General features: G+C 52.0%; 2 protein-coding genes across 3 annotated transcripts; one reads left to right on the top strand and one right to left on the bottom strand.

Annotated features, from left to right (window-relative positions):
• The first annotated feature begins 24,310 nt into the window (after positions 1–24,310).
• Positions 24,311–78,460, top strand: NDRG1 (N-myc downstream regulated 1). 2 transcript variants are annotated; one of them, XM_035011984.1, is made up of 17 exons: positions 24,311–24,427; positions 37,185–37,265; positions 40,032–40,067; positions 50,944–51,049; positions 53,058–53,178; positions 56,690–56,752; positions 57,538–57,598; positions 58,794–58,880; positions 61,214–61,270; positions 64,146–64,249; positions 65,655–65,711; positions 66,522–66,573; positions 67,667–67,714; positions 69,028–69,063; positions 72,882–72,933; positions 76,552–76,653; positions 76,684–78,460. In XM_035011984.1, exons 2-17 carry the CDS (start codon positions 37,203–37,205, stop codon positions 76,761–76,763), a joined length of 1,125 nt encoding a protein of 374 aa, XP_034867875.1. In that variant the 5' UTR covers positions 24,311–24,427; positions 37,185–37,202; the 3' UTR covers positions 76,764–78,460. The 2 variants fall into 2 exon arrangements, with proteins under 2 accessions (XP_034867875.1, XP_034867874.1); XM_035011983.1 differs by having other exon boundaries at positions 76,552–78,460.
• A 4,867-nt stretch (positions 78,461–83,327) lies between these two features.
• On the bottom strand, positions 83,328–122,007 carry CCN4 (cellular communication network factor 4). The gene is made up of 5 exons (XM_035011981.1): positions 121,936–122,007; positions 100,323–100,602; positions 93,581–93,841; positions 90,145–90,338; positions 83,328–88,482 (listed from the first exon to the last, which is right to left on the bottom strand). Exons 1-5 carry the CDS (start codon positions 122,002–122,004, stop codon positions 88,183–88,185), a joined length of 1,104 nt encoding a protein of 367 aa, XP_034867872.1. The 5' UTR covers positions 122,005–122,007; the 3' UTR covers positions 83,328–88,182.
• Positions 122,008–141,654: the final 19,647 nt, after the last annotated feature.

Genomic DNA, 141,654 nt, shown 5'->3' with positions numbered 1-141,654 from the left:
AGAGAGTGGCAAGTGGCTGAGAGGCTCTCTGGTCTCTCAAACTTCTGTCATTCAGGGTCCCAGTTAACAGGGCTTGGGTAATCTTGGCTTGATTCCTGGGGGTGACCCTGGGCAAGTCACTCTCTCTCTCTGAAGAACCAGCATCCCAGGATCAACCAACTCTTAGGATTGGTCCAAGGATTCCTGTAACATTGGTCTTCATCAGGCGCCACCCACATAAAACTCATCCTCATCACAAGCCTGAGCTCTGTCTTCTATGCGTGTGGTCAAAGGCTCTCCACCCAGGCACCTGGGGACAACAGACATCTCTGGCCACACGACACTTTCTCTCTGGCTCCTTTAGAATCCATCAGCCCAGTCCCCTCTTACTGGTTCCTCTGACCATGGTCTCGGGTCAATTTTCATTCTCTCTCCCTTTAAACCAGATCACCAATTATCTCTCTGCTCTGGTGCTTCCATCACACAATGGAAGACATGAGCCTTTTTGGAAACCCAAATCTGACTCGGTCTTTCTCCAGCCTGTAACACTTCAGGGGTTCCCAGTTACCCAAAAGGGGCAATCAAAGCTCCTTATGAGGGTATACGAGGACCTTCCAGGCTGGCCCCGATCTACCCAATAGACTCAATTCTAGATTTTCCAAACCCCATTCTCTGTGCCTAATAAATGCGATCACTAATCAATCCCAACGCATGTCACATTTTCTCCTGCCTCTGTGCCTTTGCCCAGGCTGTTCCCACTGCCTGGAAATACCATGCCCTCCAATCCTTTCCTTTGTTGAGAAGAGCTATCTCAAGTGTCGTGGCCCCTCAGCAATGTCCCTGATACCCGCCTGTCCTGTGGGGCTAGGTGGCCCTACTCTGGGCTCCCATAGCTCTCTGGGCTACCTTAGGCCATCACAGTTAGCAAACAAGTCTGGGCTTAGCTTTCCTCTGTACCTCCCTCCTCACTCATCTGGGGCAACCTGAGGCACCTGGCTCAGGGAAGGTGCTAATTGAATGACGGAATGGATGGCCCCATGCCAACCTGGTGTATGACTGCATGCCCTTTGCTTACAGCTCCAGACAAAGTGGCCCCTGCTTGGGAGCTCTCACAGCACGTGGAGATGACTGTTGCCACCTTCCTCTCTGGGAAGAATGCTTCCTTCCAAGGCTATTTCTAGACCTGTGGAACATGGAGGGCTTAGCATCTTTCCATGATTAGGATAGAGATTATTTCTGAGTCAATGTATTTCCCTTTTCTGTGGACATGTTTTAAATAACTTCACAGGGCTTCTGAGGGCCCACGGGCCTCAGAACACATCTGGTGAGTTTTGCTTCTGTACCTGTTTTGCAGATGGGGAAACTGAGGGTAAGAGATCAGACTTCTGGTCCCAGGCCAGCTGGTGGACAGAGCTGGTCCTGAGGTCCTCCCAGCCTGCCTTGCTCTTGGGGCGCGGCCCGACTCTTCTCTCCAGGGTCTGTGGCGTCCCTGTCTGGGGCATGCTGTCCTATGTTCATGTGGCTCTTTACAGATCTCAAAACTCTCCTCCCCTCAGAGATGGGACTATTATTCTCTCTTTTTACAGATGAGGAAACAGGCCCAAAGAAGTGTAGTGTCCCAAGGTGAGCAGAAGTAGAGCATTCAAACCGAGGCCATCCACCTCCAGCTGGGCATCTTTCTCACACACCTCCCATATCCCGAAAAGCAACGAAACTTATTTCTAGAGACTAGAGGGCAAAGATACATGGCAATTGCCTGTATCTTAGAGGCCGGAAGAAAGTATGGAGTAGAAAGCCAGGGAGGAATTATTGGAGGAATATGGAGTAACTTCCCTAAAATTGCATGCCTAAAATTCCACTGTGACCCTCTAGAAAACACTTCCTCTTCCAGACCTACTTATTTCCTAGAAAAAAAACAACAACAAATGACTTGTGCCCCCCTCTAAAAGTAAGTATCCGGCACTATATGGAAATCGAAATCATAGATAGCACGGTCTGCTTACACATACAATTTTTGAAAAATATATGTAAAACTCCTACTTTAATACAAAGGAGGAATAAAAGGAAGATGATTGGTAGTACACCAACATGGACTTCAGTCTGCGGATACCTGGGCCTGAGTCCACAGAAAACCATTACAAGCAGTCAGATCGCCTACACGTATAAATAAAAAATCACCATGAATACAATTACAAATGCAGACCGACATGGGTGTGTTTTGCTGCTGACTCAAAGCATTTCTGTGAGTGATGTGATTTTCCAAAACAGTGAACAATTTTTGGAAAAACCCCAGAGCCAACGTCCCTTGATTTGCATGGTAGTTGCATTCTAGAAAATTCAGGGAATATTAAAACCCTGCAAAACCCCCTTGAGTGTCTATATAAAATGGAAGTAGGTTCTGGGCTCAGATCATTATAGAAAACTGTTTTACCTGCATGGATGTCCAGGGGGAGATTTTTCAGTGGGGTGGGGGGTGGGGCAGTCTTTGTTGTACAGTAAACGACTGAACCATGCAGCGGAGGGTAATGCACACCGGCCAGAGCATGCTACATGCAGGTGGACAGAGGTGAATGGTGATAGTAAAAATTATCACCACCACTTGCATACTTTTTACTATGTGTCAGGGACTGTCCTAAATGCTTCTGATATAGTAACTCATTGAATCCTCACAAAAACCCGAAGAGGCTGGTTTTTCTACCAGGCCCATTTTACAGATAAGGAAACTGAGGCACGGAGTGCTTACAGGACTGGGTTGACGTCACACAGGTAACAGGTGTTCAGTTAATCGCCACAAATGCCCATGAGTACCTACTCTACACAGGGGCTGCGCTAGCCATGGGGGGTGTGGAGATTCGTCGGGCTCGGTCCACGGGAAAGAGAACTAATGTTTCCTGAGCACCTGTTTTGCACCAGGGTCTGTACGGGCTGGCATACCAGTAAGTCCTTCTCCAGTGCTCTCGGCTCTGTCCCTTCCCTCCACGGGCACTGCCCACCCGAGGCCGGGACGGCTGTTGTCAGTTCCGACCTTGCCCCCACACCTTCGCGCGGCAGTCAGAAGGATCTCCCCACTGCCCTCCTGGAGATCTCGGGGCCTCTCCTCACCCTGGATGGGGCCCGAGCTCCTGGTCAGCCCCTGCAGCCTCCCTCCAGAGCCCGCCCAGCTCTCCCTCCTCCCCTCCAGCCTCAGGGCCTCCGCCCCATCCCTCCCACCCACAGGGGCTGCTTCTGGCCCTGGCCAGCTCCTCCCCGCCCTTCAGGCAGATCAGAGCTGAACAGAGGCCTCTCCTTGGCCTCTCACTGATGTGCTGAGGCCTCCACTGACCCTCCCCTCACTCTGGCTCCCTTGGAGCTTGTGTGGCTCCTCGGTATCACCTAGTTGTGTCGCCTGTCTCCTCCCACTGGCCTGCACCAGCCACCAGGGCAAACGCCAGTTCTCCAAGTCATCCTGGATTCTCCATGCCCTGCACGTGGTCATCTTCCATGTAACGGGCTAAGTGGGCAAAGGAGTAAATGAGGAATAAATGAATTCCCACATTTACTGCGCACACAGGTGAGCATTCCTATGCTGTTCTGGAGAGGGGTGACCGAGCCCCTGAGAGAGCCCGTGGCTGCCTAGATTACTGGCATTGGACCCTGACCCAGCCGAGCCTCTGGGTGGGCTTGCAGCCCAGCAGGCGGGGGTGGCTTTCCCAGGAGCAAGGGCACCCACACATGCGCTCTGTGAGGCCAGCAGCCAGGCGGGGAGGCCTCTGGGGGCGCCGACCTGGGGTCCTTCTCAGAGTAGATTCCTCAGGCTTGACTCACCCCCAGGAAAGCTGATGAAACGCCTTGCGAAAGTTGCACGAAGGCTACCACATCCGTGGGCTGTGGGGCTGCCTGGTTGGTCTGTGCATTTGGGCATCAGCCCTGGAAGAAGAGAGGCCTGGAGCTTAGCTCTCCAGATGAGAGATGAGGGTGCTGACTGAGTGGAACTCCGCTGGTAAATCCCTGTGGCACCTGAAACTATGGGGCCCCCCGTTTCTTTAGCTAAGACTCAGGGTTTGCCAAATTCCAGCCAGAGGGAAACACCCACAAGCCAGAGTGGAGGGTGAAGTTATCAACTGGGGAGGGAACTCAGAGACAGGACAGGTGAGCTGGGAGAGCGTGGGATCAGACAGCCGGCCTCTGGACTCCTCCTACCCGCAGCCAGACTTCCTTCCATCCTCAGTTTACCTCACTGGAAAATGGAATGGGCCAGGGTGTGTCCATCACTGGACACGTCACTGGATTGCTATGCACTCACAGGGGAGAACCATGTGGAGAACCACCCCTCCCTTATTCGAAAAGTCTTTCCTACATTAGTGAGACCCCGGCATTTCTTCCTAGTGTGGGAACATCGGTAAACACAGATCCTGCTCTTCTTTTTCACTGAAGGAACCAGCCTGAACCTTGTTCTACCTCATCTTGGGAAGGCAGCCTGCTGGTCCAAGGGCTTAAGAAGAGGGCTTCAGTATGCCCCCGGAGCCCAGGAGAGCTGTGTGTGGCTGAGAGGCAGACAAGGGGAGGAAAGGGGCGGGGAGGAAGCAGGGCCTGTGTGTTTTCCCAGACTTTGTTGGCAGAGTGCTTTGACATTCTGTACCTCGCTGGTGCTGATGGGCAAGGTAATATTAAGTCTATTATATGCTTAAATGCACAGAAACACAGAGAGGTTAAGCAGCTTGCTCCAAGACACACAGCCACCAGGACTCAAACCCAGGTCTTCTGATTCCAATTCCAGGCAATGCCCTCTGCCCCGAGCATGTTCCAAGAGCATTTGGCATCTTAACTGCTGGCTTAACTACAGCTGTGGCCAAGAATCCAGGTCTTGACGACATGGGGCTTGATACAAACCCCGACCCAGCTGCATAATGCTTTTTGAGACCTTGGTCCAGCCACTTCGCCAGCCTGAGCCTCAGCTCCTGCCTCTAGAGGGGAGCAATTATACACATAATATGGCAGCTGTAACACTTAAATGACACACACACCTAAACAAAGCTCAGCACTGTGCCTGGCACATACTCAGTGATCTATAAAAACAACCATCTTCAAAGAGTGTCCTATTCCTCGAATAATGGATGGCTCACACCTCTCAACTTTTTCCCTTTGACACACACAGGAGAGGTGATGATCTCACTGATTCACTGCTGGGAGGACACCTCACTTTTGCACAATTCTTATCAAAGAGGCTGTAGCTATACTCCCTTCTTCCCTTTCAGGATGCAGGCTTGCAATGGAATGAGAATATCATTATTACAAGGTCACCTTGCGTCAACACACTCCATTCCTACAAATGGTGTTAATGAGGTGATCCAGGGAGCGAACACCCACAGCCAGGCTGCCTGCGCTCAAACCTGAGCGCTGGCGAGCGTCGCGATCTAGAGAGGGTTCTTAGCTTCACTCTTCCTGGCTCAGTCAGCTGTAAATGGGATCATGAGCTGACCGACCTCAGAGGACTGCAGCGAGGATTACGAAATTAGCACACGTGTTTCATAAGCTGATTTTTATTACTGCCCCCCACCCCAAGCTGTAAGCATTTCGTGCTTCGTACTATCACTAGTAATAACATTTGAGGGAGCACGTGCTAATGGTTAACACCAGTGCACCAGGGTGAGCTATGTGGTTCCTTTCAGGGAGGTTTGGGACCAAATATCTTTTTCTGGCCAATAGGCTTTGAGCAAAAGTGACTGCGTGTCCGTTTCGGGTCACATGCTCCCTCCCTTTCCTCATCTACAGCCACCTTGCAGCCCACGTGCTCCCGATGGCCTGGGTCCTACATGGAGCAGGGCTGCCCGACCAGGATCTGACTCTGATCTGAGCAAGAAATAAATTATCACATGAAGTGCCTGAGACATCGGGGATTATTGTCAATGCGGCATAAGCTGCCCAAGCCTGACTGAGACAGTGAAATACATCAACCCTTACTCGGGTAAAAGAAATTCCTCGTGGTGAAGTCCCAGACTTTGTGAGTGAGGTCATCTGGGTTTGGTTTGCATTGCTCAGGATGCCCTGGTTTGCACAGCAGTAAAACCCCAAATCTCAGTGACTTTAAACCACAAAGCTTTCTTTCTTACTTGCCCTATGTGACAGGTAGCCTGGGTGAGAGCTCACACACTACTTTTATGCATTGATGGAACCGCCCCATCAGGAAGGAGTGTGACCCCTCACTGTCGCAGGGGGAGAGAAAGAAGCTGGTGGAATTGTGCCTTTGCTCCTAAAGCCCCAGCTTGGAAGCACCAGCCACCAATCCCTGCTCCCACCTCATTGGCCAAGCCTGGTTATGTGGCCACACCTTGCTTCACGTGGTCGGGGAAGCCCACTTCTCCAATAAGCCTGGCAGGAGAGGGGGGATGCTTGCTCGACGGCATCAGTGAGAGCCTCCAAGTTAGAGAAGAACCACCATATATTTTGCCTGCCCCTCTCACTTTGACTGGAGCCTTTCACTCAAGCTTTTTTAGAGCCACTGCCTCAGTTTCCCTAACTCTACAGAGGTTTGGGTGGCTGTTTGAAACCCCATCAGCATCCCTCCACCTATCAGGGTGAAGGCTGTCCCCTCATGTTTATCTCCATCACCAGAATGAGAGCTTCTCAGGGTCGCAGATAGCATTTTGTCCCTCTGTTTCCCCACTTTCCAGGACGGAGGAGGTTCTCAGTAAATTCTTCCTGAGTGAATGAATTCTTGTTGGGGGGTTCAGGCGGAGGAGAGTGCTCCCAGATAGCCAGCAAACGCTGCGTCAGCCTAGTGAGACTGCGACAGAGCGCCGGAGCCCCAGGGGAGTGCAAGACTTGCATCCAGGGGCTGCTTCATTTTAAGTAACGAGCAGGAACAAAAAGCCCGGTGGAGATCACTTCCTCACGATTCAATCTGATTTTAAGCCTTGTCTGGTGTTCCGGTCCTGCCACTGGCTTACCACGTGCCCTGGGCAAGTTCTATCCCCTGTCTGGATGTTCCTGAGCAGCAAGGGAAGGACTCAGATCATCAGTGTGCTTGTTCGGTTTCTCGGTTGCAGGATCGCACATCGCCCATCCTTCTGTACAAAGAAGGCTTCAGAGACACACAAAGCCTGAGCATGTCACTCCTGTAGCTTCTGCAAACGCCCTGTCTGCTGTCCCAGGCGGGGCTCCGTGCTTGAGGAGTGAGGCGATGCGTCAGACCCGATCTAAGCCTGGGCTCCCTCAGTGAGCTTTTGTGCTTTTTGCAAAAGCCTGGAGACCTGGGGGCTCAAGCCGGAAACCTAGGAATCATCCTAACTTCTCCCTCTTCCTCATCCGTCTCAGGCAGCCAACCCAATCGTGTCAATTCTGTCCTGGAGCTGTCCACCCTTCTCCATTCCTACTGGGACCACTGGCTCAGTTCTGCATACCATGCCCAGCACAGGGCACTCTTAATCTTTTAGTATTCCTAGTAAGTCAAGAGCTCTCAGAAATAAACAAGAAAAAGGGTAGGAACCCCCCAACTGGGCGAAAGATATCAACAAAAAAATTTTAGTAAAAAACATAAATGACTTTTAAAAATATAAAAAAAAAAGTGTATAGCTTGACGCCACATAAATGATAATCAAATAAAACAATACTGAGGTACCATTATTCGCCAATCAGATTGATTTAAAAAATTAAATATTAACAACACATTCTGTTGGTGAAGTTGGGTGGAAACTGGTTTGTTGCTGGTGAGAGTGTAAATTGGTACAAGTTTATGGAGGGCAATTTGGGAATACTAGCAAAGTTATAAAACCGTGTACCCTTTGAACCAACAGTCCCACTTCTGGGAATTTATCCAACCGCTAATCTTGCTCAGTTACTAAGTGACATGTATTATTGCAGCATTGTTTGTAATAAATGTTGGAAATATAACTAATATCTATCAAGTGAAGACTAATCAAATAATGTAGTAATTCGTTCAATGGAATACATGCAATGTAAAAAAAAAAGTTACTTGAAATAAACAAGGCACAAGATGCTATACAATGTATTCAATGTGCTAACTTTCACATAATAGAAGTGGGGCGATAATCATATATGGTCTTATATGTGTGTTTCCTGCGGGGAAACTCAGAGCGGATATACCCAAAAGTAATAGAAGTGGTTATTATGGTGGGGGGAACACAATGGATGGGAGACAGGAGTGGAAATAAGAAATTTTCATGTGTACCTTTTTATATCATTTGTTAAACTATTAGAATATATTCCCTAGGGGCGCCTGGGTGGCTCAGATGGTTAAGCGTCTGCCTTCGGCTCAGGTCATGATCCCAGGGTCCTGGGATCGAGTCCCGCATCGGGCTCCCTGCTAGGCGGGGAGCCCGCTTCTCTCCCTCTGCCTCTGCCTCTCTCTCTCTCTCTGACTTTCATGAATAAAAAAAAAAAAAAAAAAAAAAAAGAATATATTCCCTATACAAATTTGCTTAGCACTGAAACATTTGCAAAATTAGCAAAAAAGCGATACAAAGAAGATGGGGTGCAAGGGAGAGAAGGCTCCTGCACATCCATGATGAACCTGCTGAGGCCCCTCGGGTTCTTGGCCCACAGGTGAGAAGCTGGTGGAGAGAATGCAGGTTTTTAAACTCCCAGTTCTGCTGGAACAAGCAGTCCTAGATCATCCAGGCATTCCTGAGTCAGCATCCAGCCTTGCCTGTGCTTGCAGAGAAATGACTGTCTAAAGGTGAATCCGTGAAGAACGTGTTCCTACTCTAAGCTTACCTGTGTGGGTCAAAACACAGTGTTTCCCAACCACTGGAGGAACCACACGACTGTCTGTGAGAAAGCCAAGGCTGCACCCCAGAGTCAAAGCCAAATGGGGGCAGAGAAGGTTGCCCGGATAATTCAGCAAGGGCAGAGGAGAAAGAAAGCCTCTGTAATTGTTGGCCTCATAGGAACACAGTGGGCCCGAACGGAAGATTCCAGCTCTGCCTCTTAACAGCCATTTAACAGTCCAGGGAAATCACTTTTACTCTCAGAAATCAGTTTCCCAACCTGTAAAATGGGCATACTCGTGCCTAGCTTGCGAAATTGTTGGGACGTCAGAAATCATGTGTGTAAAGAGCTTAGTCTTCTGTGCTCAGTTCTGGGTAACCTAACACAGGATCCATATCAACATATCTTTCGCTTTCAGCTCTGCGTAGAGAAGACCTGCACCAAGGGGAGTTCTCTGAGCTGCTACCTAGCTATTAACTAGCTTTATTAGAGTTGGTTTTTTTTTTTTTTTTAAGATTTTATTTACTTATTTGAGAGAGAGAGAGAGCACACGTGTGTGGCAAGAGCAGGGGGGAGGAGCAAAGGGAGAAGGAGAAGCAGACTCTCCCCTGAGCAGGGAGCCTGATCCAGGACTCGATCCCAGGACCCTGGGATCATGGCTTGAGCTGAAGGCAGACACTTAACTGACTGAGCTACCCAGGCACCTAGCTTTACTAGGTTTACCCTAGGAAGGAACTAGCTCAGGAATAACAAATACCCTAACCATGTGTATATGCTCCCCTCTCTGCTCTCTGCCCAGGACAGACATCCTTAGTTGATATGAAGGACAGACATCACTAGTTGATATGACACAGAGAGTTCTTCTCAATACAGTGTCCATTTCTCATCCACCACCATTCAGGAGAGATGAAAGCCATTTATCCACTCTAGAGTGGTCCTCAGTGCACCATTACAATCTTGTGACCTGATTTCTCAGATTCTATCAGAAATTTAAATATAAAATTTAAATATAAAATATTTTCTTAAAAATAAAATATTAAATTTTAATATTTAATTATAAAAAGCACTGAAATACATTGCTGCTTTCAAGTCGCTTAACATTTCATTGACATTGAAACATTTTGGTGTTGGGTGGCCTGAGGCAGGGGGCAGAACTTTCCTACAAAGTCTTGCTGCATCTGACGGGGCTATCACCTGGCATGAGTTCCACCTCTCTCTGGCTCACATGTAGGCAGGAGATCATGTAGGACAAATGCATGTCCTTCTCCATTTGTGCTCTTGAAATAAATTCTGTGCATGAAGCTTACTTGGCATAAGTCCTCTAGGCGCTCACTGTCATGGCCCTGGGGGGGACGGGAAGGAACAGAGGATATTTATGAAGTACCTACTGTTTGCCAGGAAATCTAATTTTATCTCTTCATCTTAGCAAACTTTGAGGTTGACGTTACTATCCCCAATGTAGAGGTGACAAAATTAAGGCTCAGAGAGTTTAAGTGACTTCTTCCCCAAGATCCCCGAACTGGTAAGCTGATTGAAGGAATCTCCTACCTGTTTAAACAACTGATATGTGACAGGACAAACCCCTCCAAACTAAACCTGTCTGGGTCAGATTTCTTCCCTGTGGTATCAATAACCCACGTTCCATCTCTCTTTGTTCTGTTACATTTCATTCTAAGGTTACCTCATGGCCCATCATAGCTGCTGGAGCGCCAGCCATTGCATTTCATTCTTGCCATCATTAAGAAGGAAGCAAATCTATCCGTGCATGCTTCCTCTCTTTAAGCATACTTCCTAGATTTTAACCACTTCTACTTAAAACTTAGTATTGCCCCAAACCTTAGTCATATACAAGGGAAACTGGAAAATAGCATGTTTATTTTGGCTGGTTTTGTGTTAAAATCTGGTGTTCTATTATGGACGATGAAGAGGAAATGAATAGAGCCCATTCTTTCTTGGGTGATTTGGGGCTAAAAGAAGGCCTTGGGCTGGGAATTAATTTATTCATTGTTCATTCATTCATTCATTCTTCAAACAAATATGTATGAAAGGCTCACTTTGTGCTCATCTGGTTCTCCATTCTGGAGATTCAGGGTGACTAAGACATACATAGTCCCTACCCCCCATAGGTTCACAGTCCAGTTTGGGTGTCCTAGTTCCAATTAGAATAGATTTTGTGACTTCAATAAACCATATCCGTCCTCGGAGCCTCAGTGTTTTCATCTATAGTATTATTGGAGCCCATAATTGATACAGATCCCCCACTTAAAATATTCTCTAACAAGATGTCTCTGAGATGTAGGGGGAAGGTAGGGCCACAGAGAACCTGGCTTCCATTTTCTCCTTTTGGAGATAACAATCACTAATTTGTAGGGTTATTGTCTGAGTTGGTTGGGTCCTGTGGGCCAGTACCCAGCAAGGTGCCTGGTGGAGAGGAGAATCTTTTCTTCTGTTCACATGCCTGTTGCTCAGCTCCAGGGGAGGGGAGATTCCCTGGCCATGTGAGGAGGTCCTTTTGGAGCCTGAGAGCTTCCAGGGAATGTGGGAGGTGGGGGTGGACTTGGAAGTCACCAACCGTCACTTCCTCTCACCTCCTCCTGGAGTTCCCTGCTCTGGGAATCCCCCAGCCTTGGGTTAGGCGATCTCTGTGGCTCTGTCATCCACGGTGGTGATCCTCCATGAGATGCAGCAGCCTGGAACCACCAGCCTGGGTTCAAATCCTGACTCTGTCCCTCCCCCCAATTGCCCCCCCCAATTCATATGTTGAAGTCCTAACACCCAAGACCTCAAAATGTGACTACTTGGAGACAGGAGGTTTAAAGAGCTAATTAAGTTAAAATGAGGTCATTAGGGTGGGCCCTAATCCACTATGACTGTGTCCTTATAAGAGGAGGAGATTGGGACACAGCCACAGAGGGGGAGACCGTGTGAAGACACAGGGAGATGATTGCATCTACACACCAAGGAGAGCGGTCGCAGAAGAAACCAACCCTGCTGGCACCTTGATCTAGGACTTCCAGATTCCAGAACTGTCAAGAAATAAACTTCTGTTGTTGAGGCCCCCAGTCTGTGGTACTTTGCTATGGCAGCCCTCGCAAACTCCTACAAACTGTGTGACATTTTTTCACTTACCCTCTCTGTGCTCGTTTTCCTCATCTATAAAACTGGAACGATAATAGTATCTCCCTCATAAGAATGTTCTGAAGCTTCAAATATAGAAAGCACTGAGAACAGGACCTGCACAGAATGAGCACTCAGTAAGTTTAAGCTATAATTGCGCTGATTACTACCCGTGCACCTGCCCCACCAGAGCTCAAGGGCAGAGGTTCCTCATCCGTTCCGGAGCCTCCGGCTCTCAGTGAAATAGTGGAACACTTTGCTCATAGTAGGAAATGCTTTGGGACAAATGGGTGAATGAAGGAATGATGAAGGAGTGAGTGAATGTTGTTTCAAATGTTTCTCGGAAGAAGATTAAAATGCCATAAAATGATGTTATCAGTCGATATCTCTGTACTGTCTAGTGAGGAATGCTTAGAGACAAAGTGAGTGCCCAAGTGCGAAAAGAGGGGATTTCTTTATTTGCGCAGAGAAGGGGCAGTGGTCTGCACTGTCACCAGTGCCCAGCAGGTGAGCCTTGCCAGACACCCCTTGGGCCCCAGCCAGAGGCTTCCCTGCGTCCTGTGAGGCTGACGCAGTGTGCGTGGGGAACTCAGCCGACGAGGAGGACGTGACCGAGCCCGCAGGCAGGCGTGGGCAGGGGACAGATGTCAGAGAAGCAGTGAGACGCGGGCCCAGCGGGCTGCCTCTGAGACCTGCATCCGTGCTGGGCGGACAGACAGAAGGGCTTGTCCACCCCAAGTGCCCCACGTACCTGGGCCTTTCTCCTCCTCTTGCGTCTACTGAGTTTCAGCTTCCCCTCTTCTCCCCTCCCCAGGTTCTGGCCACTGATCTCTCCTCTCCTAGCTGTAACAGCAAAGCCTGTTCTGTGAACCTAAGAAAGCAAAGGGGGGAATCTTGGATCACCAAAGAGCGTTCTCTGGCTCTTAAACACATAGGATTCTGCCCAGAGTTGGGGGTTATAATCAGCAAAGATTTCCTGGAAATGATGAGCTTCAAACCCAGTTATGCTGGAGATCAAAATCAATCACCCCAAGCCAGCCTGCCATCTGGCAACATATCCATCCATCCATCCATCTTGTCAACATCTATTAAGCGCCTACTGTGTGCCGGCCAAGCTCTGATTGCTGGGGACATACTGGTGACCAGGAGATTTTTCTCAAAGAGCTAACTAGCACGCAAAGAGAAGAGACAGAACTGCAATAGAAAATGAGGCTTCTTTTGTTTTAATTTGCTTTTTTTTAAATTAAGTAATCTCTATGCCCAATGTTAGGCTCGAACTTATGACCCCAAGATCCAGTTACACGCTCTACTTACTGAGCGGGGGGGGGGGGGGGGGGGGGGGGTGTGGAGAAAAGAAAATGAGGCTTCAATGTGAAGTAGACACCCTACGGCCTTCCTCAGGATGCCACAGAGGAACATAGCAGTGGAGGCTTCACCTCAAAAGAGCATCCTGGAGGGCGCCTGGGTGGCTCAGTCGTTAAGCGTCTGCCTTCGGCTCAGGTCATGATCCCAGGACCGGTCCTGGGATCGAGCCCCGCATAGGGCTCCCTCCTCGGGGGGATGCCTGCTTCTCCCTCTCCCCCTCCCACTGCTTGTGTTCCTGCTCTCGCTATCTCTGTCTCTGTCAAATAAATAAATAAAATCTTAAAAAAAAAAAAAAAAGAGCATCCTGGAAGGCCTCAGAAGGAGGGACCCATGGGTGTGCCTCGAAGAACAAAGTGGTCACAAAATCCCTATGCAGGCGGGGTGGAAACCAACGGCACACACATTTCCTCTGCACAGAGCTTTGTTTTCTGCCGTGTTTTCTCTAAGCCTCTTCTTCCATGCTCAAGCTTGGAAATGCTTAGAGCCGTCTCTAAAAAACGATGGAGGTCTTCACGGCTGTCAGGCGTCATGGAGAAAGTTTGTTTCCCAATGCTCCCCGGGGAACTGCCCTGTGCTCATTAGCACCAGAACTTTCTGCCATGATGGAGCTATGCACTGGCCAGGACGGTGGCCGCTGGACACTTGGGGCTATCAAGTACTCGAAATGTGGCTAATTGGAAATTTCACTTCCTTGGAATTAATTTACAAACAGCCACCTGTGGCTCCCGGCTGTGGCATCAGGGCAGGTCCAGGCATTCCAGAAGCGTCTCCACCAGACCTGCATCCACTTTGTTTCTTGACTCATTCAGCCTCGAGGCACATTCTCTCCAGGAGAGCTTCACACACTGGTGCTCGGTCTCACGCAGGGATGTGGGGGCCCTGCTGCAGGTGCAGTGCGTCAGGATCGCAGGCCACACACTCAGATGCGCAAGAAATGCCCAGTGCTTTATTTTCCTGACATCAAATTAAACCTGACTTACTGCCAGCCCTGTGGGAAATTCCGTCTCTGCCAAGAGTGGGGCACCCAGCGCCCCCACACCTAGTGTCATGCACAGTGTCTGGGACTGTGTGATGGAGAAGCCAGAAATGGGGTCACGCAGGCTTTCTGCAGGGCAAGGGTGCTGCCCGGGCAGCGGGACCCTCCGGAGGGGGTGGTGGGGTGAGCGTACTACAGCCCCTCTTCTTCCTCGAGGCCGAGGGTCAGCGGTCCCTGCTGCTAACAGACCCTAGCCTTGCCCCCACCCCAGGCAGAGGGCTCTTCCTTTTTCACATTCAAGCTTCTCTCCTTCCCTTCTGGGATTCTTGGGACAAAACCTTGCTTGCTTCAGCCATTACTGAAACGAACACCAGCAAGGTCCACGTCATGCATCGAGTCCAGTAATCTTACAGCCGGATCGAGAGGGCTCCAGGTGGCCAGGTTTCTTCCCTAGAGCCCCGCGGAAAAAGATAAAGAGAAGAATCCCACTACTTAATACTGCAATGCGTTATACTACCTCGTAGGACCGCCACGCCCCACATGGAGGAAAGGATGAGAGGCCAGGGAAAGACACTCACGTCCAAGGGAACAGCCTTTGCAAAGGGACAGAGGCAGTCAAGCCCTGTAGCAGCCAGATGGCACAGTGGCAGCCTCAGAGTGACAGATCCTAGTGCTGGGTCACCCCATGGCCGCTATGTGACTATCTGCCAGTCCTCACAACCACTTAAATGTGCCACGCCCATTTCAAAGATGAGGTTCTAAGAGGTTAGATGATCTAGACCAGGATACAAACCAAGGTCTTGTGGACTAGAAGCTTCAGTTTCTACAGTCTAGAACAGGTGATGTAAATCAGGAGCAAGGAGGGAGGTGAGACAGAAATTTGCCTGGAGAATGGGAAGCCCCGGAGGTGAGAAGCCAAGCCCTCAGCCAGGGGATGAGTCAAGGGAGACATCCCAGAGTCTGAATCATCCAGATGACTCTAGAAACCAAGAGACCAAGTTGGCCTCACACCCCAAACCGCTGGCCTGTCCCCGAATGCGCACACCTTCCTAAGCTTCTATTAATAATCAGCCACAGGAAGCCTCCCATAGTCCCGCACATAATGATTAAGCCCATTATCACCACCTGGGAGAGCGCAGCCCCACTGACCCCTGAGGTGGGAGAGGCGTGGCCAGGGAGGAAGTGATATCATCAGCAAGGCCCTTTTCTCTTTCTGCAGAGGTATGGCGGCAACTGATTGATGTAAGCCTGGATTCAGTGTCCCAAGACTAGGACCGAGGGCCCGCGGCTTTCTCTCTGGTTGTCTGGGTCCTCCAGCTAGAACGTTGACTCCAAGCATCTGCCCACCGACATCACATAACAGAGTGTTTGCGGAGCCCCTTGGATTTAGAAGGCATGTGGTGGTTTAGGAGAAAGAATGTGGCTTTGGGGGCCATCCAGACACGGTGGTTAGGGACAAACTTGGGAGCTAGGCTGCCTGGATTTGATTTCTAGCCCTACCACTTACTCGCTGGACGTCTTGGGCAAATTACTTCATATTTTTTTTTTCTGCCTTGGTTTTTTCATTTATAAAGTAAGGATGATAAAAATAGCATCCTATGTCTTGGAGATGTGGTGAAGATTATCATTATTACATGCAAATGGTTTACAACAGTCCCCAGGACCTTTGTGCTAAATAGATATTAGCTATTCTTACTGGAAACATTATATGAAGCGTGGCCCATCCATGTAAGGGAATAAATACTATGCTTTGTTAAGAGCAATCTCATTGCCTCGTGGATGGCGGTGGTGGTAACAACAAGAGTTTCCATGGCGGCCGTGTTCCCTGTCTTGGCCCAGAGAGCTGCTATATACTCTGGGATGTTCATTTCATCATTATTCCATTATACACTACACTTACGTTTGATGCAGGTTCTGTTTTTTTGTTTTTTTGTTTTTAAGATTATTTATTTATTTATTTATTTGAGACAGAGAGAATGAGAGAGAGAGAGCACATGAGAGGGGGGAGGGTCAGAGGCAGAAGCAGGCTCCCCACCGAGCAGGGAGCCCGATGCGGGACTCGATCCAGGGACTCCAGGATCATGACCTGAGCCGAAGGCAGTCGCCCAACCAACTGAGCCACCCGGGCGCCCCGATGCAGGTTCTGTTTTATACATGCTGTATTTTATGATAAGAAAGTAAAAAAAAAAAAAAAAAAATGTGAGGGCAGATTTTTTTTCCACTGCAAAGATGTTCATCACATCTGGTTACGTGAAAAAAGCAGGTTATAACAAAGTCAGTAGTCATTTTTACAGGCTGTTGTCAAAATACCTACTTATAATTAAATGCTATCATAAATGTTTAATATATATTTTCACACACATGCAAACATACATACCCATAGAAAAATTTCTGGAGCAATAAGCACCGAGATACTAATAGAGATTATTATCGAGGGGTAGTTTATTTTAATTTTTTGTGATCTTTGTTGTTGCATGTATTTCACGCGTATCTGAATTTTCTAATAATTCCACTGTGGAGTATTTATTTTTGAATTTTTTCTGTTGTTACAGCAGCAACCATTTTTACAGCACCTCTTAGTTTATAGAATATGCTCACGATTAAAGCATGGTCTACTGACATGGAATGCTCCTGCGTCAAGGTAAAACCACCGTCTACCTGGACAAGTACACATTTCGACTTACAACACACCAGGGATTGTCTGTTTCAGGAAGACTGGGTGACTCAGAAACCCCGTCCACCCCAGATGTGGCTCCAGAGGCCCTGTCCCCTGCTTCACCTGGCTGGCTGGTGGGACTGTGGCAGCCATGTTTTCTCTTCTCCTGACACTCCTTGGCTGTGCTTTCTCCTCCTCAGAGACGGCCCGCTCTGTCCAGCAATCATGCAGTTTGTCAGCCACTGGGGCCACCTTCCCAGGCCCGGGCTGAGAAGGATTGCTTTGTGTCATCAGTCAAATCTGGGCCTCAGCGTCCTCATCTGTGAAATGGGCACTCATAGTGCCCACAGGACAGGGGGCGCTTCTCTCTGAAACATCCCTGTGTTCCACCCTTATAAGAAAGAGTATTAAGTAGAAACCTGTCCACCTGCTCAGGTGAACTCATTGACCCTCACCAGATTGAGTAAGGGCATATTGGTTTCCCCTCCATAGTCCTCCCTTCTTTAAGGAACAGGATAGCTAGGCCTTGGATTTCTTGTACTTTGAAAATAATACTAACTTCTCTTGCTTTGGCCCACCTTCCCCTGTACACACACAGCTCTATCATCTGATCCCTTGCAGTCTGCAGGGTGAATGCTTGCTCTGTGCTCCCCAGAGTGGGGGGTAGATTGCAGAGACTCCTGCTCTTGAATTTGATCCTGGTGGTGATCAAAGGCACACATTGCTAGAAAGCCTGGGCCGGATGAAAATGTCAGTTTCTGTCCAGAAAGAAGGAGCAAGAGACCTTGCAGAATCAGTGTTACCACTGAGTTGTGGTTTAGGAGGCTCCTAGCAAGGGGTGAACCTGAGAGTCATTTCGGTTTAGCTTCAGAAAGCACTGCAAGTGTGTGTGTGTTGGGGGGGGGGGGGAGGCAACAGACTTGCCTTCCTAATTGTAATAACATCGGGCAGGATAATTTATTGACCAAGATGGAATTCAACACTAGGTCCAGCAGAGGGGGGCTGACTGAGCTTCACTTTCTTTAACACAAGGAATGCAAAGTCATGTGATGTTTCTTCCTGGATCTGGTTGGCAAGTCAATTTCATGGTTACTACTACAAAATCCTTTTGCATTTCTTGATCCAGGTTCCAGGTGATGGTGGGTGGGTGGGGCTCATCGGTCAGGAGCCAGTGGGGAGACTTAGGCTCAGGTTTAACTTCTCCAACACAAGCGTTTCGGAACATCAGTGAGCACCTCTATGGGGAAGGGGAATGCAGTCTCGGAGGAAAAAGGAGCAGATTGGGCGCCTGGGTGGCTCAGTGGGTTAAGCGACTGCCTTCGGCTCAGGTCATGATCCTGGAGTCCCAGGATTGAGTCCCACATTGGGCTCCCTGCTCTGCGGGGAGCCTGCTTCTCCCTCTCCCCCTCCCCCTGCTTGTGTTCGCTCTCTCGCTGTGTCTCTCTCTGTCAAATAAATAAATAAAATCTTTAAAAAAAAAAAAAAGAAAAAAAAAAAGAAAAAGGAGCAGATTAAAGTTTTGAAAGTGCCAAGGAGCAAACGAAATCTGATAAGCAATAGTAGTTGTAAGATGATTGTACAGACGTTGAAAGCCCTTTCCTCCTTCCCCTCTTCCTTCCCTCCTTGCTTACATTCAGTCAGCAGACATCACTTAAGTCTTGCCTGCCCTGTGCAAGTTGGAGTGTTCCCAAGAGAGCGGAGCCACTGCCCCTGTTGGCCGTGTGCTCTGCCCTGCAGAGATACAAGCCAAGACACAAAGTGTGAAGGTGCCCGGCGTGACCGGCCGGGGGAGGCGGTCAGGTCTAACTGGAAGGTGCAGCGGGTGGCGGTGGTGGTGAAGGTAGGTTGGTCAGGCCAGGAAAGTGGGCGGAGGGCTAAGGGCCAACAATTTTAGGAGGAGTGCCTGCCAAGCATACATTTGGGCTCCTCACAGCTCCCATGGCCTCTCAGAGAAAAGGAGGAAAGATTTCCCAGGGCTCTGCCCTCCTCAGAAATGAGGAATTCTCTAGCTCATTGACCTGCAGTTCCCTGATAACCTTCTGATGGAATCTAGAAAGGACTTGCCTGAGAACAAAGCTAACTTGGAGTAAATGACTCTGAGAGATACTGAGAACTAGAGAGGCAGGGGCCTGGTGACGTCAGGCCCTGGGTCCCGCTGTGCCTGAAGCCAATCTCCACCGGACTTCACTGCTACAGGAGACCATAGCCATGCCCTTCTTTTGATTGCTTCAGCCATTTGAAATTGTATGTATGCTAAATGTACACTAAGGCGTTCTGACTAACGAAAGAAAGGAAAACATGCAACATTCCAAGAACAGAAGGGGGTGAGGTCATGCTCCCCACCCATGTCTCATCTCGTGGCTGCCTGCTTCAGATATCCCTTTTCCAGGAGGGTTCTTCCAGACCTTCCAGAGCAGGCAAGACTCTCGGATCATGAAGTCTTCTAAGACCCTCTGTGCTTACCTGAGGACACCTGCAAGCACATAGGCGTGCCATTGTTTTATTCATCCCTTTGTTCCCGAACCTCACAGTGTGCTTGAAAGGCTTGTGAATGCTTGACAGCTATGCACTGAATTTGAAAAATGAATCTGGTTGGAGAAGAACAAGAGAGCTTTCCTGGAAGAGTTGACATTTGGCGTGGCCTGGGAGGACACGGATCTAGTCAGTGGACATGGATCCGCTGTAGCAGCTGCAGCGACAAGCCCGCTCAAAGTCCTAGTGGCAGTTTACTTCTTCCCCATGTCACATATCTACTTTGAGTCAGCAGAGAGGTGGGGGGGCTCTGCTCCATGTCTCCTCCTGCCAGGCCCCAAGGGATGGAACCCACACTATCTGGGGCATTGCTTGTCACAGTACCACGAGAGCAAGGTGAATCACATGCTGGCTATTAAAGTTGTCATCTGGGGACACCTGGGTGGCTCAGGTCATGATCGCAGTGTCCTGTGATCGAGTCCCGCATCCGGCTCCTTGCTCAGTGGGGAGCCTGCTTCTCCCTCTGCCCCCTGCTCCGCCTGTTTGTGCGCATTCTCTCTCTCTCTGACGGATAAATAAATAAAATCTTAAAAAAAAAAATTAAGTTGCCATCCAAAGTGACACAGGTCACGTCCACTCCCCAGTCATTGACAATGCCAGGCACCCCATGTGCCTAACTTCAGGGAGAGATGGGCAGGAAGGAAGAGAGGCGACATGGGGAGTGAGTAATCCTAGGGTTTTCCCCTAGTAAACAAAATCCCCAGAGGAAAAGGAGGCGTGGGGGGCTTTCTGGAAGGAGAAACAGTGTGGGCAAAGGTTCAGAGGGCAAGCGCTGAGTAACCCAGAGCCTGGGGGAGGGAGGTGCGGGGGCATCTGCAAGGCGACGGCCACCCAGGGAGGGGGTGGTGGGCTTGGCAGGCCACTGGAGCAGTAGAAGCCTGAATTAGGCAGGGGCCGTGATACGGTTGCTCAAGATGACAGCCAAGCAAGGGCCATAGGGAACTGGGGAGGGGCAGAGGACAAAAGCAGGAAAGCCAGGCAGGAGCCCCTGTGAGACCCTCTGAAAGCATCCTTGGGCCAAGAAGCAGGTCTTTCTGCAAATACGCTACAAATATTTGTGAAACATGCATTAGCCACATACTGGGGTGAATCCTGTCCCCTTGAAATTCATTTCCACCGGGAACCTCAGAATGTGACCTTACTCAGCAATGAGGTCTTTGCAGATGTAATTAGTTAGGGTAAGATGAGGTCATACTGGATTAGGGTGGGCCCTTAATTCAATCTCCCTGGTGCCTTTATTCGAAGAGAAGAGCTGGAGATGGAAACGGCCACGGAGAAGGCCATGTCATGACAGAGGCAGGGATCGGAATGACGCGACCACCAGCCGAGAGACATCAAGGCCTGCCGGCACCCACCAGAAGCTGGGAACGCCATGTCCAAGGAAGGATTCTTCCCTAGAGCCTTCAGAGGGAGCAGGACTCTGCTGACACCTTGCTTTTAGACTCTAGGCCTCCAGGACTATGGGATAATACATTTCTGTTGTTTCAAGCCGCCCAGTTTGTGGTGACACATTACAGCAGCTCTGAGAAACTATTACAAACCAGGAGTAAAGAGAAACTGACCTTCTATGGGGCCAAAGTTGTATTCCTCTTAGTTTATTCAAAGTCAAGGGTTATTATGTGCCCTGAGCATAAGCTAACATCCAGCCTCCGGTGGAATTGTTCCTTTGCACTTTTCCCCCCCATGGCTCACAGCTGGATATCATAGAGTAGGCGTGCTCTCGGAGTACTGGGAGAATTTACAGTGGAGTCCACACATGGAGGTCCTCCCATGTGGACTCCTGAAGCAAGGAGAAAGACCCCTTCCCCTCTCGACAAAGTCCAAACAAGGCTGCACAAAGTAGGGACAATTCAGACAGAAGCACTTGCATCTGCTCACTTACTCAACCAATACTTACTGGATTTCTGTATGAAGTGGGTACTATGCAAGATGTCAGGGAAGATGGGCTGGGATGATGACCATGATGAAGATGATGATGGTCCCTAACATTTTATCAAGAGCAAGAATTTCTTATGTGCCACGCATTGTTCTAGGCACTTCACATGTGTTAGTTCATGTATTCCCCACAGTGACCGTAGGAGAGTTAACTCTATTACTATGTGTTTTTTAGTTTGCTTCTTTTTTTGTTTTTTTGAGGATGAGGCTGAGGCAGGACATCCAAGCACTTGCCTCTGGATGTAGAGCCAGTGAGGCGGGGAGGATAGGGAAGGCGATTGTTTTTCCTAACAAGGTTGGCAGAATTATTTGTCCAGAAACTTGATAAATACTTAAAAGTAAAAGGAAGGGGGCATAAGGAGGTGGAGAGATGTGTATAGACACCTATTTAGAGTAGTTTGGTGGAGGAAATGGGGGAGAGGAATAGGGCTACAGTAACCAGAGGGCAGCTGGGATAATAGGATGGGTCGTGAATTGTAGTGAATGTGTACTTATTGATTAGAATGATCCAGAAGGGAGGGAGATGTGTTTTCTGGAGGATGGAGGGGGGGCCCAGTCCTGAAGCTGGGAGATGCTGGCTATTCAGGGACATTTTCTCATCTTAACAGGAAGAAAATATGGGACCGCAGCCTCGGGCTCCTGAATTGTGGTGGGAAGGTCTGGTGGCCTCGCTAACCCATTTGCTATGGGTGCATGTGGGGAGACAGATATGCAGAGAGGTGAAGTAACTGCCCAAGCTACCACAGATCCTCAGTGTTGGAAGCAGAAGAACTCCAGCTTTCTCTTGGGCCTCTCTCAACCCTGAGTACCCATGAATTCCAAGCAAGAAGGTTGGGAATAGATGAATCCTATGGTCCTTTTAGTCGAGATAGTCTATGATCAAATCTAAGGTGTTGCTAAATAGAAATTTCCAGAGGCCATGAGTCCAGAAACTCTAATCTCATCCCATGATGGATTTGCAGCATATGCTCATTTACTAAGCAAATCTAATTCTGTTGCTGACCAGTGAGAAAAAGAAATAATTTAAACAGCTCAATTCAATTGCACCCACATTTGGCTCCAAGCACTTTTGCTGCCTCAGCTGGTCTGGGCCGGGGGATGTGGGGGTGTGGTGGGCGGCTCTCCGCTCCCAGGGTCGCTCTGGAGGATGGGCATCTTCCACACGTGCGTGCATCCAGAGTTGTGCCAAAGTCAGTCTTTCTTCTAGTGTGGCCACCTTGGGTACAAGAACATGGTTTCATCTGGTGCTCAGTGGACGAAACAACATGGTACAGCACGAGGGGAAATTGGCTGTTCTGGACCTATAGGAGAAGGGGTGTGGGATCCAGTGGCACCTTCCTCAACATCTCCAAGTGGATCTGGACTCTGCAACCATCTCCTCTCAACCCGGTTTTAGTACTCTGTTGCTCGCTGAAATTCTCCTCCTCCGTGGTTACAATTCTTCTTTTTCTCCTCTCCATGCCTCTGGCACCTTCCCTCCCCTGAACTCATTGTCTTCTGGAAAGTCGGGGTTCCCATAGAGCAACTTTTTGTTATGACCATATTTTTAGTATCTAGGACAGTACCTGGACATGGTAGGTGCTTGATCCAGATATGGAATGAATGAGCTCAGTGTAGCCTTCTTGTTGTGTGGATGGGGAAACAGACTCAGTCTCCCATGCTGTGCTCCTGAGGGGAAGGACTTTGCCTCTTCAGTCCTTTTCCCAGTGGCTGAGCACAGAGCCTGGCTCATGGCAGTGGCTCAATAAGTATTTGTGGAATGACAGGATAAGTAAATGTCAGGGCCTATGGAGGCAAATGGGATGCACAGAGAGCCAGGTCCCTTGCCTTAGCAAAGCATGGGCTGGTGGAGGGAACAGGTTTATCATTAGCCAGAAGAGGGAGGGTGGGGGAAGGGCATTTGAGCCTGCAGATACAAGTCCTGGCAGGGGCCTGGGGACGGTGACAAGGTCTTCCTTTACTTATAAAATGATGTTCCTCCAGTGCAGTGGTTCTTACCTGGCTGCACATTTGAACCACCTAGAGAGCTTTTAAAACACCCCAATTCCTCCTCTGCACTCCCTGAGGTTCTGATAAAACTGGCCTAGGATGGAGACCTGGTATGCACCTTTATTAAAAAAAAAAAAAAAGTTCCTCTGGGAATTCTAATACGCAGTGTGGGTTGAGAACACGGAGGTCATCTTTAAACAAAAACAAGGCAGCAGAGAAGGGCAGCTAAGTGTGGAAAGTGTGCTCTGACAAGTTCTGGGAGGCAGCAGACTAAGGGGTGAGGCTCCTCCCAGCCAGGGCTCTGGGGGAAGGGGAGAAGGCTGCGGGAGGGAGGGAAAGGACTAGGACTGGTGGGCTTGGAACTGGGGAGGAGAGGGGCGGGCGGATGGGGTGAACAAGATGGACAAGATTCAGTGGGAGCAAGGATTTCAGCGGAGAGATGATGCAACAAGAAAGGGGCAAGGAGTGAGAATCGCTGGGAGCTGCTCCCGGGAAGCCAAGGACGCAGCCGCGGGAAGGCAGTTAAATGGGGCTCAGGAGCTAAGATCTTGAGACTTGGAGGAAGTAGGGAGTCGCCCACAAGGGATGTCAGGGCGTGGCGTGACTCAAGAAACTCTGAGACCGAGATGGGGCCCTTCGGTCACACAGTGAACACGGCACATGCACACGCACGAGCACGCACATGCCCACGCGCGAGCACACAGACGCATCCCCAGGGCACACGCGCCCACTGCACACGCGGAGGCCTTGGCCTTCCGGGCGAGGGAGCCGACCGCCCCGCCGCACCGCAGCCGGAGCCCGGAGGCCCTTCCCGGCCGCGCCCCTACCAGGGCTTGCGCAACAGGCGGCGGCTCCGGCGGGCGCCCGGCGCGCTCTGCCCGGCCCGGCCCGGCCCCGCGCGCTGGCGCGAGCGGGAACCGCGCCCGGGAGGAGGGAGCGGCAAGGGGTGTGTCCCCGCGGTGTGCGGTTCCGGAAGGCCGGGGCGGGGCGAGCGCGGGGCGGGGCCGCGGCGCCTATAAAGTCGCCCGCCGCCCGGGCATAAACAAACCTCGCCGGGCTCCTCGCACGGGCTGCCGAGCGCACGGCCGTCCTCGCCGCTCTCCTCCGCGCCCGCTGGCCGCCGCGCCTCCGGCCAAGCTCCGGCTCCGTTTGCCTTTCTCTCTGTACCTTAGGTGAGCTCGAACCCCTCCTCGCGCCGGGCGGGGAGGGCTCGATCTAACGGGGGTGCTGCTGCGGCTTTGTGGCCCCTAGAGCTGCAAGTGCGTGGCGACCCTGCGGCGCGGGCGCAGGGAGGGGCTTTGGGGGCGCGGCCGCCGCTGGAATGGGGGGTTTTCGGTGAGCGAAGAGGAGGAAAAAAAGAGAGGTCCGCGCTCACCTTTCCCCAGCTGGGAAAGTGGGATCTTGGGTTTCGGGGAGGGGTGGAGAGCCGGCCGGGGAACACCTTCGTCGCGCTTCCCAACGCCACCCCGGAGTCCCAGCTGGCGCCGCAGGCCTGAGAGCGCACTGGAAGTGGGAGCCCGAGGAGGGCCTGGGAGAGTGCGTGTGTGTGTGCGCGCGCGCGCGCGTGTGTGTGTCGGGGTGGGGTGTATCCTCGGAGTGGGGTGTCTGGGTTAGGAGGGTTTGAGCGTGCGTGTGTAGAAAGGAGGTGCGTAGGGGAGAGCGGCGAGCTGAGGCTGGAGAAAGGGGCGTGGGTGTGTCTGGTTTCCAGACTGAGCCCTGAACCGATGTGCATCTGAGGGGCGGGGGCCGATTCCGCCTCGAAGCCAGGGTGGGGTGTCTGTGTATGTGTGTGTGTGTGTGTGCGCGCGCGCGTGTGCTGCAGGGGGAGGGTCGGAGTGTGTCACAGTGCGTGCCAAATGCGCGGGAGCCACTGTTGGCCAGCGCCGCTGGGCAGGGTGCTCCCCCTGAGGTGGCCCGGGGTTGGCGCTGTGGCGGCGCCCGAAGAGGTGGCCTGGTCCAGAGGGGTCCTGTGGGCAAGTGACGGCCCAGCGCTGGCCAGGACTGCGAGTGGCGTCATTTTCGCCTCCGCCCACCTCCCCCGCTCGTCTCCCAGCCTCCGGGACCCGCCTCTCCTGCCCTCCTGGGGGAAGAACAGTGGAATTGCTCCGCTGTTCCTGGAGATCTGAGGTCTCTGATTCTGCCTGGGGCGAGGAGGGCAGGGCAAGTGGAGAGTGGTGGGCTGGGGGGAAATGCGCTGTCACCCCCTCTGTCACTTTAGTGGCTGAAGCTGGGATTTAGTGGATCTTTTCCTTCACTGCCCCCCCCCCCCACCCGCCCCAGGCACTCTCTCCAGTCTGTCGCCTCTTCTGTCAGATGTTCCTGTGGGTCAGGGGCAGCACCCCTCTGTGGCTGGGAAGGGGGAGGTGCCTGGCAGCCGGTGGGGGAGAGAAATCTGGTTGGGGAAGGTTCAGGCTCAGGCCTTCTTCACAGATGTCCTGGGCACTTCAGTTCCTTTGCTTCCTTTAAGTTACTGGGAAAAGGTTGAAGATTCAAACGGAGTGCAGCCCCTGGCCACGCAGGAGAGCTTTATTCTCTTCTAATTGTCTCTCATTCTAATGTCCATCAGCCATACTTAATGTTCTCAGCCACCTCAAATGAACCAAGTGTTGAAATACAGACTGTGCTCTTGCTATGAAAATGCAGTTTGAAGGCAAGCCCACCAGCCCCACCTCCTGCACCGAAAACTGGGAGTCTTTACTGACTTTCACAAATGTGAATTGAAATAAGCAAGGCACAGAGAGTGCAAACCCCAGCCCCTGCCTTCAAGGGACTCTCCCATTCAGGGGGAGAAATGCAGGTGAAGGGGTAAGTGCTGGTGTGGCACAGGAGTGGGGGTCCAGGGTACGGGGAGGTAGAGGTCATCCGGAAGTGATGGGTAACTTTCAGAGGGACAGTGCTCTGGTGTAAGCAGTGAAATCCGGGGTGTCCCCTGACCTGTGACCTCTTAGTTTTGTGGGACCTTGTCCCCCACAAGAGGGTGAGAAGGAAGGCTTTGCTTGCCTCACCCCGTAACCTGGTACCTGGCCCAGGGCCTGGTACTTGAGAGCAAGTTCAAATACATGCATTGGATGAATTGAATGGCTCCTTCCCTCTACCTCATTCCCCTGTAATCTCTTGGGGGAGTCTGGAGCAGGCAGAGTTGACCTTCAGGGCGGTGGTTGTTTGATTTCGCTTTCCAGGGAGACCTTCCAGCACCTGTTGGGGTCTTCCCTCCCCAGAGGGGGATCTCCTGGAGCAATAAGCAAATCCAGGATTACTAACAGTTGGTCTGATAATTTGGGATGGAATAAAAAACTCACACGCGTTCCTGATACAATGTCTTCCCATTTTACAGAGGGAAGCTGAGGCCCAGAGACAGGGTATGACTTGCCAAGGCTGAACCAGAGCTGGAATTTGGCCCTCCAGACCCCTCTGGTTGGGACTGAAGGTGGTGAAAGGGGTTCTTGGTCTTGATTGTTGCCCCTCTGCTATGAGAGGGGCAAACAGACATTGGGTCTTCAGTGAGTTTCTTGGTGAGGAAACTTTCCAGGCAGAATGTGGTGATTATTTATTTATTTAGTGTCAATCAGGTGTTCTTGAGACCTTAGCAGAATCAGTCCAGTGAGCAAGGGCTGCAGCCCTGCTGAGGGGGGTTGACTGGATTCTGGCTGCCCCCTCCAGGTTGGACCTTAGATCTGAACAGAGCTGGGGGCTCCCCACCAGACTCACCGAAATGTCCTGGCCTGAGCTTGTCTTGGTATGGATGGGGAAGAAAGATCGCATTGTGTTTTTTTGGTGGCCTGAAGCTGCACTTCTTCCTTGGGACCCAACTCCAGAGAATCCCATCCAAGGCGTGACTCAAAGTCCCTGTGCCTCAGAGAGGAAGCCAGGATGATGAGTCAGCATCTAAGACTGTCTGGGAGGAGGCCTGACTCAGGCTGGGAGGGGGCAGGGAGGGGCAGGACACTCTCCCTCCTAGTCAGCTGCTGCATCCCCTCTCCCCCTGTCATCCTGGCCAGAGCTCTGCCTCATCCTTATTGGCTCCATTGAGTAGATGGGAAAAATGAGCCTGAGGGAATTTAAGAGACTTTCTCGTGTCCACATGGCTAAAGGTGGGAGAGCCAGACTTTGAACCCAGAGAGGCAGACACCCAAGCCTTTGTTCCTTCTCATGACGGCATGTTGGGGTGACCGGAAAAAGCTAGAATGAAAAGTCCAGAGATGTGATCAGGAGCTCCGTGCCTCAGCTTCCTCTCTGGTAAAATGGGAATAACAGACACTGTCTCATGGGAACATGTAAATATTAACTGAATTAATAATGGAAAGAGCAGAGAACAGTGCCTGGCACGTGGGGACACCATGTAGGTATTTGCTGTCAATGAGTCCCACAAATTCCGTTTCTTAAGGCATTTCCTTGGCAGTCAGTGTCCAGGACTTTTGTCCTAAGCTTACCCATGCCAGTGAAAGTGCCTGCAGGGGCCGAACTCGTGTTTTGCTTCTTGAAGTTCTTCCAAAAGAACTAAGCTTATGCAGACTGCATAAAAATGTCATGAGACCCTTGTTTGAAATGCAGATTTACAGGCCCAGTAAGTCTGGGAGGGGCCAGGAATCTGCACCATTTCGAAGCTCCCTAGGCTGGATTAGGGGTAGGGAGTTGAGGACATCTGCTCCAGAATGACTGGGGGGAGGGAAAGGAGAGGAGAGTCCAGAGTATCGGATACTTCTGTGTTACCACACCCTGGTGCTCCATAAGCAGCTCTTCCCTGGCTCAGGTGTCTTGTGGTGTCAGCTCGTCACCTCATTCAGTTGAGATAGGAGACATTCTTGCCATTTCTCAGGTCAGCAAACTGAGGTAGGGCAGGTGACTTGCTTGTCTAGAATCAAGTGAGTGGGGTCCTGTTCCAGGTGGGCCACCCTGGACCTTTTCCCTCCAGTTTCAACCTTCAGGGCTCCCCAGACCCTTCTGGACCTGTCTTTGAAGCATGAACTTGGTTTCCTGGATTCATTTCATGCGGCCCTTCCTACCTCCCTGACCCCAGTCTAGTCCCAGGCCTGCCTTTCTACTTGTTCTTTCTCCTTCCATTTGGAGACAAGAGATGGATGGAAGGCAGTCTGTGCTGCTCAGGCGGAGGTGAGTTCCCTAATACCCTCTTGGCCTCCTGCTATGCCAGCCCAGGCTTGTTGGAGGTGGATGTCCTGAGAGATGAGATGAGCTCCCCTCAGGGAAATTATGCACAGGCTCTGTGTCTACGCTTTTCCAGTCCAACGATGTTCCTCTAGCTGAGGTGGTAGGAGATGAGACTCGTTAGTGTCTGGGGGCCTTGAATGGCCTGTTGAGGAGTTCATCTTTTATTTTATAGTTTTTCTTCTCTTAAATTCATGGAAACCTCAGTACAATTGTGAATTTTACAACCGTGTGCAACTCTGCTCAAAGGGGTAGATGGGGACCAGAGCTCCATCTTGTTCCCCATCTCAATCCCAGCTCTACTCCCTTGGCTTTGAGAAGATTCTATGCAGCTCTCTGGGCACCACCCACATGTGGGTATGAGCTTCAGAGGTATGCAGTTCTGAGGACTCCCAGCTGGGAACCCTGGCCTCTTCTCCCTCTCGTTTCCAAGCACTGAACTGGCCACTTCTCTCCAGAAAGCCCTCCCTGGCTTTCCCCTCCAGGCTGACATGTGGGCGTGGGTGCCTTCCTTGGATCGTTCTGGGCTGAGTCTCTACTTACCTTTTCCTGTAGACCTGAGAACTTGGCGCGTAGTAGGCACTCGATCAATGTTGGTCAGAAGAAACCCTCCATTTACGAAGGAAATAACTTGGGCCATCTCGTGTAGGAAAGATTGGAAGGCCATCCAGATTGCGGAAACAGCGAGACCGTTTCAGGCAAGGATCCTGTCAGTGTGGCAATCATCCCATCTCTGGGACAAAGGGTTTTGTAGGAAGAATTTATTTCCATGTCCTATGCTAACCATGGCTCCGTTTGTGGGCTTTCAACAAATTATTTTACAGACCATCCAGGACAGCTCTCACGCTTGTCCTGCAGATTTGCAGAAAGATCCTTGAAATCCATCAGTGTCCTCCTTCGGACTTCCCATTATTCTGCCTGACCCCTCAGACGGTCTTCTCTCTGCCAAACAAATGGATCAGGCTGCCAAGACTCCACTGAACACCTTCAGGAAGATCCCCAGGTGTTGCAGAGAGGGTGTGGACGGTGATGGATTGGCATCCCTTCTCTCTTCCTGCTCTGTGTCCCGGACCCCCTGGCTAGTTCTGTGCTCTGGTTAACACAGGTGGTCCCATTTCAGCTCTGGCCTTGTATCCAGGGAATGAGTGTAGCCGGGGTTTGCCTTCTTTTGGAAGATTTCCTTTTTCATTGTTTTGGCATCAAGCAATTCCTTGAATGCTGCTGAGGTTCAGGCTCCATGCAAAGCAGGAAGGGGGCCCTCCAGGAATTTCTAGTCTGGTTGTCCCCTCTGCATGGTATTTGTACCATTTTATTGACTTTGAGAGCCCTGTTCTTGACTTCCATTCCCCTAAACTGGGGAACTTTCTTGAAGGACCAGTAGGATCTTCCATATTGTCTGATTACATAAGAAAAACATGGAGAGTTAGGACCACCAACCTCTTCACCCTCCCCAGAGCCTTGAGTTTCAAAAGGTCTAGAAAACAGCAAGAGAACCCACGAACTGCCTTGTAGCTTGACATCACAGTCGCCTTGGCAAAAGAGAAAACAAAGCATTTATCCACAGTAAGGCCGGGGTATCCAGGGCATACCCCAAGTCTGCTTTCCTTGAGGTTCATGCAGACATGGGCTATTCCGGAACCTTCGGGGACTGCAGTATCCGGGGAAGATGCTATGCCAAAACAGCAGCTGCACACATTGATTTCCACCCCTGTGCTCCCCCCTTTTCCATTCTGTTCTATAAAGAGCCCAGTGTGCTGGAAAGAACACCACTTTCATGTGGCTTTGAAACCGGGCGTGTTATGGAGGGGACAAAATCTGGGCCAGTTGCTGACAATCACAATCGATGCAAGCTTGTCAACAATGCTTCCTGGTTTGCCTCTTCCTCTGCTTTACTAAAGGCAACCAGGAGGCTGCCATGTGCCCGCCCCTGCTCGCCACACTTGTACCCACGTCCAAGGAGCGGGTCTCGGCCTTTTGGAAGTCATGTGGGCCTTTGCTTTTGAGCCTCAGGTTACCCATCTGTAAGCTGGGGTGATACTATCCACCTTCTGCCGGGGACCTCCGTGAGGAGCAAATAGAACAAGGCAGGGCAGGAAAGACTTTTTCAAAGTATCGAAACTGCTGTGTCAGGAAGCCACCCTGGGGTGCCTGGGTGCTCAGTGAAGTGTCTGACTCTTGATCTCTGCTCAGGTCTTGATCTCAGAGTGATGAGTTCCAGGCCTACATTGGGTGCCTTATTGGGCGTGGAGCCTACTTAAAAAGGAAGGCGCCTTGGGGGAGAGCTAAAAACGAAGCCTTTCTGGGCATTATGAGGGCGAGTGGGAAAGTCTAGGATGCAGACTCTGTCCAGAGCCTGGGCCTACTCCTGGCGGCCCTGTGGGACTGTGCAAGGTGGAGGAGAAGCATGGGACTCCCTCAGCTGACTCACACTGGAAAGGCTCCTGATCACAGGCGGCTCATCCTTAGAACGTCCTACCTGGACGGCGGGTGGGCACACAGTATGTGTATATATAGACCCAGCTGATTTCATGGTCAACTTTCTCCTTTAAGGTTGCTTGACCCTGGGCTAGCTTGATGCTTGGCGGCTCGGGGCACATTTCTTCACTGCTCTGTGCTCCAGTTTCCCTATCTGTCACATGGTGATCACGGTGGTGCCTGCCTCTGGGTCCTGAGAAGCTCAGAGGAAGTAATGGAATTCGGAGTCCGGTGAACACCTAAGACGTCGTTCTGGTGCTCTTGTCCTGGCATGTCTGTGGCCATTTGTGCTGGGTTGGGTGGATCCAGGCAGGACGGAGATGGGCAGGACCCTTTCATCTTTGGGTATAGCACGTTCCCACCTGGGCTCCCCTTGGCCCCAAGTTTCTCATGGACCATGTGATGTCCGTAGTGCGCACGCAGCCTGTTTTGCAGGTGGGGAAGCTGAGGCCCCCAGGGAGGGGATGGATGCTTGGTCAAAGTCCTGTGGCAGCAGAGCGGCAGGCTTTCTGTGCCCTGACTCCTCGGCCAGGGCTGCTGCTCCATCAGGGCTTTTGAGAGTCACAGGTTCTGAGTGTCCCTTCCCGGTCCCTGTGACTGGTTAACAATTTTCCGGGGGCCCCACATTGCCTAACATACCTCTGCCCACTGCCCTCCCAGATCCTCGGGGTCATGGTCTTCCCTTCTCTGGGCAAATGCCAGTCTTGGCTTCCCTGGGAACCCAGGAGGTCCAACTAATTGCTGACTGTCTCCTGGGTCTACTGAACTGGAAAGGTATTCGCCCAGCTCCCCTCAGGCCCTCGTTACTCATTGACCGACGTCGCTAATGGAAGGAAGACCCCCATGGTGGTGCATTGGGTCTGATCACTGGAAAGCCATGTGGCACTTGCTCAACTTCTGTGACCTCCCCCTTCCTTGCTGGGCGGACTCTGGGACTCACGGCGTATAAAACACAGGCTGTTGTCCTCACAGATGTCCCTGGGTCTCTGAGGCCACCAGGAAAGGAAATGCACTGATTTCTTAAGCAGCTACCCCCTTATCCACAGTTTCAGCTCCCTGTGATCAACCAAGGTCCACAAGCAGATGACCTTCCCTCTGATATGTCGTCAGAAGGTCGACAGTAGCCTACCGCCATGACACATGCCTGCATCATTCCCCTCAGTCCATCTGGTCACATGGGCACGTCACCTCCCATCCTGCCAAGCAGGGTGAGCACAGCACAGTAAGATACTTTGAGAGAAGAGGAGACCACAGTCACATAGCTTTTGTTACAGTATATTGTTAGAATTGCTCTATTTTATTATGGGTTATTGTTGTTCATCTCTCACTGTGCCTTTATCCCAGGTGTGTGTATATAGGAAAAAATGCTGTGTGTAGTGTTTGGTACTGTCTCAGTTCCAGGCATCCGCTGGGCGTCTTGGGATGTATCCCTGGTGGCTAAGGCAGGGGGACTGTGCCAGATTCTGTGTTCCAGTCTTTAAGCCACCCTGCTGCTTGCTGGGAGCAGGAGTTGTACCCATTTCACAGATGAGCAAACTAAGGCTCCGAGGCTAGAGAACTTGGTAGGGATTGCAGAGCTAATAAATGATGATGCTCAGGTCTGACCCCCCAGTCTTCCCCCAGCTCCTGGTGACCATCCATGTTTCTGCCATGGGTTTCCTCAAAATTCCTTCTGGGGAGAGCTGGTGGGAGAGGAGGAGGTGGTGCTGTGAACTGGTCTGGCAGCTGGTGTAGTGACCTGGAACCTGGTTTTCAGCCCTGATTGGGGTCTTAGCTCTGACTGATTGCGTGTCTGGAGGAACTTCTGTCTGTGCTTCTTGGAGACATGGTGGGCAGATACCGCACACCCATCGTCATGCCAGGTGGGCCCAGAGGGCTGGAGGTCGGACACCCGGGCGCCCACATACTGTGCCCTGTGTGTCCTTGCCCTGTCACCCTGTGCACTAAAAGATCACCTTGGCCCTTTGCGATCTGACGTTCTGCATTGGGACTTTCCAGGAGGTGGGGGAGAGGGGCAGGGACCGGCATTCAGCATTCAGTCTCAAGCCCAGGGAGAGAACCTGCTGAGCCAAGCGGGACCTTGGGTAGCCTGAAAGGAGTGACCCCTGAGTGTGGGCCCTGCATGGCAAGTGGTGCCTGGTGGGGGGGGGGTAGGGGCACCAGCCAGAGCACGCCAAACCAGGTCACCCCCCACCCATGCCTCCCTCCTGGCTAAGGAAATCGCCTGCTTCCTTGAAATGGGCCATAGGGCCTTGTTGCTATGGATTTGAAGCCTGTAGAAAAAAACTTTTTAAGGAAAAATGTGGTGAAGCAGTAATTGTGAGCATCAGAGGCCTCTCCATCCCGGCCACTCCATCTGCGGCTGGCTCTATGCCATTTCAGGCCTGTCCCTCTACCCCTGGGGCTGCAGCCTCCTCCTTGGTAAAATGATGATGGCGGTGGTGGTGGTTGGGGGGTTTGTGGGACCCCGTGAGTCCAGGAGAGCATGGCCTTGTGTGGAGATGGGCAGCCACGATGGCCTAGTGGGTGTGCAGAACTGCGAGCTCGGTGGGCCAAAGCTCTGTCTGTCCATGACCGCGCCCTGGACTCGTCACATAGTAGGGTCTTGTGAGCAAAACTGTTATGAGAGGACTGTCACACTTTGCTTGGTGCTGGGCTCGCGAGCACCTAGTACAGGAAGTAATCTCTGAATGAATCACTGTTTCAAAGCCTGCTATTCTGGGACTCAGAAGGTGTTCGAGGGTGGGCATGGAGGCATGGGGCAGTGGGGGCCCATGGTGGGGGCTGCTGGGAGCTGCCGGGCCCTTTCCCTGGAGTCACCCAAAGCACACCAGCTTCCCCCCCCCCCCCCCCCCCGTAAATCTGTTTTTCTTTATTGAGTTTCCTTACAAGATTTCTTTTAGACAAACAGGTTCTAAAATAAAAGTGTGCAAGGTTTTCTGATTCAAGCAAAGGAGAACAGGGCAAGGGCTGGCCCTGGGCTGACCCAAGTCAGCAGAATCGGGTTGGAAGCAGTCAGCTGTCTTCCTGCCCCTGGCAGGCTGAACACCAGCGGTCGGGGCCAGTGGGGGTGCTCAAGGTGCAGAGAGCACCTCGGCAGCCCGGGTTTGGGCCGCCTTGGTTAGTGCAGGGCAGTGACCCACATGGAGGTACCCCGGAAAGTTTGCATTTATTAGCCACAGGCTGCCCTGGACCCACAGCAACTCCACTCTCCCCGGGGACACGTAGTACAGAAGCTTCCTCTGCTTTATCCAATCTCCCTGCAGATCTCAAGAGTCCCAGAGCCCTTATGGATGTTCCTTGGTCTAGACCAGGGTGCTATTAACAGCTGAGGCCAGATAATTGTGCTGTGGGGCCGCCCTGTGCAGTGTAGGATGATGAGCAGTGTGCCTGACCCCCACCCACGAGATACCAGCAGCGTCTCCCAGTCATGGCCATCGAAAACATCTTCAGACATTGCTACGTGTCCTCTGGGGGACAGAACACCTGTTTGGAGAATCACTGTGATGGTTCTTGGTGGCCTCACTGAGCCTCCCCATGGCCCCCAAGGGCTCCAGAAAAAGCAGTGAATCTCAAGTATTTGGTATTTAAGAGAGACTGGCCAGTTTTCGACCTGCTGCCTCGTGTGGGCTGGGAAGCTGAGTTGTAGGACGGACAAGGAGGGCTGGGGGCAAAGAGGCTTCCCCAGGAGCACGTTTAGGAACCCGTGAAGGCTGAGATCAGTCTCTTCTCTGTTCTGAAGGAGAATGAGGGAGCTGGTGGAGGCTTAGATTCTGATGTGATCCCGGCATCGGGAAGCGGCGAACCACACTGGGCTGAAGTCCCGTGCGCGCTTGAGTCTGTGCACATGTAGACTTGTTTGAAGTCCTTTCACTCTTGTGGTGTAGTGATGATTTAAGAGTGAATTTAAACACAGACATCGCTATTAAGCTGCATCAAACCTGTTACGTATTCAGCAGGCAAGTTGTGGTCCGACTGTGGGAACAAGACAGGTAGGCTCCCTGTCCTGGGGAGTCCGCAGGTGGGGCTGCCCTCGGTGTAGGAGCCCCTGGAATGGGAAGCCCTTACACTCAGCGTGAAGGGTGGCGTTGCCAGAGCCCTGGGCTTCTGGAAGGCTCCTTAGGCTGTGTAGGCGAGGTGTCCCACGGGCCAGGGTCTCGGGACCATGAACATGCTGAATTAGCAAGGCCGACAGACCTCTGCTTTTCATGCCTCCTGCCTCCGAGCTGGCAGCTACCCAGGAATGCTCACAAATAGAAAACCGACTTTGTTTTCAGAATGTTCTCGAGCATAGACTCCAAAGGCTGCATAAAGGCATTCTTGTGGGGCTGGCTATCTACTGGGGAGAATCGTGCCGGGGCCCCAGACCAGAGCATCCCAGGGGACCTGCCCACAGAATGCCATGTGTTGGCACAGGGGGTGGGTGCAGGGTGGCTCCGGCTCTGTTGCCAGCAGGCCTCTCAGAGGTGCTTCACGATGCGGATTCTCAAGGGTTCTAAGATCTGGGTCTTCAGAGGAGCCCCGGGCTGGAATTTCAATAGGCTTTCGCTCTCTGGCCCTTCTATCTTTTGAGTGTTGGGCAACTCGGGGCCAGGGTCCCACCCTGGAAAGTAGCAGTGTGAGGGGTTTAGTCAGGCTGTGTTTCTCCAAATTTCCTGATTCTGAAGGTCTGTGTCTACAACCTGGGGGTCCCCTACTCCCCTCTGCCACTTGCTCCTTCTCCTACCTTCTCCCACCTTCTGCCACCTCTGCCTGCAGCATTTAACCCACCTTCTGGGTTCTTCGCGCCTCACTCTGGTGTTGGTGGGCACTTCATTCTTCTAGCTTGATTATCAGGTTCTAAGAATAAATGCTTAACAATGCCTGCTTCCAGAGTTCCCAGAAGTAGGCTCAGTGCATGTCACTGCCCGGAGCTTGCTCCCTGCGGAGCTGACTGTGTCCAGAACTGCTCCTGCCAAGCTCTGCAGGGGTCACCTCCTGATCCTTTTGCACCTGCCCCTGTTAGAGCCAATCAGGACCTACTCTGGCCCACTCTGCTCACCCAGCCCTGCTTCCCATCCTGCTTCCCCCATCCTGTTCTCACCCCCCTTCCCCTGCCCCCCAACCCTACTCTCCCATCCTGCTTGCCCATCACTGCTCTCAACTTCCATCCTCCTCATCTCTGCCCCCTCCCACCAACCCTTGCTCTCACACCCTCCCTCTGCCCCCTCACCCCACACCTGCTCTCCCACTCCTGCCCCCCATCCTACTTCCCCATCCCTGCTTTCGCCCTTTATCCTCCTCACCCCTGACCCCCTGCTCGCATCGCCTTCCCTTCCCCCTGCCCTCTCACCCTACGCCTGCTTGCCCCATCCTGCTTCCCCATCCCCACTCTCACCTTCCATCCCCTCACCCTCTGCCTCCCCGACCTTGCTCTGCCACACCCTCTTACCCACCCCCTGCTGCCTTGAAAGCCCTTTTTCTTTCAAAATCCCTCTGAATGTTGAGTCCTGTAGACCCCTTGAGCTTGAGGTGTTCCCTGGCCTGGGCCTGTCATCGCCAGCAGGTAGCAGAGAGCCCTGCACACCGGTGGGCATGGTGGTGTCTGTGTGGTCCAGCCCCCTGTTAGGACTACTTCGTGGATGAAGGGGGATGAAGCTCGTTCCCAGCCTGCATACGGGGAGCCTCCTGTGAGTCTCCATCCCCTTTTGGTTGTCAGCCTGGGGGCTGCCTGACTTCAGGATCAGTGATGTGTGTCTCCTAAAATGCAACAAGATGTAGTCCTAGTTGTGAATTTTTGCTTTTGTTGCCCTCGCCTGCGGAGACACCCCAAAATACCACTTAGACCAACATCGAAGAGCTAATTGCCTACATTTTCGAGAGCAACATAGGCACTGTAGTCAACGATGCTGCCGTCGTGATCATTTCATAATGTATGAAAATATCCAGTCACTCTCCTGAAATGAATGTCATATTGCATGCCAAAAAACGCCACAAGAAACGTCCTGGGTGTGGCGGTTGGGCCTGGGCCCTGCGTGTGAGGAGCTGGATTTGAATCCCAATCTGTCTGTTTCATCAGAAAGGTAGTTGTAGTCCTGAGCCTTGGTTTCCTGTTCCAGGAAATCTCCCTCCTCGCCCCCCGATGCCGGAGTGGCGTGGGGCGGTGGGCTGGGGGGCCTGTGACCGTCATGTGCTGTGTGGGAGGTAATAGCCGCCGGGCAGAGTGGGGCTCATTCCCTGGCCTCGGATTTGCTTCCTTTGGGCAACATCTCTCAGCAGGAAGTGCTGACCCACAGCTTTGTTCCTTTGCAGGCAGGTGACAGCAGGGACATGTCTCGGGAGCTGCAGGACGTGGACCTCGCCGAGGTGAAGCCTTTGGTGGAGAAAGGGGAGGTGAGTGGAGACACTCCTGGCTACCTCCCCGCACATGCGCGCTCGTACGTGGGCATCCGTGGGTGTATAATACAAACACACACGTGTGTGCACGCACACATGCATACACACTTGCACGTGTCCGCTGCTTCCTAGTGACCAGGGGTACCTTGTCCTTGTAGTCAAACGTTTCATGTCAAGGAGGCCTCCCTGTTGGAAACGGCAGCCTGTGTCCTCCAGCTTGGGCCGGCACGGTCCATCCTGGGCTGGAAGAGCCTTTACGATTGTGCAGTTGACATTGCATTCTAAACTACCTTCACCTCCTCCTCCTTACTGAGGGTATAACTGCGTGTGCGGATACATCTTTTAAAAAATACAAGGCTCAGGCTCAGGCTCAAAAGTGAAGTTATGCCAAGGCCAACTAAAGGCTTTCAAAAAGAATAATTAACATGCACGAAGTCCGTCTCGCATGCCTGGCACTGGGCTGTATTTCATGATTATCTTGGGCTAACCGACAGGATGAGACTGCGATTGGCTAGATGCTAGGTTCTATGATCCTTCCCATTTTACAGAAGGGAAAGGGGAGTCTCGGGAAGTTTATTTGTCCTCCGTCACGTAGTTACAAAGTGTGAGGCATGGAGCCAAACCCAGGCGAGCTGCCTTTGGTGAACGGCCTGTTCCTTTGGTTCTTTGATGACTCGGCATGTGGCTGCTGTGTCTTAGGTCCATTATTTCGTGGACTTTTCATTACGAATGTGTGAGGCCACCTCCTCTAGCCCCATTTTGCAGATGCAGACAGTGGTCTGTGATGAGAAGGGAATGACCCAAGTTCATTCAGATCAGTGGCACAAGGAGGATTAGAAGCCACGCCCAGGGGAAGCTGCAGACTCCTTGTTACCATCCTGCCCTGGGGGTCTGCAGATGTTTTCTGTAAGGAGCCCAACAGTAAATATCTCAGGCTCTGCATGACGACCACTCAGCTCTACTGTTACAGCATGAAAGCGGCCATAGACAGTATGTGAGCAAATGGACTTGTGTTCCAATAAAACTTTATTTACAAAAATAGGGAAGGGCCGTCGTTTGCTGATCCCTACTGTTCACTGCACATGCTCCAAATCCATTTCCTCTTCCATTTGGGGTCTGTGACAGAGTCTTAAAAAGCAAACGAAGAAATAAACCCTCGGTCATACAAATATATATCGGCATGGTCTCATTTCTCCCTTTTAAAAAGCCATATGAAATAGTATAGCAACTTGGCTTTACTCATGTGGTGAACTCTCTTGGAAACCTTTCCAACGACAGTCCACAGGACACTTTTCCCTTCCAGCTTCCCGGCCTCCCCCAGAGTTTGTTTGACCAGTGCCTTGTCTGTAGACATGTGGGTCTTTCCAGCCTCTTGCTATTCCCAGCGATGCTGCAGGGTATTTGCATCATTTGGACCTTGGACGTACGTCATTCATATACGCGCAGGTGCAATTCTGGGATAAATTCTCAGGAGTGACATCTCTGGGTCCAAGGCTAACTGCATTTTTAAACACAGTATTTATACTTTCCAAGCACCCTGCTGGTATCTTTGGAAAACTTTATTTTTGAAGCTAACATCTAAGAGGTTATCACTTGTAGGTGGCATGTCAAGGTTTCGGTAGAAGTAAACCTTCCAGTTCCTTAAACTGACTCAGCAGAGTGGTGTTTTTTTTTTTGTTTTTTAAGATTTTATTTAGTTATTCATGAGAGACAGAGAGAGACAGAGAGAGGCAGAGGGAGAAGCAGGCTCCCAAGGAGCAGGGAGCCCGATGTGGGACTCGATCCCAGGACCCTGGGATCATGACCTGAGCCGAAGGCAGACGCCCAACCACCTGAGGCACCCAGGCGCCCCTCGGCAGAATGTTTTTAATTAGACTTGCTTTGGAAAGTTCTTCCTGATGTCTCTTCTCAATCCGACGGCCCTTGCACTCTTGTCAGCACTTTGAAGATGGGGTTATACAGAATGGCTTTTCTGTTCCCTCCTCCTGCCAACACACACATACACGGAGTGGGCATCGGCCACATTTGCTTCTCCCTGAATTTACCAAACTCCCTGATGTTCTTAACCCAGCCCAGGGTATGTGAAGCCATTTTCATCTCCAGCAGCAGAGCATCTGTTACAATCTGGTCTTGCAGCCCTGGCTGTCCCCCAAGGGGTTTCCCTGTGTACTTCCTTCCCCTGCTTTTGCATTTTGCTCTGCTGAGCTGTCTTCTTTCCTGGTGCTTGGTGATGGGATCTGGCTGGGGCTTCGTTTTCAGAGGGTTTTGGACTTCCCATCTCTAGGCCAGAAAGAAAACATGCCAGTGACATCTCTTGGGCATGTTGCAGTCCCCTCCTCAGAACCACATTCTCACTGCTCCCCAGGGGACTGGGACCCCTGATGATGGGGCAGCTGTGGAAGAAATTTAAGGACAGTGACATGGTCAGGTTTGGGTTTAAAAGTGTCACACATGGGTGGACAAGGGAAACTAGTTAATAGACAGTTACATTCCTCTATCTCTCAAGCTTGTGGCCAGCTTAGACCATCAGATCCTTTTAATCACCAAGGCTATTGTCAAAAAGGAATCTGGCTAATGTGTCTCCTTTTCTGCTGGACTGCTATTCTTTGAGATGAAAAGTCTCTCTTTGTAAGAAATTGGAGAGGCCTCACAGAGGAGGGAGGGTAGGTCTAGACTCAGCGCTTGGAGAGACCCGGGTGTTCCAACATTATTTTTCCCCCCAGGAAACGGACAGAACTGACCATCTCTCTTGTCTCTCCACAGACCATCAGTGGCCTCCTGCAAGAGTTTGATGTCCAGGCAAGTAGAGGGACTGGCTTCCCTCCCCCCTTCCCTGCTCTGTCTTCTCGCTTTCCTTCTTCTTGCATTGGTTGAAGATCTGTTGTTCAGACACCAGGGGCAAGGGGAGGGAAGGAAGTTACATCAGCTGGTTCTCCCCTCTCAGCTCCTTCTCCCCGGAAAGAAGCTGGTTTGAGTTCTTTCCAAGGAAGCAAGAGCCCGTCACTCCATTTGAAGGCAGGCAGGGGACGCCGAAGTGTGGGGCATATGCCGGAGGGAAATGGGGGAGAAGTCGGGTGGGCTTGGGACCTGGTGATGGGAGGAAGCTGAGCAAGGCTTGATGTTCTTGGCTGTGCTTGGGAAAGTGAAGCCAGCCTCCTCTGGGTTTCCTGGCTCCATCCCTGCTCAGGGTTGGCGCGGGCAAGGGGGGGTGTGTCTGGAGCTTTGTCCAAGAACAAGTTTTCAGGAGAGCAGGCTGGCTGGTCTTGGCAGAGGGGAGGGTCAGAACCTCAGGAACTGTAAGCCCTGAACTCATTATCTCAAAGCTGGCATGGGTCCCATGCTGGGGCGGGGGGGCCCTGATGTGATGTGCCCTGGATAGTGTTGGGTCAATAGCACACCCTGTCCACTAACTCTCTTGTGAGTTTCTTTTCCCAATTTTTTTTTTTTCTTTTGGTGGTGAAATACACATAAAATTTACCCTCCTAACCAATTGTAAGTGCATGCTCCAATGGTGATAAGTACGTTCCTAATGTGCAACCATCACCACTATCCATCTCCAGAACGCTTCATCTTGCAAAACTGAAACTCTGCCCCCAGTAAACACAGAGTCCCCACTGTCTCCTCCCCACAGCCCCTGGTCACCACCATTCTGCTGTCTCTGAATCTGACTACTCTGTGAACCTCATATAAGTGGTATCGTGCAGCGTTTTGTCTTGTCATCAGTAGCTTACTTCACTTAACGTGATGTCCTCAGGATGCATAACTATGCTATAGCAGGTGTCAGAATCCCCTTTTCTTCTAAGGCTGAAGACTATTCCATGGGAGGTATGGACCACATTTTGTTTATTCGATCATCTATTAGTGGGCACTTCGGCTGCTTCCACATTTTGGCGATTGTACGTAATGCTGCTGGGAGCGTGTGCATACGGATATCTGTTCGGGAACCCTGCTTTCAATTCTTTTGGGTATACCCCCAGGAGGAGAATTGTTGGATCATATGATTATTGTAGATTTTAAAAACCTTGGTTATGGATTTGGAGAAACCTCGAATGCATCGTTTATCTGTTTCCTGTGAGGATAATTGCTCGTGTTTGTGTCGCTCTTGGTAGTTTGCGAAGCACTGTTAGATGCTCCGATCTCCAGGCACTGGGAGCTGGCGGAGCAGAGAACAGGACCTCGGGCCCCACCTGCCAGCCCAGGCTACCACCTGGCCTTGAAGGTTGCCCAGGCTGGGGTGGGCGGGGCGCTGCACCGTCAGGTCATCAGCACAGTGGTGACCACACGGGGAAGCTCCGGCGAGGGGCTGGGAGAGAGAGGGTGAGGCCTACCACGTCGTGCACCAGGCCAGGCTGGGCCCTCGCAGTTAATGCCAGAGCTGTCCTGTGAGGTGGGAGCATTCTTCTGGTTGGGCATCCCTTTGTTCCTTTCACAGTGCCTGCTTTGTGCCTGGCATTGTCTTAGGTGCAGGGGACACAGTGGGGAGCGTGACCACGTTAATCCTTGTTTTCAGGAACTTAAATTCCAAACTGATAGCTCAGCACTATCGAGCACTGAACACATGGCAAGCATCACTCTTGAGTGCGCTGCATGTTTTGCTCAGGGCGTGCTCACAACAGTCCCTTCCTTCGTGATGTGGAGGGAGAGCCCAAAGCACAGAGAGGCTGAGTCACTTGCCTGAAGTCTCAGAGCTGGAAAGGTGTAGGGTGGGGGTGTGAACTCAGCTAGTGCGTTTCCAGAGTGCACGTTGGAAACCATGGCTTCTGCCTCGCTGGAAGTGGGGGGGAACCAATCAAACATGCCGAAACCAGCTCCTGGAGGGGCTTTGAGGACCACAGCTCCCCTTCTCTTGGTGGGGCACTGCCTTAGGCCGAGCAGTCCGGGAGGGCTGATGGAGGCGGTGACATGGAACGGAGACCTGAATGATAGATGGAGCCAGTCAGGTGACCAGGAGAAGCTTAGGGACCCATCATCCCATGCCAAGGCACTATCACATGCAGGGGCCCCTCTGGCTTGGATCTCGAGCCTTCTGAGGGTGAGCTGACATCTCTAAGCAAATAGGCTCGATCCCCTTACCAGTGAATCACAATATTGGAGCTGATTCTGAGTGCTGAACGATACTCTGTCAAGGTTGTTTGCAAAAGTATCTCTTTCTATAAAACCATATTCATTGGGATTTGGCTCCTAGACCTGGTTGACTCATGGTGTTTATGAAGGTTTCCCTCGGATTTCCAGCAGTCTTCAAAATCGTGCGCGTAGGTTTCTGTAGGATGTTCCTTCCGAAGATGCACTGCAGTGTAATGCTCTCTGTGTCCTGAAGAGTTACAGACCACAGGGTCCGAGGCGGAGAAGGACAGAACCGTGGTCAAGGGTGGCTGAGGGTATCCATGCCCCAGCGCAGGGGCTCGCCAGCCCACCCTGACCTCAGAGTTCACACGGGGCTCTGGCACAGTGTCTCCTTGCCCGCTGCGGACTTCATCAGACTGATGAGCCAGGCCAGGGCCCAGGGCTTCCCAGGTGCTCTTGCTGATTCTTCTGGGACTTGTCCCATCAGCTCTCCGTGGCAGATCCAGAAGCTGAGGCTTTCCTGTGGCCAGCAGCTATGAAGGGGCCCCACCGAACGTGATCTGACCCCAACCATTGTTCTCTGCCTGAGGGCCAATCAGGACTAGAAGCCAGCGTATCTTTGCAACTCCGGCCGAAAACCAACTTGGCCGGGCAAGTAATCTGGACAGTACTTGGGTGGGCGAACGTGTAACCCCCTGAGGGTGAGCCAGTGCAGGACTCAGGAATGGGTGTGCCTTCGTGGCCAACTGCTTTCATGTGTTCCTTGCTGCTCATTGAAATGGGGGCCCTGGCCGGGCAGTTCCCTAGGGGTCAACTTCAAGGGGTCTGAGCAGCCTTACTGTGTGTGTCCCGAAGAAGCCCATGTTATTTCTTGAAAAATACTCGGTGCTTCAGCATTTTGACTAATTCAAGCAGCCTCTTTGTTCTTTTCGCAAAGTAGTCAATATTTTTTTCCCTCCCCCTGAATCAAAACACACACCGTACCCCAGAACTCAGCGGTAAGAAGCTGCTGGAAGCTCTGCTGCCTGAGCCGCAGGGCTGCCTGCCTTAGGAAAGAGCTCAGCTGCCAGAGTGGATGGCATCATGGCCTCATCTCTTCCTGGCTGACATCACCTTAGGCTGGGCAGTTTGTTTTTGGCCTGGGTGATGTTTTGGGGCATGCGAAATTCTGTGAGGGCTCTCGGGACCCTTCTTTGCATGCCTTTCCTGGAGACTCTCTGGGGCCCTCAGAGCACAGGGCTGGGTGGGCTGCTGGGCTGAGGTGCCTTGGCTGCAGGACGGATGCAGTTTGATCTGACTTTGCAGAGAAGGTTCTGGCATTAGGAACTAGGCAGTTGTGTTTGCAAATTTAACGAGTGGGCTAGATGGGAATATTTTGGGTTCCAGCTTATTTTCTTTGGCTAGAATCCTAGAATCCAAGAATACCAGAGCTGGCAGATGCTTTATGATCTAGCCCTTCCCTTTCTGCTCCAGGTGGGGAGGCTTCCTGGAAGGGGAGGGGAGAAGGGAGCAAATGCATATTTGCATGCCCACTTACCGTCTCAGGCCTTCCGTGCCAGGGTGGGGGAATGTTACCCTCTTTTGCAGATGAGGAATCAATCTGGAGATGTTAAGAAACTCACCAAAGGGTGCTATCAGGATAACCCTCAATTTTGGCCCATGTGAGTCTGAGATACATGATAATCACGGGGGTCATGATACCTGACGTCCTGGGCACTAGCTGTACCCCAGAAATTGTGCTGGCCTCTTCTGTGCGATGTCCTTACTCCTCACATCAGCCCTTTAGGAGAGGGCTCAGTGTCAGCCTTGTTTTCTAGTTGAGGAGACAAGGCCCAGAGGAGGTTTAAGGGATTTGGCCTGTGTTGTTCAGTGACGAGATAGATGACCAAGCCTGACCCAGTCCCCACATCTGGAGCCAAAGTCAAAGTCCCTATAACCAGTGGGGGGGGGGGCAGCAGGGTTGTGACCACTGCCCCTCACTGTGGCCCCGAGGCGGGACACTTGCTTTGGCTCCAAATGGCCTCTCCTGTTGGATTTGCTGTTTCTAATTCCTTCCACCTGGAACTTTAGTTTTTCAGATGGTTTGATTTGATTTGGTTTCCATGGGAATCTGCGTCTGTGTGGTCACCAGGGCTCCCTGGGCACGGAGCTGATGTCACCCCCTGGGCCTCTGGGTGCGGGGCGACGGGGGCTGGGGCACAGGAGGTGGGAGGCAGCGTCTCCTGGGGTCTGGCTCCCACTCTGGAGCCCAGTCTGAGCCTGGTGGAGGGTGAGGGTGTGGGGAGAGGTGAATTTTTCCCTTTTCTTGGTAGCAGATCAGCTTCTAGGGAAAATGGAAACAGTGACCTTTTACTAATTTCTTTCTTTCCACACAGTTGCCTCTTGTTTTCATGCTCCCTGACTGAAGGTGGGCAGAGCCCAGAGGCTTGGAAATCCTCGACCCACCATTTCCCATCCCTGCCTTCCCCCCAGCCCTACCTCCTAGCCAGGCCACTAGGGCTTAGAGCCAAGCCCGAGTGACAGATGGCAGAAGCGCTCATCTGGGTCACCGAGAAATGAGGCTTGCCTCTTCTCTCCTCCGTGGGTTTCCTGGGAGTGCCCTCCTGGGGGCGGGGGGGTGGGAGGGGGCGCCTCGCCCACCCCAGCGCCCCCATGGTGGGGCTTGGCTCTCCCCAGGTCTGTCCAGCCCAGGCTGTCAGGCTCACCGAGTGTAGACACCCATGCCTTGGCGTCACAGGGTGGGTGCAGTAGACAGAAGCGGGTTTTGATCAGCTCTCTCTTTGCTAGCTGTGTGTCCTTGGCCAGTGACCTGACCTCCCAGGGGCTTAGTCTTCTGATCTGTAATCTGGGGGAGTATCACCACCCCCGAGGGTGTTGTGAATGTGATAAACCCAGCATGGGAAGCAGCGCACAAGCCTCCCTCTTCTGCTCCATGGGTGGATGGGTGGCCAGCGCTCCTCCTTCTCTTTTCTCTGATCCGACAAAGATCCTTGGAGAATTGCGATCTTTGGTGTGGGCTCCAGCTTCACTCTGTATTCCCAGGCTGACACCCGTCTGCCCACACCAGCTGGTTTCCTGACTCTCTAGCTTTTCTTTTCCCTGATGTGATGACAGCGTTAAAGAAACTGGAGAAATGGGAGCAGCCCCAGGTTCAGCTGGGCCTCCTTGAGGTCGTATCTTCGAGGGGGCCCAGTGTGCCTTCTGTAAGCTGGGGCTCGGCCGGCAATCAGGACACGGGGGTCCCAAGGGCTTGTCCTGAATCTTGCCTCTGCTACGTGCAGGTGCGTACGCTGGGGTGCACAGATGCTGGCTTTTTCCATCTGTGAAATGGCTGTTACAGTGTTTGCTCAGTAAACAGACAACTGTCCTTATATGCAGATAATCTGTTTCTTGCACACACACGCCCCTTCCCAGCATCCTTCACTCTTTACCTGCTTCTTACTTAATGGAAAGGAGGTCAGTGGCCTAGCCAGGCCTATGCCTTCCCCACTGTGGGCACTGGAAATGAACCAGGATTTGGGGTGGGGGGGTGTTATTTCCAAAAAGATGGTGGAGGGGCAATCCCTTGCCATTTCCTCCTGAGCCTCTGTTGTCATGATTTGCCTTTCTTGCCTCAACAACTGACTAGCCCAAATCAGTTTTCTTCGCCTGTTCCGTAGAGTGCCCTCCGCCCTTGGCCGTGCCTTGACCAAGGCTTGCTAGGCTGCTGGGAGGGGCAGCCCAGTGCACCAGCTGACTTAGCGTCTGCCTAAGTGTGTCATCCCTTAAGAGGCCAGATCATTCCGTGTCTCCCCGGGGCCTGCTGGGAAGGAGGGGATTATGGAGGGAGGTGGCAGCAGCTGGCCTCAGAGCTCCCCTGGATCACTCAACCAGTTGACTTAAGCCATTGGGACCCTCTTGTGGCTTCACACTGATTATCTCTGGGATAAGCATCCATAACAACCAGCATGGAGCCAAATGCTGCCATTTGCGGAACACTTACCAGTGCATACGGCAGTTTTAGTCTTGGGAGCAGCCCCATGAGCAGATGGACTTCTTACTGCCCTCAGCTGACAGCTGAAGGGACTCCCAGACTAGTGTGGTAACTTGGCTAAGGGCACATGGTGAATGTATCATTAGGATTAACATCCCTCAACAGACAACAGAAATGTTTGCTATTCTACTGAATTGGAAGACCTATGAATGTCACCCAGTCCCAGACTCTTTCCAGCTTCCTGCTGTCTTCTCGAGCATGTAGTTTTTGTCCTCATGCTCCTAAGATGGCTGCTGCACCTCCAGGCATCTCATTCATATTCCAGGGAGGAAGCAGGCAGAAGGGTGAAAGGAAAAAAAACCAGAAGGCCAAGTTTGAACCTTAAAAAAAAACTCTCCTCAAAACCCCAGTGAGTTCTGCTGACATCTCCTGAGCCAGAAATGAGTCTCTGGATCCCCCTTGGCTATAAAGGAGATGGGGGAGGGGGGGAGAATTTTATCAGGCACATTGCTGGGAATTCGATCATAAAGGAGGGAATAACAGATGTTTGAGAGGCCAACCCACGCAGTCAGCCATAGTTTATAAAGCTCCGAAGCCAGGATGGGCAGCCGACATGAAATCTTTAAGGAATACTTAGTGGTATTCCTGTTTTCACCACCTGCCATCTTGCAAGCCCTGTAGACAGTAGGAGTAGGATAGGTGCCATTCTTACAGGTGGTGTGGAATCTGTGAATCTTGGTGCCCTTTGGGGGACAGACCTTGTCTCTGGCAGAGCCAGCCTCTCTCTCTGGGAATTGGCTGGCAGGTGGGAGGTGGTGATCAAACAGATCTTTGCCCCGTGGTGGGTGCTACAGATAAAAGAAGCGGTGTGCAGCGAAGGGGCCAGCCCAGTACCGTGATGTTGGTGCCGAGGCTCTTCCCAGTCCGGCACCCGTCAGCCATACCGCAGTGTGCATTCCTCTGTTCCACATCCAGAGGACTCTGGCACGTGTCTGGATTGTGGGTCCCTGAGAGGCTGGGGAGACAGAAAGCCATCCACAGTCACAGCAGTGGGGGGCTGACTCAGAGAGTCACTGTGCACATTCTGTGTGGGTAAAGGTTTCTTTTCTTCATGTACCGTCTGGCACAGAGAGTAAAACAGATGTCAAGAGAGCACACAGAGTCCAAGGCTTCGGACTTGGACTACCTCGGGTTCCGTCCCAGCTGTGCGACCTCGGGTAGATTACTTGCCCTCTCTTGGCCTGTCTCTCTTCTGTAAAAGGGGACAGTTGTTGCCCAGTGGAGTTGTGTGCATGCGATGAGAGAACACTTGCAAGTAAATGCTCGGGTCAGGGCCGGAGTCCAGTAGGAGGGCTGACTTGATGATGATTGCCACCATATTGCCATCTCCTCTACACCTTCAGAGAGTGGCATTCTAGGCTTTTCCAGAGGAGGGGAGAGGAAAAGCTGGGTATATCTCTGCTGCATGCCTCTGGCTGGATCAGACCCCTGTGTGCAGGGACTTCAGAGATCTGGCTCTGAACTGGGGAAGGGCTGGGATTGGAGATCTGGGTGGTGGAGGAATCGTGTGTGTGTGTGTGTGTGTGTGTTTCCAGCCACCATCGTAGCGAAAGAGAGGACCCTTGATGAGCCCCAGGATGGGGGATGCCCTCTTTCAGGCAAGGGGACACGAAGTGCCCTGGGGTACTTGGTGCCCTCTCTTTGGGAGAATGTGGGGGATGTGAGGTCGGTCCCTCCCTAGAGGATACTGCATAGTGATTCATCCCCATGGAGACAGAAGGACAGAATGTTCCTTTGGGTCTGAAGAGGACAAAGGCATGTGTTTGTGTTTTAATTCCTCCATCCAGTCTCAGGTGCAGTCTTGGTTTTGGCCAGTGGGGAGAGAGCACCAGGGAGGGCTAGCTTAGAATCGTGCGTGTGTGTGCGTGCGCGCACGTGCACACAAATGTGTGTGGAAATGTGTGCACATGTGCATATGCATGTGTGTGTGTGCATGCATGCATCTGTGTCTTAAGGAATGGGACTCTCACCAGGAACATGACACTTGGCTTTTCTCCTCCTCCTACCTGTGCGGGCTGGTGGGCACAGACATCAGAGGTGGGCAGCTGGGGGCCAGCACCAGCATGGGGCCCCAGAGGACCTGGGTTCTGATCCTGGTTCTTCTACAAGCTGTGTGACCTTGGGGAAGCCTCCTCAATGTCTTCATCTGTGAAATGGGATGGACAGGCTTGCCTGTGGCCATGGCGGTTGGGCGCCCTGTGCCTCTTGATGGGTGCTTAGCAAATCTTACCCTCACCTAAGTTCCCCCAGACCCGTGCCTGAGCCCCTTCACTGTGTTGCTTCCACTTTCTGAGACCGGATGCCTTATCCTTCCAAACAAGGCGAACCACGGCGAATAATTCTGGCTGGGCTGTGGTCTGGGCTAGTGGTAAGGCCACTACACTTACGCGGCTCCTCTCAAGGGTGAAGCCTTAGCGCTCAGTGGGGCCCGTGCAGTCCTGGGAGGTTTTGCACCCATCCTGGGAGATTTCGTGCCAATCCTGGAGTTTGGCGAGAGGGAGCTCACCAAGAAGCTCAGAGCCAATTAAGGAACACAGGGGAGACTGAACGCAGAATAGTTAGTGGACTTTCTAGAGAAGGATCATTTAGTCTTAGGTCTTTATGCAACAGTTCCAGAGCACCTACTGTGAGTGCTGACTGCGTGCTAGGCCTGGGGACAGAACCGTAAGCAGGGCAGGTCTGCCCCTCCCTTCTCGGACATGTTTAAATCTGTTTCCAGGGCTATATAATTTTAAGGCCTCCACAGAGATGAGTCAACATCAGCCACGCATCCCCACCCCTAAGGGCTGCCGGGGACATCTTTGGTGCCAGCCAAGGCTGGGCGTCCCATATCTGCCACCAAGGTGGTTCCCAGGCACTGCATTAAAACCCTCTGCTACCGTGTGCCAAGGACCCCCTTTCCTCCTGGCACTGTGTTTCAGACCACAAGGTGACCTCCTCTCCTGAGGATCCCGGGGGGAGGTGGCTCACTCCTGTCTTCCAGATAGGGACCCAGGGCTCAGAGGGGTTGGGAAGGGCAGAGCTTGGATTTGAACCCTGATGACCCCAGGCTGGCTGTCCTGGCCTATTTTTAGAGGGCGCCATGTGGGTCAGCTGGGGAGACAATGGAGAATGTGACCCTCTCAATGAGCCATTGTTCCCAGTTGGCTTCAGGGCCAGGGCCAGGCCCAGCAGATGACCGTGGCCCCCACTGGGGGCCAGGCTGTTACTCCATCGTCTGTGGATTTTTCCAGTGTTTGTATAGGCAAGAGCGGAGTGTCGGGCATCGAGGGGAAGAGAGACGGTGGGCTCTGTGTTCAGGGGACTCACTTTGTTGGGGTGATAAGGCAGGTGGCTCAGGAGGACCCTGGTGATGGGGGTAGGCCTGGGACTGACAGGGAGCGGGGGTCGCCTCCATGCCGGGGCCTGTGTGGGCCCATCCGCATCACACACCCTATGAGGTTCTAGGGTTCTCCCCATTTCACAGGTACGATGGCAGCCTGGAAACGCCCCCCAGCCCCCGGTACCCAGCATCCCACTTGTTTGCTCTGGGGGTCTTCAGAGTGAGGGCTGGAAGCCCCTGCATCGCTTGCTTGGGATGGGGAGGGGAGTGGCTTCTTTCTACACATGCAGATACTATGCTTCCCTATTCTGGAGGGAGAGCCTGAGAATTGGGGCATATTTCTTTCTTTGTGAGCCAAGTTTCTCCCAGGTCTGTGGTAGGGGCTGCGCTGTGTCCTGTGGGCCTCCTGGCATCCCTGGAGCTGCCAGGTTCCCGTGGTACAGGCTGGGCGAAGGGCAGCTTGCCCAGCTCCACAAGGCTCCTAACTGGGGCATCCAGCCCACTTCTTCTTCTTGTCCATGTGCGGCAGACACTGACCTTCTCTCTCCCGCCATTCGTCAGTGACCCAAACCACTGCCAGTGGTTTTGGGAGGAGGTTCGATGGCATCTGGAATGTTCTCTCCTTGGGAAATAAATGTCAAGGGCCAACCTAACGTGGCCTCCTGAGGCGTGAAGGTGGTTTGGCTGTCCGAGCTTCTCAGAGTGTGAGGCCGTAAGAAGCCTGTGGGGAACGCTAAGGCTGACTCTCTGGGTGGGTCCTGAGTGTGATTCGGGGCAGCTGCCTTGGTTTCCCTGAGCCAGACTATCACCCTACGCCAGCGTGGATGTGCCAGCGTGGATGTGGGAGCAGGCAGTCTAGGAAGCTCAGGCCTTGATGACCTTGGTTTCCCAGATGGAGAAAACAAGGTCCTGTGCAGAGAGGGGCTAGGGCTGGTGACTTCCCCAGGTTTTGGGCAGTTAATGGCACAGTCTGAACCAGGACTCTTTGCCTCTGCCTCCCAGTTGAGTTTCCCTTCCCTCCCTGGTTCTTGGAGTGGTTTCTCTGGCCGGAGAGATCCGCTGCCCGAAGGCCAGGGCTCTGCTGACCAAACGAGAAGCATACAGAGCTTCCTCAGAACACAGTTGGAAACTGGGTGCCTACAGTCAAAGAGTCCCTCTAAAAATAGGCCAGGCCAGCCAGCCTGGGGTCATCAGGGTTCAGATCCAACGCTGCGAAGGCCACAGCACAGACCCCTCTGTCTCTTGTCTTCCCTCAGGAGCAGGACATCGAGACGGTGCATGGCTCCATTCACGTCACGCTGTGCGGGACCCCCAAGGGAAACCGGCCTGTCATCCTCACATACCACGACATCGGCATGAACCGTAAGTTCCCAGGAGCCTCAGTTCCCGCTGGGGGTAGAGGAAGAGGACAGCTAGGAAGGGCTGGTGGTGGGGCATCCAGCTGTTTTCTCTTTGGCCGGCACTTCCTGGAGCGCTTGTGGGACGAGAACTTGCCACAGACTGGAAGAGCCTGTGATGTACGACGCATGGCACATAGTTGTCTTTGTGCCTGGGTGTGCTGGGAACTCAGGGCCCTCTGCTGTCTGCGTGTGACAGTGACTTCTTTGGATCAGTGTGCATAGTTGTTGTTCTTATTTTCACCGAGTTGCACAACCGTCAGCACCATCCATTTAAGGACGTTTTTATCACCCTGAAAAATCTGTAACCGCCCCCCCCCAGCTCCCTTTCCCCCCAGCCCCTGGCAGCCACTGGTCTACTTTCTGTCTCTTAAGGACATGCGTATTCGGGGCATTCGTTATAAATGGAATCCTACCATATGTGGTGTTTTGTGACTGGCTCCTTTCATAATGGTTTCAGTTCATCCACGCGGTCGCCTGTATTACGTACTTCCTTCCTTGTTGCTGAATGATAATCCACGGAGTGCAGAGACCACATTTTGTTTTTCCATTCTTCAGCTGATGAACACTTGGATGGTTTTTGCTTTTTTGGCTGTTCTGAATGAGGCTGCCGTGAATGTTTACGCTGTGTTCTTGAGATTCCCAGGAAGTGTTAGCATACGTGGGTTCCCCATTTTTTTCACAGACAGTAAAGGAGTAAGATCTACTGAATGTTAAAATTGCACAGGATGGAAGTGAATCTTTCCGTGGCGATTGGGAAGGCACTGCCGGCCTTCACATCCAGTCCCCTCTGTAATCCTAAGTATCGCAGGCTGGACGATTGCTTGATTTGTGATTGACAGCCTGCCTGGCTTGCATGTTTTTCCTACAGCTTCTTAGTACCTTGAGGCAGTGATGTCAGTCACTGAAAACCATTTTCTCCTTCAGCTTCCCTTCTCTTTTATCCCTCTTCCTCCTCTGTGTCCCGCCCTTGTATCCATTAAGTACCAGCTCCCATGCTAGGTACTTGGGTATCCGTTACCTTATGTTACCAGGCTCTGGTGAGGAATGGAATTGCATGTGGTGCTGTTCTACCCTTGTGGTAGAAGCTCACTGTTTAGTGAGCCAACTGCAGAAACAAAAGCCCCCAAGACCTCTGTGGCTATACACAATGTATGTTTATCTCTCCCTCCTGTAATACCTCTGGGCATTCTGTGGGACACCTTTCACATGGTGGTTCCAGGACCTGGGCTCCTGCCAGCTTTGGCTCCTCCATCCCCTGGGGCCTCAGAGCCTTATGCATCTGGCAGATGACAGCAGAGAGAGAAACCTAGAAGAGTGGGTGGCAGGTGTTAACAAGAAACCGTGAGCTTCACGTGCTATTGGCCAGAACCCAGTCACATGGCTGCCTCTTGTTGCAAAGGAGTCTGGGAAATGTAGTCCCGCTGTGTGCCCAGGAAGAAAAGGGGGTGGGTTGGTGGCCAGCTGGCCATCTTTGACTCAAGCACTCAGCAAATTGGGAGATTCATCCAAGGCCACATAAGAAGTGAGAGGGTCCATGCTTGATCTCCTATGCCCCTCCTTGGTTGAGAAGCATGTGCCCTGGCCATTACTTCCAATGTGGGGGTTTAGGAGACCCAGACAGAAAGAGGGCATGAGGGCAGCCAGCCCACCTCACCTCAGGGCCATCGCAGCTGCGGCTGATGGGGGAAGATGCAGGAGCCAGAATGGGAGTCTCCTTCCAGCACCAGCTCCAGATTTGAGCTTCAGCTGCCGCCGCCGTATACCAACCCCTGCCACCTCCATACCCGGGTGCTTGCCTTCTATCACCAGAGGGAAGTGGGAGGGGGCAAGAAGGTCAGCATTCTTTCTTGTATGTTTGTTCCTCCGCTGCATGGGAGTGAAACCAACAAAATGCCATCACATGCCGCCGAGCACCCAGATGTGTTCTCTCCTTCCTCTGTCCTCTTTTCTCTCCCCGACCTGTTCTCCAGACAAAACCTGCTACAACCCCCTCTTCAACTCCGAGGACATGCAGGAGATCACGCAGCACTTTGCCGTCTGCCATGTGGACGCCCCTGGCCAGCAGGACGGCGCGGCCTCCTTCCCCGTGGGGTAAGACCCGGGGCCTCATGTTCCGGGAGGGGGACAGGAGAGCTATGCAGGTGGAGGGGGCTGGCGTCTGACTGGGTTTTTGTTTTATTGCAGTAAGATATATATAAGCCAAGATTTACCACTGTAACCATTTTTGAGTATGGAGTTCAGTAGCGTTAAGTGCATTCGCACTGTTATGCAACTGTCCCCACTGTCCATCTCCAGGATTACTTCACCATCCTAAACTGAAACGCTGTCCCTGCTAAGCCCTAATTCCTCACTCCCTGCCACACACCCCTGCCCCCCCACCCCTGCTCTCACCCACCCAGGGAGCTAGCTTTTTAATAGATGTGCATGACCTGCACAGGACCAAGTGGGAGAGGACTTTCATCTGAAAAATAGTTAGGAGAGAGTTCTGGAAAGGTGGGAAGAAAAAGAGAGGGAACAATAAGAAATAATATTGATGAAGTACTTCCTGCGGTCCAGGTTTAGGTTTTGTTTTGTTTTTGTTTTAAGATTCATTTAATTATTTGAGGGAGAGCGTGCTTGAGTGCAGGGGGAGGGGGAGAGGGGGAGAGAGAGAGAGAAGCAGACTCCCAGCCCAGCACAGAGCCCAACATGGGGCTCGATCCCACGACCCTGAGATCGTGACCTGAGCCGAAATCAAGAGTCAGATGCTTAACCTACTGAGACACCCAGGTGCCACCGCCACCCCCCACAGCTTAGTTTTTATTCACACGGGTCACTTGCACTTAATCCTACGTATGGCTAGTATACGTACCCGGTGTTACAGCTCCATTTCTTGGACGAAATGGAGTGGAAGGGCTAAGTACCTTGCTCAAGGTTACACAGCTAGTTTAACGGGGGGAGTCGGAGAGTCTGCTGACTCTAAGGATCACGTTCTCTTTAGAATGTCAGGGTCCCTTGTCGCAGGTGTTTAGCTGCCTGCTTGTCCCCAGCATGCAGCCAGCGAGGCCTTCCAGTTTCCACTTGAGGCCGAGACAGGCTTCCTGACCGCACTGGACCATCAGTGTCCTGTGGGGGGAGGCAAACCTCTTAGAGGTTGTCATTAAACCAGGATTGAGCTGGCTCTTGGGTTTCAAGTCTCCCAGAATGGGCCTTCTTGACATTCACAAATAGATTTTTTGTTGTTGTTGTTGTTGGTGTTCAGAATTATTAACCTTTATCAGAGACAGGAAAGGACATCTAGCCACATGGGGCCAGGACCAAAAATTAAAAGCTTCCTAATACAGTGGGACACCATTAACTGTTCACTAGCAGATTAAGCCAGGGGTCTATCAGTAAATCCATCTTTGTTTGGAACAACTGTTTGAAAGACTTGAGGTAACCCAGTGGCTCTTAGCTCCCCATGGGAAGATTTAAAAAAACATCCTGAGGTTTGGGCCCCCTCCCTGTGGAATTTTCATTAAGTTGACCTGGAGGCCAGGGTGCAGGGTATTTGCTCCCCTCCAAGTTAGCAGGTGATTTCAGTGTGCCTGAGTGGGCCTTGCCTTATTTCTGCCTCCCGTAGTTGGGGGTCTCCTGGGCCCTCTAGGGGTACACTCCCTCTGTCCCGAGGCTGAGGCAGCAAAGCAGGGATGGGGACCCCAGCTCTGGAGTCAGCTTCTTACATATGGTGGGGGTGGGGGGCTTGTGGTAGAATCCTGTTGTCTCCTGGCTATACATCTAATCCCAGGAACAAGCTGCTGGGGGTAAGTGGCTTCCCCAGAATCACCTTTTGGGGGCTGCTGGCTGTAAACTGAGCCATGGCCATTTCAGAAGGAAACTGGCTCCATTTTTGTGTAGACATATCAGCCAGGTTCTTTCTGGCTCTTTCCAGAGCTTTTGCACATGCTGGGTCCCCTACCTAGAATAATGTTTCCTATACTCTACACTCATCAAACCCAGTGCCTCCTTCAATGTCACTTCTTCCAAGAAGCTCTCCCTAACCTCCTGATCAGACAGAACAGGGCTCCCTGTCTCAGTCTCCCTTCTGAACACCCCCATCTCCCTCACTGTCACCTTTGTCGTTATACTCCCGTGTTTCACCTGGCCCCTGTGCTGGACCGGGCCTGCTGTGCTCACGTGGTCTCCCCGAGGCCTCACCAGGAGCCTGGCATGAGTGAGCAGCCATAACTCTTTTGTGGAAGGAACTCCTTAATGTGTATCCTGAGTCCTCCTCCCTAAGGCCAGCCTTGTGGGATGCCTCCTAGTCAAGGTCGCCCCTGCTTGCCCCAACACCATTTCCCATCTGCTGGTCTTGGGAGGCATTTTGTGGGCTCCCGCAGGGACCTGTCCAAAGAATCATGGGCTGTCCAGAGGAGCTCGCTCCTAACGCGGCGTGCCATGTGCACCTGCTTTTGATAAAAAGGACCAGGCTCTCTGATGGCACCCGAGGCCTTGGTGAAAGGGATGATTCTTGGAGTTCCTCCAGGGAAGTCGGGAAAGAAAGCATGCAGGAACTCTGCCCAGGGTTGTTGGCTCCTGCTGGGGCAGAGCTCCCTAGCCTTTCTGGAGATCCCAGGGAGGTGAGCGCACACTGTGTGAGGAGGCAGAGGAGGCAGCATGTGCGAAGGCCAGGAAGAGAGCGGGCCTCGAGATGCTCCATGAGTCACGGGGGCAGGGTTGTTCTTGTCCGAGAGAAAGGGACCAGCCTGGGGAGTGACTCCTTTTTGTGCCAGGGGTTGTCATCTGGTACTCCTGTGGGAAGGGTGGGCACAGTGGGAACAAGAAGCCCCGGGCAGGCCCTGCTAAGGACTTGGTGACAGGCGATGTTTGTTTCCTGCACTCTGGGAAGGGGAAGCCTCCACCTTAATGCTTAGGCTCAGGGCAGCCTGCAGACTCCAGAGTCACCCAGGAGCCATGGTCCCAGAAGATGTGTGAATTGAGGCATCCCAGTGTAAAATCCCCCCGGGTTATCCATCTCCCAAAGCTCACTGTGCCCAGCTCATCAGCGTGGCCTGCTTCTCTGTACTCTCTCCAAGCTCCTTCCAGAGCATCTCTTGGGGACAGGGGTGATAGAGGAGGGACTTCCCTGTGGTCAGGAATGTTGTATGGGAGAGCTGCCGCAGGCCTTCTGGGAGGTGAGTGAGAGATCCCAGGGCCCACGTGAGATGCCGCTCCCAAGTGCGAGCCTGGCCATGAAGCCAAGTGGCTTTTCCCCGCTCCACTGCTGTTTATAATCTGTATACCGGGGGGAATCTTGGGAACCTCACAGAGTTGTTGTAAGGATTAGATGAGCTTCTGAGTCTCCTCCGATGCTTGGTGTGGGACCTGGAGCATAGGAAGCAATCCATCGAGGGTCAGTTTACAAACAGGGAGGATTGGGGTAGGGCGCAGCCTTGTGCAGGGGAGCAGGTTGGTGCGCACGGCTCGGTGCGGGGAAGGAGGGCTGCAGGGGGCTGGGCAGGGGGGCTGGGCCCACGGGCCAGGTTGTGCGTGGGCCCTGCCCTTCAAGCGTGTTCCCCTTTGAATGATTCATTTCCTCCGGGGTCTGGCCCTCACTCATGGCCTCTGCGTGGCTTCCCCCAAGGTACCTGTATCCCTCCATGGACCAGCTGGCCGAAATGCTTCCTGGAGTCCTCCACCAGTTTGGGTAAGAGCGAGGGACCTGCTGCCCCACCAGCCTGCAGAGAAAGGTGGCTTCTAACCTCTGCCTCTCCTTTGGCCTTGATCTGGCCTGACCACTGAAATGTAGGGTGAACAGTCAGGAAAGAAATTAGCTATCACCCTTTGTGAACTCTTTTCACACCACCTCTACTCTCTGGTCCACCTCTCGCCCGCTGGGCTTTTCTCCACGAGCGAACACATCACCTGAAGACCGCCACCCCTCCCATCCTTTCCCGGCCCCCTCTTCTTTCATTGCTCTTCCTTATCAATGGAACATTCTGGAAGAGGGCGGCCTGAGCCCTCCATTTCTCCCTCCATGCCCTCTCTCTCCAGTGCTCATGTCCCTCTTATTTGAGCCTTTTGTGTGAAGATCATACCTTGGTGTTCTTGCCCAATTTATTTTCATTCCAAGTTTCAGAGTCTAAAATAAAGCTTCTGAGCAGGAAGAAGCGGTGCAGTAAAAGGCCTTCCCATAAATGTCAGGCAGTCTCTCAGAGCCTGGGCTGCAGTCGGGAGAGAAGTAAGGAAAAGGGACAAGTCTCCCCGAGGTCACGGTCTCCTGTCGAGGCGTGAAGCATGATGCATTTTGGGTCCTCGAGGCAGCATGTCCCCACTCCGTCTGGCTTGCCAGCCACGCTCAGCGACGAGCGGGACAGCTGCTGGGGGAGGCGGTGTTCCTTAGGGACCAGGAGTGGGGGAGGTTTTAAGAGGGTCATTAGGGCTCCCATTGTTCATTCCTTCTGTGACATGCATCTTTATTTCTGCTTCCAGGCTGAAGAGCGTAATTGGCATGGGCACTGGGGCAGGTGCCTACATCCTCACTCGCTTCGCTGTGAGTCCTTGGACGTTCTTTTAAAAATTAGTTTTAGGACGCCTGGGTGGCTCAGTTGGTTAAGCAACTGCCTTCGGCTCAGGTCATGATCCTAGAGTCCCGGGATCGAGTCCCACATCGGGCTCCCTGCTCGGCAGGGAGTCTGCTTCTCCCTCTGACCCTCCCCCCTCTCATGCTCTCTCTCTCTTATTCTCTCTCTCAAATAAATAAATAAAAATATTATAAAAAAATAAATAAATAAATAAAAAATAAAAATTAGTTTTAAATGGAAATCGAGTCAAGAGTAAGGAAGACAACTGGAAAAGCATCAAAAATCCCACAGCGAAGGGAGAAATGACCCATAATTTCATTTCTGAAGGGAGAACCGCAGTTCACATGTGCTGTGGGGTCCAGAGCATGCGCTCACACACGTCCTGACCGCCTTGCCTGACCTCCAGCAGACATTCTCTTTTTATCATTGGCTCTGCTCACTTCGAGGTTGCTTTTGGGCGGGTCCTCGTGGCACTGCATGGGCTACCTCTTTGTGATGAGCCCACAGCTTTTGGATCCTGGCTGATTCTAGAGGCAGAGCCACGTATGTTGCCATGACTGTGGGCTCCGGATGGGTCAGGTGCTTTACCAAGCAAGTGTTTAAAACTGCAGCAAAGCTCATTTGATGCATACAGCTGTATGTATTCTGACTGCCTATCATTTGCTGGATGTTGTCAGAACTTAGAAATGCTGGTATGATTAAAAAAATGGCCTATCTTGGCTCTGAGCAGATAAAAGAAGGTGCGTATTAGATCTGAGAGGGACACAGATGTATCTTCCAGGAGTAGTTGCTACAGAGCGTTGACGTGCCCTGCCTGACCTTGAAGCTGGTGGTCTGATACACCCTTCGGGGCTGGGGAGGAGGAGGTGCAGGGAGGGAAGTGACTTGCCCGAGGCAGGTCTGCCCAGCACGCAGGCTTCTGCTCCTCCTGCTTCCTCTCCCTGCTCTCTCAGCGGCTCAGTCCTGAGTCCCTGAGCTGCAGGCTCCCTTTTGCATGGGGGGGGGGCGGGGGGTGGGTGGGGGGTGGTCTCCGGAAGGCAGCAGCCTGCCTGGTGGCTCACACGGGCCCTCTGCTGGTACTTTGCTCAGTCTTCTGTTTGACCTTGGAAGTTCATAGTATCTGAGATTGCGGGGTTGCCGCTCACCTTCTGTCTTGAATTGCAGCTGAACAACCCTGAGATGGTGGAAGGACTCGTCCTGATCAATGTGAACCCTTGTGCAGAAGGCTGGATGGATTGGGCCGCATCCAAGGTGAGGCTGGGGGTCAGGGCCAGGATCAGGGGTCAGGGCCAGGGGCCAGGGTCAGAGCCAGGGGCCAGGGTCAGAGCCAGGGGCCAGGGTCAGGGCCAGGGCCAGGTGTAGGGTCAGGGCCAGGGCCAGGGCCAGGGCCAGGATCAGGATCAGGGTCAGGGCTGGGGCCAGGGTCAGGACCAGGGCCAGGCGGGTGGAACAGGTGTGCCCACCCAAACCCCTCCTAGCCTCCTCCTCCCCACCCCTGCAAAGAAAGCAGTTTTCCTTTGCTTTGCTTGGAATAGTAAACATGACCTCAGCCATTTGCCATTCAGAAGATTTCAGTAGGACAGTGTGGTCTAAACCAGACATCCCATGGGGACATGAGTCCTCGAGCCAGCTTTGATAAGCATAGCTTGGGTTAAGAAGTGTTTGCTGAAGAGCTAACATGTACTGGGCTTTGCTCGAGACACTGGTAATAAAAAGAGGAAAAAGACAGAGGCCTCTAATCTCAGGAATCCGTATGTTATTGATGACAAAGAAGAGTGTGTTTAGGACCAACACTGCCACTCAGTTTGATGAGAATAATAATTAGCTAGTGTGTCCAAAGTATTTACCAGGTGCTGTTTGTACTCTGACCGCATTTAATCCTCCCATTGATTCCAGGAAGTGGGGATTTTTATAACCAGGTTCCAGAAGAGGAAACTGAGGCTCAGAGTGGTGAAGAAAGCTGTCCAAGGTCCCGCAAAGCTAGGCAGTGGGAGCACTGGGGCTGAATGCAGATCCCGTGGACTCTGTAGTCCTTGGGCCTTACCCCCTGCTTCCCTCCCCGTTCTCATCCAGCAGGTGTCGAATGGCCCCTCACCCCAAGTACTGCGGGTTTGGGAATCCAGAGGGGGCAGGACCCATGCCTGCCTGGAGGAGAGGGACCCATGCTGTCTCAGGAAGCTCTGCTCTGGCTGGTGTCCTAGCATTCCTTGTTTATCTTTTAAAAATGATTATTGTGTTTTTTCATAAAGGCGCCAGTATTTGCCAAGGAAAGGGGGTAGTTGTTCCAGTTGAAAGAGGACAGAACCTTTCCAGTGGGGGTGATCCTCATCTTTCATTTCAAAAGTATGTTTTTGCCAAGTGTTGGGAGGCTGTCGCAGACCGAGGTTTGAAGAGGTGTGCCCCTCCCTGTTACCTCCCACCCCTGTCTTGGCCACTCTGATACTGCATTTCTTTCTGGAACCTTCTGCCAACAAGCAAGAGCCCATCTCTCCCATCTGCGTGATATTCAGGAGCAGAGCACACTCCCTGTTTTTTATTTTATTTTCCAGGAAAGGAAGTGATGTTCCCATCAGCCAGTTTGGCTCCTGGGTAACTGTTCTGAGCCAGACATGGAGGGCTGGGAACATTGACCGTTGGCTACAGTGGAGCCTCAGGAATGTCCGTGTGGCCTTAGTATCTACACCATATCCTTCCTTCCCAACCCCAGGAGAAAAAAGACCTATATCAGGAGTAGTCTTTATATGTCAGGCACTGGCGTCAGATCCTGTGACACGTGTGGTTGCCTCGTGTTATCCTCACCTTGACCTTGTGACTTTGAAGCTCCTGGCACAGCTGCTTATAGATGAGAGGCTTGAGCTTCAGAGGCTCTGCACCCTGCCCAGGCCCTCACAGCGGGGGTATGGCGGGACCCCCAATCTAGAGAACCCCCAGGTCTAGAGCTTCTCTATCCTGCCAGTCCTTGCCTGACAGTGAAGTTGGTCAGCACACATTTATGGACCTCCCGCTGTATGCAGAGCATTTATGGAGCTCCTGCTGCATACCTAGCATTTATGGCGCTCCTGCTGTATACCTAGTGTTGCGTTGGGGAGAGGGGGAGAGGAGAAAGTTGGCAATGTCTTTAGTGACCTCCATATATTCCAAGAGAGGATACTGGCTGGAGGGGGCGCATTTAGAGGATCATACAGGAAGGCTAGTTCAAGGTAAGCAGATTCTGGGTATAGACTGGCAGAGCTCAGTGTGTGTTTAGAGGAAATGGATGGGGGCCCTCCTTGTGAGAACCTAGTATGCTATGGTACAGGGGAAGCTAGGAGCAGGTTGGGTCTCTGTTCAGCACATGTTCGCCGTGCGTCTCCTGTGCATGGGGCTCTGAGAATAAGCGATTGGTGGAGACTCAGGCCCTGCCTTCTGGGGGGCGCCCCAGGTCCTGTAGGCAACTGGAACAGGTAACCAAGTTCCCATGAAGGGGCCGTCTTCAGATTTAAGTGCAGGGAGCCCAGCACTTCCAGCCTGCCCTTGCAGGCAGGCTTTGCTGACCCACCACCGCAAACACCTGTTCTAATCACACCTGCTTTTGCCCTCCCCAGATCTCCGGGTGGACCCAAGCCCTTCCAGACATGGTGGTGTCCCACCTCTTTGGGAAGGTGAGTAGCATGGCCTGGCGTTCTGTCATTCATGCTGAGCTGCACGTGCGTCGGGCCCAGAGGCGAGCCGGACACAAGCCAGTGGGGCCGCCTGCTGATGCCCACCTCGTCCGTAGCGCGACGTGACCGATTTCAAATCAGGTCACGGCTCACTCTCTTTTTAACATAAGGCTTTTTAAACGAGCCTTGTTGAAGTCCACCAAACTGTCCGTATTGGAAGTACAAAATTTAACAGATGGTGACACACGCATACACCCATAGAACGCCACTGAAATTGAGATAATGATCATATCCATCACCCCCAAAGCCCCCCTGGGCCCCTTGCTAATCCTTCCCTCCCTCCCTGCTCCTCAGACAACCTCTGATCTGCTTACTGTCCCTAGAGATGAGTTTGTATTTCCTAGATTTTTATATAAATGGCATCATACAGTATGTACTCTCGTTTCACTCGGCACAGTTATTTTGAGATCCATCGCTGTTGTTGGGTTTATCAGGGTTTATCAGGAGCTCGCTCGTTTTCAGTGCTGGGCGGTGTTCTGTGGTGCTGACGTGCGGCACTTGGTTTTTCCATTCACCTGTCGATGGCCATTTGGGTTCTTTCCAGTTTGGGGCTATTACCAATAAGACCTACAACACACACATCCGTGGCGTTTGCCGTGTACCCTGCTCGGTCCCAAGGATTTTACAAATACTAACCCATGGACTCCCTCCAGAACTGTATGAACCATGTGAAAAGTACTTGTCTTATTCCCAGTTTATGGATGAGATCAGAGAGGTTGATTGACTTGTGTGAGGTTGCACAGCCAGGGCGAGGCAGGGCTGGGATTGGAAGCTCTATGTCTGGCTCTGGAGCATGTTCCCGCATCCAGAGCAGGACCCTGGCCTTCTGTACTTCTGCTGTTTCTCAGTCACCCCAGCCAGGCCCCTGTCCTCCTCTGGGCAGCCAGCGTGGCCCCTGACTCTGGCCCACAGCCCCCGGGGAGATGTGCGGGGTGACCGACGCAAGCCCAGACACTGCCCGGCTCGATTTGCTCTGTGCACCGTGTGGCCCGCTCGAGAGCATGACCATCTGAGATGCGACCGCATGTCCCCCTTTGGGCTTGGCCACGTGTGCCCACTACGTTTGGTCTTCATGTTATTTTCCCGGGGCTGCTGTAAGAAGCACCCCAGACTGGGCGGCTTTGAACAGCAGAAATGGACTCTGTCTCGGTTGTGGAGGCCAGTACTCTGAAATGGAATGTTGGTGGGGCCACACTCCGTCCAGTGGTCCTCGGGGGGGATCCTTCCTTGCTTTTCTAGCTTCTGGTGCCTTCAGAATCCCCCGGCTCGTGGCTGAGCCCTCCAGGCTCTGTCTCTGTCTTCGGTGGCCTCTCCGTGTCTGTTTCGATCTCCTTCTGGGGGCGCCTCAGTTGTGCGCCCGACTTGATTTCAGCTCAAGTCATGATCTCAGGGTTGTGAGATCGAGTCCCGCAGCAGGCTGCGCGCTCAGCATGGAGTCTGTCTGTCCCTCCCCTTCTGCTCCCCTCCGCCCCTGACTCATGCTCTCTCTCTCAAATAAATAAATAAATAAATAAAATCTTTAAAAAAACCCCCTCCCTCTGCCTTTCTCTTAGAAGGACACTTGCCATTAGATTTAGGACCTACTGGTATAATCTTTAATGATGTGCTCAGGATCCTTCACTTAATGACATCTACAAAGACTTCTTTTCCAAATAAGTTAGCGTTCATGGTGACCGGGGGTTTGACATGGACACAGCCTTTGGGGCCAGCCTGCAGCCCATGGTAGCCTTCTTCCCCTCGTCTGTGCTCCATTTAGTTTGTGATACATTTTCTTCCCCCCCGAGTGTATAATCTGAACCTTAGAGGAATATGGAAAAAATTAAAGCCAGTTTCTGTATTTCCTTGCAGGAGGGGCTGTCAAATATAGGGTGAGAGTCTGGTCTGCTTATACCCACATTACTTGAGGTATCTGTTGGAGCTCCCAGGTTGCTGTAGTTGTTGTGTGTTGTGTTTTAATCTGAAACCCCAGCACGATTAATTCCTTAGATGGTCTTTTCCCTGACTTTCTAACAGCATGTTGGCCTTTTTGTTGCTTTAATGATCATGGACTGTTACAGACAATAGCTCGGGCTGGACATGGGGCCCCCTTTGCTCCCTCCCTGTCCTGCTCTGGTCGCCACTGATCATATCAGGCCATTTTGTGGAACCTACTCATCGCTGTTTTACAAATGAGAAACAGAGCAGGCTCGTAACTTGTTTGTTTGTCCCAAATCACATTCAGAAAGGAAGCAGAGAGAGGGAAGGCTGAGGCTTCTGTAGACCTCTGGCTGGCTCCGCTAGGAATTGAGATGGCCCTTCTTTCCAGAAACTTCACGGGAGTTGCATGAGTTGGTTTTGTGTTTCCAGCATGAAAAACTTCTCAATTTCCCCTTAAAAACATTAATTGCTAACAGTTGCATCAATTTTTTACCATTTACAGAGGGCTTTTATGTGCAAGACCTCTGCTAAATCCCACAACCTGATGACATAGGTAATAGCACCCCCCTTTATTTTTGAGGGGACTGAGGCTCAGAGAGGTTAAGACACTTGCCCTCCAAAAAGGGCAGTGACGGAGCCAAACTCCAGATTCAGGAGGACTGACTTCAAATACCGAAGAAGTGAGGAACCCAGAAGGGCATGCTTTGCCCTTTGCAGGTTTGCATTCCTTCCTGTTACCAGCTGCTAGGCAAAATCAGACTGCATTTCCCCGGTGTGCTCAGGCTCCCTGGCAGTCAAGTGCATTAGGCCTTATTACCTCTGTACCTGTATTACCTGAAGAATGGAGGCATTGTGCCGCGGTCCCAGCAGAGGGTATCTCCCCCCTCTCTAAATGCAGGAGGAAATGCAGAACAACGTGGAGGTGGTCCACACCTACCGCCAGCACATCGTGAATGACATGAACCCCGGCAACCTGCACCTGTTCATCAATGCCTACAACAGGTATTGGGACACGGCATCCATCGAGTTTCTTTTCGTTGGTCTGGAACATGGAATAAGGCAGAGGGGGCTTACAGAATTAGCAGAAGATACAGCCCCTGGATTTGAGCAAAGAGATGGCTGGGACAGGGAGTCAGGTGCCTCCTGGAGTTCTGGTGTTTTGCAAGGAGCTGAGCTACCATCCAGACCCCCCGGGGTGGGGGGTGGGGAGGTGAGCACAAGGGAGACACAGTCACGCCCTCACAGGGTTTGGAGTAAGTGCCTGTGCCCTGGCTGACCGTAAGGAGAGGCCAGGTGTGAGGAGGGTGAAGAGAGCAAGCGACAGAGCGCTGGGGGGGTCGAGGAGGAGGGAGGAGTCCAGAGAAGCTGCTGGGAGGTGAGTCATGCCAAGGACAAGGAGCACATCCCTCCAGCCTTGGACCAGGGACTAGCCCTCTTCATGATAATGAGGGCCTGGTCTGGACCTCAGCTAGGGGAGGGGACAGCCCGGGAACACTGGTGTCAGCCAGGGGACGCAGTCTGCCGTGCTGCCATGAAGGGGACATGGGCTACCTCTCCTCACGGTCAGTAACTAACTTCATGAAGGGTATTAGCGTCTGTGACAAAGTTCAGTGTCCGTCTCCTCTTACCATCTTCCCGGCATCCTGCCTCTCGGTGCGGGAGGGAGAGGTCATGTCCCCAATGGGTAACTGAAGACGTGGGATTCCACAGAGCAGTTCTTCAGCAGACACTTCTCGAGAGCTGGGGCTCTCAGGCTATCGGCTAGGCAGTGGACACGCAGAGACCAGGACAGCCCCCCAAACCCCACACACTGCCTTGCCCTCATTATGCCCATAGAAATCAAGTGAATCCTCTTCAAAATCCTGGGACGCTGTTACCATTAGCATTTCCTCTTGAGGAAGCACAGGCACAGAGAGGTTCAGCATTCTGCCCAAAGTCACACAGCGAGGAAGTGGAGGACTGTGATTTGAATCCAGCCTGTCTGGCTCCAGGCCATGCTCTGGCAAAGGGTGTCTGGTGGTGGGAGCCGCCAGGAGGCGAGAGGCTGGGTCGAGGTCTGCGGGGGCGAGCCATGGGGCTGGCCGGGCCCACACTGGGCATGACGCCGCACAGTGGGAAACTGTGGGAGGCTTTGAAATGAGGGAGGGAAAGAATCAGGTCTGAGATCTAAAAGAGATTGTGTAGAGGACTCAGGTTGGGGGCAAGGAGGTGGGCTCCACGGGAAATGCATCAGTCCCACTATCCTGAAACCAATTACATGGACCCCAAGAGGCTGTGATGTCCTAAGAGCCATGCAGGTTGGGACACAGGTGGTTTGCTAGAAGGGCTAATGGCAGGACCTCCTGGGATCGGCGAGATGGGAGGGGATGCCTGTGTAACCATGTAACTGTGCATCTGTTGTCCGCAGCCGGCGGGACCTGGAGATTGAGCGGCCGATGCCCGGAACCCACACAGTCACCCTGCAGTGAGTGGCCTTTCTCCCCTTCACCGTCTTGTCGCCTTGCTCAGCCACTGGCAGGGCCTTCTTTCTATATTTGGCGGGAGTGGTGCTCTGTGCCAGGACATCGTAATCGGCAAGCCCTGGGTGTATTCTTCCCAGGAGTCAGGCACGACCCAGTCTCAGTCGCCTACTCCTTGTGCAGGGGTTCAGTTCCCGGGGTGTCCCTGAGACCTGGGTGGGAGCCTTGGATCTCAGAGAAGCAGTGCCGAGTATACTTGGGATAGAATTTATTAAGCACCTGCTCTATGTTGAATACTGAGTTAGGCTTTGCTTTCACAGAGCCTGGAGCTGAGTAAGACATGAGTCCCACCCTAAAGTGCCCTATAAGGCTAGGAGGAAAAGCCAGTCATGGGTACAACTAACTGCATTCCACCAGTATCGTCTGTCTTTTGTGGTTTCTGTAAGTGAACCATATTATTTAACACCTGAACTCGACGTGCCATTCCCTTTGTCAGGCATGTCCTCTGGTCTCTGGTCTTGATCGGTGGCAAAGTCCTACTCATCCTTTGTTGAGGAGAGGATGCTTGAAACTAAAACCAAGAGGGCCCAGAAAGTCTCTGGCTGAAATTCATACTAAGGTGTAAATGACTGCAGTCCCAGTGTATCCTAAGAACAAAGCAGAGGATGGAAGGAGAAGGAAGTAAAAAGAGCAAAGGGTACTGAGGAAACCAAAATAAGTGTTTTTAGAACTCTGCTCCCAGCCTGGCAGGCCTGGGAGCATGTGAATCTTTAAATAAACTTTGTGTTAACTCCCTCTTCTCTCCCTGCCCCCAGGTGCCCTTCTTTGTTGGTGGTTGGAGACAGTTCTCCTGCTGTGGATGCTGTGGTATGTAGGAATCATTCACTTGTTTCTGTGCTTAATTTGACAGTCCAGACCTGGTTGGCCTTTGGGCAGAGGGCCCAGACACCAGCCTCTTTCCCTGGTGACTGCCAGCCCTGTTTGCTTGGCACCAGGTCCTCTGTCTTTTCTCCCAGGCCCCAACACCTGCCAGTCTGCCTCCCATTGGTTTGTTTCGATGGGCATGTTTGCCACTTAGCTTCCTGGCCAACAGACTCTCCTCTCATTTGGAAATCAGAGTTTTCAGACCTGGTTGGTGCCTGATTGTCTGGCAGGGCAGAGAGGTGCCTGGGGAATGGGGCTTAGACAAGGCCTTCTGGGTCGTTTCATCCCTTAATTCCCAGCTGTGATGTGGAGGCAAAGCACAGACTCGACCCTTCCGACGTCCCCGTAGCTGGAGACAGGGAAGCTTAGGGGTTATTGAGCAGAGTCCTAAAGTGGTGACACGCCTTGTGCAGTGGGCTACAGAGTAGGATTTGCGGAGGGACCGTGAGTTTCCCGTGATCTAACCCACTGGGCATAATCATTGGATGCATCAGCAGAGATACATTGTTCACATGAAGGGAGGTGATAGTTCTGCTGCAGGCACTTTGAACATCACTGGTTACATGTGGGTATTTTGCCCAATTTTGGATGCACTTCTGAGATGGTCATTGACAAATTAAATTAGTGGATGTCACTTTGTCTGAAGAATAGTTGTCAGGACTAGAGATGTTGTACTTGTAGAATCTCTGGCAACAGCTGGTTAAGTAAGTCCATTCATTTAGCAGTTATTTCTGGAGCATCTACTAGGTGTTAGCTCGTCTTTGTAACAACCCTTTGAAAAAAGGATATTATCCCCACTTTATGGATAAAGAAACCGAGGCTCCGAGAAATTAAGTAACTTGTCCACGGCCGCTCAGTTAGTAATGGCAGGGCTGGAATTTGTAGCCACGTTGCTTCATCTCGAAGCCCACATTCTTTCCTCCACGCTAGGGGGGAAGACAGGCGTTGCTGCTGATGGTGGCAGCGAAGGGGGAAGGCTGATGACTTTGGCTCTAGATGGAAAATTAACAGATTTCTTCTCCCTTTCCTTGTCCAGGTGGAGTGCAACTCGAAATTGGACCCAACAAAGACTACTCTCCTCAAGGTACAGGCAGAATGAAAGCCCTAGTCTGCTGCAGAATGGAGTGGTGCTTAATTGAGGCAGAGCTGGTGGTCAGAGACCATAGAAATAATTATTTAACGCATGCGTTCACGAACATCTATCTGTTGTGGGGCCCCGGCTGGACACCCTAGGCTGCAGAGATGAAGGGAACCCTTTCTGGGACCCCGAGAGTCTATGGGCTGCTGGCCGTGGTGCTCTGCTGAGGGACGGACCGGGAGTTGTGCAAGCAGGGGCTCTCCCAAGGGTGGGGCTGGGTGTTCCTCCGAGAGGGGCTCTGCCACAGGAGGGCAGGACTCTGTCCAGCAGGTTCTTCTGGGCGCTTGAGCCGCTCGCTGTCCCTGAGGCCGGGTTGAGGGTCTGTGGCCTCCCTGCCCGCGCAATCCAGCCACCATGGTGTTGTGGCAGCCTTGGCCCAAAGGCACCACGCAAGATGAGGACCCGTTGGGGTTGTACCCCCCGGGAGGGCAGGTGACCCAGGAAGGGCCTGTGTGAAATGAGGGGGCAAGAGGGGCTGAGGGTCTGTGGGTCACTCAGCGGCCCTGTGAAAGGCAGCGGGAGGCGTCTGATGCTCAGGAGGGGGACCTGGTCCCCGGAACTGGCTCTTCACATGCCTTTTCTATCAAGATTCCCTCTCAAGGAAATTGCAAGACTGGAAGATGCTGGGCTTTGGGTCCCAGGGGGCTGCTGATTGGCTAAGCCGGGAGCCCCTTTGTCTTAATTATCCCAACACATCTGTGTCTGGACTCCGGCAACATCGGGGCTTCTGTCCCAGGAGAAGGACGGACAGGCCACAGTTACTGCTGTAGGGAGAGGAGAAAGGAGCATTCGAGAAGGCGGAGGGTTCGTCTCCTCGTCTCCATTGCTCAGATCAAGCAGTTTCTGTCTTAGGGAACGTTTAAAGAGAATGTGTGTGTACAGGGCCTCCCTCACTGAAGGCTTTCTGGTCACACGGACCCTGGCGGGAGGCTTGCAGGTTCTTCGCACTCTCTCAGGCCCAGTGTGTGCCCCTTCATTGGGACAGGCACACCTTCCGGTTCTCGACGAACTGAGGGAAATTCCTTCCAGGGCGTAGCAGGGCATCTGGCGTCTCAGTTGTCAAGAAGACACAGATCAGTGCCAAGATGGATTATAACAAGAGCAGCCTTGCTAGGTGGGGATGGGTGTTTCCCCACCCGTAAGGTGCCCAGTGCCCCCAGAATGGGGCTGAATGGGGGCAGGGCAACGGCAGGTGGGCCCCATGGGGAGGGACGCCTCTGCTGTGGTGTTAGGCACTGACCAGCTTCCCTCTCTCCCAGATGGCGGATTGTGGTGGCCTCCCGCAGATCTCCCAGGTGAGTCCCACCTGTCACCGCTCCCCAGCTGGAGGGCAGGTGCTCTGTGTCCTGTTAGCACCTATTCCCCCACTGTCTCCTAGTCCCCCACCTCACTATGACATCTGATGACACTGTGGACACGTTACTCTTTACAAAAGGTGCTTGCACATCAGGACTCGATCACCTAGGAACCCCTGCATGGTGGATGGCACTGGGGTTCACAGCGGGGAGGGGGTTTGATGCATGGATATGGCTTGACACCTGTGGACCCGAGTCTAGGTGTGTCTGGTGTTTGACCTCAGAGACCATACGCTTCTGCCAGAGCTCCAGGCCTGAGCAGAGGGGGCAGAGAGGAGGTGGTTGTCTTTTCCACCAGACTGTGGGAAAGGATGGAATGATGCCTTTTCTTTCTTCCGTTTCTCCCTGCCATCCTGAAGGAGACTTCAGAGCTTCTGTCCAGTGCTTTCTTGATGAACAACAATTTAATCTGGGTCTTTTCCTAGATATATGTACCCTTTCTCCCCCTGCGGCCCCCCACCCCCCTGAGCTCCCTGGGGAGCCTCCCATGCAGTAGTGAGCATGCGTTTGGGGTCCATCTCACCTGCCAGGGTGTTGGGAGAGACAAGGATGAGGGCACTGAGCAACCCAGCGGCTCCCTCCGTGTCCACGTCACCCTAGGTCTTCCCACTGGCTCTTCCCTGCAGGTGCATCCAGACCCTGGACTCCTGCATGCCCTGGCTGAGGGGCTTCTTATCCATGAGCCTGTCATCTGGGCAATGGCCCCAGGCTGGGGAGATCAGACAAACAAAAATTACATTCTCAGAGGGGAGAAGGGCTGTGTGTCCTCCTCAGTAATGGGCCAGGACCTGAAATGTATATTTTATGAGTTTGGGTTTGCTTGTTTGTTTGTTTGTTTGTTTGTTTTAATCAGTGGTATTTAGTACTTCTAATTTCCTAGTTACAAAGTAATACATGTTCATCAATAAAAATTTAAAAACACAGGTGAATAAAAGAATAATTTTAAAAAAACACATTCCATAGTGTCCCAACTTCAGGTTACCGTTGTTACAGACTTTAAAGTATTTACTTCTAATCTCTTTTTCGATATGCTTGCATACATTTTTTTTTTGTTACTTTAAGCAAAATTAGGATCATATTGCATATATATTTTTCACCTGTCCACATAACTTGACATCTCAGAGCTCTCTTCCTTTGGTTAAAAAACGTTCTGTATCTTGCTTTTAATGGCAGGACAAAATGCCATTGCACAGAATACTGTAATTGGTTTTCCTGACGCCCTATTGCTGGCCATTTATAGGTAGTTTCTGGTTTCTTGCTGTTGGGTGTGGTGCTACAGAGAGCCTCTTGGTTTGGGAGGGATCAGCTCTTTGATTAACTTCACGCGGCCTTGCCAATGTCAAGGACCTCTGATGGAAAAGGGAGAGTCTTGGCTCTGAGTCCCCGAGGGAGGGGGCGACGGCTAACAGGTTCATCTGGGTGCAGGATAAAATTTGTAGCAGCTGGAGCTGTCCCAATAAGAGAAGGGTCTTCTGTTTGGGGTAGTGAGGTCTTTCACTTGGGGTGGGGTGTCTGAAGAAGAGACCCGCGAGGAGCAGATTTCTGCATCAGGTGGATCCTGGGCCTTGACTCATTGCTCTGGATCTCATCTCCCTGCAGACTCTCCCTCCAGAACTCCATACAGAAGTGTAGACACAAGTGGCCTTTGGTGGCTCTGCTCGCCTCTCCCCAGTGGCTCCCTCCACATCCCCTAGAGAAGGACAAAATCGGTGTTCTGTCTGCTGTTGTGTTATGCCCCTTTGACAGCTGGGAGAAACCAGGGACGGGTGGGACGGCCCTGCCCGCAGAGGGAACAGATGGACTCCCTGCAGAGCCCAGCTTAGACAGAAGTGTGAGTTAATACCTGCATGTTAGTGGTGGAGCCTTCAGCCGTCCAGCTCGCTCCTGAGACTGCCGCGGAGACCCGTGCGGAGACACTGCTTCTCCAGGGCCCTCCTTCGGCTGGCTCAGGGAGAAGGGGCGCGGTGTTCCTCCCATCTGTCCTCCCTCCCTCCCGCTCTGCCTCCCTCCCTCCTTTCCCTTCTTCCTTTTCGGTATTGGAAATGAGAACAGCTCCGCCCCTGACCATGATGAAAACGCATTGTAAATGCATGGCGGTGGCTGAACCAGCCCAGGCTTCCAGGAGACAGTGCAGGGAGGCCCGTTTACTGTCCTTCGTCCTCCTCCTGCCCTTACGAGAGTCGGGTGTCTGTTGACAGAGGGCGTTGCCATCCCTCGTTCCATTTGCAAGGGCAACAGTCCTTAGAGATGAGAGGAGCAGGTGTTTATTGCAGTGTCGCAGAGGAAGAGAGGCTGAAGGACTGTTTTGCCGCGGGAAAACCACGTGCCCGTGGCTCTCTGCAGCCCCAGTGGGATCGTGTCACTTTCTTACTGTTGTCACACAAACCCCAGAGGGCAACTTGAGCCCAGCCTCACTTTATCTATCTATCTATCATCTATCTATCTATCTATCTATCTATCTATCTATCTATCTATCATCTATCAAGATTTATTTACTTGAGAGAGAACAAAAGCAAGAGGGATCACAGAGGAAGAGGGAGAAGCAGATCCCCCAAGGAGCAGGGAATCCGATGCGGGATTTGATCCCAGGACCCTGAGATCATGACTCGAGCCGAAGACAGACAGACACTTAACCAACTGAGCCACCCAGGCGCCCCTCAGCCTCTCCTTTAAGAGTCATGTGGCTCTTTGTAGAATAGTGGCAGGAGGTGCTGGGGGTGGGCAGGAATACTGCGTCAGCTGATGACTCCTCACGGGGGCAGAAAGAGTATGGGGAGCATAGACCCAGGGCGTTGCTTTTGAGAGTTGCAGTTAATTAGACTGGGGGTATGGCCTTTACTTGAGAGCATTCACCTCCTAGTTCAGATTAATTTAAATTTGGGGAGAGTAATTGATGGAACTGAGTATGTTCTCAGCATTCCCAAATCATTTCACTTAAAGTAGCCCATTGAATTGGTTAATTGGTTTATCCAACTGTCCGTCCATCCATCCATCCGTCCATCCATCCATCCATCCATTCATCCATCCATACATCTATCCATCCATTCATCCATCTATCCTTCCTTCTATTTTTTTCTTTCTTTCCATCCATCTGTCCATCCTCCTTCCTTCTATCCATCCATCTTATTTTTATCTATATATCCACCATCCCTTCTTCCATCCATCCAGCCAGCCAGCCTGCTCTGGAGGCTGAGAGTGAACTGCCTTGAAAGCATAGAGTTTGGAAAGCCCTGGATTCATCTGTAGGACCACGCCCCTGCCATGAATTAACTGTATGACTATGGATGGATTATTTACCTCTCCATGACTGTTCAGCAATGAAATGTATGTGGAAATGGCGCCAGCCTCATAAAGTTATTGTCAAGAGAAAACGAGATGATGCTGCGAAGCCCTTGGCACAGCGGGTGGCACAGGATCTTGGTGCCGTTACGTTCTAGATGCTGAGTTGGGTACATCACTCTATCAGTGTAGTCTTTACAGAAATCCTCAGATGTTAGTGTGGCTCTCTGGAGGTCATGTAACTTACCAAACTCTCCCAGCTATGAAGTGAATTTGCAGTTTTTCTCCCTAGCCAAAGTGAATTTTGCTCCCCATGAATACCCCATAGTCTTTACTTTTGTGCACTGTCCAATCAGCATGTGATAACCTTCTCTCTTGGGCCCAGCTCTTGAATGAAGGTGACCATGGGCACAGCTCCATGTGGCCTTTCAGGATCGGACCTCCGGCAACTGACCATACTTTCCCTTTTTCTCCTGCAGCCAGCCAAGCTTGCTGAGGCCTTCAAGTACTTCGTGCAGGGCATGGGATACAGTAAGTATGGCCTTTCCAGGCAGGTGGTGGGGCGAGGGGCAGGCATGGTAATGAAAATGCAATGACCTGAACTGAGCTTGAGTGAGTACTCTCTATCACCTTGGCCAGCCTCAGCTTTTTGCAAACTAGGAAGGTCAGGGAAAGAAATATTTTGGTGTGTGGAGGATGGGCGGCAATGCAGAGGTTCTAGTATCTTCTTTATACCGTGGTGGCTTCATCTCCCTCTGCTGATGAACAGCCGTGGTTTCATAGCAGGGAATTTTCTTTATTTTATTTTTTTAAATGTTTTTTATTTATTTATTCATGAGAGTCAGAGAGAGAGAGAGAGGCAGAGGCAGAGGGAGAAGCAGGCTCCCTGCCTAGCAGGGAGCCCGATGCGGGACTCGATCCCAGGACCCTGGGATCATGACCTGAGCTGAAGGCAGACGCTTAACCATCTGAGCCACCCAGGCGCCCCGGGAATTTTCTTGAGATTTAGGACTAACTCTTTAAGCACCAAAAAGAGAACAGTGGAACCATAAAAATCTTTTACATTCTGGTTACGTGCTTTTTTTTAAATTTTAAATTCAATTTAATTAATGGATAGTGTATTATTAGTTTCAGAGGTAAAATTTAGTGATTGATCGGTTGCATATATATGATCACGTGCTTTCTTAAGAGACTTCCCATTGTCACGATGGTGGTGGTGGTGATGATTATGGTGGTGATGGTAATGATGGAAGATTATTAGTAAATCCTTCATTTTTTTCTCATATAACCATCACAGTAATCCTATGTGATATTCTTTTTTTTTTTTTTTTTTAAGAGAGAGTGCGTGTGCACATGAGTGGGGTGAGGAGCAGCGGGAGGGGGAGAGGGGGAGAGAGAATCGTAGGCAGGCTCCACGCTCAGTGCAGAGCCCAGTGAAGGATTCAGTCTCATGACCCTGAGATCATGAGCTGAACCGAAATCAAGAGTCGGATGCTTAACCGACTGCACCACCCAGGTACCCCACCCTATGGCATCCTCTTATCCTCATCTTACAAATGATGGAACTGAGGTTTGGAGAGATTAAGCAAGGAGCAGAGTGGGGAATCTTACTTTGAAAACCGTAAAGCTCTGTGTAAGCGGGTGATAAAGTTGTTTATATTCAAGACAGCACATCTTTGCCAAATCCTTGGATTTGGGAATTGAAGGATAAATAGAAGCATAATTCAAGGACTTGCTGTTTCTTGTGTGACGGTTCTAGTTTATTCGTTAGACACCTCCAGCCCTTTTTCAGAAACACAGTCCCATGATCAGGACCGATCATGCCAAGTGGAAGCACTCTGGTGGGTGCGGCCACAGATGGTCCAATTGAGGTGTGAGCCGTGACATGGTTCTTTTGGCCTTTTCTGCCAACTGCTTAGAATTTATGAGCCCATCTTAATGGGGAAGTCTGAATGTCTGATCTCTTCCTTTTTTTTTTTTCCCCCTGAGACTGAATCTATTCATGTTCGTTTAAAATAGTAATGGTATATTTGGTAAGCTGACCGCAGTGTTGAGGTTGGCCACAGCCGTGTTTAGTTTCTAGAGAGGCCAAGAGCCCGTGAGCCTGATTTACATGCATCGGGCAGAGTCCATGTCCCTAGGTGCCCTATTCCAACAGAAAACATCTGTCTGTGGGTCTGTGGCCTTCTGAGCTGCCTTCCCGAGGGAAAGTGAGCAGGCAGAGGTAGGGTGCGGGGAACGCCGCCGGGCAGACTTGATTTACCTGGCAGGGCGTACATCATGACTTGTTTGCCTTGGACCTCTCTTGGGTTTGGATTTCTGCCTCGCAGTGTATTCTGGGGAGAAAGGAAGTGAAAGCAGGCCTTGTTCCCTCCGACACACACACACACCAGCTTCTATTTCCAGAAAGCTGAAGCCTCCGGCAGATTACAGGAAAGAGAGCAGGAAGGGCTTTTGTCCCAGAGGCATGAACCACAGAGAACACAAGTAGTCATCTACTGAGTGCCTGTTCAAGCTGGGCCAGGCATGACTCGCTCTTTGCATCCATGACACCATTCCGTGGTCACTCGCGAGCCCTGTGAGGTCAGGAAAACTCTCGGGTTTGGGGTTGAGAAATAGGGATCAGAAAAAACGTGAGCGACAGATGTGGGAGCCATCCCGATCGTCTCTGGATTTAAACATTAGCTCTTGGAGAAGGGAGTTCAGTGCAGCAAGGATTCCTTTTGTTTGTGGATATGTGTCCCAGCAAGCCAACCCCTGCGCGCGTTCAGTGACTGACGTAACCGCTGAGCACGTACGTGTATTTATCGGTTTCCTCGGATTGTGACATTGGTTGTTCAAGGTGGCCGTTGCGGTGATGCTTTATTTGGGTGGTGTACTAGTTTCCTAGGGCTGTTGTACCAAATATCCACAAACCAGATGGCTTAAAAAACACCAGAAATGGGGACGCCTGGGTGGCTCAGTTGGTTAAGCGACTGCCTTCGGCTCAGGTCATGATCCTGGAGTCCCGGGATCGGGTCCCACATCAGGCTCCCTGCTCAGCAGGGAGTCTGCTTCTCCCTCTGACCCTCCCCTCTCTCATGTGCGCTCTCTCTCACTCATTCTCTCTCTCTCAAATATATAAATAAAAATCTTAAAAAAAAAACAAAACAAAACAGAAATGTGTTCTTTCACAGGACTATAGCTCTAGAAGCAAGAAGTCCAAAATCAAGATGTATGCAAGGTCATGCTCACCTCAGAGGTTCTCGAAAGATCTTTCCTTGCCTCATCTCTGCTACTGGAGGGAGCTAACAGCCCTTGCTGTTCCTTGGCTTGTAGCCACGTGACTCCCATCTCTGCTCTGTGTTCATGTGGCCTTCTTCTCTGTGTGTGTGTGTATGTGGAGGGGTGTTCTTTCTCCTCTTATGAGCAACCAGCCTCATGCAGTATGACCTCATCTTAACAAAATGTATCGGCAAGGACCATAGTTCCATTCTTAGATTCTGGTGGCTATGAATTAGGGCTGATGGCTATGAATTTCGGGGGGTGGAGGGCAGGATTCAGCCCAGTGCAGGTGGGGGGTATCGCTTTGTCTTCATTTCACTTTCTCAGCCATCTGCTATGTGCAAGGGTATTTTAAGTCCTGAAGGACGGATGGGTGCCATAGATAGTTCCTGGGAGCTCACAGGCTTCTCTGGAAGAGACAACAGGTGACAGCCGGCTGCAGATTTGCTGGGTGGCCTCGGTTTCCCCACCTGTGGCATGGAGGGATTAGCCCCGCTGACGCCCTCCAGATATTGTGGACAGTAGGGGGTTGCGGTACGCGGGCACACACGTGGGTGCCGATACTAGGGGATTGGTATTCCCATTTTACTGATGGGGATGGAGGGGCTCAGAGACGGTCACTTCCCAAGTCACACAGCTGTAAGCGAGCGGCAGACTTGGGATTCAGACCTACGTCTGGGTTCAAGCCACCGTGTGATCGCAAGTCCCTGCCCCCATCGGGGACTTGCTCTCCGCCTCTGTGAGTGGATACAGAGAGGATGGGGAGCCCGGTGGCTGGATGGCCGCAGGGATGGACGGGTCAGGCAGGAGGAGGTCCCGTGGCTGGCGTGCAGGTGCCCCTGGTGTTCAGGTCCCTAACCGAGTGCCTCTTCTCTCTGTCCCCAGTGCCCTCAGCCAGCATGACCCGCCTGATGCGCTCCCGCACGGCCTCCGGCTCCAGCGTCACGTCCCTGGAGGGCGCCCGCAGCCGCTCCCACACCAGCGAGGGTGCCCGCAGCCGCTCCCACACCAGCGAGGGTGCTCGCCTGGACATCACCCCCAACTCCGGGGCCACCGGCAACAACGCCGGGCCCAAGTCCATGGAGGTGTCCTGCTAGGCGGCCCGCGCCACGGCCGCCCCTGGACTCTGGGCTCACGCAGCTGCCCTTCCTCTGGCCCTTCCCGCCCCGCCTGCCACACCACACATAACTCGTATTAACCCAAAGCTTATGGTGTAAGAGAGCTCTGGGGGGACACAGTTAGACTGGGTTTGTCAAGGGCGCCTTTCCCAGCAGGGGCAGGGTGGGCGGACCGAAGGAAAAGAAGTATCTTGGTGTCCTGTGCTCATTGACGGCTGGCCTGGTGGCCGCCCCCTCACCCTCCCTCAGAGACGCCAAACTGCCAAAAACAAGACACGCCGCCCTCAACACTTCCTAAATCCAGGCCTCGGCTGACCCGAGCATCCTGGTTCTAAAGGGCACTTTGTCAGAAGCCCAGCCCCTCTACTTCCTGTTTCCTCTCCAACTAAAGACCAACTGACCCAGTTTCTGGAAACAGAACCCTGTTCCCATTTGGGGAGGGGGAGAGCAGCGGATTGTGGGTAGCTCTTTTTAACTGCACAAAACAGGAAGCGGGAGAGAGGTGGCATTTATGTGGAGGCTAGAATGCTTGGAAAAACAAATCTACGCAGTTGACGTGAAGACATAGATTTTTAAAGTTTGTGTATATATCCACTTTTTAATGCCGAAACATACAAGCCTGTTTTTCTGGCACCCTTTCACTGGACAATGAAAGTGGGCAGCAAAATCTCCGGGCTTTCCAAAGAAATGCTCTTGGCAAACATTGGTATCATTGAATTTGAGCCTTTGGCTCTGCTGTCTGCCGCCGCCTCCATAGCCGGCCCCGACTTCCCACCCCAGATACTTGAGTGAGGATTTCGTTCGTGGGGAAGACGACTTAGGTTTGTACTTGCTTTCTTTGATATGGAGGGAAACATTCCCAACAGCCGTATCCGGCTGTGATGAGTCTCCATGCAGTGGGGGCGGGGGGCGGGGGGGAGTGCAGGGAAATAGGGTGGGGGTGGGGGGGTATTTGGGTTATTAGGTGTAAGGGATTTTCTGTGGTTGTGATGGGATCCAGTGCAGTCATGATTTCAGTCGATCCCACCCCGGTTCCCAGGAATCTTGTGTGATTGAGTCAAACCCAGCTTCCGATCTCTGCCAAGTGGGGTTGAATCTGACCTTGACAGCCGAAAGTTTCTGACCTGGTAACATCACTGGATCTTTGGGGAGAACCGTTTGCTCTTGCAGGGGGTGGGGATTCACACGGGGGGTGTTGGCTGAGAAGATGAAAGGATTCTGGAATATTCCACGGGATTGCCTTCCCTCTCCTGCCTTCCTCTCCTCCCTGTCCCTCTAACCTTTTGCTGAATGGGGCGGCACCACTGACATTTCTGGGCAACGTCAAGTTCCTGCTACTGGCTTCTGATTCTCATTTTGGCTAACCATGGATCTTCTCGGAGGAAGTTTGATCTGAGTGGGATGAATCGATGCGAATCAGCCGCTGGGGCCTGGTGCTTTCCAGGACCCTAGAGTTGGTAGAAGGAAGTAGTCAAGGCTTCTAGATAGCTGGGGGGGCAGTGACTCAGTTTCCTGCCCGTACCACCCGGAGGCTTCCCCCCCCGACCTGTGCAGAAAGGTCAGGGGTCAGGGCAGGAGTGGCTGAATCGACACAGGAAACTGTAAAGTCTCTCCAGAGGAGTTTCTTAATGAGATATTTGTATTTATTTCCAGACCAATAAATTTGTAACTTTGCAGTGGCTTGTGTCTTTTTCCTCTGAGAGATCGTGTGTGCGGCCCACAGTCGCAGGAGGGGTCCTTCCTTACCTGGGGCCTCCCGACACCTGCCTTAGGGGCATCACTGTCCCCTGAGAATTAATGCGAGCCACAGATGGAAGTTTACATTTTCTAACAGCCGTAGTTTAAAAGGTGGTAAAAGAAAACAAGTGAATTTTAATAATATATTTCCCTTAACCCAGCATATCCAAAACATTACCATTTCAACATAGAATCAATATGACAAGGATTAAGATAATTCACCTTCTTTATGCTAAGAAAATCAGTATTTCACAGGACAGTGCCTCTCAATTCAGACCAGCCCCATTTCAGAGGATCAGTAGCTCAGGCAGCACAGTGACAAAGGGTTAAAGCTTTCCAACCTATATTTAGAAGGAAACATCTTTTTTTTTTTTTTTTACATTTTATTTTATTACAGGGAAGCATGTGATAAAACCACTCCCTTTCTCACACCCAGTGACATCGCTATAATGCTTGTTTCTACTATACTGAAAAAAAAATGTAAACACAACAGGTTTTAGTATGACCTCCCATTGTTATTTAGGCTTCTTAGGATTAGTTTAAAATTCACGAGAACAATTGTAAAGATGGTGCAGAGCTCCCATACACCCCACACCGAGTTTCCCCTGTTAGTAAGACCTCACTTCACTATGGTGCGCTGGTCACAACTAAGAAATCAACATTGATACATTACTGTTAACTAAGCTCTATACTTTTTTTTTTTTTTTTTTAAGATTTTATTAGGGACACAGAGAGGGAACCCAAGCAGGGGGAGTGGGAGAGGGAGAAGCAGGCTCTCCGCCAAGCAGAGAGCCCGATGCAGGGCTCGATCCCAGGACCCTGAGATCATGACCTGAGCCGAAGGCAGACGCTTAACAACTGAGCCACCCAGGCACCCCTAAGCTCCATACTTCATTGGAATGTCACTACTTTGTCCCTGTTGCTTTGTTCTGTCCCAGGATCCCATCAAGGATGCCCCATTATATGTGGTCCTCACGTCTCCTTACCTTCCTCTGGTCAATAACGGTGTCTCCCCTTTCCCTGCTTTAGCTGACCTTGACAAGTTTTGAGAAGCACTAGTCAGGCATGTTGTAGAATGTCCTTCAGTGAAGGTTTCTATGATACTTTTCTCATGGCTCAACTGGGGTGATGGGTTTTTGGAAGAAAGATCACAGAGGCGAAGTGCCATTATTAGCATGATGGGTCGTTGGGAGTCGCCACAGATGCTGTTGACCTTGATCACCTGGCTGAAGCAGTGTCGGCCAGGGTCCTTCACTGCCCAGTTACTTTTTCCGCTTTCCCATACTTGGTCTTCGGAAGGAAGTCACTAAATCACTAAATGCAGCTCCGCCTCGAGCCCGCCTTCCCTTTTAAATAGCTATCCTGCTGTTATGCTGGATTTTCTTCACTTACGTGCAGTTTCTTCGAGTGTAATTCGCTATAAATTCACTATAAGACTTGACGTCTGCGTTACGGTACAAGGGGTGGACATGCTGTAGTTTCAGAAATGGATTTGGAGTGGAAGGAGCACAGAAGGGTAAGAAGGCATTCCTAGCCACGGGGCCCTGTGGCCTCCAGTGCAGAGGAGGGAGGATGTGTGCCTTGGTGAGTAGCTTGTACTGTGGACCGGGGCGGGTGACCGTGAGTGCGGGACGTGGCAGGCGGCGAGGCAGGGAGTTCTGTATGTAAAATAAAATACATAGGACTACAAAAGAAGGGACTTAAGAGTGGCATGTAATTATCCACATGTCAACAACTGTGTGACATATTATATTGTGCTTCTTTTTTTTTTTTAAGATTTTATTTATTTATTTGAGAGACAGAGAAAGCATGAGGTGGGGAGGGTCAGAGGGAGAAACAGACTCCTCGCTGAGCAAGGAGCCCGATGCGGGACTCGATCCCGGGACTCCAGGATCATGACCTGAGCCGAAGGCAGTCGCTTAACCAACTGAGCCACCCAGATGCCCTATATATTGTGCTTCTTAAGTTAAATAGTAGCATTGAGGCAGATCTCAACATAATGGCAAGGTGTGATAAGCGTATCTGGAGATACCTGCCACAATGTGATTTCAACTGCTGATAACTGGGGTGTGTTGCCTAAGCTTGAATGGAGGGGTACGCTAAACAGCAACTAGAGATTAGTCAACACAGAGACACATTTTACCCTCATCCCAGTACACGGCCCCTGAATTCTAAACACGGACTGCTGGTTGGAGAACCCCAGCTTAGGGAGACTTACCTTTAGACGCAGGAGGCGGAGCTTTTCCCACACTCACTAGTAAGCACCTTTTCTGTGTCAGGTGCTGTGCGGGCGTCAGAACCGAGAAAGGGCAGGGGATGGCAGAGCTGGGAAGCAAGCACCGCGGTAGCGGGTGCCTACGTGAGCTTTGGGAGTGGGGGTGTGGCGGGGCCTGCCACGCTCAGCAGCTCGGGACTCGGGCTTCCACCGAGGGAAGGAACTTTTACAGGTGTTGGCGTGCACCAGATGTATTGAGAGAGAGTATACCCAGAGGCTTTTTGCCAGCTGGGGGATCCATTTCTGTTCTCCTAGCTGCTTGTTTGGGTTTCTATCCCCTAACCCTTGGGTTTCAGTAGTAGCTGGGAGAGCAAGTGTGCACTGAGATGAACCATCTCCGGGATCTGTAGGGACAGTGGGGGCCTTCACCCGCCACCTTTTTCATTGTCCCTTCTCAGACACACCCTCACTGTCGTTGGATTGGTCCCTCGATGTAGCCCCAATCCATCTGGTTACATACTAGTCTTGGGCTACTTAGGCTGCATGGAAACTCTTCAACTGTGTCCCACATGGAATCCAAGGGCAGAAGGTAAAACCCAGCCGTGTGAGGTTGGAGACCAGATAAGGGAGGGGACTTGGGGAGCACATCAGCCTCATTCTTTGTTCTTTCCAAGATTTCTGTGTATCTCCAAAGCGTAAAACGCTAGTCCTAACCCAAAGGCTATGACCTTCAGGTTCTTGGACATGGAACCAACCAGGTCTTTGTGTCTCCTAAGGGAAAGAGAATCATTGATTCAGCTTGACTTAGGTGTCCACTTGCTGTCCAATCAACTATGACTGGGTCCACCCTCCTCCCACCCCCTCCCCCCACATAAGTGCTTCAGGGGTTCTAAGCAATTGATGTAGTTGTAACAGGTGAATTGTCGTGTGCTCTGCATGGCTAAATTCATTGACAGCCAAACTCACAGTTGCAAGACAGAGCCTTCCTCACCCCTGCTTTGAGAAGTGTTTTCTTAATGCCCCGCCCTCCGCAGGAAGCACCTGCCAGGTGACAAGGGTGCCCTGCAGAGCCGGACACAGTAGTACGTGTGGAATCTGTAATGTGGTTTACCTTAGGCGTCCTTTCCTCCGAGATTTCTCTTCTATCCCCAGGGCCAGCACAAGTGCCCAGCACCTAACGGGAGGTTTTCATTAAATAGATAAACACTTCCTCTAATAAGAGTAATATTTATCAAGTACTATTTTTCTTCCCCTTTTTATTCTTTATCTGTGAGGATGAGTGATCCTTGTTTCACAGATAAGAAAGCCAAGGCTCAGAGCGATTAAATGGCTTGTCCAGTCATTTCTAAAACAGACCACGTCCCTCGCTGCCTTTTAAAACAGTTCACTGAGCACATGACAAATGCAACCATCTATTGATGTCTTGGGATTGCAGAACATCAGCTTAGTTTACCGGGGCTGAAACTGCAGATGCCCTTCAGGCTTTTAGTGCTTGAGGAGATGTTTGTCACTCTATTAAATAGTCCCACCCAGGCTCGGATGACCTGTGTTTTACCGTATCTTCAACCTCGTTCTTAATTCTTCTGTCTCCTTCTCTGCTGGCAGGCTGACATTTTCTCATTGCTATCAATAAGGCCGCTTTTAGCTGCTTCCTCGACCTTGATGTGGGATGGACTAAGAAATCCACTTTGTTAGTCTTGTGTGAAAAACAAGAGCACTCCGGTTTAGCTTGGAAATCTGGAAAAATTCTTTGCAGAATATAATCTATGGAAACATACACAGGCTGGTGCCAGATTTTTCAACTTCTTAGAAGTCATTTTTGCTCGGTTCAGTATTGGGAAAGAACCCAGATTCAGCTGGAACTTAGACTTCTCAATATGTAGGATGCTTTGGCATTTTCATTTCATCGGGGAGGGGATCAGGAACACTGGCACCTCGGCCGTATGCTTTTTTTACCTTCACAATAAAATGCTCTGGCCATTTCCCCCAAATCCCATGTTCCTAAAACTTCACCCTCCTGATAAATCATGAGAAAGTTCTCCCCAAAGCTACACATTTATCTAAATCTGGGGCATCTATAGGACTCCATGATCTAACTTCCAATTTTGAGAAAGGTGTGCTTTGGGATAGAAGTGTTTTTGGAACGAATTCATGTGGCAGTTATTCTTTTATTGGAATTGACTCTACCCCGACTTTATTATAATAGCATAATGTTTTTGAGGGAGTGGAGGTGGGAGATTTGACCAGAGGGCATCAAACGTGTCTTTCACCCTATGTACTCCGCTGTATGCACATCTGTTCACATAGCAGAACACATTTGGTTTGGGAGACAGACAAGTATGGCACCTTTCCTGCCTTAAAGAAGCAGGGTGTTTAATCAAATTATAGCATCTAACGAAGACATCAAATAAAAATGTTAAGGGATCAAGCTGCATATGATTAAAGTAAAAAAGCACTCCACTGAACACTGGTGACACTTTTTCTTTATATTTGCTGCTGTGAAGTAATGATCTAAAAAATAAAATATACTGACACATACACTGACTCCGATTTTTACTATAGTTTTGCTGACTATCCCCCATTCACGAGGACACGGAAAATCAGCCAACAATAACTGGTTTTGTTAAGCGCTTATGGCGTGCCAAGCTCTGTTCTAACACTGCGCGCCATTTGCATTTTACTCACCCATCCTCGCCACCACGAGGTAGGTGCTATCATTTTCTGCCTTTCACAGCTGAGGAAATTGAGGCTCAGGGGGGCTCGGGGAGGAATTCCAGTAAGGAATAAAGTATAATAAGGTTCACGTGACTCCCAAAGTCAGAGCCGTTTCCATTTTATCCCACAAGCTTCCTTACACTTCTCTCCACTCCCGCCGGTTCCTAAGGCAACCGGCAAAAGATACCCATCCTATCCATCTCTCCATGCATCCAACCCCTGCTTACCCGGTCCCTGACACATGCCATGCACTGTGCTAGGCCCAGAGGATGCAGTCATAGTCCCTGACCTCAAGGTACCCACAGTCTAGTTGGAGATGTAGAAAGGCATTGAATAAATGAGTCAGTAAATGAACGAATAAACCCATGAATGCTGAAGTTTCCTTTTTATGTTTATGGGAGGTGTCTCCCAGCCTGGACCCATTTGTAGTGCCGATCTTTTGTGAATTCCAGAATTCATCTTTCTGAGCCCATCTCCAAACTTGTAGCTATTTTTATTACCATACATAAAATATCTGGGACCTACTTTCCACCATTTGCACATTCATTGAACATACTCAACACTCCGTCGTTGCGCCTCATAACTGAATGTACAAGAAAATCCACCAGATCCAGGAAGTGATTTTGCTGATGATTTATTGCTTTAAGGAGAAAAGCATAAACGGGGAATTTGAGCAATGAAAATCCTTCACATTGAACAAACGTTCCACGCTACACAAATCATGAGAAAAATGAGGAATGTTGTAAAACATGACAGATTGCCCAAGTGCTATTTTTCCTCAGTTGGGAAATTCCAAGACATTCCTTCTTTTGTATTTTTTAGTCACTTGCAAAAATGGCGCTAGGAATACTTACATATGAAGTCACAGTCTGAAAATAGATATAGACATACATATATATATATATACACACACGCACACATATGTGTATGTGCAGAGATACACAGGTGACCATTCTGACCGTTCATGAGTCCCAGCTGTGCAGGCTTATTGCAGTTACTTACTTTGGATCAAGATAAGTCTTTAAAAAAGCAGTGACCTAATTCGATATAATAGTCAGGGGCTACATTGCTTCTCCATTATCTCTAACACAGTACAATGTTAATGAGATTATATCAGATGGATCATATCATTCAAATCTACTTTCTTGGGGGCGCCTGGGTGGCTCAGTCATTAAGCGTCTGCCTTCGGCTCAGGTCATGATCCCGGGGTCCTGGGATCGAGCCCCACATCGGGCTCCCTGCTCAGTGGAGAGCCTGCTTCTCCCTCTCCCACTCCCCCTGCTTGTGTTCCCTCTCTCGCTGTGTCTCTCTCTGTCAAATAAATAAATAAAATCTTAAAAAAAAAAATCTACTTTCTTTGCTCACTCTCTGAATCACTTTGAAATTAACATTGCAATTATTGTCCTGTTGTCAGTAAAGCATCTCTTGTACCTTTTGAATTGGGGGGCCTGCTAACTGGGCTTAGTGTCAGGAAAGATGGCTCAGGTGTCAGATGGAGCCTGGTTTGCAATCCTGGTCCACAGTTCACTAGCTGGTAAGACACTGAACAAATAACTTAACCTCTATGAGCCCCAGTGTCTTAGCTCTAAAACAGGGAAATGATTATAATGCCATATCTCATAGGTTTGCTATGGGGATTAAATAAGGTATAGCCAGGAAGCACCTCGCCCAGGCCTGGCACTCAGGGGTCCTCCCCAAATGCTGAGGATAAAGGTTTAGCAAGAAGCGATGGTTTGGTGAATGCAGGTTTCCTCTCTCTCCCCACCTGAGCATGCCAGAGAAATTCACTCTAAGCACTAATGTGAGTTTCTTCACCAAAGGTTAACAAATCCTTAGCATATCTTTCCCTCGTCCTGGAACATGGAGTTACAAAGGACTGGAGAGACCGTCTATCTCATCTACTGGATGCCCTGCCAATGAGACACTCGGAGGCCTGGAGGTCTCCCCGGGAGCAAGGTCAAGTGGAATAAACAGGGATTTGGGCTCCAACTTGTTTTGGCTGATTTCTCAGCCTCTTTGAATCTCAAATTTTTCATGTATAAAATGGGGACAAGAGGCTTACTCACACTTGTAGTGACAATTAGTAAGATAATTTAAAAGCTAGCAAAGTGAGTGGCACCACATAAGCTTTCAATAAAGGGACATTTTTGCATTGTGATTATTATTCTTAACTTTCACTGAAGTACGTCACACCAGGGCAGAGTGATTGTGGCTGCTAGAAAGATCTTCCTCACTTTGGTCCCAAACTTCCTTCCCCGTGACTTCAAAACATGGAGCTGAGACCTCCCCTGCATAGGACAGGTCTGTTTCTCAAATTCCAACTGTGGCCACTCTGGCCCACTCAGTCCCAGGATAATCCCAGATTCCTCCAACCTGGCTTCCTAGGATCTTAGAAGCCACGCTCATTTCCCCAAATTGAGATGCAAACTCATTAAGAACCTAGCTCTTGGGTTTCTGCTGAATTTCAAATGTGGTTAGCTGTCATCCGGTCCTCTTAATTTATAGATTTCACTCCGAGAAAATCCAACATAGATCCACACAAGGGCTTTTTGGAGAACCTATTCGTGGGGTGAATGCTCTTCACACAAGAATTCTTTTTTTTTTTAATAAAAATGTACATTTCTTTAAATATTAAATGTATCTTTCCCTATGATACTTAAAATAAGATTTGGCTGATGAAAATTAGATTGGCACGTACCTTTGGAAGAAGAGAGCCTCTGAGTAAAAGTAGGAAAACATACACAGGTTCTTTTATTCATCAAATACGTGTTGAGCTCCGCTGTATGCCTTGTACTGGGCCAAGCAAGTGGGAGGTCACAGTCAGGAGGGCACCTTCCTTTTATCCTACTACAGAATCCCTCTGTACACCACACAGAATTTCCTGGGGAATAGCCCACACATCCCTCATCTGCAGCATTCGGTAAACAAAATCGTCTTTTAAATGCACAATGAGATCTAGTTCTGATTTGAGGGGGCTATCGGTAGGGGATTCGTGGGTTTTTGTCTAGCCCATATATTTTTGGATGCTCAGGCACCTAAATTATCAGAAAGTCAGATACTCTTCTCTTGGGAAAGGAGCCAGAGAGACAGTAAAAAGACTGAGAAACGAGAGCGTGAAGTCGGTGATGCGGACATGTTTTCCTTCTCGACACGTCTGGAAGCTCTAAGCGTAGGGGCAACAACATGGGTTAGAAAGTCAGCCGGACTTGGGTTAGAATCCCGCTCCTCGACTCACCAGCCGGGCGACTTTGGTCAAGGCTCCATACCTTTCTGAGCTTCCATTTCACATTTGTAAGAATAGAAATAATAATGGGCACTTTTCAGCATGATTGCGAAGCTTCTCCACGAGCTAACACACATATAGCACTGAGAACTAGGTCTGGTACACAAAAGGTAAATAAAGGTAAATAAAAGAATTATAACAGTAAATATTTATATTCTACTAATAAGATAAATAATAGCCTCATTTCCACTCATAACAACTTTCTGTTCCTTTTAAGCTCCAACCCCTTTTTGGCTTTTAATCCTGGTTAAATATATTTCTGTTTCTAAACAACTGGTAAGCCTCTGTCTTCACACCAGAACTGGGTTGTTTGGGTCAACAGACCCGAAGTCTCTGGAAAGGGTCCCTGTGGCAGAAAGAGAGGTGTCCGGTGCCCAGTATGTGACCTGACCCTGCTGCCCTAGGCTGATGCCGAGTGGATCCACTTCTTGGTTTGACCCACATACAGCCTGCAACCGTGTCAGTTATTTCAAGTGGGGCTGGCCCAGACATCTGCTGGGCCTCCCAGGGCTCTGTAAGAGCAGAGGAATGTCCTGGGATGCCACTCCCAGGGGCCATGGAGGCCATCCTAGGGGCTCCACCAACTCCCATGAGCCCTCAAGCAGGGAGAGGGTCTAGATGTGTGGCAGAGTTGGCCAAGTGCCCAGCGTCCTGTGGGTCAGCAGCAGATTCATGCTAGTCCATCACCTCTTCTGAAAATTGGCTGACCCTGCCCTGACCCTGCAGTATTGACTGGAGACTTTTCCCATGAATAAGAATGAAAGTTATCAAATTGCATTTCTGACCGGAATGAGCCCAGTTTGTACCCTTTACACGGCAGGGCTGAAGAGAGACTTAACCTCCACAAAGCCTGGGTTAATGAACACAATTTTCCTTTAAAAATCAAAACCAAACAACCGTTCACCTCACTTGGCAAATATTTGGTGACCTTAGGGGGCACAAATCTCCAGACTCAGAGCTACTGAGGTGTGCTATGGTCAGAACTATCTATTAGAATGCCCCTTGGCAGGGCCCAGATGATAGACTGTTCCAGTGTCCTAAATCCCATCTGTCCTTCTGAATGGACCCAAAGAGTCTTGTGGCTTAGCATCGAGAACGGGAATGGGTGATATTAAATGCCTAGCTGATTCTGCTCCTTGGGACTCCGGCAAGATCCAGCAAGACTTCCGGTGACTTGGACAGGCTTGGGTTTTGTCCAGAATCATTGGAGATGGGCACTTTCTCTGGAGTGTATGCAGCAGGCTGCCAAGGAGGGGACTCATACCCTGGGCCCGAGCAGCACCATAATGGGTCATCTGGGTGGCTGGAGATAGGACAGGGGGCCAAGGATCTGGATCAGGACAGTTAGAAGTCCGTGGGAAGTGGACAAAGAAGGCTCAGCTGTGGTCCTCAGAGGGTTGGCTTTACAAACATTGGGCCAGGCCCCGAGCCCCGTGTTTTGTGCCTGCCTAATTGGCAATTTCTGAGAAGTCAGGGTAGGATTCTAAGTCAGCAAAGATATCGTTGGGATTCCTACAACTCAGGTTGCAGAAGCAAGCATTAATCCATAGGACCTGGCGGGAGAAGCCAGGCCCATCGGGACACTGGAAGGAGACATCGATGGTCTTGGACTTATAGGGGGTGCAGCACCTGCTGTCCGTGCAGACCCCACAGTACTTCGGCCGGTAGGGGCGTGTGCTGATGCAGCCGGCGAGGGTGAAGTTCATGGGCGCCTCTGGCTGGTACACGGCCAAACACTTCTTCCCTTCCTGCAGGAAAGGAGGTTTCAGTTGGGATGCTCAGAGGATGAACAGCCACCTTCCTCCCTCCAAGCCCTCAATTCTCCCTTTGCACGCAACGTGCAGGCCCACTCCACCTTTCCTTCAGGTCTGTGGCATCTTTAAGCTGGGAGGGACCTCCCCAAGCACAGCAAGACGCAGCCACGTTACGCAGGACTAACTTCAGACCTCACGGGGCACTGTATTGCAGAGGTGGTTCCTCGCAACCCGCAATGTCCTCTTGCCTACATTTCTGCCTCGCCAATGCCCAGGACCCCGTCACAGTTGTACCAACACAGAAAGCCCGTGTTGCCTCTCCAGTCTACCCAGCGTCCCGGCTAGCCATCCCGGGGCTCCACGACTGGGGCATGCGCTTTCCCCGAACCTGCCCCTCCTCCACGCACCCCTGCCCCGCCTCCCACACACACCCTCCTCACATAACTTGTCCAACCGCAGTGCGTTCTGTAGAGTCTGCTCTGTCTCTCCACTGGGATGTGGGCCAGGCAAGAGGAGGGCCCTTTCTGTCACTACAGGCCAAGTCTGTGCCTGGTACACAGTAGGTACTCACTAAACTCATTGCAGGAATGGCTCTACTATGTTCCGGCATCATTCCAGAACTCGGGGTAGAGCAGAGCCAGGCTCGTGGGGCTTGAGGCTTACACAGTTCAAGGAGCCATCGGAGGCTCACAAGTACAAAGCCAAATTTGGGTGCAAAGCATGAGCCAACAGCGAGGACGTGAGGTGGCGCTGGGGTAGAGCACCCTCCACCTCGAGTGCCCTGGGCATTCACCCAGCTTAAGACCTCTGCCCCTGTTTCTCCTGCTGCTGGTCGCTTTTCCATCCATGCTCCCAGGAAAGCCACATCTTCTGAGTACCTACTGTGCACCGAGCACCAAGAATACGCAGGCCAGCATGGCCGAGGTCACTGATCAGAGAGAGAAGAGAAGAAGAAGGACGAGGTGGCAGGATCGGGCTGGCCGGCACAGAGATCACTGGAGTAGGGGAAGGGGACAGCAAGCGAGGAGGATTTGTGGGAAGCTGAGCTGCCTTGTCTCCCGGGCACCCCTCTCCTCAGCAACCCCAAGAAACCATCAGTACTCCAAAAATGGAGTCAGTGCTGAGTTTTTTGTTTTTTGTTTTTTTTCTTTTCCATGCAAGGCAGATGACCAGTCCTAAGATAGAAGCCAGGAGGCCTTGAGAGAGGCAAATCAGACCCATTTCTCACTGCCGTAACCTACTCTGTCCCGGATCCTTTGTTTTACTGATCTTAGACTCTCCAAGCTGGAGGAGATGTCTGAGACCAACCCCGCGTTTTACTGATGAGGGGCCTGGGGCTCCGAGATGTGGAGAGCGGCCACCGTCCTGTGCAGCCAGCAGTAGACGGGCACGTGACCCCCGCTGTCCTGAGCCCTGTTTCGAGCTCCCTGACTGCCCAGCGCAGCTGTCATGCGTGCTGGGACAGGAGCAGAGGGGGAGTGGCGGCCAGTGAGGGTCACCTCCACATCACCACCGGAGAGCACTTGTTCCCATTTCACAAAGGGCCCCCACGAGGAAGTCCAGGGGCCAGGCTTGAAGCGGGGCCTGTCTGTCTGGAAGTCCGACGCGCCTCCCCACTCCCCGCCCCCCCAACCCCCCCCCGGAAGGTGGACTGACCTTGATGTGTGGACGCATGTCCACGTCACAGGGCCGCAGGTTGCAGAGGCGGCTCTCTTGCTCGGGCCAGCAGTGGCTGTTGGCGTTGGAGATGCGAGTAGAGATCCCCAGTCCGCAGGTGGTGGAGCAGGGACTCCAGGGGCTCGTGTAGGCCAGGCAGTTCCTGTGCCACGGCTCCGTCTCACCTGTGGCCGCTGAGGACAGGGACCAGACTCCCCGTGAGCTTCCTACCGCCGTCAGCACACACAGGGTCAGGGACCCTGAAGCTCCCAGGGGAGGGGTGCGGGCTGTCTCCCCCACCCCCAAAAGGGCAAGTCAGCTTCTAACCAGCATGGGTCCCCAGGGAGAGGAGGACCTCTTTTGAGCTCTTACACTTCTCTGGAGGAAAGACCATCTTTACAGAGAGGTGGACCAGAGTGCAAATCTGCTCAACCACCTATAAGCTGTGTGGTTTCAGATAATTCCCTCTGGGCCTCAGTGTCCTTACTGGAATAAAACATCTGCCTTTCATGGCTGGTGTGACAACGAAAGAACCTGTTTATTGAGTATATATTGGGCATCTGCAAGGTGCTGGGATTTGAAGAATGAAAGATACTGTACCTGCCCCTACAGAGGTCAAGTTTATTTGGAGAAAATCAGAGGGAGTGTCCATACCCTAGAGCCTGATATCTCATCTGGGTGATGCTGAGGGCACAGTGGGTAGGGACACACACCCTTCAGAGCCACATTGCCTGGGTTCAACTCTGAGCACAAGCACTTAGTAGCTGGGCAACTTCCGATAGCCCCCACCTCCATGCCTCAGTCTCCCCACCTGCAAGGGGGGCGCTGATAATCTCATCTCCCTCCGAAGGCTGTGGACTGAAAAGATGGGTTCACGCATATGAAAGCCGGAAAGCCAGCCCTGGCTCAGTAAATGTGAGCTTTCATGGTTTCTTGACTGACAACTAAACACCAAGTCTTGGATGGTTCTGTTAATGTATGCATCCCAGCCTCAAGCGCTCAAGTATTCTCCGAGTAATGGAAAAATGGATGGAGCTCAAGACGGAGGCAGGTAAAAAGCCAGGAAGACAAAGGAGAGATCCCTCGGAAAGATGGCACAAGATACACAAGAGAAGGATCTGAAGAGGACGCCAGTCCAGCCTTGACACAAACACACACACAGGCAGGCGGGCACTCACAGGAAGCCGAGAAGGGGACAGGCAGAGGGGGAGAGGAGGAGAGACAGATGGTAGGGCAGGGGAAGAGGGGGAGGAGGGGAGAGGGAAGGGGAGGGAGAGAGTGTGATTTGGAGGGGAGAACAGGAGCTGGGAGGAAAGGAAAAGCAGATTGGGGGAGGGGCAGAGAGGAGGAAAGGGAAAAGTAGGAAAGAAGAGACACCTAATGGGATCAGAAGGAGGGAGGAAGGAGAAGGGGAAGGAAGGAGCAGTGCTGGATGCCCAGACCCTCCAAGTTCACAGGTGTGCAGGAAACAGGGCTGGACAAGGCGGGAATGAATGTGTGAGAGAGGGAAGCTTTGAGAGACGGAAGAAAGCCAGGAGAAGCATCTGAGGGCAGAGGAGAATGGGGCTGGGATGAGCCAGGGGTGTGAGCGTGGAGGAAGGAGGCGGAGGGAGGGATTTGCCTAGGAGGATAAAAGGGCTTTGGTTTCTGGGTTGCCCACTAGCAGGCAGGGGCCCTGCTTGTACTGGGTCAGAACGGGTCACCGGGCCACATACGATGGGCAGACAGCCACTGCCCCGCCCCTGTGACCCTCGTGTGGCTCTGCCCGTTGGAGGCTGTGGCGGGCCTCGTAGGGACTGAGCTTCCTCTGCCCCCTCCTCTATGGACACTGGGCGGCTTCTTCATGGGGCTGGCTCTGCCCCTGGGAGCCACCCCAAGCCCCTCCGGAGAGGCGGGGAGGGGCAGGACCGCCCTCCTCCTTGGCCCAGGCAGAGCCACCGAGGGCACACAGCCTGGGGGCGGGTCTCCATCGCCCCAGCCTTCCAGTGTGTTCTCTGAAACACCTTCTTCACTTCTGCAAAACCTCTTTCTCCTGGTTCTGTCCTGCCTCTTGGGTTCGTCTTTCTCAGCTCTTTTCTCTCCCTCACCTTAAATGGTGGTGTCTTCAGGGCCACAATTGTGGTTCTCCCCCAGACGATTGGGTCCCACAGGGTACAAATGGCAACATCTGGAGGTATTTGGGGTTGTTGCCATTTGGGGGGGGCAGGTGCTCCTGGCATCTAGTAGGTAGAGGCCAGGGGTGCTGCTAAACATCCCACAATGCACAGGGCAGCCCTCCCCACGAAGTCTTCTCTGGTTCAAGATGTGGTCTGTACCAAGGCTGAGAAACGCTGCTCGGCGCAGCCTCCCTGAGCAATCTCACGCACTTATAATTAAAAAAAAAATTACCAGTACCCTTAGAACTCTGCTGGGCGATACCAGGGCAGGGCCCCCAGCCTCAAACTCAAGCTGTTTCAAACAGTGCAGTTCTTCACCCCCAGTGTGCTCCTCTCGTTTTCTCTCCCAGGTCATTATGAGCCTGGAGAGTCGCTGTCTACCCTTCTCTCTCCTTCACTCCATGCAGTGGATTGATGCCATGGCCTCAGTCTTATTCCTCATGCAGTGCCTCCCACATCTGTCCCTTCCTTGCCACCTCCACTTCCATTGCCCTCGCTCAAATCCTCATTGGCCCATCCATCCATCCATCCATCTATTGGTCTGCCCATCCATCCATCCATCCATCCATCCATCCATCCATCCATCCAACCATTGGTCTGCCCATCCATCCATCCATCCATCCATCCCTCCCTCCCTCCTTCCCTCCCTCCATCCGCCCATCCATCCATCTATTGGTCTGCCCATCCATCCATCCATCCCTCCCTCCCTCCCTCCCTCCCTCCCTCCCTCCATCCGCCCATCCATCCATCCGCCCATCCATAAGACAACCATTTATTTGGTACCTCCTAAGTGGCTGGCACTGGGCTACTCCAGTAAGCAGTGGTAAAACCAATGGGCCTGTCCCTGGCCTCCCTTTCCAGGGCTTCCTCTGGCCTGGTGTACCTGGCTGCAGTCTCGCCTGTGCACAAATCCTCCATAGTGAGGAGAAGCCACCCACTCTCTCTCCCGCCCTTACGCCTTGTCTCCCTGCTTCTCCTCCTCGGGTGCCTGCACACCCACCCTTCCTGCACCTCCACTTCCCAGTTTAATATCTTAAGTAGGATAACAATGAATCCCATGTGTCTGGCTTTGCTCTTTATAAAGCTCTTGCTCATTTTATGTTGGGAGGACCTCATAGAACAGTTGGGACAGATGGAGAAATAGGGTCCCAGAGGACAGGTGGCTTTGCCAAGGTCGCACAGCTAGTGGGTGGTCGTCTGGGGACTGGGACTCGTTGCGCGTGCGGGCCAATCAGAGGGGGTCAGGGCCCCTCCCCCCCCCCGCCTGCCCCCGCACCCACCTAGGGCGCCGGTGTGGCGCTGCGCTGTCTTGCGTGGCCTCCTGGCGTCGGGGTCGCACACCCACTGCTGGCAGCAGCGGCCGGGGACGCTGACCCGCCGGGGGCGATGGCACCAGAGGCGCGGGGGGCGCGCGCGCAGGCACAGGGGTGTGCAGCCCACCGCGCCGTCCACGCACGTGCAGTTGTACTTGCAGTTGGGCTGGAAGGACTGGCCGTTGGTGTAGCGCACCCCGTCCAGGACGCAGCCCACGCCGACCACCTCTGCAAACACACGCGCCGCGCGGGTCAGGCCCGCTGGGCTCGCGCCCCGCCGGGGACACCGCCCGCCTCGACCCGGCCCGACCCCGGGGAGCGCCCGCCCTGGCGGCCAGCGGCCGGCAGGACCGGGGAGTGTGGCGAGACCTGAGCAGAGGCAGTGAGGGAGTGTGGGGTGCAGCTCAGCCACCAGCCATCAAGTGACCCCGTGTCAGGCTGGCAGCGCTGAGAAGGTAGAGCCTGGCCGGGGCAGGAACCTGTGCCACCTGTCGGTCCCGCCGCCGGCACATGGCACAGAGCCGAGGACTGACGGAGACCTCTCGGGCCATGGTTCTGAGGGGCCGGTGTAAAACCAATCCAAACACTTTGGAACAAAGATTCCACTCATTCAGTGCATGTATTTATGGAAGGTTCTAGGCACTGGAGATTCGGGGAACAAAGTGGACAAAACCATGCCCACATAGAGCTTCCAGTGCAGTGGGGGTAACACAGGAAAGACGAACAGATCATGCAGAGTGTTGAAGGGTACCAATACCAGGGAGAAGAGCAAGAGGAGGGGCGGCTGGGGGGGCACCTCACCCGGGTGATGCTGCTTCGGCAAAGGTGGAAGGACTAGAGCAAGTTCGCTGGCACTGGTGTTGGGGGGAGGTCTCCCAGGCAGGGAGGGAGCAGGCCTGGGGGGTTAGGGGGTGGGGGCCCGAGATGAGGTGAGAGAGGGTTTCCTTGGGGGCTCGGGGCTGTTAGCACCTAGACACACAGTATGTGCTCCGTAAGCAACTGTCGACCCCCCTCTAGGAATCGTGCTTCCCAAGAGCACAGGAGGTGCTGAACAGAACAGGCAGTAAGGACAGTCAGGAGGCCACCCCTATCATCCAGGCGAGAGGTGGCCGTGCTTGCACCCTGGAGGGACCCGGAGCCCTGAGGAGGGCTCAGCTTCTGGGTGTGTTTGGAAGGAACAGCCGCCAGATGAGATGGGAGGAGCAGAGGAGTGGGGTCAGGAGTGACTCCTAGTTCTATGACCTGAGCCTTGGCAGGGGAGGGATGGATGCTATGTCCTCGGAGGAGCTGGTTTTGGGGTGAGTGGCCTTAGGCGTTCTTCATTAGATATGAGATCTGGTTAAAGAAACCTAGGGGGCAGGAGGGGTGTGGAGCCGCTGGGCCCCCCAGCACCACCCCCTGGCTGCTTGAGGACAGTGCCTGGAAGTGCATGTGGACAGCTCCCAGGCAGCAAGGGTGCCCACCCAAGGACGGCTAGTTTGGAATCCGCAGTCTGCCAGTGGCTCCAGTGGATCGCCCCAGTTTGCTGGCAGGTGGTCACTGATACTAATAGTCCCAGTATCTAACAGGAGTGAAGTGTTCCTAAGCGCTGTCTCTGTTCTTGGTCGCCTGACCTGCTATGTGCCAGGCTTCCATGCATTGCTGATTTCCTCTTAAAAGGAAACACCGTCCCATTTTCACATACAGCAAAACTGAGTCTCAGTGAAGTTAAGTCTCGCGCCGAAGGCGACACAGCTAGATGCTGAGTCTCAGCCTGTGGGAATGTTGGCATGACTGCTCTTTTTCCTGGGAGGTGATCGTGCAGGGTGGAGGCGCAGAAAGGAAGGCACTCCCGCTCACTGGCCATCTGATCTTGTGCCAGGCACTATCTGATATGTTATCTCATTCAGTTCTCCCAGTAAGTTCACGAGGAGAGTTTTATTTTCCCCGTTTGGCAGACAGGGAGGTCCAGTGATTCATTAGCTCAAGGTCACCCAGCTGGTGAAGGATAGAGCTGCACTTCAGTCCCTGGGGATCTGACTCCACAGCCCATTTCCTTCCACCAGACACCAGTAAAGGAGGGGAAATTGGAAAAAAAAAAAAAAAAAACCAAAACACTAAAGGAAAACAAAACAAAGCAGAGGAAGCCCTGGGTGAATCACTCATCCTTTTGTTCTGAGTCACCCCCGACTGTGCCCTTGCTCTGGGAAGGTGTGAGCATGCGTGTGTGCGCGTGAGTGTGTGTGCACGCTAGTGGAGGGGGCGAAGGGAGTGTGCTGAAGCCTGCTCTCTGGCCATGTGTGGAGGAACGTTGGAGGGACAAAGCAGTACTGGGTGCCTGGGAACCCTTAGCACACTGGCGCCACCTGGGGGCCTTTCAAAAATTCCGATGCCCACACCGTGCCCCAGAATATGGGCGTGGACCTGAGACTCAGTATTTTTGTTACTTTTTTGAACTTCGATGTATTTTTTTAAGATTTTATTTATTTATTTATCAGAGAGAGCGAGCACCCAAGCAGGGGGAGCGGCAGGAAGAGAGAGAGGGAAAAGCAGGTTCCCCTCTGAGCAGGAAGCCCGATGCGGAACTTGATCCCAGGACCCTGGGATCGTGACCTGAGCCGAAGGCAGACGCTTAACGACTGAGCCACCCAGGCGCCCCGCCTGTGATCTTTTTTAAAGCTCCCCAGGTGAATCCAGTTTGCAGCCAAGAGTGGGAACCACTGCTTCCAAAAGCTGCTCCCAGTCTCCTTGGGAATTTGGGGCAGGTGGGGACAGTGGAGGTTGCTAGTGGCCCTGAGTATCCTGCCCACCATAGGCTAGAGGGAGAGTAGGGTGCATGATATGTATGGTGCCTGGGCCTGCAGCAGACTCTAAAGCCCCCTCCTCATTCACTTTTAAACTAATGGAAGGACCGGCTCCTGGTGAAGCTCACCATCCCCTATCTAATCTCAGGCTTGCAAGTACAGGTATGGTGTGGTGAGCCTTCCTCTTACTGAAGGACCTATAAGTCCTTGGCTCCACCATCCAGGCCTTCACTTCCCTCACCCACCCTCTAATGGACTGTCAGCTGCATGGGAGCAAGGACAGTGGGTCATGCCTTGTTGTAACCCAACTGTTGCATTATCACCCACCTATTCATAACTGTGTGAATGAGTCAGTGGATGGAGGGATGGATGGAGGGATGGATGGTGGGATGGATGGACAGACGGATATATGGATGGAAGGGAGGTGGGGTGAGCCCTCATCTGTATTGGGCTCCTCCCACGTGTCAGGTTCTTGAAATCCCAACCACCCAAAGAAGTAGGTATTATTTGTCGCATTTCCTTGATGACAAAATTGACACTTAAAAGGTTAAGTAGCTTGCCCAACGTCACCATATTAGTTATGGAGCTGGAATCTGAACTTTAGATTGTCTATCGCCAAAGACCATGCAGGAGCTGTCTACTCCTTCTCTCTTTACACCGGGGAGTCTAGCCTGGAAGGAGAGCTGCCTCCTCCTCTGAGGATGACTGTGTACAAAACCGAGATAATTTCTGCAAGGGAAAGTTAAAACAAAGCAAGTAAAACAATGACATAGAACAGCCGGTCACATCTGAGGCTTTAATGCGGTCCCTTGTTTATTCTCAACAGCTGCATGAGGTTGGTTTGATCAAGATACTTAAGTGATGTGCCCAAGGTCACGTAGCCAGCGAATGGCAGAGCCAGTATTCAAAACCCAGATCTGTCTGCCTGTAAATTGCATGATCCTTCCAGCAAACCACCCTGCTCTCAGGCCTGGCCCAACTGTATTAAGCACAGAGTAATGTTTGTACAACCAAAATAGCCAAAGAGTGTAATTCAGAGGTCACTCTTTGCCCATAGAAGTATTTAGTTTGGCCTACAGAACGTTTTGGAAAAAAAAAAAAAAATTGGAACATATTGCCAACATTTACAAATCATACACAAATCTGGACTTTTGGATTCTCTTGGAAACTGAGCAGAATGGACAAGACCAAGCTCACTTTTCTGCCCGGCCACAGTGCCTGGTGCCCAGGAGCAGTGACCTCTGGTAGCCAAAGCTTGCATTCACTCATTTGCCATAATTCCACCTTTCTCTGAGTTACGTGTCAGTGTTGGGACTGCTCATTCTTAGGACCTGTCTTGTCTCGGCCTAGTTACGTGCAAATCTCCAAACACAGGTTTAACCTGTCTTGGGGACCATCCAATGGTTGAATTGACCATTTGTCACAAGATTGTCTGTGGGACTCTTCTTTCTCTTTCCCCTTCTGGCCCCAAGGTGCCTTCCTCTCTATGGCCATCAGACCCTGGCCGCTTGTCTTTCTTACCTTAGGGTTTTGTGAACTCAGACACCATGGCAACATTTCTAGGAAGGTGTTTCGTAGAACACTAGCGAGTTGCATGTTTGTGTGTATGTGTGTACATGCGATGTGTGTATCTGTGAGTGTGCACATGTGTGGTGGGGTGGAGGAGGAGTGGTAAAAGTCTACCTGGACAAAGCAATTCCCTGTGCAAATAAGTTTCAAAAACAAAGGCCTCTTATATCTCCCATTTTGGAATTTTACAGTGGATGTGAACATTTAAAACTTCTCAGAAATTCTGTATGCTTGTTTAACTTTGTTTATTCCAGTGTCTGCAAACCTATATGACCAGGGAACCATTGGCAAGTGTAATACATATTAAAATCTGTGGACCAGTTTTCCTTCCAGATAAAAGGAAAGGAAATACACAGGGGCTCGTGGTGAGGGGAAGCTAAGAGGCTCTAGGGAGTGAAAGCAGGACCCAGGATACAAGGAGATACCAGGTATAGATGGATTGGGAAGGTGGTTTTCCAGGCCTCCGGTGGGGAAGGGCAGGCAGGAGAGGCAGTTTCAGGGCCTGCACAATCTCTGGGTCCATGAGAGAATGTCTATAAAGACGTGGTGCCAGGCATGTAATAAGATGTCAGTACAGCTGTAGAGATTAGTATGATCACTGTGAACTGACCTACCTTTTTAATGACCTTGAAAAACAGCTCTAAGAGGGAAAGAAATGATGAGACAGTCTCCTGTAACAAAGGGATTCTAGTGTAGGAAGGCTCAGCCAGATTTCTCACCGGGTATGAGGAGAGACTATATGACTTTCTCTATATATAAGCAGTCAGTCTCAAACTTGGGTGTAAATGAGAATCACCTGGGAACCCTGTTAAATGTTTATATGCCCACCTTCACTTCTAGAGAATTTTACTCAGTAAGTCTGGGATGGGGCTCAAGGACAACATTTTTCACCAACACATCAGATGATTCTATGCAGGTGTTGCCGCAAGTTCTCTTTGAGCACACTGTTTTGTGGGGCTAATAATTAGTCTGAATAAAAGGGGGAAAAGTAAAGGACGGGAGAATCAAGGGTGGTACTTGGAAAGCTAAAGACAGATGACTTTGAATGAAAGTTGAAGCATGAATCAATGATAAAAGAGCAGAAAGTGCTTATAATTAACTGTGAGGCACAGGTAGGATTGTCTGACTTGAAATTATGGTCATAACCCTCATCAACCACCCACCTCAGGAGATATAATAGGTTAGCTGAGGATGAGAGACGATGCTATGTGTGAACATGTAATTGGGTGCATATGGCGTCATAGTTATGGAGAAGTCTTGATTCAGCACTAAGGGAAGAAAGGTGTTCTTGGGTTTATGAGGCTTTGTGTACTTTTTCAGAAGTTAGGCTACTGTGCCATGATGCCTAGTAACCTCTCTTCATCATGCTGGGTCATGTATTTTGGATAAAAGCTTGGACGATTCAAGCTAAATGACTGCCATTCCAGATAGAAGCATGAGATCAGAAAGTCCTGAAAGGAAGTCTCTGGGAACAAAAAAGGACATGATAGAGCACTTGAAGAGCAAGCAAACACCAACAGTTGTCCCCCCAGCATGAGGATATTATAAAGAGCAAAGTAAAGAAAAAGCAAAAGCAATTAGAACCCCAGGAAAAACAAAAAGCTTCATGAGAAAGAAAATTCAAACAAATACAGTATCTCATGCTTCAGCAACATTATTTATGTAGTCATAATATTGTAAATACTGATTATTGCATAACCAAAAATTATGAAAATAAAACCAAGATAGGTGATGTGTCTGGTGGTATTGAGGAGTTAAGTCATCAGCTGTCATATAGGAACATTGATAGGTTATCCAAGATTGATATTTTAAGCCAATCAAGTTATAAGAGAAGACATATATTATATAGTGATAACTACCAGAAGAAAGGGCTAAAAAGTTAAAAGTGACAGTGGTAACTGAAGGAACATGGGTGTGTAGGAAGGGATGATTGTAGCCTGATGGATTTTATTCTTTCAAGGTTACTGGATTTAAAAAAAAAACATATTATTTAAATTTAGAATGTTACTAAAATATCTGGGGCTCTGATGAGTTTCGGTGCCCCTGGAAGGCATAGGCATCCCGCAAAGGGTCTACAACTCAGAGAATAAAACCATGCTTAGGTCTTCCTTGGTGGGTCCCTATTCCCCAGTCAGCCATGGATGTGCCTCCAGGACCGAGAAGAGAGCAGGAAGCCAGGCTCTGGAGGCAAGAGGAATGCAGGCATCCCTCCCTCTTCAGGAAGGGCCCAGCTTCTGACCTTTAATCATAGACTAGAGTAGGAAGGGGGCAGAGACTGGCCAGGGGAAGGGCTACAGGTGAGGGCTAGAGCTGGGGGTGCTGGGGCCTGGCCAGAAGGTAGGGATGGTCTCACTTACGTGCACACACTCCTATTGCGTACCTCGGGCGGTCCCCACTGTAATCGCAGTAGAGGCCCCGGTGGGGGTCACAGATGGCTGCCTCTGTGCAGTTGTCCCCGAGCTGCTGAGCACACATTTTACAGCATTCACAGCCGTCTGTGATGAGGCTGACCCCCAGTGGGCAGCGGGGTGGGGACGGCGGGCACTCACATGGCCACTTGCAGAATTGGGGGCGTGAAGATGTATCCTCCAGTGGCACTGGGGTGAAGGCCATGGCCGTGGGGGCTGGAGAGAAGGCCTGTAGGGGAAAAGCAGAGATAAAGGGCTGCCAGGCAGGGGTGTCACAGCCTAAAGGGTCGGCAATCACCTTCTCATCTTCCTGGTGTTAAAAGGTTTACATAAAATTATGGTTCTTTCTACCATGTTTTTAATAGCCAGACATCTCCTTTCTCTTCAGTAAAACAAATAGGAGCAAAGAGCCAGGAGGTCGGAGAAGTTAAGCCAATTTCCCCAGTCCCCTTACTGGAGGTGGTGGGGCCCTGATTCTATGTCAGAACTCTGGCCACACTAAGCCTCATATGTGTTTCCTTCCATCCTCGAGCATCCCACAACCTGGGTGTGTTTCCTTCTATCCTCAAGCATCCCACAACCTGGGAGGGCACTGAGTCAGTCTCATTTCACAGATGTGGGACCCGAGGCTCTGAGTAGTGAATGCCTTCTGATGAGTCATGTTTCAAGGCGCAGCCCGGATCCCATTGCCTTTCCTCCTCTGCGCAAAGAGCCACCCTCTTCACTCCACTATGGGTCCTTGGGAACTTGCAGAGCCAGATGACTCATACTTGACAGCAGGTTTTAGCCAGATGACCTATTATTATTATAATTAGTTGCCCTCTGAGCCCCAGGAAAGGCTGCGGTGGGGTGCGGCAGGTGACCCCTTCAGAGCCCACTGTGGCTGGCTCTCCCTGTCCTGTAGAAGGGAGTTAGGCCCCTGTTGCTAGTGCCAGGCCTACAGACAGGAGTCCCCCTGCCCACGCACCTCCCATGGCCTCATTCCCATCCCCAAGCCCCCAGGTTCATCATCACCCTGAAAATACGATGGGCGCAACACTGGGAAGCTGGGAAGAGGAGAGATAGGCCCAAAGACCCATCCCTGCCCTGAAGAACAGGGAGATAGAATGGGAGGCTGCTCTGGGGTGTCTTTGAGTTTAAGAGTTTCAAGCCGCCTGTATCTCTGGGAGCCAGTCACCTTCGCACCCCCTCTGGCTGCCGCCCTGAACCCCTGTCCTGGACCCTTGCTCTTTACACTGGAGGAAGCAGAGACCACGGGAGAAAGGGAATTGTCTGAGGACAGAGAGTGTGCACACGGCTCCCGGCCATTCTCCCATCCCCAGGCCAATGTGGTCCCTGCCGGGGAGCATCCCGTCCCGGGCTTCTGGACCGTGATTCCAGAATTCCAAGGTCAGCAGAGGTGGGGACCAGGGCTTCACCCCCTCCACCTCGAACCCGAGAAACCCTGAGATCTTCATTTCAATCTTGGAACGACACATGCTGACATATTCAGATTCTTCTTCCCTTTTCCCAGGGAGGAAACTGAGACCCAGAGAGGCAGAGGAACATGTCCAGAATGACACAATATGTGTCAGGATCTAGGCACAAACCACTCTTATAAGTCTCATTTCTGGGGCGCCTGGGTGGCTCAGTCGTTAAGCGTCTGCCTTCGGCTCAGGTCATGACCCCAGGGTCCTGGGATCGAGCCCCGCATCGGGCTCCCTGCTCAGCGGGAAGCCTGCTTCTCCCTCTCCCCTCCCCCTGCTTGTGTTCCCTCTCTCGCTGTATCTCTCACTGTCAAATAAATAAAAATCTAAAAAAAAAAAAGAAAGAAAGAAAAAAAAAGTCTCATTTCTACACCCTTCACCTTTGCCCTCTGGGTTCTTGTAATTGCATAACAAACGTTGCTGAGCTAGCTCATAGCCTCTCTCAAGTTCTAGGCATTTGAAGATGAATTTAAAAATTCTTGGATTTTGAAGAACTCACAGCTTATGGGAGAGGCAGACATTAGAGGTGATTTCTTATAGCTCAAAGCTGTACACAGAGTGCTGGGTGTCCCAGGGGGCCCAGGGAGCTCCGTGAAAGTCAGGGCAGGAATTGCTCTGCCCCAGGGCTGTGAAGTCCACCCTTGCACACTTGGCCGGGAGCACCAGCAGCTGGGAGAGATCAGCGGCCAGGAGAGATGATCCAGATTGAGTGGCTGGATTCATTGGGCTCTTGGTTAGAGGTTTCACACGTAATCCTTTTCACTGTAAATATTGATTGAACTCTTGAAAATCAAACGGGCAAACCTTGATTTGAGGCTTCTATGACCTCTGGGCTTGGTTTCAGGGCTCAGTCGTGCCCACTCCTTTCCTAAGGCAGGACCTCTGCCCTGAGTTCCCTGGGACCGAAATGTCCTCCCCACCTCCCTTCACTTGGGCACTGCCACTCAGGCCCCCCCTTAAGGGCCTCCCTCAGAGAGAGCGCTCCTGGTCCGCCGACCTGAGCACCTGGCCTGTCCTGCCAACGCTCTGCACACCTGGTGGCCAGACTTGTGTGTGTTTGGGAGACTAAGCAAGCCCTCGGGGAGGAGGGCAGGGTGGGGCCCTCCACACGGGGCCTGGCCCACAGCAAGGCACCGCAGGGAGGCCTGGGGGCTGTCTGCCACCCATTTCTCCAGATGCCATTGAACCTCTCCCCTCCGTCCCGCCTTATCCCATCCTCACTGGGGGCTTCTCTGCTAGGCTAGAGACAGAGACCCAGGATGGCCAGGAGAATCATGCCTGCAGCCACTTCCATTGTCCATGGGTGACGTGGCTTGGCAAGGCCTTGCTGGCCGGGATCCAGGAACTCTAGGAGGTGGGCAGTGCTGGTCCCTGTTCACCTGGGGGATCGGTTTCCCTGCCTCTGCTTGCTTTTCCTCAGAAATACAATGTGACACAACAAAACCCCAAACCCCCTCATCAATAAACCAGCCAGATGTGCACACACACACACACACACACCCCTCTTTCTGACTCTGTAGAGAGAATTTTCCTCGTCATTCTGTGACACTAGAAGGCTCAGTGCTTCATAAGCACCCATGAACTGTCTCTAATCAGTCCCCAGGCCCTCAGGATATATATACTCTTGGCAGAGGAAATTTTAAAAAGCCCCTTCCTCCAGGAAGCCTTCCATGCGTTCCCCCGGCCGTGTTAGGGGACTCCCTCCCCACTAGATCGTGAACTGTAAAGGCCTCACTGCTGTCTGTGTGCCTGAAACATGGCCCAGAGCCCACGGCAGGCGTGTGTCAGTGTTGCCTAGTGGGATGGCCACACGGGGGACTGTTGACTACAAGGGGCTTTGGTGTCACTTGATACTCAGGACCTCCAGTCCTGGAACCTCTCCTCTTCGCTCGGATTAAATTTGAGTGTCAACAAAAGAACATGGAACCTGAGACGGCCAGCAGTGTGTTCCTTCTGTGTGGCCTTGGACAAGCTTCCTAACCTTTCTGGGCCTCGACATCCCCATCTGTGATACGGCCACAATAATGCCCCCCTCCGGGAGCTATGGGGAAGGGGAGAGCCCATGTGTGCGGAAGCACTGGTAAGGCCTGGCACATGGCAGGCCCTCAAAAGCATGACTTCTCGCTTGCATTTCTTTGTCGGGGGTCCTCCCGAACCCCCATAGGGCTCAGCATGGGACTTGCGGGGTTGGGCCCTCTGAGCCGGGCTGGGATGGGCTCTCATCTGGCAGGTACCCCTCTCCACATGGTCACCATCTATTCTGGGGTCTCCAGGTTAAAGCCCCCCAGAAGGAAGGCTCCTTTTCAGTTACCTGCTGGGAGCCCCAGAACACAGAGTTCCTTAAGGGAAACCAGTTAGGGGAGCTGGGGCAGCGAGGGATGGGCTCTGGGAGGGAGGTCAGCTTAGCTCAGACCTTGCTATTGGCGCCATCTGCTGGTGGGAAGCCTCCTAGGCCTCAGTCCAGGGGAGAAGGTAGAGGGAGTGTGTGGGGGGCCTGAGAACGCCCGAGTCTGATGTGAGCCCCTTGAATCCTTGCTGCCTTGCCCAGCGTTGACACCACAAGGGATGCGACTGTGGATTCTTCCTGATGATGAATTCTCTGTGTGTGTGTGCACGCAGGGAAGCAGAGGGGTGCCATGGGCTTTCTGCCCTCAAGAGTGGACAGTTTAGTTGGGGAAATGTATCGACTCTTCCATGCATTCTATGGGCAGATGCTTAGTGAACAGCTACCATGTGCCCGGCTTTGTGCAGGGCTTGAAGGAAGCAAGGGTGCATGAGACACAACCCCTGTGCTCACCAGCTTACCGCCCATGGGGCCGACAGACACGAACATGGTAACTGTAATTCAGTGTGATCAATGCCATAATGATGGCACCATACATTCCTGCACCCCCCCCTCCAGTCATTGGGTCACTCAACACACCTCTAGTCGGCTCTCCCTGGGCGCCAAGTGTTACACTAGGTGCTGGGCCGACAGTGGGGGATACCACAGGGAAACAAAGCCGACCTGCCTGTGGGAGCATACAGGAAGGCTGGCCATGTCTGCTGGGACTGGGGAGGGCTTCTCCGGGAGCTGGTGTGGGAAGAATAACAGGTGTGTGAAGACGAGCAGGAATAGAGCAGCGAGGAAGGGCACCAAAGCAAATACAAAGGCCAAGAGCAGTGCTCACGGGCTTGTGTCTGGGGCATGGGGAGAATTGCGGTGAGCTGGTGCAGGGTGCAGACGCGAGGTACGAGGAGATGGAGGCTGGAACAGATCACAATGAGGTCATGGGCAACTAGATCAAGGAGGGACCCGAATGCCTGGCTAAAGTCTCAGGCTTTTGGCTGGAGTCTGCTGCCTTCATTCACTGAAGGACTTTAGCAGAATGATCAGGACAGATTTGTGTTTTAGAAACATCACACTGTGTCAAGTCTGGTCTTTACGACGTACTGTCCATGTGACTCTGGGAGTTCACTTTCTGAGCCTTGGTTTTCTCTGCTGTGAAATGCCATCCCTACTACTAGATACCCCCACCCACCAAGGTTCTGGGAAGAAGCACCAAATGAGATCATGGCTAGGGTTTCTACCTTATCTAGCCAGTCCATTCCATTGCAGACCATAGTTGCGGTGACCGCTAGGGGCCAATCTTGAGCTAGATTTCAGTTTCTGTGGCTGATCTTTTGTCTTCCCCACAGTGGTTGGTGTCATGAGCTCCATTTTACAGATCAGCAAAGTGACTTGTTCATGCTCAACATGTAGTAAGTGACAGAATTTGGACTTAAACTCAAATCTGCTGGGTTCATGCTTTTCCCACTACTGTACACGAAGGAGAATTTTCTAATGGAAGGAATCAGTTGTGAGGTTGTGAGCGCACCATCAGTGGAGGTAATCAAGAAGCAGCTAGACAATCATCTGGGCTGGGGGCTGTAGAGGAGTGTCAGGCTTCACAAAGCCTGTCATATAGTGGGTGTCAATAAGCATCTGTCAATAGAATGAAGGAGTCAATGTACATTTCCCCATGACACTGTCCTCTCTCGAGGGCAGAAACCATGTGCCATCCATTTCCCTGTGTGTGCACACACAGACAGGCCCTTACCTCATAGCTAATCTCTATGGGTGTTCGTTATATATGAAGAACTTTGAAAAAAAATTATTTATTTTTGAGAGAGAGCGAGCAAGTGGGGGGAGGGGCAGAGGGAGAGAGAGAAAGAATCTCAAGCAGGCTCCATGCTAAGCACAGAGCCCGATCTCATGACGCTGAGGTCATGACCTGGGCCGAAATCAAGAATCGGACACTTGGAGCGCCTGGGTGGCTCAGTCGGTTAAGCGTCTGCCTTTGGCTCAGGTCACGGTCCCAGAGTCCTGGGATCGAGCCCCGCGTCAGGCTCCCTTCTTGGGGAACCTGCTTCTCCCTCTCCCTCTGCAGCTCTCCCTGCTTGTGCTTGCTCTCTGTCTCTCTCTCTCTGTCAAATAAATAAATAAAATCTTAAAAAAAAAAAAAAAAACAGTCGGACGCTTAAGCAACTGTATATGGAGAGCTTTTGATGCCCTGTCTCCTACAGTTCCCCCAACAAATCACAAGGCAGGCTTACTAATTTTCCTGGAGCAGAGGCAACAGGCTCAGAGAGGTTGAGTGACAGCACAAGGCCACACAGCTAGTCACGGTTGGGGGGCGGGCAGCCGGGATGGAACAAAGGCTGCCTTGCCCGAAGATCTTGAGCCCCTAACTCTTCTGCCATCTGTGGTCACCCTCCCAGAAGAGACTGCACTCCTGTGGTCGTTGGGAACACGCTCCCCTCACAGCTGACCAAGGCGAGTATCCAGAGCCTGGGAGCTCCGGGAGAGGCTGTGGGGATCCTTGTGTGAAGTGTCTGTCCCCTCAGGATCGCCTTTCCCGACAAGTGGAGACCTCAGGCGTTCATGTCACTGCCACGGCTGAGGCCAAGCGGCCCAGCGCCCTGTTTCAAAGCCCTGCTCCCTCCAGAAACTCCAGCCCGAGCTACATCCTGGGGTTGAGCGGGCTGGGGAGGACCTGCTGCTGGGCGGGGAGTCGGGAGGGGCTTTCGGCCAGCCTTGTTCCGAAGGGTCCTTGAGTATTCCAGCTGGGAGGCATCTTAGCACTCCTCTCTGACCAACCTGCCCGTTGGAAGAAGAATGTGAAGCCCATGGTTTCCTCTCTGAGGAATATTTACTGAGTACCAGCCGCGGGGCAGGCCCTGTGCGGGCTGGGGTTGGAACAGCGGGCCCAGAAGATTCACTGTCCTCACAGAGCTCCCTCTCACTGTGCCCCCTTTCCAGGCTCCTAATTCCGAGAATTTAGATTTCCACGCCAGCAGCTCCTACAGCTGATACTGGCCCCGGGCAGGCGAATCTGGTAAGGAAAGCCACGAAATGTGCCAGATACAGTGCATTCAGTTAATGAATGCCCCTACCAACCCTTGGGGGAGTAACTACCCCACCCCCACTTAGCCAGTGGGGAAACTGAGACTCAGGGAGTCTAGGCAGCTGCCCAGACGCCCAGGCAGCGACTGGCAGAAGGACTGAGCCTGCAGGGTCTGACTCCACGCTCTGCGCTCGAAGCCTCTGGTTCCCCTTTGAATCACCCGTCGCCCCCCTGCCCCACTCAAAGCCACCCCCCTGCGGTGCACGGTGCTGATGACAGCTTTTGCCGGGGCCCCTCCCCAGGCAGGGGACACTTGATGACATCAGCTTCTAGTAAGATGGCCTGTCTATGAAACCCCAGGCAGCAGGTGAGGTGTGGGGGAGGTGATGGTGTCTTCCTAGGGGGCCCAGTTAGTCCTGGAGCCTCCAGTCCAGTGAGTCCCCTGCACCTGTGTCCATCCAAGTGCAGCCTCCCGTGTCCCCAAGGGGCGGAGCCAGCTCACCCGTGGGTGTCTCCCTTGAGGTTCCTCTCGGGAGCACTAGCTCCCTGAGATGCCAGACAAGGAGGCTGTGTCCGTCCGTCTGTCTCACACGCATGTTTTCTCTTTCACACATACACACACAGGCTATCTGCCGCTTTGAATGTCCGGATTAGCACGGCATGGCCACCTGCCCTTTGCCATGAGGCATGGACCGTTGTCATGAAGACATGGGCTCTCTTTTTCCATCCATAACATGAACGGGGGAAGTGCCTCAGCCGGAGAATGGAGGTAAGACGTTCCCCAGGGCTTCTCTTCACTGGCTTCCTTGGGAAGTCAGCCAAATCTCAGGGCATGGCCCCCTCGCCCTTCCCGTGACCGGGGACGTGCCCTCTGCCCCGTAGCACCATCCTTGCCGTGGGGGGCTCGGGATGCAGTGGTAGTGGAGACTTGTGCTGAGCTTGAACGGCTGGGCAGAGTGCCGGAACCAGCGAGCTTGGGCCGCTCCGCCATGTTGGGCCCTTGTCTGTATGGACAATGAGCATAGGACTTTTGGGATGCTGTTTTTAAAAGAACACCTTATTCTATTTTTCAGCCCATTCCAAGCAATAGGTCCTCGGGCAAAACCCACAGAGCACAGAGAGTAATTCGGGCAACTGGCCCAAGAGGAAGGTTTGGAGGAAGTTCTGTGTAGCCCAGAGCAATAGACTAGGAGGCCATTGTGTCTGCCCAGGATCTCCGGAATGGGACTTTCCTTCTGGGGCCGAAGGTCTTCCTGGAACCCCAGGATATTTGCTTGGCTGGGCCCTTGGGACACCCTGGGGCTCTTACCAGGTTCCCACTTTTTTTTTTTTTTTTTTTTGGTTTTAGAGCCTCTCCCTGCATTCCCCAGCACAGACAGGAGCTGGTCCCATGCCCTGCCTCCTTCCCCAGACAGCTCAGCTGCTGTCCTTTTACCCACGCTGAGCTATCCGAGACAGGGTGGCTGTGCCCGTTCTGCAGATGGGGAAACTGATCTTTGCAAACTCACTACCATATGGGGCTTACATCAGGTTTTCTAACAGCAGAAGCCAAGAGGGGAAAAAAAACAATCTTTGCTTCCCCAGGTGGGTGCCCAGTGCTCACTTGGTCACAGACTGTTTCTGGCCAGTTCCACCTGCTCAGCCTCACCAGGGGCGCCCTGACCCAGCCACCTCTCAGGACAACCAGGGTGGCCATTACAAGTAGAATTACTCCCCACCGTGGTTCCCAAACTTCGCTGCACGTCAGAACCACCTGGAGGCTTTAACAAACACTGATGTGTGGCCACTGTCCCCAGATATCCTGACTTAAATGCTTTGGGCAGGGGCGTGAGCACTGGGACGTTTCCAGGTGGTTCTGAGAGCAGTGGAGGTGGAGAACAGCTGTGGCCTACGGACCCTGTTAGAATACAGACTCCTGACCCCCACATGGAATATTTGGCTTTGGTTCCTCTAGGCCGGGCGGAGAATCTGTATTCTGGCCTGCACCTCTGGTGATTCTCTTGGGAATGGGAACCCTGTCTTCGAGTGCACGGCAGGGGAGGGAAAGGTGTGGGGGCTCCAGACTGCCTTCCTCTTTGTATGACCACTGTCTTCATCGTGGAACACAGAACTTCTGTATGATCACACTTCCATGCATTACGTGCAGACGCCCTACAAGTCACAAGGTGGAGCCTTGTGAGTGGGGTTAGTGCCCTTCTGAAGGAGATCCCAGAGAGACCCCTCGCCCCTTCCTCTGCGTGAGGACACAGTAACAAGACACCAGCTACGACCTCATCAGAACATGACCACGTGGGCTCCTTGATCTCGGTCTTCCAGCCTCCGGAACTGTGAGAAATACATCTCTGTTGTTCATAAGCCCCCCGGTCTGTGGTGTTTTGTCACAGCTGCTTGGATGGATTAAGACAGCGTCAGACACTCGCCCCTCTGGACAAGGAGGGCGATCATGAGGCAGGGTAAAAGAAATGAGTTGATCCCTGCAATGGAACTTCCTGGACAAACGGAAGCAAATGAAAATTGGGGGAAAAAAATTAAAGCCCCTGTAGGAAATGCTGCAGATGTAGTTTGGAGATGCTGTTTAACGATGAGCAGTAACTATGGATTTTATGGTGTTTTCCAGCCTCTGAAGATGGACCCAGGGATGAGTGAATCTACAGTTTGACTTGCATTATCAGTTTCCCAAGAACGCATGGCAACAGGCAAGGAAGCAGAGAGTCGGAGAGTCGGAAGCCGGCCGGGGCGGGTGGGGCACCCAGGGGACTGGAATGTTCTACTTGATGACAAAGATGGACCCCATCCTCTTCTGAGTGTGTGCATGGTTCATTGGGGACAGGTGCCCTTGCGGGAGAGGAAAGGGCACAGCATCAAGACTACCCCACGGGGTGGTGAGGATTGTGATGGGGCTGAGCCCAAGCTGCCAAGGACCCCAGGAGGGGAGATGGGAACCTCCCATGGGGGGTTATCAGGGAAGGGCTGTCTTTCTTGCCTCCTCAGTGCCCAGCACCGTGCTTGGCTCTCCAGGGGCAGGTGCTCAGTGACTGGAGGGGATGGTCCTGGAGCCTGGCTTGCTTGCATTTGGGAGGCAGCACCTTGACGCTCCACAAGGGGGCAGCCTTGAGACAGAAATGGTCTGAGCAGACCCTCGACTGTGTTCTGGGGGCTTCAGGAAAGGGCTGCCCTGCCTGGAAGCAGTTTCTGTTCACCCCTTTACTGAAAAGAAGGCCCTGGGGGCAGTGGAAGAATGTGACCCCCTCTGGCCTGGGCCCAGAGCTGTGGGACCCCCACAGCCCACCTGCCTTCTCTACCACTTTGCTCTCACATCTGATACAAGGGACGGGGTAGTCACAGTATAAGCGGGTGGACCCCTCCTGAGCTCTCGTAGGAGAGCACCCCTAGGGATCTGTACCCCTGTTCCTGGTGGGGGCTGGCTTCAGGTGGGCCTTGTCTCCGAAGGGTCTTAGCTCTCCGCCCCTAAAGTCACCAGATACTTCCATGCCTAGCCCTGGCTCCCAGGGCAGGAACTGAAGGCCCCGCAGCTGACCCAGTATTGGCCAGGCTGCAGGTCACAGGGTATGGAAGAGTTTTGGGGATTTTTCTGCTAATTGGTTTTATAAACATGCAGTCTTGTGAGCTTCTGGCTGGGATGGGGGACTCGACTTTATAGGACAGGGCTGAAGGCTCAGGAGCCAGACTTCTTTCCAAATAACGAGCCCTTGTGTGACCGTTCGTTCGTTCATTCATTCATTCATTCATTCATTCATTCATTCATTCATCAAGCATATGAAGCATCTCCTAAGTTCCCAGTACAAAGCCTCAGGGAGCACTCCGCCTTCTTAAGAGACAGGACTATAACAGGGGTAACTGCATCTAGAACATGGATTGGAAATTGCAGCCCATCAGCCACATCTGGCCCATTGCATTTTGTAAGGGGGAAGAAGGGATTTCCCATTTTCAAAAAGTTGTGAGAAACAACAACAAAAACAAAGAAGAATGTTCCACGGAGACCTTCTAGCCCACAAAGCCTAGACTATTTACCATTCGACCTTTTATAGGCAGGGTTTGCTGTTCATTCTTTGTTAGAGACAGGCGTGAATACTCACCAAAAATCAGGAGAATAATACAATCTCTCATACCTTTCACCAACTTTAGCTATTATCAATGCTGTGTTGATTTTGCTTCAGCTATTACCTGCCCAGTCACATACATTCCTTCCCTGAGGATTTCAAAGCAAATTTCAGACACTGAGTGATTTTACCTGAGATTGAGTGTGCTCGAAAGTATGAGAAATTTTTTAAAAATGTAACCCCCATACAATGATCACACCAATAAAATCAGTTACAATGTTGTGATTTTCTCTAGTTAATAACCAGTCCTTAGTCCTTACTCAAATTTCATGGATTGTCTCCAAGACTTTTTTTTTTATTGGACGGTTTCTCTAAATCAAGATCAACGCAAGGTCTACATGGGGTTCTGCATTTTGCCTTTTATGCCTCCTTTATTCGTTTTCATTCTACATAAATCATATAATCCTTGTGACAACCCTAAGAGGCATGTGGCTTTTGTAATCATCTTCCCCAATGTACAGATGGGTAAACTGAGCCCTAGAAAGGTCAGATAATTTGCCCAAGGCCACTCACAAATGGCAGAGGTAGGATTTGAACCCAATGGCCACACCACACAGCGCCTCAGCAGAGTCTAAATAAGGGATTTGAGAGCAAGATAAGAAGGCAAGGAGCAGGGGTATAGGAGCAGGGAGTGCTTCTCGGAGGAGGCGTCATGCGCACTGTGTCCTGACGGGTGATTGAGGATTGACCGGAAGGGCAGAGAGAGCATCGGAGCTGAGGACCAACAGGAACAAGGGCGTGCAGGTAGCAGCAGCAACATGGTGCAGGAAGGACCAGTGGTCAAGGTTAGGGCTTAGGGTTCTGGGACATGGAGATGGTAGGCTGGGGCCATGGCAGAGGACCGTAAGCGCCACGCCTGGAATGTGTGTACCCCCTGGGGGAGATAGGGGTCTTTCCTGACTCAGCCAACACAGCGTGCCAGGGGATGATCAAAACAACCCTGTGAAGTCAGCCCTCATGGTCTCAATTTGACAGATGGGGAAACCGAGGCCCACAGAATTTAACAGACACAGCAAGAAAATTACGCACTCTGCTCTTCTGACTCTGGATCTCATACTCCTCCAGTGACCTCTAAGGGGCCCTTCTCTTGCCTAATTTCCAGTTCGTGCAATTCACCAAAAGGAACTGGGAGCCTTCCATGTCCCAGGCCTGGAAGTGGCAGTGGCCATGGGGTGACCAGGGACCGGGCCAGCCCTGGAACAATAGCCAAGATAGACAAGGGTGGAAAAAACTGCCATCCGTTGAGGTTAGGCCTGTTCTTCATACAGGGGAGGAGGGAGCAGCTTCCTGATAGAGCCAGGAGAGCTATTTTCAGCATCTAGGCCCATACCTGGAGGTGGGAGGCCCTGGGCTCCAGCCCCCAGGCTGAGACTTGTGGCCTTGGACCAGCCACTTGCACCCCCACAGGGCAGGCTGGGATGAGGCAATCCTCTGGCACCTTCTAGCACTCTTGGCTGGCTGAACTGGGCCTCTGATAAAGGTAGTTCCTCCCTCCAGCATCCGGAGCCTGACCTCAGCTCCCTTGCCCCCATCCCGGATTGGGTCCGACTCAGGCCGGGAGGACAGACATGGGCAAGGGGCTGGCACACAGGGACACCCCTGGGAGCAGGTCCTGCCAGCCCTGCCTGGGGGACGACATGGTGATTTTGAAGCTCTGTTGGCCTGGGGGATCAGAGTAAAACTCTGCCTCAGTTTCCTCCTCTGTGGGTGGGGGTGACAACAGTTCCTGCCCCGCAGAGCTCTCCTGTGGACTAAGTGAGGTATGTGTGGCCCCAGCTCACAGTGAGGGTCCAACGGGGGCTGGTGCTTGCGGCTGTCGGACAGAAGTTTGCCTGGATCAGGACGCGCTCCTTGGAGTACGGGGCCTGGAGCTGCTGTTGAAGAAGTCAGCTGGTGCGTGTGCGTGTGCGCGTGAGTGTGTCTGTGTGTGCGTGCACACTCGTGTATGCCTGTGTGTGTGTGTGTGTGCACGCACATGGAGGAGGCAGGCTTAAAGAGTAGCAGCAACAAGGACAGATGGGCGGCCATAACCCCCGATCCGTGCAGCCCCCGCCCGCCAGGTCTGCTGTTCGAGAACTCTCAACAGGGCCTTGAAGACAACCCCCGCTAATGCCAGAGCGCCTTGATATCCGCGCCCCCGGTTGCTGCTCCCCAACCTCCTCCTCCCCGTGTGCTCAGCACCTAGCCTGCCTTCTCTCACCAGGTCATGGGGGCTCTGTGAGCCGGGCTTTTGAAGTCCATTTTCCGGATGAAAGGCTGAGGCCCCGCCGGGAAGGGGCAGACCTGGCTCTCGCTCTGGGCCGTGTGCTACTGCCTGCCCTCACCCAGCACGCCCCCCCGCACAGGCTAACCCCGGGGTTCTTGTCTGCGTTTCAGCTGGAGAAGCCGGGGCTCAGAGACTAAAGCAGAGCCTGACGAGGACCACACCTTCAGACTCCTGGTTCTGGGCTCAGCAAGTCAGTTCATAGGTTCCTGCTCATCGTTCAGCCCTCTTGGCAATCAGGCCCAGGCCTTGTCAGATTCCCTGGCCCCTTCCCCAGCACAAAGCCTCTACTAAAAAGGCCAGTGTCGTGCCTTCCTCCCTGTTCCCTCTATACCCATCCTGCCCAGCCTTTCTGGTTTTGTTCATTCATTCATTCATTCAACCAACAAGTAAGCGTTGGGCACCTATAATGTGCATCCACAGTGACATCTACCGGAAAGTGTCAGGTCCAGAAGGGGAAAAGCATGAGCAAGGCCGGGGATAGGGCACAGCATGTGCCAAGGCCAGGGGGTGTGTACTTGCGGGAGGTAGGAGTTTGAAGGAGGGTGGCTCATGCATGGGACAAGGCAGCAGAGAGCTCCTGCAAAGTGACATGTTCCCTTCTACCTAGGCAAGAACAAGGCCTCATGGGTGCCCACTGGCTGCTCCCCCTGGGTGGAAGCCAAGGGAAACTTCCTGGAGGGTAGCAGTCCCAGCAACATCATCAACAGAGAAGAGGGAGGGAGACATTTCAAATGGAAGGAACAGCAGGGGCCTATGCACAGGAGAGAGGACACTTGAGTATTTAGGACAATGGCCCTTGAAATAGGGAAGAAGGTGAACAAAGGCAATCCCAAAGGATGAGGGGGGAAGACAGGCTTGGCCAGACTCAGAGTGGGGAATATGGGGGTACCCAGGGCGTACCCAACTGCTCGAGGCTCTGTGTTCGACCCAGCTTGTCCTCTGGCACAGTGACATCCAGGAGTAGATCCCTGTGTCACAGGGCACTAAGACTCAAAAAGGTTAAGTGAGGTGCTCAAGATGCTCCCCTTTCTAAATTCAAACTCCATGGTTTACTCCTGATCATCCTGTTTGCAGAGTTCACTCTCTTCCCTCCAAGCTCTGTGCGTGGATTTGAGCCTCTAGGTTGGAGGAAACCCAGGGAGGGGCCGGAAGTAGGACCTAGCTGAAGGTCACGGTACTCTCACTGGCAGCTGGGAGGAGTAGGGAGCTGGAGACAAGAGTGGATGATGGCCCCAGGGGTAGATGGAGCCATCCTCCCTGAGATGGGGAGGCTGTTGGGGACTGTAGTCCTCCAAGGGCCCTGTTACCCACTGGGGTACTTCCCGAACTTGCAAGGCCTCAAGGTTCATCTGTGGTGGGAAGTGTTAAAACTCTGGAGTCCTGGACCACTACCCAGCCTGACTCAGTAGGCCTGGGGGAGCCTGGGATTGCTCTTTGTAGGTAGAACTTGAGGATCCTCAGGACCAGGCCTGACTGGGGAACCCCTGAGATGGTGAGACCCCTTGGAGATTAAGCTGGGGGTGTGCTTTCCAGCTTTATGAGACCAGCGATATACTCTGAGGGTTGAAAGACGAGACGTAGGCAAAGAGGAAATCATCTTTGGACACCTTAAGGGGAGGACGCATGTTTGGAGGGTCATCCCAGAGCATTGGACACCTGTTTTGGTGCCAAGGTCAGCGATGCACGTCCTAGAGCAATAGCATGAGAATCACAGCCCATGAGCCCTGCTGCTGGTGAGATAGTGGGCTGCCCAGGGAATGAGTGAATGGACCCTAGGACTCTGGTGGCTCCAGCTGGAAGCAAGCTTAGGGATCTAGTCCAACCTCCTTATTTTTAAAACCAGATATCAAACACTGAGAAGGCAAGCATCCAGGCCAGTCCACCATCTGCCCCAAAGACAGGGTGACATGTCCTTGCTCTCTCAGAATATTCCTCCAAACTTCACCCCCCGACCCATCCTGCCCTGGGCAGGCCCTTCTCTCACCTCCAAGACTCAATGCAGGCTTTCTGGAAGGGCAAGACTGGACCCCTCCCTTCCTCTTCTTTGGGCCCTGGACTCTCATTTCCTTTCACTCCTCCCACCCACCCCTAGCAGGGCTTAGCAGATCCACAGTTGATGTCCCAAGCCTGGACTTGCCTCCAGACTGAGGGCCTTGGGGTGGGTGAGCACAGAGGATATCACATCCCCTGGAATGTCCATTATTCTTGTTTTGAGAGGCACAGTTCCTTCTCCTCTGATTCTGTCCCCCTTCCCCCCCCCCCCGCCCCCCCCCCCCCATAGAGAAGAGCAGGAGGACAGTGGCAGGTGAGCAGAATGTCAAGGCTAGAGGACAGACAGGAGTGATTTCTAAATTCAAGTGTGTGTGAAGAATCACCAAGGGAGCACTGGGTGTTATACAAAAACAATGAAGTGTGGATCACCACATCAAAAAGTAATGATGTATGGTGACTAACATAACATAATAAAATAAAATTTTAAAAAAATCACCAAGGTGCCAGTTAATGTGGACTTACCTGGGGGCTGTCCCCAGGAATTCAGGCTCAGAGACCCGGAATTGGTATTTTTGTCCTGAAGTCCTCTGAGCTTCCTTTTGGATTCCTTAACATGCTCCTCTCTGCTAGTGTAAAAATCTATCTCCAACACATGAGCCATTCTTGACAGCGGGACAGAGATGACCATTTATCACCATGTCTCTAGAAACAGGAAGGGGCTGGGTGCACAGCAAGGCTGTCAGCGTCCATGGAATGAGTAAGTGGATGGGCTATGAAACCATGGACAACATCAAGGGACTCAGGCTTGTAAGACACAAGTCTCAACTACAAGCACCATCATCATCACCACTGTTGTCTTTACCACCTTCACCCCACCACAACCATCACCATCATCTCCATCTTCCTCACCATTGCCACCATCACCATCTTCATCATCACCACCACCACCATCATCATCATCACCACCATCATCACCATCATCACCATCATCATCACCATCATCACCATCATCATCACCACCATCACCATCATCATCATCACCATCATCACCATCATCATCATCATCATCATCAACATCACCACCATCACCATCTCTACCACCATCAACATCTCTACCACCATCATCATCACCATCATCACCATCATCACCACCACCACCATCATCATCACCATCATCACCATCATCAGCACCACCATCACCATCTCTACATCATCATCATCATCAACATCATCACCACCATCACCATCTCTACCACCATCTTCATCACCATCATCACCATCATCACCATCATCACCACCACCACCATCATCATCACCATCATCACCATCATCATCATCATCATCATCACCATCATCACCATCATCATCACCATCATCACCATCATCATCACCACCATCACCATCTCTACATCATCATCATCATCAACATTATCACCGCCATCACCATCTCTACCACCATCACCATCTCTACCACCATCATCATCATCATCATCACCATCATCACCACCATCACCACCATCACCATCTCTACAGCATCATCATCATCAACATCATCACCATCACCACAATCATCACCACCATCATCATCATTATCACCTTCATCACCACCACCATCAATCAGCACCATCATCTTCATCACAGCCACAGCCATTAGTATTTCTCTCTCCTACGTGATAATCCAAACATGTTCCTCGACTCCCTCGAAATGTGCTGGGAAGCTGGCCAGGATGTGGAAAGCTTGGGCGCTTCAGGAGACCAACTCAGCCCTGAGCCCAGCACAGCCCACAGGTAAATCTGCCCCTCCTCTGGCCCACCTGGTGCTGAGTCTGGGGTCTTTATGAAGCCCTGCTCACTTGTTCAGACCTGGCACTTGTCTGCAGCCAGTGCTTCCAGTCACGCTGGGATGCCCCCATCGCTGCTATTGGAGCGAAGTGAATCATGTCCCACCTCCCCTTGGGTGTGCTGGGGATTCATGTGCTTTATCTCTGTTTCATTCCTTAATCTTCTCAATAACCCAAGGAAGCAAGTACTGATATTACGTCTTCTCACAGATGAAGAAACTGGCTCAGTCGAGGAGCTGGGATTAGAACCCTCACTATCTTTCCCTCCCCACCTACTAAAATCCACCTACATACACTTGCGTTTTCCCAGGCCAACACTGTCTAGTAAAACACAATGTGAACCATCTATGGAATTTTATATTTTCTAGCAGCCACACTGAAAACCAATAAGAACCAATAAGAAACCAGGGAAAATATTCTATTTGTTTAACCCAATATATTAGAAATATTCTTGTTTCAACATGGAGTCAATAGAAAAATTACAGTGAGCCTGTGATGTTCTTGTACTCATACTGAATCTTTGAAATATGGTGTGTGTTCGACATCTCACATGGGATGAGCTACATTTCCGGCGCTCGGCGGCCTCATGTGGTGAGCGGCCACGTTGGACTGTGCTGGGATAAGGATGTTGCTGTCTGCTTCATAGGTGTGGTTTTCAACTGAGCTGATACACATAGAGAGCACTTAAGCAGTGTTTTCCTTCATTATCATCAGTGTTACTGAGGCCTGGGGAGCTCCAGAGGTATTGAATGAATGTATGATATGCCGAAACCTCACTCTTAGACATTCGCAGCATTCTATAGTTCTTGCTCAAAACTTCCTTCCTTGCTTTGCTTCCCCGGCTGTGGCTGGCAAGCCTCCCAGCCCCTCCCGGGGGCCCAGTGTGGACCATTGCTGTCTTACTTTCCTTGCTCCCATATGGAACCCACAGCATGTGCAGCGGCCCCTCCCTGCTGCCCAGAGAGATGGCCAAGGTTCCTGGGAGGAATCCCAGGCACAAATCCTTGTACACAGCCAAAGGCAGCCTCCTGGCGTTTGGCTGCTTTGTTGGCATGGGGCAGGGGCCTTTTCTAAACGTTGGGGGAGGTGAGTCCGCTGACGGGCCAGAGGTACTGCCCCGCCCATGGTCAGGGTCTGGTTCTCCGAGGAGCACTGATCCCATGCCCATTCCAGAGGGTGAGGCTTTGCCAAGCGCCGTGCCAGGTGGAAAACGCCTGTCCGTGCCGCACTCCCGCCAGCATCCTGGACAAGCGGCGAGTGGGAGGGGCCGCGGCTGTGAGCAGAGCCTCTAAGTTGCAGGAAGAGGCTCCGAGCAGGGGCCTGGGGTGGGGTTTGAAAGGCTGGCTCGGGTCCAAAGCTATGGACAGGACATGTAAAGAAGGCGTATCATCTGTTCTCACATTTTTAAGAGGGATATGCCGTGTCCTGCGCCACGCTGCTCTGCGGTCGGTCCTAGGAGCGGAGAATGAGCTTGCATTCCATACCCTCCACGTGCATCCCTGTGCATTCACACACACCATGGCGACTTGCACACTCAGACGAGCCGCGATGTCAGATACCCGTGCGTGCACACACCTGTGCCCATCCCCACGTACATTTGCACGGGAGGAGGGGCGGGGGTCGCCCCTGCACACTGACTACCACGGACCTAATGTGTGTCCAGGAATTAATTTCCTGGCACATAATTTGTTTACCCAGTCACGGGCTTCTGAGAGGCTTCCCTGACGCAGCCCTGTGGTCACTCCCCAGCAGCGGCAGGGAGCTGCATAGGGCCGAGGTCCTGAGCCCCGATGAACAAGAGAAGACGGGGAGGCCCCCAGTAGTCAAGGGTCCTGCGGCCACAGGCAGAGCCAGGGACAGAGCTTATACCCAACCTCTCTCTCCTGGATGACTCCACCCCTGCCGCCTCGCTTCCCCACATGTGGGTGGCTGTCCTCTGTCTCTAGCCCGTACACTTTATAGGGGCAGAAACTGTGTTTCTGGGCAGAAACCTCTCATTTCTCGGCAAGTACCCGCACCAGGGAGCCAGCAGGCGGTATGGCAAAGCACAGGACCAAGGTTCAAAATCAACCCTACTCATTACCAGCTGTGTGGCCTTGGGCGAATTACTGAACCTCTCAGACCTTCAGTTTCGGCGCCTACAAAGAGGACTCGTCACATCTGCTTCAGGGTATTGCTATGACGATTTCAGGAAGTGTTCAATAAATGCTAGTGAATGTCTGTTGCATGATCCGAGGAAGGTCTTATCGGCATACATATAGAGCACTTGGCACGGGACGTGATAACACCCACTAAATGCAGCCCCTTTCTCGTGGCGCAGGGTGGATACTCTCCAGTAGAAGGAAGAAAAGAACAAAGAGATGGAAAAACCAGTCGTATCTGTAGTCACCTTTATCATAGTTCACGTTCCCAAGTCGACTTGGCTGAGTTTCTGAGCTCACTGCCCTGTCCTCCTCAATTTCTCTCTTCCTGGTTGGCATCTTGCTCCTTCAATTACAGAACTTTTAGATAATTTTTTACTATCCAATAGGGCAAGTCTTCCCTCAGAACGCTACTTCCTCAAAGTTTTTTCTTGGCAATTCTCACAACCTTTTCTTCCATATGAACATCTATAATCATTTTTCCAGTAAACTCCCACTGGGCGCCTGAGGGAACTTGCATTCCTATTATATATTAGTGAGCAGAGGACGGCCATGTATGGAGTTTGGCCAGAAAGCAAAGACCTGGTCGCCATCTGTCTCACAGCCCTCGCTGGGGGCGTCAGGATGCTCTGAGAGCTCCCTTTGTCTGGGAGCTCCTGGATCTGGACACCAGTGTGGGCTGGGTCGTGTTGGGTGCCCAGAGAAGGTCCTCGGGGTGAGGGGGAGCTGCAGAGAAGAGAGGTCCCGAGCCTCCCCTTCAGTCTGCTGTCTGGGTCTGTCCGGACTCTTGGATCCCATGCTGCATGGCCCCATAGCTGAGCCCGGGGATCTGGACCCCTTTCTTCCCCAGCACCTCCTGCTCTGGGAGGTAATGGGCTCCCGTGTACTTGGCCCTGCCTACAGCTTCTTTCCTTCTCCTCGCTCAGACTCCTGCTACCCTACACATCTCACCTCTCCTCATCCACCCCTTGTCCTCCCAGCCATAGCAACCCCCAATAAAGGCTGCTTCAGCTCCTCGTGGTTGCTCTAGTCTGTAGGAAATGCTTGGTTGCCCCTCAGCTAGGAAAGCTCTGGAAGAAAGAGCAGGATTTGGCAGGGGAAGATCTAAATTGGAGCCCTGGCCACTTATTCATTGTGAGACTCTGAACAAGTTCCTTGCTTGCCTTAAGCTTCCATTTCTTTCTTCTGTAAAATGAAGTTAGTATCTCCTTTTGTAGCACGGTGGGCACCATGCAAGGTTCAAAGGATTTCACAATGAATCACACAGATAAACTCCTTGCCCTCCTTAAACCTACTGCGGTGCTTGGAGGAACCTCCATCCCCCAGGTCCAGAGGCAACCGGGCTGTGGTCGGCCACCAGCTCTCAGCCTCAGATCTGGCTGAGTCAGAATCAGTGTCTTTGAGCCCGTGGGCGAGTCGCTTTACCCCTGAGCCTCAGCTCCCTCATCCACAAATGGGGCGCATTGATCCCCAAGGAAGCTGTCATTGGGAGTGGGTAACGAAATCCTTCTTGACGCCTTCCCTCTGTCTCTCGGCTTTACTACTGGCAGAAGGCACTGGCCGGGGCTGTGGGGTCTTGGATTCAGTTCTTCCCAGCTGCCCACCTCCTGCCTGCCCTGGGTCTGCCTCTAACCCACAGCCAGCAGGCTGCGTGCTTCTTGGAGGTGCGGACCCTTCCCCCTTCCCTTCGGAGTGCCTGGGCTAGACAGAGGAGAGAGAGAACCCTCGGGATCCCCCGAAAGAGCAGGTGTCACGTGCAGGGCCCCAGGGCGCACGCTTCATAAGCTGAAGAGGGCTGTGCCAGCGGAGGCACCAGCAGTCGGGGGTGGAAACCACCCCAAGCAATGTTTGCTCAAGAGAGGCGCTTGTGTTGAAAGCTGGCGTTTTCCTTTCCAGCTTCTCTGGGTGTTTTCCGACTCCTCTCCGTGTAGTATCCCCAGCACTTGGAGACTCACGTTCCAAACCCAAGACTTTACAAGTCTCCTGCCAGCGTCTTCGCTTAGCACTACGCGGGGATGAGTGACTGGCCCAAGGTCACACGGCCAGTCTGGGCAGAGCTGGGACTGGAGTCCAGGCCCCCGACTCCCCGCTCCAACAAGTGCCCCTTTCTGCTGAGTTTCAGGTGGGAAAGAAGGGCGTGGACCACTTGTTTGCTTTGTCCGCCCCCCAGGGGCTGCCCCCTCCCCCGACTCCACCAGCTGACCCCGCACAGCCCCACCCCCCACCCCCCGGGCTTCGCCCTGGCCCCTACGTGGGCGCCAGCTTGCCCCCACACTTCCAGCCCCTCTCGATCTGCCCACCCGTGTAGCAGAACGGGCTGGAGAACGGGATCGGGGGCCCCTCTGTAAGCCCCTGCAGGCGGGACTCACCGCGGCCAGGGCGCTTCCCGCGGCTACTGCTGTCACCGCTGCCAGTGTCCAGGGCAGGAGCCACCTCATGCCTGGAAGTCAGGGGCAAAGGCATCGACCGAGCCGCCCAGAGGATCCGGCCGCCTCTCGGGGGAGCTGGGCCGAGAGACTGGCCTGGCCCATCAGGAGCAGGAGATATGCCGCTTCCCACAGCCCTGGGGGGGGGGGGTTATTAAAGCAAGATCTGACGTCAGAGTTTAGGACAAACCCTGCATTTTCCTCTGAAAAAACTTTTCCTGCCTCTCTCTCTCTCTTTTTTTTTCCTTTCTTCCCTCTGTCCCCACCTCCAGCCCAAGCTTGGCCAGCCTCTCGGGCTCTGACAGCTCTTAAAGGGAAAGTTACAGGGCTATGATTTCACACTGGGGCAGTGAATTCGCACAGAGGGAGCTGGGGTCATCCTGCCGAGGTATTTCACCAAGGTGGGGAGGGGGACATCGCAGGAGGGCTCAAGGTGGAGGCGGGGATACCCTTACCCCAGGCTGGCGGGGGGCTTTGAACGTGCTCCCAGCGGAGAGAAGTAAACTCCCTCCCGTTTCTTCAGACTGCTCCTACTTCTGGTTTTCATTTGCCATCATTCACTCTTCTCTCCCTGGCTGCAAGCAAAGGAGGGTGGCTCTGAGAGCAGCCATCTAGAAATGATAGGAATTTACAAATGACCTCAGCTCTGGGGCTCAGGTTCTCATCAGCCCTCCAGGACCAATTAAAGCCGTGGCGGCCAATTCACAGCTGTTCCTGTTTCCTATCATCAGCCCGAGAGGCCCTTCTGGTGCTGGCGCTGTCTCTCCACGTCTGGGCGCTTGTTATCACTGGTGGGCTCGGATGCCTCGCCTGGTCCCTGCTGGACACTGCCACACAGGTGAGGGGTCTCCTCTGGGGCCCCGTCTACCCTTTTCCAGCCCCCTCATCCCCGTGGGGATCTCAGTGTAGTATCCCTCCTGACTGGCCCCCAGCCTCCCCTCCCGACACCCATTGTCTATGTCCTCTAGGACTTCCCAGAGCCATCAGAGCAAACCTTGGAAAATTGAACCAAGATCCCTCCTGGCTACAGCCTCCCCGAGCCTGCCCAGTGACTTACGCGGAATCCCCAGTCCTGGCGAGGCGTCCGAGACCTCCCCGCACACTTCTCTGTCCACTCTCCCTGTGCTACACTTGACCATGCCGGCCGCCTTGCGGGTCCTCTCACACCCCAGCAAGGTCCCATCCCTGTGCTTCCCGTAGCAGTCACTCCCTCTCTTCTCTTTTCCTTGCAGCCTCTACAAGGGGACGTGGAGCATGCATGGCTGCTCAGTGGTGGTGTAGGTTTGTGACCATAGATGTGACCCCTCAAGAGGGCTCCTAGAAAAGATTGCATCCTTTGGAAGGAGATTATTCTCTACTTATTCTTTTTACCTTGTGTGCAGAGTTGATGGCTGGAGCTGCAGCAGTCATATTGGGTACAAGAGGCACAAGCTTGAGGATGAAAAGCCAATGTGCTGAGGATGGTAGAGCAGAAAGAGGAAAAGAGCTTGGGGCTCTGGGATTTTATGGTGTTACTGAACCAAACCTGGAGCAGCTACCTCCAGACTTTCTGTCACATGAGCTAATTCAGTGACTTACTGAGTAAGCTGAAGTTAGATATTTTATTCCTTGGTGCCAAAAGTCTCCTAACTGTTACATGGGGCTTTACAAAAATCATGCATATCAAGTGCCCAAGGAGGGGGGGTATGTTACATGGAGACTGCTCTATAAATGTGAATCCTTGCTTCCTTCTTATAAACTTACTTGCTGCTCTTCAAAATAAGTCCCATGAAGCAAGTATGGTCAACAAGTGTCATTAAAGGAGTCACGCAAGGTGTTAGGTGCTAATCCAGGTTCGGTGACCCTTTGATGAACACCAGGTGCAGATCGGTTCCATGCTATGAGCTATCTGATGACCATAAGGGAGACAGAGTGGAATGTCAGAGTTGCTAGCTGATCTGAGGGCATACACTAACTTAGTGGAAGGTGTGGGGCTGGATCCCAAGAATCTGAACCCTGACTGACAAGGCAGAGTCAGGATCTGACACTTCCAAGTGAGTGAGCTTGACCTGCCAAAGGCTCTCGATGTTCTCTGCTAGGAGCCAAGCAGAACCCAGAGAATGCTGGGTCGTTTTGGGAAATCTGTTGGTGGGGAGCAATTGGAGCAGACACGCCAAAGCATGATACGGTGCTGCTCACGTACTCCTGCTGGGGAAGCCTCAGGCGGCCCAGCTGGTCCCCCTGGAACCTGCCAGCCTTCAGCACCCGTGACACCTGGAGAGAGGTGACACAGTGACTCAGGCAGAGTGTTGCCACTTACTGGAGGGCCTTGGACAACCAACAGTCTCTCTGTACTTCGGTTTCCTTTGTGTAAAGAAATAGGATTGTGTTAGTGCACGAGCCAGGTAGGTGTGTCCCGGCATTTGTGAATGGTGGCGTCGGAATGGACCGGTATGACTGGGTCGCCCTATGTCCATCCTGCTTCAGGGGTCCGGCATCTTGAAAGAGCTCATGGTGCAGCCTGGGTGTGTGGCTGGGGTCCGCCTTGGTGGGTGGGGGTGCAGGGCCAGACACTTGCTGCACGCGAGCTGGACAAACTCTAAGCGACTGGCTGGTGGTGACTGGGACTCTAGCTGCCATTTATGGGGCATCCACCATGTTCCAGTAACACTCGATGTCCCACCAAAGCCTCCTCTCAGATCCCGCTCTGGCCCCATCCCCATCCTGCAGATGAGGAAACTGAGGCCTGGGGAGAGGAAGTGCCGGGTGGCAGCATTCAGCAGGCGCGGCAGAATCGTGATCGGAACTCAGACCTGAGCGGCTTCAGAACAAGGCTTTCTTCCAGCAGGCCAAGTGTGGGACAAATAAATGGGTGGGTGCAGGAATGAATGAACACGGTAAATGGACAGACGGGTGGGCAGATGGAGGAATGTGTGCAGAGATGGGTCCACTGTCTGGAATGTTCCAGTTCCCAAGCTGTCCCAGGCTGGGCTCCACATCTGTTCTCTGCATCCATGTCTCCTTTCCCTGACCATTCTGCTGACACAGGCCCTGGGGGGTCTCATAGATGGTGAGGTGCAAGGGCAAGACCAGCCCCACGTCTTCCTCTCTGGGCCATATCCCCGGCAGCCGCCCAGAACGCAGCACGGTGCATGCCCAAGACACACTGAGCGAGCGGCCAGGTGAACGAGTGGAGCAGGTGAGGAGGTGCTGAGGGGATGTACAGACGATGAGGGAAGGAAGGAAAGAAGGAGGGGAAGGAGGAGAGAAGGAGGGAAGAGGGAGAGAAGAAGGGAAGGGGGAAGGAGGGAAGGGGGAGGGAGGGAAGGCAGGAAGAGGGAAAGGGGGAGGGAAGGGAGGAGGGGGAGGGAACGTAGGAAGGGGGAAGGAGGGAAGGAAGGGGGGCCATACAGGGCCCCATCTGCACATAGCCTTGTCTCCTCACTCCACCTCCCCCCTGCTCTCCGTGCCTCTCCCCACCCCCCACCCCCAACAGCAAGGACCTGCATCCTTGAACTCCTGCCATCCGTATGTATCTTTGTAAAATATGTAGTGAGGGTTTTGATTTAATAATCGAGTATGAAGCATGAACTATGTGCTAAGCTCTGCTCTGAGAACCTTACAGGGAGGGAGGTGCTGATTTCATCCCTCTATATATTTGGGGAAGTTGAAGTGCAGAGAGCTGAAGGGTCAGCAAGTAAGTCACAGTGCAGAGTCAAGAGCAGAGCGTGGGCTCTTCCTGCAGATGAAGGGCGGGATACGGCCTCCTGCAACCACCCTCCAGCTCCTGTTTCCCACTCACTTCTGTGGTTTTCTGAACCCTCCACTCCTTCTTTCTGGAGTGTGGCTTCTGCTGTTCCTCAGTTTCCCCAGTGTGCAATCTTCAGATTCGGCCTCATCACATTGCCCTCATGAGGGGCCCTCACGTGACCTCCAGCTCCCGCCTGGCAGGCTCAGACATGTCCCCTTACAGGCCAGTGGGAGGGTTTCTGTGAGATTCGGGCCTCACCGTTAGTTGTCACTGTGGCTGATGCTGTTCCTGTGTAGCTAATGCACAGGTCTGGGTGGGACCCTGCCTCCTGCCGTTCCCTGGCCGTGTGACTTCTCTGGTTTGCCTGCTGGTTTCTCTGCCTCTAACACGGGGATGAGGGAGGTGCTGATCGCTCTGAACTGTTCCCAGCCCAGAGTCAGTGCTGTGTGAGGGTGTGTTCAAGCCGCTGAGCACATCGGCAGGGCTCCATAGCACCCCTCGTCTGTAATGAATGTTCTCACTTGGCCTCTGCTGGGGGAGCAGGGCAGGGACTGGACAAGGTCAGCTCTGTGACCTGCCCCCAGGCCTGACACACATCAGGCACTGCAGACGTGTGCAGCGAAGGACAGGGGAGGCTGCGCGGGGCAGAGTTTGCCTGGAGCCTCATTACCAAAAGCCTCCACTTCACCTCTTGCAGAGTCCCTGTCTCCAGCTGTCTGCATGTTCTCTTTTAGTCTGAGCAGAGCTTCGAGGAGCTTCCTGCAGCAGACCTCCCAGAGCTGTAAATACATTCCAAAGAGGGCCTGGAGGAGGGGGTTCAAGAACCTCTGTTCATTTAAGAGCATTCCTAGGCCAAACAGTAAGGCCGCCTTGACCAGAACCAGATGCACGGAAGATTCCAGAGACACTCAGGACCAGGCGCCCAGGAAGCCCCAGATCTGCTCACAGCCTATTTGTCATTTGTTTGTCCCATGAATGATCACCGAGCCCACATTGTGCAGGCAGCGCGATGCCAGTTCCAGGGGCTCCTCAGACCCACACAACACACCCCTGCCTGGGAGAGAGAGGCCGGTTGTCCTAAACCAACCTGACCGCTTCCGAAGGCAGAGGAGTGAACGTGGGTCTGCTGTGCCTCCCTGCCACGCTCGCTCGGTGGCCCAGGTGGGGCTCTGCTCTCCTCCTGGGCCCCAAGCAAGGATGGAAGAACCCTTAAAGGGGTCACCCTTGACCCCAGGACTGCCTAGATTCCAAGGGGTCAAGGTAACCAACTCTCATGCTCAGCCAGAACACCTAGGTCTGCTCCAGGAGGCTGGAGTCACGGGGAGCCCCTGGATGGTTCCCCTGCTTACTCCTTGCTTCTAGAGCAACGACTGACTTGGGCAGGAGAACACCTCTAGCATCAGCCATGGCCATAGGTGGGGATCCCCAGGACCCCCCCATGTCTCACCTGGGAAGGTAGAAGGGGAAAGCAAGAGCATTGGGGTCAGGTGGGTCTACACCAAACTCTCCCTTTGTTATGCATCATGTGGCAGATCTTGGGGAAGCCAATTCTAGTCTCTGAGCCTCAGTTTTCCTATCTGTAAAATGGGGTTAACAATCATATCTACCTCTTAGGGCCGTGATGGAGATTAAATTAGTTCTCGGTCTGTGGTAGATGCTGAATACATGGTTATGATTAATATGCTTTTTGCTCTTCATCACAGAGACTTCGCCTGTGTCCCTTCCTGGGTCACCCCGAGCTTCCCCTGAGTGTGCTCTCCTCAGCATGGCTGGGGGTTGGGACCCAGTATCCCCAGTTCTTCTCTGTCTCTGCCTCCTCCAGTAAAATCCCATAGTCCTCCCAGTCCTCAGGTTGTGGGCTTCTGCCAGTCTCTTTGATGAAAATGAGCAGGGGGGAGTGGGGACACAGGTGCCAATAAGGAAAGACAAATGGAAACAGTGAGACAGGGACAGCAGGGCCACCTAGGCTGACTGGCTCCTAATTCCCTGGTGGCTTTCTCCTAAAGGAGTGGCGGGGTCCTCTGACCTGAGACCCTTTGAATGCAAACACAAATGTGCCCTCAACTTGTCTACCCCGAGACCCCTTTCTGCCCGGACCCACAGGGTCTTTGGGGGCCCTCGACCTGGAGCATCCGTGGCATCTCCAACCTGGGATTCCCAGGTGGCCGAGAGGCAGCTGCTGTGGATGGGAGCAGGGACAGGCTCCCAGGACCACGCCAGTCCTTTCCATCTCTCCCCCAACTCTGAGCTGACCCTCAGTGACTCCAGAGATGGCAGTGATAAAAGGAAACCTCCTTCACCTTCTTCTAAAAGGACAATGCTATCTACCTCATGAGATTTTAGTGAGTCTTAAAGTAAATGAATCTGTGTCTCAGATCCCTGTGAAGTTGGCGACATGGGTTACTTCTCGGTTGGCTACTTGCCCAAGGCCTCTCTATGTTTGTTTTGTTTTTTTTTTAAAGATTTTATTTATTTATTTGAGAGGGAGAGAATGAGAGACAGAGAGCACAAGAGGGAAGAGGGCAGAGGGGGAAGCAGACCCCCCGCCGAGCAGGGAGCCCGATGTGGGACTCGATCCCGGGACTCCAGGATCATGACCTGAGCCGAAGGCAGTCGCTTAACCAACTGAGCCACCCAGGCGCCCTCTCTCTGTTTTTTTTAAGACTTTAGTTTCTTAGTTTTAGGTTTAGAATAAAGCTGAGAGAAAGGTATAGAGATTTCCCATATGCCCGCTGCCCATACATAGAACAGCCTCCCCACTATCACTGTCACCCACCGAAATGGCACGTTTTCTACCAGGGATGAACCGACACTGACTCACGCTCATCACCCAAAGTCCACAGGCACAATAGGGCTCCTTCTTGATGCCGTACACACCATAGGTATGGACAGACATTCCATGGCCTGCAGCTGTTAAAATATCCTAGAGTATTTGGGGCGCCTGGGTGGCTCAGTCGGTTAGGCGACTGCCTTCGGCTCAGATCATGATCCTGGAGTCCCGGGATCGAGTCCCGCATCGGGCTCCCTGCTCGGCAGGGAGTCTGCTTCTCCCTCTGACCCTCCTCCCTCTCATGCTCTCTGTCTCTCATTCTCTCTCTCTCAAATAAATAAATAAAATCTTTAAAATATCCCAGAGTATTTTCACCACCCTAAAACTCCTCTGTGCTCCGTCCGCTCACCTCCCCTCACACCAACCCTCGGCAACTGCTGAACTTTTTACTGTGTCCATAGTTTTGCCTTTTTCAGAGCGTTATACGATCGGAATCCCGCAGTATCTAGCCTTTTCAGATTGACTTCTTCCACGTGGTGTTATGTTCTGAAGATTTCTCCATGTCTCTTTAGCGCTGAATAATATTCCATTTTCTGTATATACCACAGGTTATTTATCCACTCACCTACTGAAGGGTGGCTCGGTTGCTTCCAAGCGTGGCAGCTGTGAATCAAACTGTAATAAACGGGCGCCTGGGTGGCTCAGTTGGTTAAGCGACTGCCTTAGGCTCAGGTCATGGTCCTGGAGTCCCTGGATGGAGTCCCGCATCGGGCTCCCTGCTCGGCGGGGAGCCTGCTTCTGCCTCTGACCCTCCCCCCTTTCATGTGCTCTCTCTCTCTCATTCTCTCTGTCTCAAATAAATAAATAAAATCTTTAAAAAAAAAAAAAAGATGTTACATCATCTTTAAAAAAAAAGAACTGTAATAAACATCTGCGTGCAGGTTTTTGTGTGGACATAAGTTCTCAGCTCCTTTGGGTAAATACCAAGGGGCTCAATTGTCGGCTCTATGGTAAGAGTAGGTTTCTTTTTGTAAGACACCACCAAATTGTCTTCCAAAGCGGTTGCTGCATTTTGCATCCCCCGCCATCAGTGAATGAGAGTTCCTGTGGCCCCATAGCCTCGCCCACACTTGGTGCTGTCAATGTTCTGGATTTGGGCCGTTCTAATAGGTGTGTAGCAGTTCCTCAGTATTGTTTTAATACTCCCATGTTTTATTTAATTCATTGCCTCAGAGCCGCTGGATGAAGCAGGTACTAACATCATCCCCATTTTACTGAAGCAGAAACGGGTTCACAGAGGTGAGTAAAGGGTCAAAGTCACCAGACGGGTGGAGCTGGGGCTTGGACCCCAGAATGCCAGAGCCCTTACCCACGTTTACGCCTCTCTGAGCGAGGGGCATGCAAAGCTCCAGGTCTCGTGCATGTTCGAGGAGGAAAGGAGAGTGATCTGGAGCCCTGGGCAGGCTTGGTGGGAAAAGTGGGTGCTCATTGAGTGGTGGGGGCTGTGCTGGGTGTGGGTGGCAGTCAGCAGGAAGGTTGCCGGGTTCCAGGCTCGAAAGCAGCGAGCAGCCTGGTTTCGGAAAGGAGCATAATGTCACCCTTGTCCTTGGCACTGAGGCTTTTCAAAACGCCAGTGAAGGAACCTCAGAGAAGCAGGTTCAAAGCCAGCCTGCAGGAGACTCCCCAGCCTTTGTGCCGCGTGGGGGGCTAGGTTGGGCCAGGGATGGGCCTGTCTGTTTCATTTTTGAGTTCCTGGGCATCTGGCCAGCCTCAGATGCAGCCCAGTGTGGTCTGGACATTCTCAAAAGTCACTGTATATGGAATTCACTTTTTAAAATGTACAGATCCCCAGGACTGCGACCCAGAGGTTCTGAGCTAGTGTGTCTGGGAAAGGCTGCAAATTTGCTTTTAAACAAACACTTCCTGATAAGTCTGCGGGAGGGCTTCCCTGGAGCCTGTTTTGAGAAACAGGGCAGAGTAAGCAAGCCTGTGCCCTGGGTATAAGCAGGCCTGAACTGGATTCAGCTCCTGCCAGCTTTTCACCTTGGAAGAGCCGTTTACATTCTCTGAGGCTCTTTTTTTTTTTTTTTTTTTTTTAAAGATTTTATTTATTTATTTGAGAGAGAGAATGAGATAGAGAGAGAGATCATGAGGGTCAGAAGGAGAAGCAGACTCCTCGCCGAGCAGGGAGCCCGATGCGGGACTCGATCCCGGGACTCCAGGATCATGACCTGAGCCGAAGGCAGTCGCTTAATCGACTGAGCCACCCAGGTGCCCCTTCTCTGAGCCTCTTATTTCTCATCTGTAAAATGGGCTGATGATGTGTTCTGTTGGGGACTGCGAGGTTGGAATGGAGCCACTGTGTTAGCGTGTGAGGGCTGCCCCCCAAAATGACCATAGCCTGGGTAGCTGACATCAGTAGGCACATATCCTCTCATAATTCTGGAGGTCAGAAACCGGAAATCCAGGAGCTGGCCAGCCTGTAGTCCCCCCGGAGTTTCTAGGGGAGAAGGCTTCCGTGCCTCTTCTGGCTCCTGGTGGCCCCAGGCTTCCCTTGGCTTGTGGCTGCATAATCTCAGTGGGTGCCTCGACTCGGCTTCTCTGTCCGTGTGTCTGTCCTCTGTGTGTCTCTATAGGGACACGAGTCATTGGACCAGGGCCCGCCTGAAGAGCCCAGGCTGATCTCATCTCAAGATCTTTAACTTATTTCCATTTGTAAAGACCTCTTTCCCAAATACGGTCACATCCCCAGCCTCTGGAGATGAGGACATGGACATGGCTTCTTGGCAGTCACCATTCAACCCATCACAGTGACGCTTATGAAAACTAGGCGTGATGCCTGGGACATGACAGGGACTCCAAAAGCATGGATCTCCTCCTCCCACTCTTTCTTGTCTCTCTCTTGGGAAATCCTGTCATCTCCACCTTCCAGACAAGGTGCAACATGACTTCTCGCCACTTCCACAGCCACCACACAGGGCCTGGGACAGTGTTGCCTTGGGCGGGTGGCCATCCTGAGAAGCTCTGGGTGGCGCTCTGATGGCTGAGGCTGGACACACAGGTACAGAGCAGCTGCGGTCGGGGGGCGGTGGGGAGGTGCCCTGGCTGGCCCTCAGGAGAACTGGGGCTTCCAGAGTCAACCCAGCTGCTCGACATTTCCTGGGGGTCGTGGGCCGACAGCTCCCCACCCAGCCCTATCCAGGAGGCCTCCTGTCTGCAGCTTAAAGGCTCCATGGCTCTGTATCCAAATGCCCATCTCTGCTGTACAGGCTGTGTTCGTTTGGAGGGAAGGGAGCTTATCAAGGGCCCCAGCAGAAAGTGGGGTTTTCTAATGTGAAAGACCGATGTCCTTTCCCTTGTGCCCAGGACTGCTCCTGACTACCGTCCAGCCTCATCTCGTACCACAACCCTCCCCTTCCCTCAGCTCAGGCTAGGCTGGAAATAATGGGTTCCACTGAAGCACATGGGAAGTTTTTTAATGGAATTTCAGGCACTGAAGCTTACACACACGATTACTGAACAGGGCTGCGCAGATTTGGGAGGAAGGAGGTGGGGGGAGTCGGAGAATCGTCCCTGCTAAGTCCGCCAGATTTTGACTTTGACCCTGCTGCCCATTATGACAGCCGTGCCCACCTGGTCTCTGGCAGTTACCCCTCTGGATCTTCATCATCCTCACTGAATTCAGAGAGCCTGTTGGCTGGAGCAGCTTCTGCTGTCAGCAGTGGCCTGCCGAAGATGTCCACATTAGCATCTCTCCCATCCCAAAGGCTTGGGGACCTGGGTATCCCTGGGACTCTCCTGGGGGTATAGCTCGGGGCAAGTGAACAGATGTATTAAAAAAAAAATCCCAGTAATCCAGTCTCCCTAAGTCCATTATGGAACATTAAGAAAGTTCTGGTATGCCAACTTCATTCTATACTGGCCACCTTTGGGTCCGGGTTTCAGGGACTTTACCTAACTGACTGTTAGAACTACTCCCAGCCGTTTGAGCCGACACGCTGGACCACGGGTGTCTGGATCATGAGCTCACGTCAATAAATAAGGCTTGATCCAATATCATATTTCTTTCACCCTAGTCTAACATCCTTATGAATCGTGTAAATGCACATGACTCAAGTGCCTATGGATATAAATCAGCAAAACTTTGTAGGTGACAAACTGGACCCTGGTGCTGCCGGAAATTGCATGAGGCTGTTAATCTGGAGGCAGTGAGAGGTGGTGGAAGTGGGTCTTGGGGAGGACCAGCCCGTCCTGACATGCAGAACATTTCTTAGTGGGTTCTACAGACGGGTGAAGATGATCTTCTTAGATGGGAAGGGAGGTTTGTTCCACCTGGAAAGTGAAGCTTACAGAATTAAGGAGTCCACGGTCCTCAGATTCATTGAAATGCCCATCTGTCCTCATCTCAATATTGAGGGTACCACTCTTTCAATGCCTTCTTCCTTGCAGGCTATGAATTCAATTTGCATTATCACTCAGTCACCCCAGGATTTGATGTTGGGTTTGGCTTTCAGAAATCTCAACCCTTTGACTACCAAAGACAAGGATTTCTTTCAGAACCACAATGGAAACACACACACTGCTTTTTGTGCAAACCTATGTTTGTCTTCCTCTCCCCCCACCTCCCTCACCTCCACCCCCGTCTCCTCCTCTCCATCCTCTGGTTCACACATCCTGGATGTTGGGAGAAAAACATTCTAGACACATGGCATCCTGCTATAGTCTCAGTTCTCCCAAGCTCCGGCCGGAAATGGGGAAGTCTGCCATGGTGGTCTTGTCCGTCAGCGGCTGGATGCTTGGGACCAAGGGTTGGGAGTCACTGCCTCCTGAAAGCACATCCACACACTCCCCCTGCTTCCCGAAGATGATCCGCGGAAGATGAAGCCTGCACGGCCATGCACCCCTCCCATTATAGGCTGGGGCAGCCATTCTGCAGAGCAGTCAACACTGCTTGATAAAATACCATGCTCAGGCTTTGGCCCTAAGGCCCAGCACCCCTAGTCCTTGTGTATACGCTTTGAGTCATTTCCTTGGGGGCCAAACGTGGGCCCTAGAGGAAGACACTCACCCAGGTTTTGCTTGTGGTGATGAGGAGCTGGAGGCAAACTTCCTTCCACCTTGGTTGGGCAAATGGGGAGGTAAACTGTTGACGATTCCAGCCCGAGGGTCCCGTGTGGCAGTTAGAAACAACAGACGGATGTGTACAGAGCCACAGGCGGGGACCTTGCAGCCCCGCGCTGGAGGAAGGACCTAAGATGGCAATGAGGCCTCCAGCCAGCACCCCTGACGTGCATCCAAGTCAGAGGCACACAACCCAACTCCCTTCCTACAAGCGTATGTTGGCGTTCGAGGGCTCGCGCTTCAGATGCTGCCCATGGCAGTAGGGGGAGGACGGCGGGGGAGGGCTGGGAGGAAGGGGCACAGAATGGACCCAGAAAGGAAATCTTGACAGTACTGATGATAGCGGGCCATGGACAGGGCGAGTGCAGCTGATTTTCCCCGTCGGCACCCAGGCAACAAAACACATTTAAGAGAAATTGGAAACCAAGGAGGAGGCGAACAGAGGGAGGAGGGAAAAGAGAGGAAGAGGAAGAGGATGGAGAGGAGGAGACGGGGGTGGGGGTGAGGGAGGTGGGGGGAGAGGAAGGCAAATATAGGTTTGCACAAAAAGCTGTGCAGGGTTGCTCACAGAGGTTTTATTTGTAACAGCCCCAAACTGGAAACAAGGAAAATGCCCTTCCCCAGGTGAATGTCTAGACCAACCAGGGCGAGCGTACTGTGGAATGCTATTATGCAATAAAAAAGAACAAAGGAAATTGGTCCCAGAAAGGACAGGGAAGGGAAGGAGGATCTGAGGGGAATCTCCCATGGTCCAGGCACTTCTAAGTTCAAGGCTCACTCTATTCCCACGGTAACCTTATGGTGCCAGGCAGTAGAATGCCCCTTTCACAGCTGAGGGAGGTGAAGCTTGGGGGGATCACAGAGTGCATTGGGCTACCATTAACAAGCACCACAGCCTGGGCGGCCTAAAGAACAAAGTTATTTTCACACGTGTCTGGAGCCAGAAGTCTGAGAATGGGGTGTGAGCAGGGCTGGTTTCTTTGAGGTCTGTCTCCTGGGCCTGTAGACAGTTGGCTTCTCTGTGTCTTCACATCGTCTGCCCTCCGGGCATGTCTGTGCCCCAATCTCCTCTTCTTATAAGGACACCAGTCATATTGGATCAGTGCCCACCCTAAGGACCTCCTTTTCCTTTAATCACCTCTTTAAAGACCCCATCTCCAAATGCAGCCACAGTCTGAAGTTCTGGGGGGAAGGACTTCAACATACGAATTCTCGGGGAGGGAAGGACTTCAACAAACGAATTTTGGGGGAGAGACACCATTCAGTCCATAACAGGCGGCTGGTAATCAGCAGAGCTGGACTTGAACCCAGGCCTTCAGGGTGGTTCAGCCCTTCCTCCACCCACAGAGGGCCCTGGTCGCAAGCACACACAGCGAGCACTCTGCCTGGCCTCACAGGCTCGTAAACCTGTCTGCTTTGACTGTGTCTGTGTGGTGGCTGGGCCAGGCCCTGGCTCCCTGCACACGCCCTGGCCAACACTCGTGAATCAATCATGAGTGCGAATTCTCCAGGGACGGGCGAGTGGATGTGGTGAGAGGCAGGGCCCAGGCCACCGGGCGGTGACTCAGCTGAGCAGACTGAGCAGACTGTGGGCCGCGATTATGGGAAGCCGGCTGCTACTGGGTTTGCTGTCCCTCGGCAGAGCGTGGAGATGAACAGCAGGGCTGTGGCAGGTCTGGAGGAATCGCTCTCTCCCTTAGGCACGACACTCGGCTTCCTTCAGCAGAGGGCCAGCCAGCTGGAATGTGACCCTATTCCCTGGAGTTCTGAACACTTGGGAGGTTCTAAGAGTCAGACAGTATCCCCTGCTTAATGCCATTTCCTGCCAAGACCGTCTGGAACATTTGGAGATGGTCGTGGTTTCTTGCCTCTGCAGAGTGATGCTACCCTCTGAGTGCTGTTGAGTGCTAGATGGTCTCAAAGTTCTTCCCGGTTTTGTGCCCAGCTTCCAAGTCACAGATGGAGACACAGATGCCGCGGTGGTGAAGCAATGTGACGGCCCCTTGCGCTCTGCCCCAGCCCAGCTATTCCCCCTGCTGGGCCGAGTCTCTCACTACCGTCTGGGTAAAGTGAGTCAAGTGTCTGCAGACCCAACCATAAGCCAGGCCTATACTCCCAGAGGTACCCCAAGGTGAACAAGGGGACAAGCCGAGGTCTTGGCCACTGCAGCGCCATGAGGGATCATGGCGGGTCCACATGCAGCTTCCCCATAAGGCAGACTCAGGTCATCTGCGCTACGGACAAGGAGAGCAAATACGGGAAAGCCATGGACAGGTCATAAAGGGCACATTGAGGATGTGTAAGAGTCTGGCCACTAGGTAGGGGGGTAGAGGGAGACTCAAATTTCAGGTAGAGGAAAGAATGCACACCTTCACAATGCAATCTAACATATACTGAGATATCTGTGCCTTTTAAAGCATTTGACAAATATTCACTCATTAATCTTCACTACAAAACAAAACACAGCTCTATTTCATATGTGAGTAAACAGAGGTGTGGGTAAATTAAATCGCATGCTCCAAATTTCATGGCTAGTAAGTGGCAGGGATCCGATTGGAACCCACAGCATGTGCCTCTTGCTTAACACTGTTGCAGTCTTGCTGTCTATAGCAGTGATGATTTTCCCAGGGCCAGACACTGGAAGGAGCTACGGTTATGGTGGTCAACACAGCTGTGGTCCCAAAAACAATGTACAAGAAAATAGTTAAGTTCAATACTATGCAATAACATCACAATGGAGGCAAATGCAAGGACTTATGGAAACACCGAGGAGACGGGTCACTCATTCTGCGAAGGTGTGGGATGTGGGGCAAGGTGGGTGGGAGAAGCTGAGATGGGAAAGGTAGATTTCCATGAGGTGGGCCAAGGGAATATGGCTTTCCAGGCAGAAGGAAAAGCAGGTGGCCCAGGGGTGGGAAAGGCCCCTGCATGTTTGAGGGGCTGTGAGTTCAGCCAGCAGGAGACTCTGAGGGCGAGTGGTTGGGAGACCAGCAGAGGGGCCAGATCCCCCAAATCCTTGTGGCCCTGTATGTCCTTTGAAGGGCTGTGGGAGCCATTTAAAAAATATTACAGGACAGATGAGGTCAGATCTTCTAGAATGTTTCCTATGGCTGCTCTAGGGCAGGAGCATGGCGGAGAGAGTATTGGAGGCAAGGAGTCCAGTTAGGAGCCTGTGGGGCTATTGTGACAGAGGCGGCTTGGCTCAGGCCACACGAGGCAAGTTGCAGAAGCAGAGCTTAATGCTGAATGAAGAGTGTGTCAAGATGGAAGGGACTTTACCCTCCAGGTAAAGGGAGCTCCCAGGGCTGCTGAGCAGGGCTGACGTGGTGAGGGATCGGTGAATGGACAAAGGAAGGAAGGAATGGATGGGTTGGCTGTGGTGTGGAGAAAGGTGTGAGGCCTTTGCCACACCCATATTCCTGGGGCACTAGGGACTTTATTTATTTATTTATTTATTTATTTATTTATTTATTTAAATATTTTTATTTATTTATTTGATAGAGAAATGGCGAGAGAGGAAACACAAGCAGGGGGAGTGGGAGATGGAGAAGCAGGCTTCCCGCGGAGCAGGGAGCCCGATGCAGGGCTCGATCCCAGGACTCTGGGATCATGACCAGACGCTTAATGACTGAGCCACCCAGGCACCCCAGGGACTGACTTTAGAATCTGAGTTCCCAGCACATGCAGGCTCCAGTCCCGGGAGTAAAGCAGCTGTAAGTGGAGGTGACAGGAAAGGTGAATGGCTCATTCAACCATCCAGCAGCATGCAGCATGGATGGATGGATGGATGGATAGATGGAAGAAGGTAAGAATGGATGGAAAGGCACAGTTTGGGACAAGCCTGCTGTAGTTCATGTTCTGCAGAGTACACAGTATGTGAAGCAATGATGGCAGAGATTCTATACTGAAATCAGAGAGAGTTGAAGACCAGATGATGACTCTTTAGCCACTATTCCTGTTGCTTTGAATGCTGTTAGGGCTTCCCACCTCAGAGGATCTCCTCTTTGCAGGTTTCCCTGAACCTTCAACTAGAGATTTATCTCTCTCTCTCTCTCTCTCCTCTCATTCCTGTAACAGTTTGTTTCTCCCGGTACAATTAAAATGACAGTTATAGATTTTACACATAAAATATACGTGTCCTATGTGTAGTATTATTTGGATATACTTTGAACTCTCTCAAATGATTCTGAGATTTTTGGGGGGGCAGAAGTGGGTCTTCATTTAGCTGTGTATGCCATAGTGTTTGACCTGTGTTCAGTTAAGAGTTTACAGGAAGGAAGGGAGGAATCGAAAGGGAAAGGGTGGGAACAAAGAGAAAAGAAGAAAAGGAAAAGAAAGCATAAAAAGTGAAAACAATAGACAAAAAGATGACTGAATTGGTAAAATGAATATATGGGTAGATGGATGGATGGACAGAAGGATGGGTGGAAGGGTGGATGGATGGGTATATGGATGGATGGATGGATGGAAGGATGGGTGGAAGAATAGAAGGATGGATGGAAGTGTGGAGGAAGAATAGATGGAAGGATGGATGGATGCATGGAATGATGGATTGACAGATGAACAGATAGATGAATAGATGGGTGAAAGAATAGATGGATGGATGGATGTTAGATGGGTATATGAATGGATGGATAGATGGATACATTGGTATATGAATTTATGGATAGATGGATGGATGGAATAATGGCTAGAAGGATGGATAGATGGTTGGGAGGATGGATAGATGGAATGATGGATGGATGGATAGATGGATGGATGGATGGATGGATGGAAAAGATGGATGTACGGATGATGGATAGACATGAATGGATGGATTAAATGGATAATTAAATAAATGAAGAAACAGGAATGCAGGAGAACTAAAGATCAATTTGATTTTTTGCAAACCATTGGGATCGCAGGGCCAGCCCTACAGCCTACAGCCTGGCGGTCTCTGAGAATGGAGGTCTCTGGGCTGGTTGTTGGAGGAACAGGGCCTAAAGACCTGACCCCCAGGTCTGATTTCAGAGCTCTTTCTACTTCTGAATCTGTGTGGGTATAAGCAATAGGGGAGACCTCAAATATTCCTGCTTAGGCGGTCTTGAGGCAAGTTGGTTAATCACTTGGCACTCAGTTTCTCCTTCTCTTAAGTGGGTATACAGTGCTGATCACTTGGGTGTGTGGCCTCCATGCAGCATTGAGTTTGTGTACTTTGCCCTCTGCTGCCCTGTGATTGGTGCAGAGTGAGTACACCTTCCCTCTGGGTCCAAGTATGGGGCGTTGGCTTCTGCAGCACACGCAGGCATTACCTCACTGTAAGTCCTCAGGCTGGTCCTTCTCTTCTCTGGGCCTCAGTTTCTCAATCTGTAAAATAAACTATTGGACTGACCATCTGAGGGAAACATCCACCTCTGACTCTCCCTGAGTTGCCCAGAGAACCTCAGCATCTTCCTCAGGTTGAGGGGAATCGAGGGCAGCCCCCTTGCTTGGCTGACTGGCAGTCCCTGGCTGGGATGGCACCCAATTCATTTACCTTGCAGACTACAGGGTCATCTTTGGCTCTGCGTGGGCAGCCTTGCCCTGAGGGCACCTGGTTCCCATTGTCCCCAGCTTACGTGTCTTGCCTGGGCACAATGCTGCCTGTCTTCTCTCTTCAAGATCTGGGTTAGATAAACCATCTGCTTTCTTCTTTCTCCTTGTTTTCTATGAGTCTCAGCAAATTCTGCCTCAGAGAAATCTGCCAGGTCAGTGGGAACCTGGTGTTTGTCAAAAGTGAGCTCAACGTGATCTTCCACAGGAAAAACAGCCCAGACTGGTTTCCAAAACAACTCACCCCAACCTCAGATGCGGCAGGTTTCCGGGGTGCAGGGAGGGCATTGAGGCTCAGGGCGCCCTGGAGAAGAATCAGTGTGAAACCAGACTTTGCCGCTCATTTGCGGGGTATCTTTGAACAAGCTACTTGACCTTCCAATTTATTCTTCTGCAAGTGACAATTACTAATAATTGACCAGCAGGGCTTTTATAAGAATTAGAATAGAACCTTTATAAAGAATCTGGCCAAATGTCTGGCATGTGGAGAAATGCTGGCTGTTTTTAATACCAATTTTTATGCATGCATATCCCTGTGTGTGTGTATGTAATTTATATATTTTTAAAAATAATATTTGTTTATCAAATAGACTTTTTAAAGAGGAAAGTCAAGAGGCACATAGAGATTTCACTCCTAGAGTGAAGCTACCGTTTTGAGTGACTTTCAGTTTTTTTTCTGTACATATGTATATATTACATATATATTTAGAAACCAAAGTCATGCTAATTTTATTTATTTACTTTTTATTTGATATTTTAAGCTAAATATTTTTGTGTCTTCAGCATCCTGTGAGAGCCTGGTCTGAAGTGGCTGCATGATATTCCGTATACAGACACACTGTGATTTATGTGAGCAAACCCCTATCATTGGACACTTAGCTTTTTTCCAGCTTTGTACCACTCTAGCTGTGCATGCTCAGGATTTGAACCGAAGTCTGTCTGAGACCAAAGCCCAGGATGAATACCTGACCCATGAGGTCTCCTCAGGGCTGAGGCGGTGATGCCTGCCAATCTCTGAAGTTTCAAACTCTACCTCTGCCCAACTTGTACTCCCCCTGGCTCCTCTCGGGACCTCCCTCCAGAAACCCAGTCGCCTGGTTGCCACCCACATCCTCACTAAGGAGCTACAGATGTGCCCTTTTTAGAACCTATACCCATTCCCTTCCCTTGTGGCCTGCCTGGTGGGAAGCGGGGGGGATTAGGAGATTTAGGGCTAAGAGGGGTGAGGAGACATGCTGAATAAACCTGGGCAGGAAGGGTGGAATTTGATGAGAATGTTTTTTTTTGTTTGTTTGTTTTCATTGTTCTTTTTTTTTTTATTTTTTGTTTATTTTGTCTTTTAGGGCTTGGCCCAAAGCTTCAAAGCCGAACTTCAGAAGTTTCTCTTGTAAATCTGTTTTTGTTTTCCTAAGTGCAAGAAACACAGCACTATGTATTTCTGGTCCTATTTAAGCCGAACTTCAAAAGTTTCTCTTGCAAATCTGTTTTTGTTTTCCTAAGTGCAAGAAACACAGCACTATGTATTTCTGGACCTATTTATTCCACATTAAGACCACATTGCAAGGGGCTGGGAAGGGGGAAGGTCCATGCTGGATGCAGCCCCTGGTTCCTCCTATGTATGCATGCATTCTTAAAACATAGCTCAGGAGAAGAGGTGGCCCGTAGAGATCAGAGCATCCAACCTCCCACTTTGCAGCAAACACCTCTCAGATCTCCCTGCAGCTGTCCTCCCCCACCTCCTCCCCTCCCATCTGCTAGAGCCACTGACCTAAAATAGAAACCTGACCATTGCATTGTCTTTCCTTAAATCCGTAAAGTTGTGTTTTTGCTCTCAAGGTAAGACCAAGCTTCAAAAGCCTGGGGCTCAGACCCCTTTGGGATGTATCCTCTCCTGACCCTTCACCCTGGTGCCTTCCCACCCTCTGAACCTGACCCAGTCAAGCACCTAGAGTCTTTCAGACTCTTTCTCTTTTGTTCTGGACCTTGCCCATTCTGTTTTCTTGGCCAGGAAGACACATCTTTGATCTTACCTTCTTTCATAAAGCCTTCACTTGGCCAGCCCCTAAGGCGAGGTCTCAATTGGGTAGGTTCTAGGTAAGGCAGTCTGGGTTTTAATCCTGGTTCTGCCCTGTGTGGTATTTGGCAAGTGACTGAACCTCTCTGAGTCCCACTTTTTACAAATTAAAATGGGGCTAATAATTCTACCTCCTCAGAGGGTCAAGATGAAGATTCAGGGGGTTGTTACATATGAAGTGCTCAGCACAGGGCCTGTCATCTAGTCCAGGTTCAAGAAATGTTAGTGTAGGGGCGCCTGGGTGGCTCAGTCATTAAGCGTCTGCCTTCGGCTCGGGTCATGATCCCAGAGTCCTGGGATCGAGCCCCGCATCAGGCTCCCTGCTCAGCGGGAGGCCTGCTTCTCCCTCTCCCACTCCCCCTGCTTGTGTTCCCTCTCTCGCTGTCTCTCTCTCTA

Source organism: Mirounga leonina, unplaced genomic scaffold (assembly GCF_011800145.1).
Source record: "Mirounga leonina isolate KUSES-001 unplaced genomic scaffold, KU_Mleo_1.0 Mir_165, whole genome shotgun sequence".
Taxonomy (NCBI): Eukaryota; Metazoa; Chordata; class Mammalia; order Carnivora; family Phocidae; genus Mirounga; species Mirounga leonina.
This window is presented reverse-complemented; position numbering and strand designations above follow the sequence as displayed.

Coding starts and splice junctions, on each gene's coding strand:
- CCN4 (XM_035011981.1), bottom strand. CDS start 122,004: ATGAGGTGGCTCCTGCCCTGGACACTGGCAGCGGTGACAGCAGTAGCC. Junction 93,842..100,322: donor CGCAATAGGAGTGTGTGCAC/GTAAGTGAGACC, acceptor GTGTGTTTGCAG/AGGTGGTCGGCGTGGGCTGC. Junction 88,483..90,144: donor ACATGCGTCCACACATCAAG/GTCAGTCCACCT, acceptor CCTTTCCTGCAG/GAAGGGAAGAAGTGTTTGGC.
- NDRG1 (XM_035011983.1), top strand. CDS start 37,203: ATGTCTCGGGAGCTGCAGGACGTGGACCTCGCCGAGGTGAAGCCTTTG. Junction 61,271..64,145: donor TGTCCCACCTCTTTGGGAAG/GTGAGTAGCATG, acceptor CTCTAAATGCAG/GAGGAAATGCAGAACAACGT. Junction 69,064..72,881: donor GCCTCCCGCAGATCTCCCAG/GTGAGTCCCACC, acceptor TTTCTCCTGCAG/CCAGCCAAGCTTGCTGAGGC.